The sequence below is a fragment of the Eublepharis macularius genome, chromosome 16 (assembly GCF_028583425.1).
Source record: "Eublepharis macularius isolate TG4126 chromosome 16, MPM_Emac_v1.0, whole genome shotgun sequence".
In the NCBI taxonomy this organism is placed as follows: Eukaryota; Metazoa; Chordata; class Lepidosauria; order Squamata; family Eublepharidae; genus Eublepharis; species Eublepharis macularius.
In genome coordinates, this window is record NC_072805.1 from 30925809 (window position 1) to 31030213 (window position 104405).

At 41.3% G+C, this 104405-nt stretch overlaps 4 protein-coding genes across 4 annotated transcripts; 1 reads left to right on the plus strand and 3 right to left on the minus strand.

Annotated features, from left to right (window-relative positions):
- Positions 1 to 1179: 1179 nt before the first annotated feature.
- On the minus strand, positions 1180 to 28487 carry DYNC1LI2 (dynein cytoplasmic 1 light intermediate chain 2). The gene is made up of 13 exons (XM_055000412.1): positions 28354 to 28487; positions 23667 to 23740; positions 22982 to 23098; positions 21626 to 21856; positions 14503 to 14666; positions 12724 to 12817; positions 12217 to 12352; positions 9291 to 9402; positions 8025 to 8084; positions 6980 to 7021; positions 6157 to 6274; positions 5798 to 5914; positions 1180 to 4504 (listed from the first exon to the last, which is right to left on the minus strand). The coding sequence occupies exons 1-13, from the start codon at positions 28482 to 28484 to the stop codon at positions 4398 to 4400; spliced, it is 1503 nt and encodes a 500-aa protein (XP_054856387.1). The 5' UTR covers positions 28485 to 28487; the 3' UTR covers positions 1180 to 4397.
- A 2155-nt stretch (positions 28488 to 30642) lies between these two features.
- TERB1 (telomere repeat binding bouquet formation protein 1) lies at positions 30643 to 50125 on the minus strand. Its single transcript, XM_055000258.1, has 19 exons — positions 50086 to 50125; positions 48881 to 48991; positions 48649 to 48777; positions 47832 to 47963; positions 47135 to 47195; positions 46930 to 47045; positions 46693 to 46815; positions 45711 to 45863; positions 45155 to 45286; positions 43057 to 43182; positions 40512 to 40675; positions 37518 to 37891; positions 37140 to 37167; positions 36527 to 36656; positions 35858 to 35953; positions 34903 to 35103; positions 33964 to 34079; positions 32835 to 33044; positions 30643 to 30760 (listed from the first exon to the last, which is right to left on the minus strand). The coding sequence occupies exons 1-19, from the start codon at positions 50111 to 50113 to the stop codon at positions 30713 to 30715; spliced, it is 2478 nt and encodes an 825-aa protein (XP_054856233.1). The 5' UTR covers positions 50114 to 50125; the 3' UTR covers positions 30643 to 30712.
- Positions 50126 to 54608: 4483 nt separating this feature from the next.
- On the minus strand, positions 54609 to 71421 carry NAE1 (NEDD8 activating enzyme E1 subunit 1). Its single transcript, XM_055000903.1, has 20 exons — positions 71193 to 71421; positions 69555 to 69658; positions 69414 to 69474; positions 68960 to 68990; positions 67875 to 67946; positions 66965 to 67044; positions 65816 to 65925; positions 64666 to 64775; positions 64085 to 64147; positions 63065 to 63128; positions 62695 to 62786; positions 62530 to 62589; positions 62306 to 62439; positions 60642 to 60717; positions 59745 to 59784; positions 58619 to 58705; positions 57038 to 57130; positions 56420 to 56534; positions 55897 to 55946; positions 54609 to 54836 (listed from the first exon to the last, which is right to left on the minus strand). The coding sequence occupies exons 1-20, from the start codon at positions 71261 to 71263 to the stop codon at positions 54727 to 54729; spliced, it is 1623 nt and encodes a 540-aa protein (XP_054856878.1). The 5' UTR covers positions 71264 to 71421; the 3' UTR covers positions 54609 to 54726.
- Positions 71422 to 81960: 10539 nt separating this feature from the next.
- CA7 (carbonic anhydrase 7) lies at positions 81961 to 95414 on the plus strand. The gene is made up of 7 exons (XM_055000641.1): positions 81961 to 82012; positions 84528 to 84725; positions 87912 to 88030; positions 90045 to 90140; positions 90753 to 90815; positions 93221 to 93376; positions 95279 to 95414. Exons 1-7 carry the CDS (start codon positions 81970 to 81972, stop codon positions 95399 to 95401), a joined length of 798 nt encoding a protein of 265 aa, XP_054856616.1. The 5' UTR covers positions 81961 to 81969; the 3' UTR covers positions 95402 to 95414.
- The last annotated feature ends 8991 nt before the right edge of the window (positions 95415 to 104405 follow it).

Below are 104405 nucleotides of genomic sequence, written 5' to 3' on the forward strand. Positions count from 1 at the left end.
AATGTAACCAGGAATAGCATGGAAACCATTCACCATAGCAATAATTGGCAATCTCCCTAGTTTTACCTATCTAGTTAAATTCACTTCCCTGGAATTAAGTATTACGGATGGTAACAGAACAGAACTACTGTGGATCTTTTTTGTAAACTCTTCAGGATCCTTGCTGAAGAAGGGTGGAAAGGGAAAGACATTAGGAATTAAGGAAGGGATCAGAACGGCAAAAGAACAAGCTATCACAAAAACATTCAAACATTTGTGCCATTAAAAGAATTGGGAGAAGGGTTCACCTTTTTTTTCAAAAAGGGCTCACTTAGCTTGTAGCAACGAACACGGTAATAAAAACCCGTCACAGCTGTGTTGACAGCAGCTAGGGGGAAAGCATTTTTTTTAAAAAAAAAATGAATCGATAATGAGTAGTGGATAATAAGCAAGAGTACAAGCCATGTGTTCAGAAAGCATATCACTTAGTAGTGATACAGCATTTGCAACATGGATATTGTGGTGTTCTGCTGTAGTTATATAAAATACAAGTTCTGTTCCGTTTAAAGAAATTTTAATAGGGTCATAAAACAAGTTGACTCTGACTCTTCCACTAGAGGAAGAATAGTTAATGGTAGGAAGTCACTGGGCTCAACCACTCTGCCTCTAAATGTCTGATATAGAAGAGGCATCGTGGCCTCCTGACCTCTGGGACATTTTGTCTGCCACTGTTGGATACAGATTGTGGCAATGGCTCCTTTGATAGTTTGATCCAACACAGTTTTTTGTGCATTGTTGATGAGTACAACAAAACCAAAGCACACAAATTCTTGTTACCAAGGGCAAGAGCTTCCTCAGGAGGTGGTGAGCTCTCCTTTCTCAGGGGTATCTAAGAGAGATGGCCACCTGATCAGGAGAGGGAGGGCATGAAGGGATGAGCCAGTGCTAGGCTCTTGTGGCCCTTTCTTATATTCCCAGGGTAATGCCAATTGCCACTCTGGGGTCAAGAGCGAATTTTCATCCAGGCCAGATTGGCCAGGGATCCTGGGGGGTGCCTTCCTCTGGGCACAGAGCAGGGGTCACTGGGGGTGAAGAGGGGGATAGCTGTACATTTCCTGCATTGTGCAGGGGGTTAGACTAGATGACCCTTTAAGTCACTTCCAGCTCTATGTTTCTAAAAAGTGACAGACACCAGTAAAGCAGTCTTGGTTTGTGTTTATTGAAGCCATTAATTAAAGACATGTCCTCATTTTTGCCAGCACTAGAAAGCAAGGTTCCACATTGACTGCACCTGGTTAAAGCCATACAACTGAACTATGGGCTGTGGTGGATACATCTGCAGTCCTTGTTGGAAGTTAAAAACATCAATAAACTTAGTAAGAGAGGAGAATGAACTTTTCATTTACAGCATAGATATGGTTAAGTTCAGTCACTTCCAATGTCATTAAATTAAATAAAATACAAACAAGTTCTGTTCAGTTTAAACAAGTTTTAAAATGCCAATAAAAAGTGCAAACTTAAAAAAAAACAAGCAGCATAACCAAAGCATTTTGACGGAGGGCCAATCCTTAATTCTTTATATTTGCCTTCAAGTTGAATAGATCATTAGTTTAAACATGAACAGTAGATGCAGTCACTACATTGTAAATATAAATAAAGCTGTGTAATAATTTTTAACAGTCTACCATACAAGTGTAATCTTGAAAATAAAGTTAATTGTATTTTTTTTGTAAGCATAAAGGCTTGTTTTGCAGTTTGGCCTTTGGTTCCAATGCTTGAGAACAGAAAAAAAAATTAACTGTGCAGCTTTCCAAAGTTGCTAGACTTTGGCAACCAACAAACACATTACTTACAGTTTCCTTCCTTTGAAAAACTAGGAGCATTCACTTGCAACAAGGAAATAGGGGTTTTTAAGTCCATTTGGGTCCAAGCGCTCTTTTGAACAAGTGGCAAGGAGGATAATTGTTGGCTTTTGGTTATTTGTAACAGATCTAACCTTCATTTTATACCACCAGGAAACGCTTGACCAACCTCCTCTTTTCGTTTCTGAGATTTTCATTTCCTGAACCAAAAGGTACCTCCCACAAAGCCACCGTCAGCCCTCAATCACCATACACGTTAAGCAGTCATGGCAAAGTACTATACATATATAGTGTATGTATGAAGCTGCTTTATACAGAGTCAGACCATTGGTCCATCTAGCTCACTGTGGTCTACTTCAATCAGCAATGGCTCTCCAGGATATCAGCTGAGAAGGGGCTTCCGCAGTGCCTGCTACATGACATCCTTTTAACAGGAGACACTAGAGGTTGAACCCTTTTGCATTTAAAGAAAGTGCTGCAAAACCTTGCAAGTCATGCCTGTATCCCCCCAGCAGCATCCAAGTGGCCATGTTCTCCCGGCTCAAATCTCACATGAATTCAGCCATCCCAACACAAGGCAACCTGTTGCGTTCCCACATGGCACAGTGCCAGACCCACTGCAGCTGCAACACCAGTGCACCAAATCTCAGCATCGTGAAGGTGGGAGGAAAATTCCACTGGCCGAGGAGGTGAGGCGATAGCTTTAACTAGCATCCATCGCTTCACATGCCAGATTCAAAGAGGCACCAGAACCACAAACAGGACCCTGCGGCCACAACTTCTCGGTTTAAAAATCTAGGCAACTGTGGATGTAACTGAGGTTCTGAAACTTATAAAAATGTTTTAAAAAAAGTGGAGCGAAAAAAGCCAACTGGCACATGTAAACATGCTTTTATGTTAACGCAAGTAAATACCCTTAGCTTTCTAAATAGTGTTAGACAGACTTAAAAACCACAAGGAGACATGACCTTTTGAAGAAACACAGGGTTTGCAATTACATCCAGTACTGTGTTAGTGGTCAATCAATTCGGCAATGTTTAACAATATATATATATATATTTATATAAATATTAGGGGTGTTCTATTCAGAAATAAGATCTTGCATTACACACAAATCCGTATCAATAAAAGTAAACTCTGCATAATTCATACAGTGGGGTATTTTTTCCCCTTCAGTATGTAGAATACAAACATGTTTGATACGATAATGTAAGGTAGTGTTTCTCTGTCAATTATGCCATACAGAAGAACCTCAGTGCCAATTCATTAACCGTGGGAATCTTCCATTAAACCACTGTTCTCAGTGGCTGTGGGCACCGATCCAAGAAGCATTTAATCGACTGAAAAGGCTACAGTGAAGGGGAAAGACATAGATGTCATGAAGCCATTAAGCTGTATGTTTTATTGATGGAAACCTACACACTTCTATTGTTTACTGGAATAAGGTAACTTGGAGTCTACCAGAAGCCATCACAGGTTTCAAAAACCTTAAGGCAGGAGTCAGGGATTCTTTTTTTAAAAAGTTTTGCAGTTTAACTATGAAAAAAAAATCATTATTCTGCAACACGGATCATTATGGGGCATTGATATGTCACCTATTCCTCTTAACAGGTCAGGTGGTTGGTATTTAGAGAGAAAAAATACACATGCAAAAGGCAGAAGCTATCAGAAAAAAAATAGGGTTTTAAAATTAAACACAACTGTAAAAAATTACTGAATTGTAAAATAAAGTCAAACAGAGGCTGTTTGTACTACAGTGCACAAGAGATTCAAGCACCTCCTAAAGACACGTCTCGCACTGTGCCAGGCACTTGGTCTAAGCAAGCTTCTCACTGTGTCAGCTAGGACAAAAAGGGCACCCACCTTTTTAAAAAAATTCATCTCCTTGTTAAAATTAAAAAAAAATGCAATTTGTATCAAGATAAAATTCCCATGATGCTCAGTGTTTAAGCCTCAAACAATCTCCAATTGTGAAGGCTTTTTTCTTTAACAGTGATTATCTGATCTATATATTCAAACACAGGATTTATTAACACTGGTTTCGCTCCCTCCAGTCTGTCCAACTTGCTTTTTGCCTCTACCATGCCAGATCTTGCATTTTTTTCCTTTTTAATGCAGCATTTTAGACACTCTTCATCTGACCAACATTCCACTATACCACATTCTCTCCAAGTACAAGTACGCCGTCGATGGCCAACTCCAGCAAATTCGGGGAAAGGGGACTTTGTTTCTTCTTTCGTTCCATTTCACCAGATTTCCGCATCTCACACCTCTGTGCTCTTCCCAAGAACCCGCTGCTGCCCCTTGTTTGCCACCCCCCAAAATCAAGAGAATTGCCCTACTGAAACTATAAAATGGTTATCTGAAAACAGAGGAAATTTATATGCAAATCTTCCTGAATGTGCACTTGATACTGGGACAAGCCAATGAAGGTTAAATTTCATTTCTCCCTGCCCCAAGAAAACTTATAGCATCTGCCAAAGCAGAGAGCTCCTGGTCTTATCGGATCAATGTACATAGTTATTTGGTCATTTACATAGGCAGGTTTAAGCATTATCAAGCTTCGTTCTCTGTCGGAGAGGAGTTGGCCGTTACCATCGAGTCTGGTTTGCGAGTCATTCTATCCAGTTCTTCTTGAACGTTTGTCAAAACAGTTTTTTGTCCTAAAAAGGAGAAAGAGAGAAGTTGTGCATCTATATCTATATTTTAAAAATCACTCCTCCTAAAAATGATTTTGTGTATCAAGAGAACAGCGTAAAAGGGCCACCTGCTGACAAACTAGAGGTTTCTGTACACTGAGACTCCCCAGTACAGACAACGGGTTTTTTTGAGGGGGGTGGGGGAGAGACAAAGTAGCCTGGAAAAAGAACCACAGAATGTTGATGACAGTCTTGGAGGGGGTGGGAGAAGAAATTGTTCCAGCTTGAGCACCTACTAGCTTATACTACCTTGGATGGGGAGATTAAGGTTGGGACATGTGCACTGCGAGGTGCACCTCCATATTCTCTCCTCTTCTCCCCTGACCAGAAAGTCATGCATTTTTAAAGGGTCTGATCGCTATGACGTTAAACAAGTCCTAGGTGAGAGATGAACTACCATCACAAAACAGTGCTTCTATTCTTATCCTAACTGGCCGCACAACTCTGCTCCTCCCAGATGTTTTAAGTTGAGAAGGCACAGCCCCTAGCATTTCTGAATGTGTGATGTTTGTGTCAGTGAATGTGTGCCATGATGCAGGGGGGGGGTAAATATACCCCTCACATGTTTTATTGCTCAACTGCAGGATGACAGGTAGTTTCTTGCCTCAAATCTCGGGAGTCAACTCAAGTGTACTACAGGACTAGGCTGCTATAGGCTTATTTATTTATATACCACTTTTTTCTCAACTGGGGCCCAAAGTGGTTTTACAACATAATTCTCCTCACTTCCATTTTATCCTCTCAACCACCATCTCGTGAGGTGAGTTAAGCTAAGCAAGAGTGACTGGCCCAAGACCGCCCAGCGAGCTTCTCTGACAGAATGAGGATTTGAACCTGGGTATCCCAGACCCTAGTCTGTCTGACACTCTAACCGCTACACTGGCTTTCTGTTGAGGGCTAAGCGGACAGAAAGCTACCCATCTAGCCCTGAAAGTCAGCTGTGTCATGCTATGACAATTTTTAGGAGAGAACAGTTTATTCCCTCTGTAATTCCTTGAGCCCTCCAAAGCCGCATATATATGAACAGCCAGTTCACAATGCGACCATGATCGTGCAATGGTTGTGATTTCCTTCTTTCACACTTCCAGAATCACATCAAGAAAGAGAAAAAAAGTGAGTCTGGCAAAGAGCTCAGGTTTCAGCTGCAGGTGAGCTCAGGAATACAACAACGACATTGACTGAACACCTACTCATCTCAAAAACAATACAAGCAGAAGAAATGCACATAAGGAAATTCTGCATTCAACTTGACGGTACCTGATTTTTTGGCTGTACTTTGCACACCTCCTGCACTGGGACTCCCAGGAGAGCCAGTCTTTTTACTCAATAGACTGTTGAAGAAGCTGGCCAGCACACCTTCACTTGCAGCATTATCTAATTACAATGAGGGGGGGGGAGGGAATGGAGACACACAATCAAGTTTAAACACAAACATGACAGAGTACAAGCACCAAAGCATTCCCAAGCCCCACCAGCTCCCTGCTGAGTATCCAAAACAAATACCTGGTATTATTAGCTACACTGTACCTCCCCTGTCATCTGATAAACTCAAAGAGTTCTAGGGACAGGGAAGGCTAAACAAATAAATGTTAAGAAAACTGAAGTGTAATGCATACTTTTAATAGTTGGATCTGGTTTCTTAACAGATGCTATTGGCGAGGCACTGGGGACACTAGCAGGACAAGGTCTGCCCTGGGGTCTCGGCGATCCAGAAGGGCCTCTTGCAGGAGATTCCTGTATAATGACATAATTCGATGTACAACCAAGAACACCCCCTCCCCAAGGCAATCATGCATCAACCGTTTGTTCAGGGATTCTCAAACAGCTGCCCTAGATTAAAGAAGAAGGAAGAAGGAACATGTGTTTTCTTCTTCTCTATCAAGAAGCAGCAGCCCTCACTTCGATAAAAACAAAGTACAAATCAGCATGCACGTGTCACTAATATGGGGTTTGATGAATTACGTGGAAAATGTTCTGGGTTCAAATTTCAGCATTTCTAACCATTTGGAGCTTGCTTCCTTGTATTTTCAGAAAGGGTTCCTCTCACTGCTGTGAGTCTTGCTTTCTTTCCTATCTTTCTCTTCTTAAATTTCCAAGCCTTCTTTACTCACACCACACTTTGTCTCCTTATACCTTAAGCTAGCTCTCTGCTTTCACTGATATGGCACTTAGTGTTTTTTCCAATGGGCAAAATCAGTCAGTCTTAAGTATTTCAGATTTGTAAATTACAGTTAGCTGGTAAAATTATCTCCTCGCATCCCCTCAGGCCAGAATTTTGCCAAATACTGTTAGAAAAGACTTCCACAAAATGCATACCATATCCCAAGCAGATTAAAGAAAAAGATACACAAGGAAAGGATTCACTGTTCAATCACACCTCTGAGGAAGGTGAACTTTTGTTTTACTCTGGAAGTGGCTTTCCCATATATGTATACTCACAGAAGCCCTTGTAGGTGTAGCTGGCTGCTTGGCAAGGTAAGACTGAAACACAACAGATTTTTTTTTCAGAATTTAAAAGAATAAGCAAAGATGCTCTTTTGTGAGCTGAAATTTCACCTTACAACTGAATTCCTAGCCTTGTTTAGAGAGTTACTACCAAATGATATCACTAAAAGGGACTGAGACTCAAGAGAAAAGGGGTTACTTCCCTTAATGGACTGGAAACATGCTCTCTAATCCACAGAACAGACCCCCCCCCCCACTCACACACGCACAGATGCACACGGGTTCCAAGTGCCAGATTCTGGCAACTGTCGCCAAGTCTATGCCCCATCTCAAAGCTGGTCTAACTGGCATTGGCTCCCCATGCAGAACCAAGAAAACCACAGCACTGCGGTGGGCATGCAGTATTTTTTTAACTAGCTTCTTTGAGCAACTAAAAATCCCAGGCTCTTTTCAAAACAGCCAAGACATTTAACATGGTAAGGAACTACTTTTAAGTGCACAATGTGCAAAGCTCCTTTGTCGGGGTTCTTTGACTCTTAAAAGCTTATATTCTGAAAATCTTGTTGGCCTTTAAGGTGCTACTGTCTTAAATCTTAATATAAATGTAATATACATTCACTAGTGGTCATGGATGAGCACTGTGGGTTGATATCTCCTACCTAACACATTCATTTTAAAGAGTGCAAATGTTCTAAGAGGAGGAAATGCTAAACAGGAGAGGGATCTAGGCACAATGGAAGGGTTTCTGTCCCCGCCACCCAATGGCTGGAAGTTATAGCCCAGAGGTCCTCAGCTGAGTTGGATTCTGGCACTGTATAACAGTGGCCAGGTACTTCTCTCCCTCCCTGGGATAGTCCCATCCTGCCCCCCTTCCAAAGGATTCATTCGTTAAGTGGAGGGGGTAGTATATTCCACTACCCATATATTTTACTACTGAATTTTTTAAAAAAAGGTTAACACCAAGCATCTGAAACAGTCCAAGGTTTGGAAAAATTCTGAAGAATGAAAAACATATATAAAGTGTTCTGATTTTTCTTACCTGCTGCTTCATTAGAAACACTTGTTCGTCTTCTGCTGCAAGCTCCTTATCATGCACTAACTGATATGTGAAAAAAAGAAAAAGAAAAAGGCCAGTTACAATCAGAAAATAGCTATCCAAGCTATAAGCCCAGGGGGGGGATGCATGTACACACAATTCATTACTCTGGGTAGATGAGATATAGCATTACAGCTACAAATACTAACCACAAGAGATCCTATAATGCCCGTATTCTTCTCTTCAAATATCAGCATTGTAACAGAGCATTAATCCACATGCTTACATTCTGCAGATAGGCTGCAGGGTAGAGTACGTTTAGAATCATAAGTACCCACCACAAGTTGGAAAGATCTGAGAAATGCTCTGATTAAAAAGAATCAATGTTACAAGAGCTCTTAACAACCAAACTCAAGAGGAATCTCACTCGCCAATTTAAGAATTCTGGAAGAATACTATTATATATGTAATGCTTCGGCATGGCTAAAACGGGAGTGTTTTTTGCCCCTGTTTAGTCTGTTGTTCTACTTTAGCTGGGATGATTTGCTCTTCCAGCAAAACTGTACACTGTATATATTCTCTGCACATAGCACAGAGAGCTACCTGCCAGAAGAGTTTCTACAGATGCCCCCCTGAGTGGCAAGGGACTGGACTGCATAGTTTTTCCAGCGTCTTCCCATTTTGCAGTTCTACAAAACATTTGTTTATCAGGGACCAAGAGGCATACACTTCCCCCCAAAAAACTGCAGTAGTGTAATCTGACTTCAGTGAGCCAGCCTCAAGGAGCCCCTCAAAGCAACTGTCATATCAGCCTTGAAAAATAGGCCTCTTCAGAGAGTCATGTGAATGACTTAACTATCTGATTGATGTTCATGGCATGAAATAACCTGGAATAAAAAACAACTCATAGCAGCAGAGCCAGTTTGGGGCCACTGTCCCTTTCTCTGTGTACCAACAGACCCCACCCCCATGCTTGCACCTTCCTTCACCCACACACCTGCTTGTGTGTCCTTCCTCTGCCCATTCTCAAAGCCTCCCTCCATCTGCCCTCCCCAACAATGCTGAACGATGCACGTGGCAAGGAGAATGGGTGACTAAGTGCTCATATGCAGATGGATGAAGGGCACACTGTCAGATGGCAAAGCCAGGCACGTAAAAGGCAAAGTTCAGCAGCAGTGGGCCCCAGCACCTCCCAGTATGCAGATGCCAGCCTGGCCCGCAGCCCAAAGAGCAGGAAAAGACATGAAGTACTTTTAAAGTCTCCTGTACCTTTCTTACAGGCGGTTTTACAATGAAGTCCTCATATGCATCTTCAGGTTTCACTGTTGTAAAGTTTTCATGCAGAATGGCAATTTTCTTTTCATTGTCCCAGCCAGCAGGTCTGAAGTCAGAGTAAAATTCAGGTGGAGGAGTCACATTACAGAAATACAGCACTGAGATGTTTGGTATGGATACAGCATTCCTCAACTACCTATTCTGTTCTCCTTCTTCATCAGAGAAAAATACAGAATAAAAGCTATTGTGCTGTTGATTTCATGAAGACCCCTTCACTCCGCAAAGTAAACTGTCCTTCCAACACCCGAGAGTGCGAGGCTTGCTTGCATTATGGAACACAAGAAGGCAGAAGAGACTGTGATACAGTGAATCTGGATTCATTCAAGGATACGCTCAGACAGCTGTAGCCAGTCCTGATTCTCCAATAAATGTATGGGGCATTCTAACTGCAGGATTCACAGCAACGACCCTCCTGACTGCAGAAATGCTAGGAAGCAGAGCTCAGTTGCTGTAATCTACCTCCACACCCCTATGGACCAAAACTTCAAAAGATGCCACATAAAGTGTCAGAAATTAATTATGCCCCCAATTCCCATTCTTGGGAGATACAGTTGGGATTCTGAAATAGGGAAGCACCAGTATGCCATCTCCTGGAGGCGACAACGATCTCTTCGTAAAGAGAGATCAGACCAAAAATGCAACTGGGAGTAATAAAACTGAAGCTGAATCCAGGTAGAAATTGAGGCACTGTGAAGTCAGCCATTCTTCAAATCTGGATAGTGGCTTATTGCCTGCCTGTCTGGAAAGGGGAAGCTTTTCTCCCTAATGGATCAGGTTCATAGGCTGGGGGGGTGTCTTTAGAATTGGCAAGGCCTTAGGATATTTACGGGGCATGATGCCAACTTTTGCCAAATTTGGTTGGAGCTGCAGCTCCATTTGCTTGAAAAGAATGATCTCGTTACACTTAACCATGCTTCCATTACATCAAGGTCAGACTACTGTAATATGTGGAGCTACCGGAAACAATGTTTCAAAAGCCACAACTTGGCCCAAAACTCTGCAGCCCAGTGTTGACAGGAATATGGCCACAGCAACAACACAATGCCTGTTCTGAGAGATCTTTACCAGTTTTCAATACCTTTCTAAGGCTAATTCAAAGCCTTGACTTTAACATCCTTAACACGTTAGGACTAGGACAGCTGAAGGGCTGTGCACTTCCCTCTACAGTCTGAACAAAGAGGTCACCTTCTGACGCGCCACTCCAGACTACCCCATTAAGTAGAGACTGGGGGGGGAGGCAAGGGGAAAGGGGTATTTTCTGTGGGGAAAACGGAACTTTGGAATATTTTCCCCCAAAAGAATCAACTGGCACGACCTTTTCTAACATTCAAATGCCATTTTTGTTGAACTTTGGCTCAACTGATGCCATTTGATATTTTTATCACTGTCTCTTCTATGCTGGTTTTCATGCTATTTTATCACTTCTTCTTTTATGCAGATAGATCAAGATAGGTAGCTGTGTTAGCCTGTCTGTAGCAACAGAAAACAGCAAGAGTCCAGTAGCACCTTTAAGACTAACAAAATGTGTGATAGGGGATGAGCTGCTACTGTTCCCCCGCATTTTAACCTTCCAAAACATTCAGTTGCTGCCCTAAAATAGCAGTTATCCTGCAGAGGAATTTCAAAGCGAGATTAGAAAGAGAGACTGCTGAAATGCAACCGATAACGAAGCTCAAGACAATGCAGCCATCTGGATTGAACTGAGACCTAGGCTTCCTGTCTCATTACCGCTGCTGACCTAGGCTTCCTGTCTCACCACCAATGCTGATCTCTCCAGACCCACCTAATATTCCACCTAATCCAATCACACCTGCTACTGCCATCCAGCATCTGAAATCACTCACTCTCCAAGATATAAGGACAGATGGACTCACATTCTAGCTGTATTTGAAGAAGTGAGCTGTGACTCACAAAATCTCATACCCTACCACAAATTTTGTTAGTCTTATAGGTGCTACTGGACTCTTGCTCTTTTCTTCTTTTATGTGGGTTTTCATATTTTATCATTGTCCCTTTTATGCTGGCTTTCATCTGCTGCAAAACATGAACTCTGGTTGATTGACAGCTGCTGTTAATAATTTACATGACTTGCAATCATATTTATGTATATCTTGTTGTAATCAGAATGATATTTCAATGTATTGTTGTAGAGTTTTATTGCTGTCAGACATCTTGTGCAATTGCAGGGAAAGGTGATAACAGATATTTAAAACACACACACACTCATTTGGGGAAAAAAAGGCTACATTAAAATCAGTGAGGATTAGTCCAGGTAACTGAGACGTAAATATTATTATCTTATTTTTGCTTTATATACAAGTGCCTTTCAATTCTCCCAACACCCACAAAGCTTAATTTCCCCCACTGAAGTGGGTTTGTAAGGCTTCGTGCAAATTAGCACGTCAAGACAATATTTCAGCACTATAAGCCAAAACACACGAGAAGAAATACCTAGATTCAGCACATGTTCTCTTACCTCAAGGTTTGCCGGGATCTGTAGGCATCCTGGAAGCTTAAAGTTTAGCATTTACAGAGCAGCAGGAAGGGAAATACGGGCGCCTGTATTTCCCTTCCCCTTCCTGCTGCTCTGTAAATGCTAAACTTTAAGCTGCCAAGACACCTACACTTCCCAACAAACCTTGAGGTAGGAGAACAAGTTTAGCATTTACAGAGCAGCAGGAAGGGGAAGGGAAATACAGGCGCCTGTATTTCCCTTCCTGCTGCTCTGTAAATGCTAAACTTTAAGCTTCCAGGACGCCTACAGATCCCGGCAAACCTTGAGGTAAGAGAACACGTGCTGAATCTAGGTATTTCTTCTCGTGTGTTTTGGCTCTATGTCTTACCTAGACTTTTCACTTACATGAAAACGGCATCCTTTTCTACCACTAAGGCTGGTGTGGTAAAATGAAAGCTGTATGTTTTATGTACAATATACTTATACAACAAGTCAAGGTTCTTTTCCTCCTTAACTGATGTATAAATCAAGGCGGCACCGTCTGTTTGTTTGTTTTAAGGAAAGCTTTAGGAGAACAATATTAAAATAAATTGCAATTAACTTCTTAATACTACTCGATTAAAAAAGAGCAAAATTTTCACCAATCTGACACTGAATTCAAACATGGCGATGGGATGGGCCCAGCGAACAACACTTTCAAAATTAAACAGAACAGACATTTCAGTAACTAATGAGAGATAATTTGGAGCAGGGTGGAGGTCTGGAAATTAGGCAAAAACTTGAAAGATACAGGTTATGGTTTAAAAGCAACCTAGGAAGGTTAAATACAGCCAGTATGGCATGGCGGACTTGGGAGTCACTCAACTTCTCCACTCTTCAGTTCTGTCCCTTTTTCAAGCAAGAAAAGGATACACTGTAAACAGAATCTGCGAATGTGGGACTGAATAAAGTCAAACTGTTCTTCTCTGTAGTCATGTTCCTTTTCTAGTATGCTCATCGCATCACACTGAAAAAGAAGCATAAAAGAAGCCTTAAGACTTCCGGAAGCCAGATGCACAAAAGGTGTGCAGAACATGTACTCGGAAGGCGGGGAGAGAACTGCATAAAAACCCATGTTCAAAGCTAGCCTTCTTTGAGGCCATTAAGAGAAAAAAATACTTCATAAGCCATCAAGTGATGCTACAAAGCAAAGTTGGAAAAGCAAGAGTATATGATCTTAAAATGTCATGCAGAAGCATTCATCTGAAGTTTACAAACATCACATATTCTGAGACACTTTTGCTTTGAAGAAAACTCAGGGGCCTTTAATTACTTCCAATTTGTTTCACTGTACAGTTTTTGGCTTTTATATATGCAGTGTGTGTGTACTGTGTATGTATATATATTGTGTATATGGCTGTATATGTGTGTGTGTATATATAGAGAGAGAGACAGACAGACATATATATATATAGAGAGAGAGAGACATATATAGAGACATAGAAAGTGAGAGACACTATATTCTTGAATTTTATTTGGAATTATTGTTTTGAAAGTTAGGGTCAAGAATTAGGCAATGGATTATGTGTTTCACATTCCTCCTAGATACACTTGTTAAAAGCCAAAGGATTCTATGTAACACTGAACCTTTGAAAAATATATACCTTTTTAAATGAGGGATGGCATAACCTCTGAGTGTGTATATTATGGTCACAAGAAACCCACAAGGACACTCTAGTTGCCACTGAAATTTTTAAACGAAAGCAAAAATTAGAAACTGTGCAGCTCACCTTTGGAAGTGGGAAGAGCAAGATCAACTCCTCTCAAAAAACGGAAGAATTTCCAGCTTTTATATACATTAGTTATAATAAAAAGAGAAGGTAACTTTTGCAATTTCCTTCCACCCCTACCTCAATAATAAGAATGTGCCATCAATGTGCAAGCTCTTTGCAGATAGATTAGGCCTGAGCTTAACACATGCAGAAATGGCCCAGGCTAGCCAGATCTCTTTAGAGCTCAGAAGCTAAGCAGAGGCAGGCAACGGCAAACCACCTCTGTCCGCTTCTTGGCTTGAAAACCTTATGGGGATCGCCATATGTTGGCTGTGACTTGATGGCACTTCACACATACGAAATGGACGACATTGCTTCATACTGCTGTCAGGGCCTCCCAGTTCTGAATACCTCTTTTCATCATACAACTCCATGCTAGCTCAGCAGGGAGAAACGTTCTAGCCCCTCTCTCTGCTTGCTGTAAAAGTTTTATGTTTACAAGGAGTTTCTCATATAGGGGGAAACTTCTAAAATGTGACCCTCCACCTTTATCTGAAATCGTACAGTTCGCCCTCCCATTTTAGTCCTCTGCCATGTCAAAACCTCATTCCCTGGGTACTTGTGGAGCAGGCTTCAGAACCCATTTGGCCCAGCAGCATCTCAGCTGCTCTTTGCAAAGAACTAGGAGATAAACCCTGCCCCAAACAGCTTACAATAGAAAATTCAATGCAGGGCGGACAAAGGAAGGGCTAGGAGTTGAGTGCAGAGAGAATGTGTGCTCATTTCAGAAATACAGACTTAGCTGCAATAGAGAACAGAGAGGGAGGGACTGCAGAGAGGGCATCCACTACAGCAGTGTCGAGGCCCCCACATAAGCCTGGAGTAGAAAAGATGCATTCCAATACACTGAATAAAAAACCACCATGGCAATCAAGCTCACCTTTGTACAAACAACTATCACAGGAATTCCAAGATTGTGGGTCAGCACACTGTCCCCAAGTGGTAAAGTAACATTTTCATCGTCTTGGCCCTGCGGGCCTCTTCTCTGCGGCGACCCCTGATAGCCTTCCTCGGGTTCCACATACTCCTGAAAAGCCTTCACGACTATGGAAGCAAAAGGATGCAACAGAAAATTGCTTCATGTTATGGGCAGTACCTTGGCTGAATTGGAAAGAACAGAAACACTGAGGACAAAGTGTTCACATGTAGAACTTACAACAGCAGGTTACTGTAAGAACCATCCATTCAAATGGTTTCAAGGACGATTATCTGAATGACTTCTGAGGGGGATATCCCACCCCTGCTAAACCTTACAAGAGCTTTTCTTCTCACGAAACAGCATTCCCTGTTTCTTCTGCTCAAAGACCAATGTTTTTGTTTGTGTTGCTCCTGCTTCCACACTAGAGCATTACTGTTTCAGAAATAACAGGAAGCAAAACATAGCTTCCATTAACACTCAATCCCCTTATTGAGGTCGGAGCCTCCACCGCGGACCCCAGAAGCAACAGCCACGGTTGGGAAATGCCCCGCATTACTGCCGCTGCTTTCTCCTCCCCATGACCCTCAAGAGAGCCAAGTCTAGCAGAGAACAGCCCAAACCAGCAGAGAGGCTGAGCCGAAATATCTCATGACCATGTCCCCTGGGAACAGTATTTACTCTCCTCTACAGCAGAAACTGATGGAATGCAGCTGAAAGCATCCAAGGACCTAAACCCTCCCTGGCCTGTAGCTAGAAGACACACTAGAGCTCAGTGGCAGACAGAAAGTAGACCAGAACATAAAACTTCCCTGGAGTTAAACTCTTCCAAGTGCCATTTCTACCCTCCAAGCTTTCTTCTAAAATGCCATATGGCCGAAGATTTTCACAAGCTGAAAGAAGCCTCACAAGAATATTTCTACCCCTCCTATGAAAGTCTTCTAACAGTCCCCCCACATACGCACACACTCAAATTTGCAAAGAATAAAGGCCTGAATGGAGAATGTATTTAGTTTCTCACAGCCTGCCTTTCTCATTGAGACTGATAACACAAAGCAATCGGACAATATAAGGCAGTAAAGGAACCCAACAAACACTGCAATAAAAAAAAATACAAAGTTAGAAAACAACGCAAACAAAAACCAGCATAGGCCGTGGCTCATTTACAGCAACTCAGAGCCCAGCTCTCTTTTACTGGAAACTATAAATACTGATGTGAGGAGATATTGCTCATAAACAGAGGCTGCCAAAGTCGTCTGCCTCTTACCACTGCAAACTGATTTAGGTGCATTTTTAGCCTGGGAGGCTGTACAGTACACAGTTGTTATACTTTCTGCTGGCACCAAGATGCTACCTATAGTGAGCAAATACAATCTTAGAAGTGATCTGTGTACGCGCCCATCTTACAGGGAACAGAATTTTACAGCAGAGCTCAAACAGGAAAGCTACATGGTCTAAATGAAGCACACAGTAGTATTTCCATGTACTGGAAACTAGTAGGACTTAGAGGAGTAATCCTTCAGCTTTCTCTTCACCCACCCCAAACATCTGTGGATTTATCAACTGTTTCCCGAGTCATCTCCCCATTCCAGCTGTGGCTAAGGCTCATCCTGAAAGCAGGAATTCGAGGGGCTGTTTTGTAGCCTTCCCCCAGCCCCTTAATGCATAATTTCCCTGCTGTCTTAACTATATCCAACAGGGAAAAAACCGTGATCAACTAACTGAAGAATTTTTAAATAGTCACTTAAGAAATATATTCCAAATATCATTTAGTGGTGTTACAATCTCTCAGGGGTCTCATAAACTATACATACATTAAGCTTGGATACATACAAAAGGCAAAGCATCTCACAAAAAGTATAAAGGCAAATGCCAAGTGCCAAGTGCAAGAACTCATACGCCAATGGCAAAGAACAAAGTGCCAAGCACTAAACTCAATAATTTTACGAAGTGCTAATGCCTGAAATTGACACACTCGTTGTCTAACATGTAACCAAGTAACGCAAATTACTGGAGGTACAGATTGGGTAGCTGCTTTTATCATGATACTCTCCTTTCCACATTTAGTCTTAACTATATCAGCAGCTAAGGAAACACATAATGGCTAAATTGTTTCATCCCTGAATTGCAGAAACCCTTTTGATGTTTAAGAAAAGAGTCTCCTAGAGACAGCAACCGCACTGAGCCCTTCAAGGGCTTCCCTCACAGTAAACTTTTCTCATGTTAATCTGAGTAGCTGCTGCAGATCATACAACACCTTCTATGGGGAATAGCACCACACTTAACTGTGCCTGCGATGCCGTGCTCTCCTGCATTTTCCAGCCATTTCCTTCACAGTTCCCATTTCAGTGTGCATGCACACACACACACACAAGACACAAGAACTGCATGAAATGTTTCAACTCTGCAATCATGGAAATAGGAAACTTATTTTGCCCAAACCCAGAAGCAGGCATTTAATTTCTCCTGCAGCAGGCATCGTTCATGTCTCCTTTCACAAGGCAAAGATGGAATGACGTAATCCCCCCCCCCCCTCAGCAGAAACAGACCTCTGCAGAAGAAAGGAAGCCTTCTTACCCACTGAATAGGACATTCTCTTTGTGGCTATGATAAAGCCACATGATACAGCTTTGGAAGTCAGCGAGTATTTTGCCCTAACTTTAAAACGAGCCCACCACAAAGCTGATGCCCAAGGTGGCGTTCGAAGCAACAGGCAGCCCTTGTCAGATGGGATTTCTTGACAAAGAGAGAAGTGTCAAGCATTAGGAGGAGAAAGGAGTGATTTTTTTCAGCTGAGCTCACCGCTGATAAGACTAAAAAGCGCTGAGCTTTCACAAAAGCAGCATCAAAGAGCCATTCAACTTCCAGAGATAAGCATAATCTTGTGTACTGGAAGAACATGAAGATATCAGGCCTCTTAACAGGGGAACATACAGTTAAGCCCCGTCTCCTCAGCTGAAATACCATTTATTTGTACCCCACACATTTGTACCCCATTTATTTGTTCCTCACACATATTTGTACCCCACACAAAATCCGATGGGTGGTTTTAGGCCAACATGGTTCAGTTTGCTGTATGAGCGTGCAAATATCTCTATGGTTTTTTTAAATACTTGTTCAACGAGACAACCAACAATGCCAATTTCTGAGAGATAGTAGGTTGAAGAACACCTGCTGGCAAACAGCTTATTGCTTTTAGGTTCTTCTAATGAACTCTCGATGTTTTCAGGACGGGATGCTCCGTTGATCTGTAATAGAAGAGCAAGATACGGGTCCAGTAGCACCTTAAAGACCAACCAGATTTCCAGGGTATGAGCTTACGGGACTCCTCCCTTTTTCCACTCCTCATATCTGACAAAAGGACCTATGGCTCTCGAAGGCTCAGACCCTGGAAATCTAGTTGGTCTTTAAGATGCTGCTGGACCTGTATCTTGCCCTCCTAAGGTTTTGTCCTTGAAATCTACACTAGCAGTTGCAGAAGAATTAATATTGCAAAGGTTCGTTTCATATTTAAATATATTACATCATTTGCCCTTGATTTCATTGCCTCTCACTTTAAGTACCTAGACTGTCTATTCCCACTAACTGGCTTTAAAACAAGTATACCCGACGTCCATTCTACAAGCAGGCATATTTGCTGCTCACAAAGGAGGGATCAGTTACTTGAAAATGCTATCGCTAGTATCAGATGTACCTGAAAACTCTGGTCCCACCTTCATTAAGTTTCTCTGCAATGCGTACCATTGACTGAATAACTATCCTGCCTTCCTCAGCATCATGTAAGATAGGGTATCCCACATATTTGCTCAATTCAAACAATGCTGTTATTTGTTTTAAGTGTTGCCTGAACTGTTACTCAAATGTATATTACCTTGTGTTTCTATCATGGTTTGTGCTTTGAAGGGTTTATTCTCTGAGCTGCTTTGGATGCAGAAGAAATTAGCACACAAATATTTAAAGTCAAACAGAACAAGAGGCTTTTTCCAGTGAAGCATGACTAGCACCAGGAAGCAAGTTATTACGTCCTAAAAGTATTTAGGACAGAGCACTGACAAACTATTCAACTATTGCGTCAATAGAACACAACAAATTAGAATCTAGTTACTACACAATATTAACATCTCCCCACCAGTTCAAAATAATTCAGCAGTGAAATAAATGCACAGTAAGGTATCCAGAAGTCACAGTAAATTATCCAGAAGTACTTTCTGCTTGCTTCCCCAATTTTCCCCCAATCTCCCTGTTGCATTTGCAGCCTCCAATGCTATATTAGACGTTGTTCGGTAGAGTCCCCCAGTCCTCTGACAAGAAGGTTCTTTAAGGGTCAGACTATGTATGGATGTGAAAGCTGAACAGTGAAGAATGCTGACAGGAAGAAAATTGATTAATCTGAAATGTGGTGCTGGAGGAGAGTTTTGCAGATACCATGGACAGCCAAAATGACTAATACATGAGTTCTAGATCAAATCAAGCCTGAATTCTCCCTTGAAGCTAAAATGAGAAAACTGAGACTGTGATACTTTGATCACATCACAAGAAGACAAGACTCTTGGGAAAAGTCAGTAACACTAGGAAAAAGTGAAAGCAGCAGGAAAAGAGGAAGACCCAAAATGTGATGGCTGGACTTAATAAAGGAAGCCACAACCTCCAGTTTGCAAGATCTGAGCAAGTCTGTTAATGATAGGACATTCTGGAGGTCTTTCATTCATAGAGTTGCCATAAGTCAAAATCGACTTGACAGCACACAACACACACATACTCACACAGGGAACTGCAACAAAATAACAGCAGAAAAAAGTCTTATTCCGCAAACAGAACTCTTCCTGCTACCTTAACCAGGGTTTACACTTTTCAGCCGCAGAAGGACAATGATGATACTGCGATAAAGCTCTGCAGAGGTTCGAGAAATTGCAGGAGTGGTCACGGCATAGTACAGAACACAGCCCCTTTCCTGTGCACAGATGGGCTATCTTTCTAAAGGAAGAGAGCCAGTGTTGCATAGTGGTTGGAGTGTCGGATCAGGGAGACCCATGTTCGAATTCCCCACTCTGCCATGGAAACTCACTGGATGTCTTGGGCCACTCACACATACTCAACCTAACCTAACTCAGAGGGCTGCTGAGAGGACAAAACAGAGACGCAGAGAACGATATCACCACTTTGGTTCCCCACTGATGAAAAAGGGGGGGGGGGGTAAAAATGAAGTCAATAAAATACACCGGGGCTGAGCTGGCATTCTATTATGCATGAATGGGAGATGGATCCAGAACAAATATTGCCTCTCCCTCGTGATAGTTTTGGCAATGCAACTTTTCAGGCCTTTGTCTTTCTGAAACTGCAGCTCATAAATCTAGCAAAGCTATTAACTTGTGGGGAGAATAAAATTTTAAAATTTGGAAAGTGATCCAAATGGTTTTTTTCTTAAAGAAGCAAGCTGGAAGACAAGGAATACATTTCATTTTCAAGGGTGACCACAACCTGCACGGCCTCCAATGACAGCTTGAAAACACTTTAGTTGGGCTGTGGAGAAATGCTTTTTATTTGTAGATTTGGACTGTGTCAAATCCATCGCCTCTGAAACTCCAGTAAAAGCCTCTCTGACCTGCACCTTTGACCTGCCCAGGTTGTGGGGAAAGGGAGAGAATAAAACCTCCTGGCACAGGAAAGAGGGTCTCTTCGGCTGACTTCAGCTGGCCCCTTGCAGACAGCCGTTGACCATGTGGGGGGATGAAACACCACGTGGGTGGCATGTGCCAGGTGGAGACTTGGACTGTCACTGGTTACTCCTTGCTAGCACCCCAGAGGGCAAGAAGGGGCAGTGCTCACAGGTCAGTGGGGCTGACCATGGAGGCTAACAAGAAAGCCCCCAGTGAAACTAGACTTGTGAAAGCAGCAGGCCAGACAGTGAGGGACTGAGCATGTGCACAGAGGTGGGCAGAACAAAGAGGGTAACAACTGCCGTGTGCAGATCACATCAAAACAGCTTAACCACAAACAATAAGCAAATGAGCCTTTGCCAACCAAGGAACATCAAACATGAACTCTGTGATGGTCGGTCTTTTGCCACAGCTCTCCAAGATTCACTTAGCAATGTCAACTTCTGAACACTTTTGCAAGCCAAGTAACAATGAGTCCAGTTCCTTGGACTGCCTTCAGGTGCTCCATTGAACAGCTATTGTTATTTCAAGAACGATCTGTGAAGCCCTTGGACTTGTGCACCGTCTCCTGACATGTGCAGCTTGGCTTAACCCTGGTTTGTGGGCAAGAAACAAACTGATGGCAGGTGACCATTAAATACTGTTGGGGTCAAACTGAAGTATCTTCAATTCCTGAGACACCAGGAGCCCGAGAACTTCAAAGGCTCCTTCTCATAAAGACCAACATCAATCTCTCATTATCTGAAATAAGCCAGAGAAATTTGCTCCCCCGGTAAATTTTGTGTTAACCGGAACTCCCATATATACCATTTTAAGGTTTCTATACATTTCTGTTTTTAAGGCTAATTCTGCAAGAATAAGTAGTAGATCTTGATTTTTTTTTAAAAAAGCTAAGACTCTCAGGATGCCAAGTTCTGCATTAAATGTGAGGTTACACAAATCCGTTGCCCACTGAAGCATTTATTTACTTTCTTTTATATCCTGCCTTTCTCACCAGTGAAGAAGATATCCTGCCTTTCTCAGATCCTAGTCCAACACTCTAACCATTACACAGGACTGTCTCAGAACGTATACCTCCGGCCATAATGTTTCATTGTACTAGGAATATTAATTCTGTTAACATTACAGACTTGTCTGAGTTTGAAATAAAGTCACTCCACCATAACAAGAGGCTGCGTGTCTAATCTGTTCCTATATAGAATATGCAGAAAGGTATCTTTCCTCGTTAGTTTAACAACCTACTGTTAAGGTAGCACATTAGATTTTATTGTAAGACTGATTACATTTCCTGAACAAACTGGTCTACTTTACTAAGACTTACTTTTCTGATCTTCTTGTTCAATCACAACACACACCGCAAAGTGGGTTTTCACTAGCAGCTGTCACAGAAAGTTGTATGTATACAACCATTTCAGCATCACCTTACTTACATTGCTGTTCCATGTCTCTCATCTCTTCAGGGGGGATCTTCAGCTTATCAATATGTTCACGCAAGACACTGGCCCATTTTTGTAAAGCTTCCATAATAGTCCATGGTCTTGACATATCTGCCACAAAGATTACAAGGGTCTCTTGTAATGATTCAGGTGAAACAGCAAACTTTAAGAGCCCTTTATGGTACAAGTCCCCATCAAGAATCCAGACATTACAGCGGGTCTGATCTGGGAAAAAAAGGAAAATCTTCATATTAGCAGAATCTTTTCCACAGGTTCACTACCTTCTTGTCAAGATTCAACTGATGTTCAGCAAACAAAATAAACAAGAAATAACTTCTTGTGTTTCACATGGATTATGATTACTATTCAAGGCTTTTAAACTCAAGACAACAGTACAAATGCATTTATAAAAGTTTTATATAGAACAACCAAACATTCCAGTGGACTTTACATTTGCGGGCAATATTTCAGCCTGATTTAATACACAGAGGTTAAGGCAGAATTGAGAACGAGAACTGAATTCTCTTTCGGCTGAGTGGACCAAGAACTCGCCTTTCATTCAAGCAGGAGTGACAAGCGACATTCTTTATCAGAATCCACATTTATGATCCGATATGCTTCATGCTTGAGGAGGGGAGCGAATGGGCGGGGGGAACTATCCTGGAAATCATGAATGAGTTCCCTAGCCAGCAAGCAAGCATCAGTAAAAACCACAAAAGAAATATCACACTACTATTTGATCTCAAAGCTCCATATTTAAACCCCCCTCTCGAACTGGGAAGCTCAATGAGTCCAGCCGCTACCTGTCAGCCTAACTCACCTCATCAGAATGTAGTGAGAAGATGATAAGAGATAAGAACCCTACAAACCCCACCCTGAGTACCAGGCCCGGGGGTGGGGGGACGGGACAGATAACAGAGGAGAAGTGAGCAAATGAGTTAGAGTCATGAAATTACCTACAGAAACAAGGAAAAGATCAGGCAGTCTATGCCTTCCCTTTTGCAAACTGTATCCACATGTCAATACACAAGAGAAAAGACTAATCCAACTGTGCGTCTACAAACCATACCTGGAAGTATGGACCAACTTCCTTTTAAAACACGCACAGGATCAGAAAGCAGGTGTGTGTAAGAGCCAGCATACAAGATTCAAATCCCTGTTTGCCCATAAATTTCATTGAGTGGCCTTGGGCCATCCACTCTATCTTAGTCTAGCCTCCCTTATATGAGAATTCAATGGGAAGGGGCACACTTCGGAACAGTTGCTTGAAGAAAGGGCAGCGTACAAACTGCATTAAAAACATTTTAAAATTCCAACAAATGTTAAGATTAGAAAAAGCACTGCCTTTACCATCTCGGTCCTCATCGTGAACGTTGAGGTAGAGGTATTCCAGCCCTCTTCCTTTCTTGCCATGCTCTGCTCCTTGTATTTTAGTCATGAGTGTTGTTTTGCCCGAACCGTCATCACCTGCCAATATGTTTGCAGGGCAAAATAATAATAACCTTATTATTATTACCACCTTTAGCAAGAAATGGCCCTGCCTTTGAACTAAGAACTTAAGTAATCTTCTGAGGATGCTGAAATAGCATCTAATTTGTTCTGTCGTTTTTAAAGGGCAGTAAAATGAAGCAGCATTATAAGTATCTCTGAGTCACAGTTTTCCATGTCACAATTAACATTACTTGGCTACAAAGTGAAACGAATTAATCTTTTGTTTGATTCCATAAAAAGAAAGTCATGCTAGCATGTTTTTTTTTTAAAAAATATTTTGAATGGCTCTCATTGCACCTACTTTTCAAAACATTTAGTGAGCACAAAAGCTTTATGGAAACAAATTAAGTTCAACGTAAATGTTATCAAAACACAAGCCTGGATAGTAGAATATTAAGCCCACATACAACAGGCTTCTAACAAGCAAAATGGCTCTTTTTCTTCTAACACTTAAGCTTTTCTTTTTAAAAAGGAAAAAAAATCCCATGATCTTAGTATCTTTACAAAAAGCAAAATTATCTCCCTACTACTCACTGATACTTACCAAAAACAAGAATGTTTTTGCCAGAGGGTAATTTAGACCTTGACCGAGTAGAAACTTCACTCAATATTGAAAGCCTGCATGAAAACACATTTTCTTATTAACTCACCCGAAACAAAGTGTAATTACAGTGAAACAAAGGAATTTTAAAATGCCTCTCTGTATAAAAAAACTACATACAGCTTTGAGAACAAAATCTGACTTAAACTCAGCGCCTACCTCTTTAACATTTCAGTGAAATGGCTTGTTGAAAATAATGTTTTACAATGACATCCAAAATAGAATACAAACGTTAATGCCTACACTCATACTATTAAACCGCAAACAAACCGCGTTAAAAACATGGCATTTTAATGTACAATTGGAGGGGATATCAGGTCATATTATAATGCATCTCTAATGGACTGACAAGTCATTACAGGTGCAAGAAGGGCCAAGGACACACCCATTTGTACACCTCAGCAGTATCAACCACCATCCCCACCCTCTTACAGTTAAATTTTATGCCCTGTAACTATCTGTGCACAGCTGTCACATTCTGAATATGAATGACTCTCCTAAGCAAACAAGAATAATATTTGCTTTTGATCTCGTGAAGCAACACCAGTTTGCCCAACAGCTACCAGCTCTTTCTGCAAAGTCCTAAAGTCTCCAAGGCAGGGATACTGCCTAGCGTCTCCGCATGTCTACTGAGAGTCACCTTCTCCACTTTCTGCTTATTTAAGCAGATGCAATTCCATAGCGCAAAAAGGAGAACTACATGATACAAAGTTCCCAATTAGCTAAGCAAAACTTAATTACCACCAAATCTGTTTTTACAGCAACCGCTTACTACGCTCCCTTGTTTAGGAACTGCATGAATTATAACATTGGAAACGTGATTTGAATCTGCTCTTGGCTTCTTATGGTTAGGAGCACCAACACGGCTGGAATAGTGCCAGCATGTTGCATTCTATTTTTTTAAAAACTCAGAAGATCCAATTAAGTGTATTTTAAAAGTCTGTGCTGCACACAGTAATGACATTCTATGTAAAGAAGGTGCTTTTGCAAACCTGACCCTCCATGTAATTCTGCCACCAAGAGGAAATATGATATTTTCATTGGTAGACTTTTCTGCATTACTTTGCTGAAATGGCACCAGTACATTTTTAAACCCATTAACCTGCTGCCTTGCCACAACAGGCATCTACTTTAATGCTCAGAATTAAGCTACTGGAAAGAAGACTTTCTAAATTCAGAATTTGATTCCCAACTTCACATCATACCACATTGCTAACTGGGTGAAAACTACGTCTTTGAAGAGCTAGAAAAAGAAGAAACTTCAAAGAAAAAACAGGAACAACCAAGCATTCTGAACAGATTTCAGCTTGTTCGCATTTTTTCAGGCGTACTGCTAAGGGTAAATCAAATCAGTTTGGTTTAGAATACACACACAAGCATTCCTGGATAACAGATACTCAAGTGCTTAACCCTTTAAACCTCATTAGCAAAGGGCATATTCACTTTTACTTTTCCCTCACTTACAGTGCAAGCCTAAGAAAAGTTACTCCAGTCTAAGCCCATTGAAGTAAATAGGCTTAGACTGAAGTAAAGAGTTACTCTATTCTAAGCCCAATGAGTAAATGTAGACTGGAGTAACTCTTCTTAGGATTGCACTATTAATTCCATTGATAACTGGATGCATTTGATTGAATTTCTGGGTCTTCTAGATCACAGAAACTACACTGAAAGACTCATTATCAGGACACGTGGCCATACTCTGACATAATGCATCTAAGGATGCAAGCTGGATACCTGTTGAAAAACGAGCACTGAGTGTTTTCACGCAGGAAAGTCATGATTTGCAACAATGACTCAGGCTTCACATATATAAAACTGATTACCTCACTAGTGATAATGAATACCCAAAGAATATTTCTTTTTATTGGTCAGACACATTCTTTCCCAGGAGACAGTCAGGGGAGTTGTAATGCCACCTGGTCCATAACAGTAAAATTGCTCATAAGAATAACCAGGCTAGCAGCAATGGCTTCAGATAATTTCCTCCCCATGTTTAAGAGGTAATACCAAAGAGGAAAAGCACCAGTGGAGACTTGCTGTGCACAGAAAGCCACCCTTTTACCACAGATGGAGTGGGAGCGTCCCCAGTCCTGGACACAGACTTCTGTGCCTTGCTATATAATTATTGGTGACAACCGTAAAGCAGCATCCAGGCTCACAAGAGAAGTTAAAATCTCTAGTAAAAATATTATGTATATGACGAGAACTGCAAACTAGAGAAACGCTGAAGTGACAACAAAAAGCAGAGTAGAAACTGCTATGCTGCAAGGGAAGGGTCAGTCCTGCAACTCCATCCCACCTCATGATGCGAGGTGGGCGGGGGGACAGAACAGACTGGATGCAGGGGATCCCACACCGAAGAACACACTGAAAAGTCTCATGTTTCGACTAACACGCTGTTCTCACTTTTACAATGCTCCAGCATTGCAGAACGATTCTTCACACCGGAGTTTCCGTTGCAGAACAGCATTCCTGACAATGGCAGACCTCTCAAAGTCAAGGGAGGATAACGACAGACGCTTCAGATTTCACACATGCAGGCTACTGCTGGGCAGGACAGTAACAGCAGCAACTTTCCCTGCAGCTAAATGCTTGAACGAAACAGGGAAGTATGACCAGAGGACATGCAGTTGAAGATTTTTACCGTCAAAAGAATCAGATACATCTCATCCTGGCTTCCTAAACAACCATCACGTGAAACCCTTAAGCACTCACAATTGATCCATTTTCTACTGACAACACTATTTTTGCTCTGTCTCCCACAGAAATCCATGACCGTCCAGGAAGCTGCTTTCTACAGAGTCAGACCACTGGCCTAGCAAGGGTGACACCATCTACCCTATTTGGCAGAGGCTCACCAGGGTTTAAATAAAGGTCCTTCACCTCACCTGCTACCAAGTCTTTTAACTGGAAACTGAACGTGGGACCTTCTGCATACAAAGTGGATGCTTTACCACTGAACCACGGTTCCTCCCAATACACATAAGGCTGCCTTCGACTGAGCTAGATCATGGATGTCTCAAGATCAGTATTGTCTACTCCAACTAGAGGCAACTCTCAAGTGGAGGTCTTTCACATCACTGACTACATGACCCTTATAACTGGATATATCAGGGATTGGACCCAGGACCTTCGGTACGTCAGGCTCTACCTGTGTCCATGACACTGTGGTATACCGAATCAGACCACGGGTCTTTCAATGTCAGTACTGCCCACTCAAACTGGCAGTGCCTGTACAGAGTCTCATACAAAGATCTTTCACAACAGCAGCTACCTGAAGCTGGGACCTTCTGCATGCAAAGCAAGCACTCTCCCATAGAACCACAGAGCCACTCTCCTCTGTTTTCAAAACCTATAGCTGCTGGACAGGTCAAGGTTATGCATTTCGTATTTATTTTGTTTACCACCCTTCCTCAAAAAAGTAGTGTCTATAGTACTCCCTTCACTTTATCCTCACAACCCTGTAAGGCAAATTATGTTGTGAAAGAATGAGTGGTTCAAGACCTCTCTGTGAGCTTAATGGACAGCATGCAAATTTGAACCCAACTCTCCCAGATTCTACTCCAACACTACACCAGCAATTCTAAGCAGATCTACTCAGAAGTGAGTCCTATTTTCTTTGATAAGGCTTACTCGCGGGAAAGCATCCTCCAGATTGCAGCCTATGGTGACACTGGCTCTCAAATTAAGAGGAACTGAGTCCAGTGACATGTTAGAGATCAACAAAACTTTCAGGTACATGCTTTCAAGAGGATTTTCAGGATATAAGCTGTATCTGAAAAAGGGAGCTTTGACTCTCAAAAGCTTCTATCTGATAATCTTGATCTCTAAGGTGCCACTAAACTCAAATCTTGCTGTTCTATTGCAGACAAACACAGCTACCTACCTACTTGAAATTCTCAAATTAAAAGCACCCCATTTTGAAAGTGAAAGGCCCTGAGGAAGGAGTGCTTCTTGTGAAACCCAAGGATGTAATCAGAGGGACTCCAATAATGTGTCACTATAAGGGAAGAAAAGAAAGGCATACTCGTTCTTGGGCAGGGTGGATCGCTCCTCTATGCAGCTCCCTGGCTTCTGCATTCTCGGGAATGTCTCTCTCACACTTTCAACATGTGCACCAGCGTAAGCCACTCCTCTCAGCCCCAGTTATATTGTGGGGATAATAATAACACTGACTTTGTTCACTGCTCCCAGTGGGCACTAATCTGTCCAAAAATGCAGTATACAAATGAACTATTACCATTGCTATTAGAAATATGAACAAATGAACTACTATTACACATCACTATTATGAACAAATGAACTGTTGTTATTATTATTATCCATTATCATTATAGACAAATTACCCGTTATCATCATCAAGGGAGAAGAAACAGAGAACCCATCCCTCCATCCCACGCCCTCCAGGTCCTGCACCAGGAGCTCCTCCCAAGGCCGAAGGCGGCCGAGCCTGCAAACTCCCCCCGCCCTTCCTCAGCAGGGACTTCTGCAGGCGTCCAAGGGAATCTCCCTTCCTCTCCCTCCACTCCCTGACAATGGCCGGCTCCACCATCCCCCTTCATAGGGAGAGCGCCTAGGTTCCTTCTCCAGCCCGGGGCGCAGAGGAGCGAAGCCCGGCGTGGCCCCTCACCAGAGGCTCTGGCCTTCTTCTTCTTCGCTGGGGAAGTCGGCGGGCGCGGACCCGTCCGGCCCCAGCAGCTTCTTCTCCGCCAGCACCGGCGCCATCTTGCCAACAGCCGCCGCCACAAAGAGTGACCTCATCCGCCCAGGCCCCGCCAAAAGGACCCCGCCTTGCTCCACCGGCACGGCCGAGGACCCCGGTCGCCTTGCACGCTGCCGGGCTGCAGCGCTTCGCCAGGAACCCTTTTTCTCTACCCGAACCCCCTCCGCATCCCCTTGCCTAAACTGGCGGCAGTTTAGGAGGTCGTTTCGAGACGGGGATGCGACCCAACGGGAGGGCAAGCGGTTCTTCTGAGCAGGCAGTCTGTTGAACACCTAAAGGCAGCCGGCTCCTATGCCGGGCGATGAGTGGGAGATTTTCAGGGCCGCCGCCCAGAGTTTGTGCGGAAGGACGGCCCCTAGTGGCCGGAGCGAGCGTTGCCGATCCCTTTGGCTGCGACGCCGCCTGAGATTGGAAAGTGGGTCGCGGTACGATGGAAGGAGAGCTGCCAGGCCAGTTCTGCGTCGCTCCCTTCCCTATCGCCGGAGTGCAGAAAGCATCAGCAGCCAAATAGCTTGCACAAGAGATGCCCTGGGAAACGCAGGGACCAGTCTGAAGCGCAGTGAAATTGAGAAACGCGATAAGTAGATCAACTTCTGTTTACACGGCAGAGAAATGGGGGCTCTGACCATACAATACTCTGCAGAGATCTTAGGTTGAGGAACCAGAGTTGCCAACTCTGGGCAATCCCTGGAGATTTGGGGGCAGAGCCTGGGAGTGGTGGGAGTTTGGGGAGGGAGCTAAGCAGGGATGTGCAGGATTCGAGTCCAATAGCCCCTTAAAGACCAACTAGATTCGAGAGTCAGGCAGGGATGTGATTGCCTCGGAGACCACAGTCTGAAGCTCCAGGGGAACTGATATTTATAGGCTGGAGATCAGTTGTAACTGCAGGTCCCCAGGCCCCTCCTGCAGGTTAGTGCAATAAAAAAACAGTAGTTGTATATGAATGTTTTCATACTTCATTTACAGGTTTTTGATATATAAATGATTCTTGTAACGAAATCCTATTTTACTGCTTTTTGTCATTGTATGCAGAGTTAGTTTTCACAATTGCATTTTTTCTATTGCATTGGTCTTTTCTCATGATTCTCTTTGTACATTACATTACAAAATATTCCCACTTGGAGGTTGGCAACCGTAGAAGAAACTCTGCATAGTATTGCATTGTAAGCAGTCCCAGGGAATTCACCACGAAAGCCACATCACTGTATGAGGATAGCACAATATGCAACCAGGGCACATTTCTAACTGCTGAACGAGAGCCAGGCTATGCTTCTGTTCCCTTCCTGTTGCAGGTATTTCAACCTGAAGAAGTGTGGCCAGAGGTACCAGGCTTTTGACAAGAGCCAAAGGGCTTTTGGTCCTTCTCCTGTAGCCCTGAGTGAATTGAGCCAGGATCCAAGACTAGCCAAAGAGTTGAGAATCACACTAGTGTGTACTAGGACTGAATCTGAACAGTTCTTTTAAAAAAATAAAGACACATGATAAGATGGTCACCATGTATATGGGATATGCAGCAAGTATAAAGGCCTATTCACACAGCCCGTGCAGGCCACTGCTGTGATTCATGGGTCATGGTTTTCAGTCAACCTGTGCAGTCCAGCCATGTCAGACTGCCAATGGCATATGCAGGATTTAGCTCAGCTTGGCACACCCTAAGCTGTAACAGTGGAATGCTAAACGCTGATAGAATTGTAAGCAGGCACCCAGTTGTCTCAAGGTGGCTAGAAGCTGCTAATAATAATAATAACAACAACTGTGTGCTTATATACTGCCCTGGACAGATCAGTGCCACACAGAGCAAGGAACAAAGTCGGTGTTATTATTATTATCACCCCCACAATACAGCAACAGACAGTCTATATACACCCAAATTTATGGATAAATGATCTAAAACTAGTACATGATGAAACAATATAACAGAAACTAGCTCTTGGAAAAAGATTGTGGCTGAAGAGCCCATTGGTATACATACAATGGAATGGAATGCCTTAAACCCACTCAACCCCCCCAGGCGTTCACATAAACTGAAGGACCAATGTGCTATGCTATAGTAGGAGATAACGGAAATGGGAATTGGTCATAGCTCAGAGATAATGTTGTTTGAGGACAGGGAGAAATGAAACAATTCAAAATTCAGTTTTTAAAAAGCAGTAGAATCTACCAAATCCCCCAAAAAAGAAAAAGGAATAAAGAATGCATTCTTCCAAAGAAGATTAGTAACCCCATACTTTTGTAACAAAGCTTTAATCAGTTTCTCTGACAGAATTCAAAGTAGTCTAACAGACATCAGGTGTTTTTTATTCTTTTCAGTCCTCTGAAAAAGAAAGGTAAAGGTAATGTCAAGACAAACTAAAACACAAAAATACTCATGATGATCTCAAATTATACATTTGCCATTAGAGGCAATCACAGCTGGCTCTTAGTTTATTTAAACCAGAGGTATACTACCTAGTTTATCAGAATGTCGAAAATATGCAGCAGGTATTAATCTTCTTGCAATCAAAAAAAGAAGGGGGACAAGGACTGTACTTGGCTAGCCATGCTGCACTTGTCTACACACATCTATTTTTTTTAATGAGAATAAAGGACTAAAATAGGTCTACTTTAAAAACATTGGTATGCGACATCCATGCACTGCTTGCTCTTACAAATGTGATTGCAATAATTGAAAATAATACCAATGCTGCATCTTTTAGGACCAGGTGTTTGATGAGCAGTGATCCTGCGGTTCTAAAGGGAGTTTACACTCAAACTCTCCTTTATAAACTCACAGTCACTACATTCCAAGTTCTAGTTTTAAACAACTGCTACTTGGGGACCCCTCTTCAGCCCACTCTTCTGCCTGCTGGCCATGACCTGAGTCGGTCCCAGTTAGACCCAGTTTTGATGGGCAACAAGGGAATAACCATGCCAAACAAAATGGCCTCATGTGGCAGAGGTTGGTACATGTGCTGCCCCAGGGTTTGCCTATTCCTAGTCTAGACTGCACAGCCTGTGGTGGCTGTTAGTGTGAAGAGAGCTATTTTAAACTCAAATGTACATTCTAGCTAGTAGTATATTCATTGGAATTACAATAGTGGGATTTTTTTTTAATTTCTACAGTTCCAGAGTGCTATATAAAAGAACACAATGAACAATTAGTCCTTAGGATTGTTATATAGCATATATGATATCCAGAGTAAATCACAACTTCATTTTTATAGCAGAATAGAATCCATGCTGTGTGAATGGGAAGATCAAAGTGGACGAAGAATAACAATTGAGCAGCGTAGTGGAAATCAAAATCAGTTTGTATAATCTGGTTGAATATAAGTAGTATTCTTCCACTATCTCTGGGGTAAGCTGCCTGGAAATTATAGTAATATAATGCTCTGTGTTGTGGGGAAGGGGATCCTAGTCTCTCTGCTCTGACTCAAAGCCTTCTGGGCTCACAACTTCCATTTTACAAATGCTGCATCTCTCTCTTTCAGCGAGAAAAATTTTGGTGTTGTCAAGAAAGCTTGGGAATTGTATGAACTCAGGTACTTATACTAAAAACAACCCCCAAATTAGCCATTCTTGGGCAAAGTGATTGAGCAGGTGGTAGCCAGACAATTCCTGACATTTCTGCATTAAACTTGCTATCTGAATCCATGTCATTCTGGCTTCAGGCCTGGGCTTGTGACAGAAACTGCTTTGTTTGGCCTGACTTTCAGTGCTATCAGCCATGGCATCCTTCTGGGCCATCTTGGGTAAGCTGAAAACTAGGGACACTATTGAATGGTGGGAGCTTGTTCCTTTCTGAAGAGAAAGTTCCAAAAGATGGTGTCAGGGACTGTTGGTCTGCCTTGGAAAGAGCAGGGTGCCCAAAGGCTCAACTGTATCCCCTATGCTTTTTAACTGTATATTAGACCTCTGGGGGAATTCACTCAGAGATCCAAGAGACTGGCTGTGCCTTTTTATCAACATTGGTTGATTTCTCAAGTGCAGTCATTTCTAGAAGGTAAACAGATCCAGTCACTGTCATTTATGCGTTGATTACTTTTCTGCCATACTTTCTGCATCGGAGTGATCTTTCCAAAGGCCCAGAAACTCCAGTCAGTGCAGAATGGCCCTGTGTTGGGACATTTCAGCCCCTCCCTGTTCTCTTTTTGAAGGCCAGTAAAAACAGCTGTTTGTCAGCATGCCTTTGGGAATTAATGAGACTTATTCTTCTGCATTGCTTCATTCTTTAACTTTAGTAAATGATTAGAGAACACTTTATTTTAGAAGTGGTATAAATGTTTTCAAAGTAAAGAGATCATTTTTAAAATTTAAACTTCCATTGTATTCATACAATATTAAAATTTCCTATCCCTGCACAGACTACTACAAAGAAGACTACCAGAAAGCATCTGTAGAAGCAGTACCTGTAACTTGCAGTATTTCTTAGCAAGGTCAACATTTGTCCGTCCCTTCTGAAATGGGTAAGCCCACAAAATTGAATTCCAGTGATGCCCCTTTTTTTTAACGCCATCCAAAAGATAGTTTATTTCTTCTGATGTAAAATCTTTCCTGATTCGCCGTTTGCTTCTTTTAAAAGCTGCTGCTGGCACATCTGCCGAACTAATCTCAGTATTCTGCAAGAGTAACCAACGCATGCTGTGTGTTTTGAGAGGTAAAGTGCAATCTTTGTATTCATAAGGCATAGTGGTTAGAATGTAAGACGAGGATGTGAGACCCCCATGTTAAAATTCCCATTCTGGCATGTAAGCATGCTGGGTGATCTTGGACCTCTCAACCGAATCTACCACACAGGGTTGAGAGGATAAAACAAGATGGGGAGAACAATGTTGAATCTCTGCTCTGGGATCCTACTGCGGAGAAAACTGGAGTATGTATGTATGTGTGTGTATATGTATATATGTGTGTGCACGCACGCACGCGCATGCACACACAGAGGTCCCAGGTACAAACCCAACTGTCTTTATGGAGGGCCAATTAATATTATAGCAGCTTTCAGAACAACAGATAAGACTGGATCATCCAGCTAGCTTCATGACTGAGTGGGGATCTGAACCAGTTTCTCTGCTTGAAGTCCCGTACTGTAGCCACAACGCCACACTTGCTCTCTGCATAGGATTAGTTGATTCCTAAATAAATTGCAGCCAACTTCCATCAAACTGAAGGCAAGATCTAGTCAGGCATAAACGCTTTTGAGTTGTATTGACCTTAGTGTAAGAGCAGTAAACTCTCCCCTATTGCAGTCAGTTAGATTGAGTTGTGCTTAACTTGAGAAGGATTATGCCCTGAGTATCTTCAGCTGAGAGCACTACATTCAAAACTGATATGAAACACCGTATAGTTAGAGGATTTTAAAGTAGTTCCTGAGGGCAAGCCCCTATTTTGAGTAGAAGCAAGACGGCTGAACAGAGAAGTGATCACCCTGCAAGCAGCTGTTTTTGTTGCAGTGTCCCAGTGATGGTTAGGATTTAACAATATAAAAATATTGACTATTAGGATTTGTTCTAAAATACTAGAGCGTAAAATGGAACATACCTCATCTTTGACATATGAATAGGGATGGTTTTCTCCGAGACTCTCATCTTCAAGGTTGCATTTCTCCTTCTTTGTTTGTTTCTCCATGAATGTATCATGTTTTGCTTGAAGATCTGCTGTTTTGATTAATACATTATTTGCTTACTTATGGAAAACGAAGGAGCAGAAGAACTATATATTATGAAGGAAATATGAGGAAACACTGTTCACTTGTCAAGCCAGATGGCATCGGCAGGGTTGGATGGGTGAGCTAGAGAAGGAATTTCACCTTTCTTCCACCTACAAATGTTACCTCCCCAGTCATTTCCTAAACTGTTTTCCCGCTACCAGGCTCCAAGTCTGAAATAATCCAGCTAGGGGAAAAGTGACTTGGATGGCATTTGCAGGACAATCTCAATAGTTACGGGAAGGATTAAGCACTTATTTATTTTACCCTGCAAACACCCACACTTCTCTGCATTTGTATTAACTGATGTTTAGAAAACATACGTTTGCCAGTCTAACTGCATTCTGCTCCGATTGGTGATTTTATATTTTTTAAATTCAAAGTAATTTTAATAAAAAAAACTCTCTAGATGCAAAAGCTGTCATAAAGTCATCAATATCTTATTCATGCAAAAAATCAAAATGAGCTCCTGGAGCCAAACCAAGGAAGCAAGCCTCCAACTCTTAGTGAAGTTGAGAGTTTTATTTAAAATTTTACTCAACACTGTTCATTTTCTGTGAATTCATATGCATGGCATTTTGTGCAGAATTGGACAGCTAGAACAACTTCCTGTAAGTCTACCAGTTGCCCATTACTTTTAGCTCTTTCACTAGAGATAGATGTTTGTAGTCAGTGTCTGTAAAATGTTCTAATATCCAGACAAATCTCTGCTTTCGAGACCCACTGATTTTAGTGGAATTATTGAAAACACACTTAAAACAGCTTAACTTCACCTATGTTTTTAGGCATTTCTTCACAATTGCCAGCAGAGTCTGTAGAACAATCCTTGCTAGAGATAATAGATCCTTTTAGATTCCTTTTATATCTCATTTCAGTTTGTAGAATAACTTTGTGTTGGTCACATAGATGTTGACAAGACTGCAAAATCTTGCAAAAATTTCGGCTGTTTAATGAAAGTCCGGTTGTTATGCAGCCTGGAAAAAAAACAATGTAGAAATATCAGCTAAATGTAACAATAGCATTCAGTTTTTAAAAAGGTCTTAAGTTGTTTCCACCTTTACCACATTCTTTTCTTGTTTTTTTACAACTTTCAACACCTGTAAATCCTAAAAATTACCAAGAAAGCCACAGAGCTTTATTATTAAATTAACTGGAAGTCAGAATTTTAATATAGCAAAAATTCTTAAAATATGTGTGTTCACAATTCTTGCAACACTTATTTGGTAATAATAATAAATAAATGGCACTTTTTCTCTTTCAAAACTAGGATGGAAAACAAGGGGGAAAGTGTATCCCCAGGCCCCAATCCTGTGTGTAGTTGTGCACATATAAACACACATTAACAACAATAAAAACAACTGTGTGCTTATATACCACTTGTCTATACAGATTAGTGCCACACTCAGAGCAGTCAGTGTTATTATCCCAACAATACAGCTGGGGAGCTGGGGCTGAGAGGAGTGGCTTACTCAAGGCCACCTCCTGAGTTCATAGCAGTATCAGAAGCCAAACCAGCAGAGTGCTGGCTTGGAGCCCAGCAACTTAACCACTATGCTCCAGTACCTTCCAAGGCAATAGGATAACTTGTGTGTGTGTGTGTGTGAGAGAGAGAGAGAGAGAGAGAAGTTCTAAGTTCTTCTTTGCCTAAACTTTCAAAACTCAATTAGTTATGTTAACAAATGTCTCAAAATAATAAATTATTTAGACTTAAAAAAAAAATCTCAGTACCTGAACACCTTAACTCTGATATTTTAGGATCCTTATAAGTAGTCAGAATATGGTTTATCCCTGAGTTTGTTCTACTTGAACTCAATATAAATGGCTCTAAAAAGAGAAGAGGTTATTTGAATAATATAAAATATATGGAATATTCAGCTTTGCTTCATATGTTTTATATACTGGAAACATACTAGATATGGAGACCATTACATATAAAGATAATAAAAGTGTGTTTTTACACACTCATTGTAAAAAGTTTAACCTCTAAAAAGTCATATTAGAAGATGAAGTTTAAGAAAAACAAATTCTTAATTGAATATAGAACGTCATGTTGTCATAGTCCAAACAAACACCTGTCACTCTTGAATGGCACATAGAATCAGTCTGCACAAACAGAAAGCATTTTTAGTTGCAGAGTTGCTGATCCTCTTGCCAAACTTGCAGAATTTTGTACTTCCTGCTTTGGAGGGTCCTGCAGCCTTTAGAAGCAGCTTTTGGAGGGCACAAAGTGCAGCAGAAAGAGAGAAGGCAGAGAAAAACTTTCTTGTGCATACAGGCCTTTTCATTTTGGCTGTGAAGTCCAGTATAAGATGCAATACATACAGCTCCTTGTTCAAAACATTTAAAATAATTTAAAATAATCAAGGCAAGAAAGAACTATATTTAAGTTATCTGTACCTGTATTTGGTACTTGCTGTCTCACATTTCTAACTACAGCATCTGGTTGCTTGAACAAACATTCACTGAAAGGATGAAATGAACATTCTTGAAGTTTTAAAAAGAGAGCGAAAGAGAGTAAAATCTTGTTCTTTCATAGTTCATAAACACCATCATTTCCCAAATTGCGTTGTGGGCAAAAGGACTAGTTGGTACATATGTGTATTTTGTGTTGAAACATAAGCTTGGGAAGTTTTTGTAGCTGATCTGTGCAGCTTGCGTATGTGGGATGGCCCGGGGAACATAAAGCAGTGTATGAACTAGAAGCTGAGTTTTCATTTCCTCTGTATTCATGATGGAAACTAAGTTAGCCCTCTCAGAGTTCATGGCAAAATTCCCAAGGGTCAGGACATCTATGCCGTTTCCCTACTTTTTACTTTGGACAGAAGAGCCCATCCACTTCCCAAACTGTATTTGAAACTCCTCTCTGTTTAAGAAGTGCCTTGATTTCAGTTTTTACAGTGTTTCAGTGTTACTGTGATGTTCCCTATTACATGACATGAACCATAAAGGAAAGGCAGGGTATAAATATTAAATATATATGTAGATTACGCACCCTCATCTTTAAACAAACCATCTGGGAATCATCATACCGGGGCTCTCTGATGCATATACACATATGTTTAAAGATGTGGACATGTTCACACTTTACTTACTTATTGTAGGAAATGCTAAATTACCAGCAGAAATTGTGTGTGCTGCATGCCTCAATGAAGCGCTAATGAAACATGAGATTTTATATTCCTCATCAGCTTTAAAGATTTGTGACATTCTTTCCCACAATTTGCCACACTAGTTGCCTAAACCACAGCTCAGGTGTGTGCCCAGCAATTTAAAAAAAATACTGATTTCTAGTTAATACTGTATTAAAATGTTATGTGATAATCCAATTTAAAATTTATGATTAAAACGTAGCTATTTAGCCTTGTATTTAAAATTGAAGGTACAGTACCTCAATTGAACATTAGAATTACCAGACTGAAAAACAGTGCTTTTATTTGGGATATGGACATTGTTTATGCTGGCTGCTTCCATTTTATCAGCTGAGTGAAGATTATTGTGTTCACTTGGAATGAGTAAAGCATTGATTGGATTTCTATTGGCAGACTGTAACTGTTCATTCTTAGGTGACCCATTTACAAATTTAGTAGCAATCAGCTGATGTGATGCTGAATTTAGCAGTGGTTTCATTCTTGTACATCTCATGCCTCTACTAAAGCTTTGATCACTAGCATTTACTCTAAGGTGTTTTGATGTAGTCTGCATAACATCTTCTGGAGAAATACTGCAGTAATCATCAGTAAATATCTGTCTTCTCACTTTTTCCTGTATGTAAAAATAAACCAATTAAAGGACTTACAGCAAGCATACATATAAAGCATTCTTTTATCAAAGTATCAGAATGGCTCAGCCAAATAAAGATGAATCTAAAAGACTAAAAAGGCTAGGCTAGGCTCCACTTGATCATGTGGGTTAAACAAAGCAAATGCACAAGATAGTTGGTATCAGTTTCACCTGGTTTTTCAGACTTAGTTATACCTGTCATGTATACTTTGCAGCTTAAGACGAAAGTAATATTCTTAAGCCTGGCAACAAAAAGGAAGTCAAGCGAAACCAATGCCCCCAAATAAGAACAGCAAATATGTAAATATGTTACATGGAATCTTAAGAAGAGTTACTCCAGTCTAAGCCCATTTATTTCAGTGGGCTTAGAGTGGAGTAACTCTTTTTAGGCTTGCACTGTTAAGGTAGTTGGAATGAAGTCACAGTAACATTATTCTAAAGACTGATACCTGCCTTCGTGTAGAGCTACAGGAATGTCAGCATGATGAAAATAGATGAGGAAATAATGACTGACATGGCAAATACAGTGGGAGGGAAAAATTGTAGCAGTTGTGTACTACAATTACATGCTGCAATTGTAGCAAAATACATGTGCAGGAGGACTAAAACCTAAAAGTATCAAGAATCCATTGGCAAATAGCATAATACAAACAAATGAAATATTACAGAACATTTATATGGCATTAATGAATGTGCTCTGTATGCTCCAATCTTGTCTTTTCCACTCACATTTACATGTGTAGAATTATTGTGGCTTTGTTCTGCGTTGTACAACTGTTTTCTGATGTTATCATCTTGGTGCAGTTTTTGGTTTTCATTTTGATGTCTCTCGCAGAAACTATTATGTAACACTTTGTATGTATTCCTTTTCTGATTTTCTTCTGCATGCTGAAGACAACATAACTTCTGTCAGTATAAAAAGCTGGAAAATGCTGTTCCAATTCAAATATAATCCAACAGAACAGGAGCATTAAAACAGCTGAACTTAAAAGACATTTTTCAGGTATGAAAAAATCCTTTGTTCCAAGAAGTGATACCATTTGCAACAGTAAATGAATTTACCAGAATGGTTATCAGGAATTAAATTACACAGGACAAAACAGTGAGACCAAGAAAAGTTCACAATGAAGCTAAATATATTGGCATGAATAACAGAATATATGGGGGGAGGCATTCTTGCTGATAGGTGGGGGTTCTTTCCCTGACAAACTGGCATCATTTATCTGTCATTCTGTACTCTCCTTGTATGTGACAATTAACTCCTTTTGTGGCAAATATACCCCGAGTCTCCGGTGTATGGTTCAAAGGTACATGTTGCAGCACCCTTGCTGAAGCTAAACAGGTCTAGATCTTATTGATAGGTCTTCTGGGTCTGTATATGTTGCCTTAGGTTCCATGATGGAACAAAAGTGGGATTAAAATGGAATAATTAAATAATAAATAATTTTGTCATTATGTCTGAACAACACACTATGGTTTGTTTTCTTCCCTTCACACTGAGATTAAACCATGGATTAGAATTCTGGTTTGAAGGTGGGAGAACAAACCGTAGTTTGCCATTATAGCAAACTATAGTTTGCCACAAACGCAGAAATGTTTTGTTTTTGAGCTATATGCAAGGGGAGGAAGGATGGGTTGGGTGAGCCTGAGAATCCTTCATGATTATACCCATAACGACAAGCCCTTGTTGTTACATGAAATGAGCTACTGTGTTTCTGTACATAATGAAACAAGTTAAGGTTTTTTATCATGCAAGCAGCTCCCTTTGTGCCAGATTATTCCAGAACTGAACAGTCAGGCCATGCTTGCAGAGTTCTGTAGGTTGATGCTGGATGAGAATCCTGCTGGGTCACTCGTCATGGTGAGTCATTCCCACTTTATATTCTTTTGTTAATTCACATCCCATAAGTACTATGATTGTAATTGCAAAAGATATGCTCTTTGACAATCCTACACTGACCCTATTTAGATAGAAATTTCCTGATTACCATCAACACCACGCTGGATCAGTAAATGCAAGTAGAATAACCTTAGGGAAGTGAAGATATAGCAAATTCTGCACAGCTGAGGAGATAAATACAGCTTCCCTGGATACATTTCCCCATTTTATAATTCACAATGACAGGATTCTCTTGCACACCATCCTGGTCCTTCACCTTGGATTTTGACAGAATTCCACAGTTATTATCAGGGCTTTTTTCTGGGAAAAGAGGTGGAAGAACTCAGTGGGTTGCCAGCACGGGGCAGCTCCTGGTGGGAGGTGGTGCCCCTGGTACCACATGCGTCTACGCTTCAGACCGCACAATGACATCACTTTGGGTCAGCTGGAACAAGGAGGGAGGAGTTTATTAAAGTTTAAATCACCCTTGGCAAAACTGGTCACATGGCTGGTGGCCCTGCCCCCTGATCTCCAGACAGAGGGGAGTTTAGATTGCCCTCCGCGCGGAGGGCAATCTAAATTCCCCTCTGTCTGGAGATCAGGGGGTGAGGGCCACCGGCCATGTGACAATTTTCAAGAGGTGCCGGAACTCCGTTCCACCACGTTCCAGCTGAAAAAAAACCCTGGTTATTATACAAACAAACAAACAAACAAACAAACAACCTCTTGATGTTCATTTTCAAGCTGTTCAATTCGATACAAAATTTGCTTTGCTTTCACCCTGTAGTCTTCAAGAATCCCTTCTCTATTTTGTAGGTCTCCCTCCATATGTCCTGTATCTTCCATATTTAATGAATCCTCACTTAGTTTCACTGATAATTTCTCAGCTTTTTTTAAAAAAAAGAATAAAAACCATCATTTGGATTATTAAAAACAGAGAAATATACATTTTGTATTATAAATATCAGCTCTCAAGAAAGGCACAGGACCATTTCATGGCAATTTTTGCCTAGTTTCTCTTGGCAGTATCAAATGAAGATTCTTCAGAAAAGTGGTTCCTACATTCTCTCTCTTCATATGATTTGTGTTTCAATTCCACGAAAGCTAGAAGCAAATCATTGATGATTAGACCTTTTTCACATTATTTGCCCCGGTTTAATACTGTTGGGAAACAGGGTTCCCCCCCCCCCCACAGCATCACATTGTATTCCCCAGCTTTTTCCCAATATATTCCAAGCTTGCTTTGCTGTGGGAAACATTGCAGTAAAGTCTAGATGACTGCCATGTGAGTGGGAAAGTTCAGATTTTCCCAGTCCCGCTCACAGGACAGCCATTTACCCTACCTCAGTCATGGTCATTTATTATCACTCCCACAACTAGGGGGCTTTTCGGGGGCATTAAATCAGCAGTTGAATATCGTTGTATCATGATAATGTTATAACAGTCTACAGTACTTAACAGGATTTGTGAATTCCCAGCTTTTATTAAAAACCAGAAATCTCTAGCACTGTTAATTGTGGAGATAAACCTTTCTCCCTATATCTCCACAACAAAAGGGACTAAGGACATACTTTTTAAAAATGAAAGCTGGGAATTCAGAGAACCTGATAGAGAACTGCCAATTTTTTTAAAAAAACAAAGAAGCCCTGGTGGCAGGGGGATGGGGTAGCCACTGCCAGGGGAGTAGAACAGGGAAAATGTGAGGAAACCTGCCATGTTGAAGCCTTATTGCTACTGCAATTTATTGATAGCCACAGCAGCAATGGGGAAATCACACAAGGCTGTCCTTGTGTGGAAAACACCTTAAAATAGAGACTCCAGCAAGATAGCCACATTGGTCTGTTGCAGCAAACACAGAAAGGAGTCTTGTGTCTCCTTAAGCTATAACCAGTAAATCTGTTATGCCTTTATGGTGCCACAAAACTCATCTTTTAGTAGAGTACAGAGTAGGAGTAGAGCAGAGCAGAATAGAGTGGAAGGAGTATACCGTATACCCTGCAGCTGTGGACAAGTTTACATCGGGACCACAAAGCGTAGCATCCAGACAAGAATAAAAGAACATGAAAGACACTGCAGACTTGGACAACCTGAAAAATCAGCAGTGGCTGAACATAGCCTAACTCAAACAGGGCACAGTATCTTATTCCAGGACACCAAAATACTGGACAACACTTCCAACTACTTTGTCAGACTGCACAGGGAAGCCATTGAAATTCACAAGCATAAGCAAAACTTCAACAGGAAAGAAGAAACCTTAAGAATGAACAGAGCATGGTTTCCAGTTCTGAAAAACACCAGGCTAACAAAACATTCTATCCCCGACAATAGCCCTGCAGAGAAGATTAGCACATCAAGTACCAATCCATATGCAAAAGAACCTCCTCAGGATACAGTGAAGCCTCCCGCCATTAGCATTCCACACCCTGTGAAACTCTTATAGGATGACTCAGCTCAACCCCACCCCTCCTGAGTAGATACAAATGACCTACATCTTTTCCACACTGTGACACTGAGAGATCTCTGTCTTTTGGTGCTACACCTCTGAAGATGCCAGCCACAGCTGCTGGCGAAACGTCAGGAACTACAATGCCAAGACCACGGCAATACAGCCCGGAAAACCCACAACAACCATCGTTCTCCGGCCGTGAAAGCCTTCGACAATACAGAGTGGAAAGAAGTAGATGGCCTCAACAAAAGACCATGGGGACAATGGCAACTTCCTGAATATTGATATTGATATTCATAACAACTATTCACTACAATAAAGTATAATTCATGTGCAAATACAGCAATATTTGTAAATAAGTTTTGTGTATTTTCAATAAACAGCAAAGTGGAAATGACCGGGGTCTGGGTATTTCACTGCCCCAAGTACAGTGGCATTGGTTCAGGTCTGAAGATGACAAAGCCAGCCTGTCCTTTCATGCTTCTAGCCAGAAGCAAGGCAAGCCCCTTACGTCACTCATCTTGCACCTGAGCAGCAGCAAAGCATGTTGCTGGCTGGCAGAAGATGAGTGCTGCCCTATGAATTTATTTCACAACATTTCTCCTGTTTTGTCTGTATTATTTATGCCAATAGAGGTTGCTGTGGCTGAGTCCCAGCCTCAAATAGAAAAAGAACCAACTTTCTCTCAGTCTTCAAAGGCTTTCCCTGTCTTGTCAACTGAAGGCATTGCTTACTCATTAGTCAACCAGGCAAGAGAAATGTACACATTTGTCCTAAAAATATTTTTTAAACAGGAATTTAAAAAAACCCTTACTGACTTACTGATTTGTTTGCAGTTTTGAAGCACAAAAGTTGCCGCCTTATTTAGTTCTTCATCCTGTGATTCAGTTAGAGCTTGAATCATAAGTGGAAGGCCATTGTTCTTAACTAAAACATACTGATTTTCCTCTAAAAAGCAACACCATTAGTGCTAGTAAAACATCGGATCAGACTATCATATTGAATAACAATAATTCACACTGTCTTGGCCCCCACCTTGTAGAATGGCCTGCCCCACACTTCCGGCATTACACAAACTATGTAAAACAGAATTGTTCAGGAGCGAGTTTTTGTAAAGACAATAGGGCTATATTATGATGGAATGGTTCAGGAAGGTGCTTTAATAGAGGGAAAGGGAAAGCAGACTATACCACTATATATGGCATGTATTATCTCTTGCTATATGTATTATTTTGTCCTCACTCCATTGCTCTTTCATTACGTAATGCCTTTTTCTGCACTGTTCAACATAGCATGCTTAAAATTTAATGCTTTGTTTTCAGTTTTCCGTAATTGTAGTTCTATCGCTTAGTTTATCAGGTCTTAGTCTATTGATCGCACTGATTTACATTGTGTGAGTCTCAACGAGAAAGATGGGCTATAGATAATGTAAATATATAAATCTTGGGAAGGAAAAGCAATTCTGAAATCCTTGTTTCAGTCAATCATATCTGAATACTTTACACATAATCAGCAGCATGTTCTAATATGACTTCTTTTACTAGAACTGCAGTCAATGAGTCAAAGATTGATATTTTGTTATCACATAAATGTTAAGGAGTATTATTTGTCAGCCGCTGAATCCCATTCTTCAAGTTCCATGCTACCTTTGTTGAGTCTCATATTGTGTGCTGTTCTTATGACTGTTGCGATGGCAATTAATTTGGATTGCCTACAGTGATAATTTGCAAGACACAGATCTTGTCTTTTAAAATTATTTTACAGTATATGGATTATAGCTAATGCAGAAATAAAATTGAACTGAACATAAACTCAGATTGCAATTCTCAGTCCACCATATTAACTTTGATGGGAATGGTACAGAATTATATACAAGACTGCAACATTAAAAAAAATTCCTCACACTCTGTATTTAAAAAAAAAATCTGGGATTATTAGGATTTTGAAGACTAGTCTACACTGGAAATGAGACTTGTGTATATTTCTGGATCTCTCCTAATGAAAAGCATAGGGAAAGTCAACAAAAAATAAGAACAAAATTAACCTTCCCACATCAGATAGAAATATGTTCTTGACATGTTCGTTTGAAAATTCAGGCATGGCTACATTATTTCGTTTCTTTCTTTTTTTGGATTCATAATAATGACAATATCCCCTGACCTGGATAGCCCAGGAGAGCCTGATCTCATCAGATCTCAGAAGATAAACAAGGGCTGCCTTGGTTAGTAATGGATGGGAGACCTCCAACGAAAGCCAGGGTTACAGAAGCAGGCAATGGCAAACCACGTTAGTCTTTTGCCATGAAAACTTCACCAGGAGTTGCTGTAAGTCAACTATGACTCGAGGGCAGGATTTCATTTTCAATAGCTACAATATGGTACTGAAGGCATACTTTACAATGCATTAAACATTCAGATCCTGAACAGGAGGAAGTCCCATCCTGCCAGGTCCCCCGTAAAATAGGAACTCAGCCGCAGTAATCCTGTCTGTCCTCATCAGCTGATAGATCAGCACAGTATGGAGAGGGAAAGCAGCTTGGTGCCACAACAACCCCAAAAAGCAACATGGTGCCAAATCATGCAATCCAAGCCCTGTTCTGGTCATATACAAATGAAGCTTGGCATACAAGAACAACTATCAATTTTGTTTTTAGTGCTTTTTTCTGGCTTCTGAATAGACTGGCATTTATTTAGGGCCTCAAATGTTCTGTGTTTTGCTCTCTTAATTTGCCTATTTAGATGAGAGATTGTTAAAACCAATCATGGTTCACAACAGCAGCAGCAGCTTGAACAGTTTTAATCATTCATGATTAAGATAGAAGAACTGTATGCTAAGATTCCAACGCAATTTGCGGCTGAATAAAGCAAATACTATGCTCAATTTAAAGGATAAACATCCATAAAATAAATGTGAATCTTACCACAACCATCTGTACAATGTCCAAGGGAAAGTATAATACTGAATTTTTCTCCGGAATTCAGCATGTTGGAAGAAAGCAGCGTCAGTAAATTCGGCACAATGTTATATCTTGCCAAGGTAACTCCAACTGCATCTGTTGGTCCAAAATAATTTAGAGAGAGAAAAGAAAACCCATTAAGCATGAAACACTGTAAGATGACATGAGAAGCTTTACGCTAATACTTGCTTCCTGTTATGTTCAATACTAACCAGCCACAAGATCGTTGAAGGAATGTGTGTGAAGAGTATAAATATAAAGGGGTTATCAGGAGGGGGTTATAACTCTCCTTGCAAAATCTCTAACAAGGGTAAAATTGTTCACATGAAATTTGCTGTAGTAAGAGAGAGAGAAAGTCAGGAACAAAAGCAGATCTTGACTACATGAGCAATGTATGGCCGGGCATTACCTTAATTTTATAGAGATTTAGATTCTAGTACCTGAATGTATCTATACTTGCAGAAACACAAGCTGTACTGACTAGTAAGGTACTTAATGACATTTGGGTCTGTACACTCACAGTTATCAGCAATACAGGCATCCAAGGTCTTTGTCACCACTACTGCAAGTGTTGTGCTTGAATAATTCCCAGATGAATTGTCTATCAGTTTGGCAAGGAGTTTATCCAACACGGCTAATCCACCAATGGAAACAAAAAAATGCTGTAATTTTGCTTGAAAGGAAAAAAATACGATAGTTACAAGACAAATTCCTTATACTTCCCTATAAACCACTATACAGTTCCCTATAAGACAGGCATCATTTCAGTCAAATACACTTTTTGAGAAATGCTTAGCAAAATTACTCCTGCCATTTTCTTAATACTGCATTTTTCTTTTAAAAAAATGAAAACTAGCCAACAACCCAAAACAAAGGTACCTTCCTCACAACTAATCACAATAATAGCAGGTTTAAAAAGTGGAACTTCAAAATGTTTCCAAGGTGTCTTAGAAAATGGTGTCAGTGATATACTTTTGCTTGATATTCTAGTATAATTTTCTGGGAATCATCATAAAGCCTGGAGAGAGAAGATGATGTGCCAGTTCACTTGGGGAAGTGCCACTATTTAGTGACAGAGCGCTTGTTTTGCATGTAGAAGTTTCCAGGTGCAGTCCTTGGATGTCTCAAGTCAAAGGATCTGGTGCAGCAAGTTGGGGAAAGACCATTCTGTGACCAGCTGCCAGTCACATTAACCAACAATGAGGTAAAACAACCAGTATTCTAAAGGTACAAGGTACCACTACATGTTCATACATTCCCTGACACTGAAAACAGTTCCCCTCTCCTTATGAAAGTTCCTGATTTCACTGTGACTTCTGAAACTGAACAGCACCCCAATAGTATGTGACCACTTTTTTGTGCTCCAGTTACAGGAGATTAAGAACACCAGAGACAGCAGGAATTTCCCCATCCCAGATTGAAGAATTTAAGGTTTTCACTAACACTGAATGAAACTTGGGTTCCATAAAATGTAATACGATCGTGCAGTGTTAGATACTTACAATTATTGGCAACAGTGAGGCCAATGAATGAACAAATGGGGCGAACTATTTCAGGTTTTGTACAACTTTGTAGGTGGTCTTTTGCATACGGAAAAACCAAACTGCAGCTTTTCTGATTGTCCTCTGTAGAGTGAGAAAACAAAATGGCTTAAATCTCAGTTGAAAACAGTTGTCTTTTTTTATAATTTCCTGTCCTCACACAAACAATGAAAGCAAATATTTAACAAGTGTCATTACCATTCTGGGGATTATTGACACACGCACAGAGAGCACTGCAAACTGAAGACCACAGTTGGTAGCATTGGTTAATGCTATTATCTGATAGGTTCACCTCAGATACTGAAAGAGTTGTTCTATTAGGAAAGAAAACAAATATTGTGAAAATGGCATTCTAAAACGTTATTGTACAAATTAACTGCAATAGCTTAGGTTGCTTACTTACCTGAATAATTGTAGCAGAACATGAAGGCAACCAGATTCTCTCACATATGTTTGCCCACTCTCTGTAAAATGACCAAATATTGGTGTGTAATTAATTTTTTAAAAAACAAAGCATTTCAAATATTAGATAGCAAAACAAATTGTGAAATGTTTGGACCATTTCACACATTATGTAGAAACACTCCTCTGCATAGTAACAAATGTATATTCTACAGGAAGCAGCAGCCAAATGTACAATATCTTAAATGTATGTCTAAAACATGTAAGATATGAAATAGACCATTTTCTTCAGACATAGTAGTAACACAAAGCTTGAAGAAGTGATATTTTATTCAAAATGGTATAAACTGTCACCTGTATAATACTCCTTGTTTTCCAGTTCTGGTTCCTTTTCTTGGTAAAAAATTTGATGCTACATTTCACCCCATATGAGACACGTTCAACACCTTGTCCCCAAAATTAAATGGTGCTGCAATTATGCATATTATGGTACTGAAGTCCAATTGACCTAACAACAGTCTAGGCTGTAATCTTGAAGACACAGATTATAGAATAAATCCCATTGAACTCAGCGGGATTTACTTTAGGGTAAATACGTTTAGGATTGTACTGAAGTCTCTTCTAAGTGGCAACCATTGTGATTTAAATTGTGTGTGTGAATAGTTGTAATTCATACTCAAGTGGAGGGAAAGACTTACTATTATTTGAAACAAGTACTAATAAGACATAAACAGACATTCTTTTCAAATTCATACTGGAATTCTTTTGAGTTAGAAACATACGAAGGTCCTTAAATAATGCAGAAGTACACAGAATCTCCTGACAAAACACTGAAACAAAACAAATATTTATTTGAATATACAATGGTATATTACTTTAGTGCAACAAAGCTTTCTTGCTGATTTTTTTTAAAAAACGTCTAACATACACACTTTAAATTTTAAAAGGAGATACAAAGTTAATCATATGTTCCCAGGCCCATCTTTGTATACACAATAGGTTGTTATAAGGCAGAATCAAATTATAGGATTTGATCTGAGGTATAAAAGGTTTCCAGAAAAAAATACAACCAATTTAGAAAATGGTTCAAGAAGAATTAATGCCAGAAACTATACGGCAACCTACAGGACAGGAAGAGGTGTAGAACATCACTTTCATGGCTTTTTGATAAAACTTGAAATATTGTGCTTGCTGTCATTATACATTCCTGGTCTATCATTGTACAAGAATTGATGTCCAAAGATTCCCCCAATTACAGGGAATCCTCAGGTAATGATAGCTGTAATTGAATCAAGGTTCTTGATTCAAGTATTTTGCTAAACACATTTAAAATGACATCTTTTTCGTAGAGAGGCACAAAGAAACAAAATAAGGAAATCTAGGCATATATACTCAGAAGTAAATCCTACTGAGTTCAAAGAGACTTACTCTCTACTGAGTGTGTTTAGCATTGCAGCCATTGTTACTTAAAGATACTACAATATAATAATATATGAGAATACAAGTATATATTACCATTGTTCTCGGCTAAACCTCCTAATGTAAATAAGGCAGATTCCTTTACTATGCTGTGCACACTTGACTTTACAAGGTTATTTACAAACATCAGACCGCCTATTTCTCGAAAATAATCACTTGCATCCCCTGTTGCAAAACAATAAACAAGGATTTGCATTAAAAATAAATGACTTCCTAGGAACAAAGCAAGAAGCAACAACGAAGTCTGTAAAACGAAACTACATCCTACTGTTTTGTTGGCAAACTGAATAAATAGTAACCAAGGCTTCCTTTTGAGAAGCAGGCTGGTCCATCTGATACTTAAGACATTCAAGGAGTAAATTCAGATCAGTTTTCATCTCTGTAAGGACAAAGCAAATAGGTTTCACAATTATTATTTATAATTTCATTTTTCATTCAACTAGCATAATGTAGTAGTTGCAGTGATGGACTACAATCTGGTAGACCAGGTTCAAATCCCTGCTCTGTCATGAAGTTTGCTAGGTAACCTTAGGCCAGTCACTGTCTTTCAACCTAAATTATCTCATGTGGTTATTGTGAAGATAGAATGATGCACAGCCCCAACAGAATAAAAATGTACTACATAATATTTTTAAAATTCAGAAGCGTCATTGGCATCCCAATGCAGTTGAGAGCTCTACCCATACTCAGATCCTATTTTCAGAGTTCAGAGTCTTGGATCCCATAAAATAATTCCACTGACAGAAGAAATTTCTATCAGCAGATCTGACCTTTCGTGCCTCCCCTTCCCAATGAAGCCCAAAATGTCCCCAAAAATGGGACAGGAGACCCCCCCCCCCCCAACCAGGAACTTGCATGGGAAAAACAAGTCTGTATTTTAGTTCCCAGTATGGGAGATAAGTGAGATTAACAGACTTAAATATATATTTAGTTTCAAATCAAAAGAGTTTATTGTCTATAGCCATAGGCAGTCACAATTCAGTTAGTTAGTTATACTTATATTCCACTCCCCATGAACTGGCTCAGAGCGGATCACATCAATTAACAAAATAAAAACAAAAACAAGGTAGCATGACATTAAAAACTACAACAATATAAACATTACATTATAAATACTAAGACACAGTATGCTTTTAAATCACACCTCTTTTATCAAACATTATGTTTAGTTATTTTATATCCCATTTTCCAACATCTTTGGCTACTGAAGCAGCTTACGACGACAGTATACAACTCAACAGAAGTCTTCTCCAATTACAACCCATTGAGGCTTTGGTTCCTCACCAGAAAATCAACAAAATTAAGACTTGGCAAAACCATAATATTAATCCCTGGTTGTCATTGACATTTTGTACTGATAATTAGATCTTCCTCTTCAGAAAGAGAGACCTGTATCAACTTTTATTAGAAAATCAGAGTGAGGCAACAAACAGTATACATACAGGCATTAAAAATTGATTTTATCAACCTTACCACATTGTCTGTTCCTGATACTTTCCATTTTGCAATTTGACAGCACTGTTTATCGTAATCTTTAACTGTAAAAAAGGCATCCTCTCCATTATCAAAACAGAAGTTTTTTTAAAAAAATAAATTTAAGAAAAACATGCTACATGTAATAAATGCTACCTTTTGTTTTGGTTTTCATAATAATTTCCTTTACAGTATTATACAGTGCTGAGGTCCCCCAAACCCCACCTTCCCTAGGCTCCACCCTGAAATCTCCAGGAATTTCCCAACCTGGAGTCGGAAACTCTAGTTAAAGAGCTGAACAAGGCCTTGGGAGAGCCAGATTCAAATCACCACTCACCATAAAACTCTCTGGGGGTAATTCTCTCAGTCCTAACAACCTCACAGAGTTGTGAAGATAAACATGGAGAATAAAATTCAAGCCCAATAGCATCTTAAAGACCATTTATTTTCCAGAGCATAATCTTTTGTGAGTCAAAGATCAATTCACAAGGTGAGGTTCATTTGACTCACAAAAGCTTACACCTTGGGAAATTTTGTTGGTCTTTCCACAGTGGTACTGGATTCTAATGTTCTTCTTAACCTACCTGCAACTATGGAGGAGGAGAAAAGCACCTATGCTATCCTGAGCTCTTTGGAGGTAGGGTGGAATAAAAAAAAACTAGATAATATCTAAGCTTCCCTACAGTGCAATTGTATGCAGAGTCACTCCAGTCTAAGCCCATTGACTTCAATGGGCTTAGATTGGACTCCACACAGGATTGCACTGCTAGTGTATTAACTAACCCACTCCTCATATTAGCAGGTCGATTCAAGACAAGGGAAAAGGTTGGGATTTTCTCTGCTTGTTCAGGGCACAGGCTGGGGAATTCCTGGAGATTTAGGGGGTGAAGACTGGAGAGGGCAGAATTTGGGAAGGGGGGAGACCTCAACAGGGTACAATGCCAGCATCCACCCTCCAAAGGAGCCATTTTCTCCGGGGGGAATGATCTCTGTCACCTGGAGATCAGCTGTAATTCTGGGGGATCTCCAGCCACCACCTGGAGGCTGGCAACCTTGTCACTGGGAAGGATCCAAAACAGAGGTCTTAGCCTCAGATGCTCAGGGAAAGAGTCCTTGTTTTGAAGGCATGAGCAGAAGACATCTTAGGGCTGCCAACCTCCAGTTGGGAGCTGAAATTCTCCCCCAAATTATTATTTTCCTCTAGGGTTGCAAGCTCTGGGTTGGGAAATTGCTGGAGATTTTGGGAGTGGAGCCTGGAAAGGGCAGGGTTTGGGGAGTGAAGGAGACTCAGCAGGGTATAACGCCATGGAGTCCACCCTCCAAAGCAGCCATTTTCTCCAGGGGAACTGAGCTCTGTGGCCTGGAGATCTGTTGTAATTCCGGGACTGCTCCAGCCACCCCCTAGAGGCTGGCAGCCCTATTTTCCTCCTTTGAAGAAATGACAGCTTCAGAACAACGAACTCTATGGTACACCGTACATTCGAGACAAATTCCCTCCCCACATCTCCCCCGCCCCCCAACTCTCCAAGATTTCCCCAGGCCAGAGTTGGGAATCTTACATAAGACAAAAGGTACCTAGGCCGGATCCAGGCCAATTGGGCCCCCTCCCCATTCCTGAGGCGAGAGCGCTTAAGGCTGAGAACGCACCGGCCATTTTCCCGCCCAAATAAGGCAACGTTAGAAAGGAGGGAGGCGGCTTGTTCAGCTCAGCAGAGAAGGAAAGGCCGACGGGGGCTCTTTTCCTGCTGGCCTCACAAGCGCCCCTCCATCTTTTCCTCAGCTGAAGGGGCGACGTCCCTCAGTTTTATGGCCCCCCCCCTCACCAACACACACACCTCAGCACCACTTCATCCTAGGGAGAGTTTTTTCTTTAATAGTTTTGGTCTTCCCCGCCCCCTGCAATGGTACTATGGTAGTGCTGTGAGGTGGGGAAAAAACCCTCACCAAACTGCAATGCCCAGCAAACTGAGGAATGAGGGCAAAATCGATCTAAATTGGGCAGGGCAGATCTACCCTCAGGGGGGTTTCCTGTACATGCTGGGAAGCCTATTTGCAGCCAGACGTTGGCCCTTTCTCGCCCCACTCCCAGGAGTAAGGACAAACTGCTGCTTCTGAGGGAGCCTAGACGCCGCTTCTCTCACAAGGGTTGCCAACCTCCAGGGGGTGGCTTGAGATCTGAATTTATACCCGATTCTCCAGACTAGAGAGACCAGTTCCCCTGAAAATAGCAGCTTTGGAGGGTGGACTCTATGCCATTTACGGTTGCCAGCTCCAAGCTGGGAAATTCCTGGAGATCTGGAGGGTGAAACCTGGAGAAAGTGGGGTTTGGGGAGGGAAAGGACCTTGGCATGGCATGTCCACCCGCAAAAGTAGCCATTTTCTCTAGGTGAACTGATCTCTGTGGCCTGGAGACCAGTTGTAATTCCGGGAGATCTCCAGCCACTACCTGGAGGCTGGCAACGCTACTGCCATTATACCCTTCTGAGGGCCTTCCTTTCCAAAACCCTACAATCCCCAGGATTCACGCTCAAAATCAATAGGAATTTCACAACCTGTAGTTTGCAACGCTACAGGGCAGTTTATGGCCACTGGAGGAAGGGCAGAGTCCCCTGAATGTATGGGTGTTTGATATATATGACAAAAGCTTATTTTGGGGGTGCAGAGCTTTTGAAGTACGCTCACATTTTTAGGTTGGATCGGATAATAATAAGAGCGTGCTTATATACCACCCTTCTGGCTTATATACCACCCTTGCCCAAAGCCACCTGCAGAGCTCATGGCAGCAGTGAGATTTGAACCATCAGTGTGTTGATTTGCAACCCAGCTACTTAACCACAGTGCTTCAGCCTCACCTTAGAGGAAGGGTGGGCCAAAAATGTACTAGATATATTCCATCCCTTCTTCTAAGGAGCTCAGGACCACATACTAACCTGGCCACCTGGATCCATGCCACGGTAACATCAAGATTAGACTACTGTAATGCACTCTACATAGGACCCCCCTCAAAATCAACCTGCAGACTCCAGTGGATTTAGGATACCACACTTATTATCAGGAGCTAAGCAGCACATGGCATATTACACCCATTCTGTCATCAGTCCATTGGCCACCCATCAGTTACTGAGCTCAGTTCGTCTACTATCACATGGCAAAGCATTGCATGGCCTTAGACCCTCGTCTCTGCAGGACTGCCATTCCTCCCATGCTCCAATGACAGCTTTGCATCTATGATCAAGGCCCTTGCTGGTGCCACCTTGCAACTGGGCAAGATCAACAACTGCCTATACATATGAATTCTCTGTGGCAACCTCCACCTTATGGAAGAGTTTGCCCAAAGTTAGGAAGGCCCCCACACTCATGGCATTTTGAAAATTATGTAAAACAGGACCTCATTTTATAACAGAAACAGGGCTACAACATAACAGATTGGCCCAGGAAAATGCAGTCTATTTCTACAGCTGTTAGATTATGTCCTACACTAACATGTCATGTTTAACACTTAAACATTGTTCAGACTACAGCTCTGTTTCAAAGTTCTCCATTTCCTAGGACAGCCAGTTTGGTCTAGTGGTTAAGAACGTGGGACTCTAATCTGGAGAGCCGAGTTTGATTCCCCACTCCTCCGCTTGAAGCCAGCTGGGTGACCTTGGGTCAGTCACAGCTTCTAGCAGCTCTCTCAGCCCCAACCGCCTCACAGGGTGATTATGGTTGTGGGAATAACAACATACTTTGTAAACTGCTCTGAGTGGGCATTAAGTTGTCCTGAAGGGTATATAAATCTAATGTTGTTGTTATATGTATCATCCTATTGATTGCAGTGATTTATAATGCCTCGAGTCTCGGTGAGAAAGGCGTTAGAAATAAGATAAATATATGTTATCGTAATAACGCTGTGAGGTAGGGAAGGCTGACAGTTACTAGTCCAAGCTTGAGCAGGCAGCTCACACAGGCACTACTACTCTTATCCTGTGAAAATCCCTCAAGTGGGTGAGACAGCCCTTAGACTTACAATGAAGTGTTTTGCTTCCTCCTCTATGACTGTTTTTTTAAAACAACTTTTTGTTGAGAGCTGCTGGGCACAAGTATTAAGTATTACCCTTAAGGGAAGGAACTGCAGATTAGTAGAGCAGAAGAACATCTATTTCACATGCAGAAAGTTCCAGGTTCGATTTCCAGTTAAAAAGATGAGGTAGTCAGTGATGTGAAAATCCTCTACCCAGGAGCTTTCAATGTTCCTTTGCAGAAAAAAAAGCCCTCTATGCAAGCAAAAACCAACCATCAAGGAAAGAATTTGTACATGTTGCTTCAAAAGTAACAAAGGAATTCAGAAACACTTCCTTAAGTGATAACAGGCCAGCTAAATGTTAAAGACTATGTTAAGGACTAGATCCACTAGTTCCCAAAAGAACAGAAGTGCTTACAGCTGAAGAAGCTGACAATAATCAACCTGTTCTTATCATTTACATTATTTTCCATCTTCCAGCCCTTTTTACTAAAATTGAAGATAAAATCCTTATTGCGATTTAAAATATCTTTTAATGAGAATAAAAATACAAAGATTGAGTACGTTGACCGCAAATGTCGAACTAGCAATACTGGACAGAACAAAATGTGTTTGCACCTTAATGTACTGCATTACGCCTAGAGCTTGAACGTTGCTGATGTCTGTGACATGCCATTGTAAATGTAGGTGTTATTAAAAATTACAAATTGTTTTGTAATGATTTTCACGATCTCCTGAGCAGCAGCTCCTGTAAAAACAGAAAGAGAAACACAACAACTGTTTTTAAAGAGATGGAACATTATCATTTAACTGATACAGCATCTACCTTTTAAAGAGCTGGAACATTAATCATCATCATCATCAATTTATACACCGCCCTTCAGGACAACTTAATGCCCACTCAGAGCAGTTTACAAAGTATGTCATTATTATCTCCACAACAAAGCACCCTGTGAGGTGGGTGGGGCTGAGAGAGCTCCAGAGAGCCGTGACTAGCCCAAAGTCACCCAGCTGGCTTCAAGCGGAGGAGTGGGGAATCAAACCCGGCTCTCCAGATTAGAGTCCTGCACTCTTAACCACTACACCAAACTGTATCATTTAACTGATACAGCATCTACCTTTTAAAGAGCTGGAACATTATCATTTAACTGATACAGCATCTTCCTGGCTACATTCCAGCGGAACACATGATTTCTCAGAGACAGCATGGAATAGTGGTGGTGACCATGATGGACTAGAATCTGGGAGATCCAAGTCCAAATCCTCACTCTGCCATGGAGGCTTGGTAGGTGACTTTGGGCCAATCACACACACTCAAGCCTAGCCTTCTTCACAGGGTTGTTGTGGGAATAAATGGAGGAAGAGAGAATGATGTAAGCCACTTTGGGTCCCCACTGGGGAGAAGGGTGGAGTATAAATGAAGTGAATAAAACAAAACACCCAGATGTAGTGGTTTCTAGCAGATATAAGGTTATATACTATGGATGGCTGTACTTACAAAAGAGGGGAAGGAGGGGAAATGCTGTCTGATTCACACCTCCTCCCTTTCAATAGTTTAAAAAAGGAACTTGACTTTGTCCTTGCAAAAACATGTATAAATGTTAGTGTCAGGTATAAATGTGTTCCATATAGCTCTAATACTAAATGGCAAATATTCCAGCAGTATACAGTTATACAACAGAATCATGTGTTCATGTGTGTTCAAATCATACTAATACAAAAGACCGAACACAAAGCCATATTAATCTTCTTACTGTATGATAACAAAAATAATAGTTCATTCAGTAGGGCAGTAACAGTATTCTTACCTCCCAAAAATGCAGCAATGGTATGTGGCTCAGCAGCTCCATAGCGACAACTATATAGAAAGAAGCAGTTGTCATATTTATGACAGTATTAACAAGACAAACCTGTGTCCCATTTCATGTCTTCCCAGAGTCATTGATTCTTGTATGAATTATGCTGTTTCTATTATTGTCCTCGAATTCTGAAATCGTTTTATTGCAGTTTTTTGTATGCATTATATTGTCCTCCTTTGGCACAGCATGTCAGAAAAAATGCAGATGGCCCACACCGTAGCCCACTACTGCAAATAGCATGTGGCTCTCTTATTTAGACAGATCTTTGAAAGATAGTATGCTATGTTTGTGCTGGAGTCGAGGGCTTGTTGTTGATGTTCACTTGTGAAGTTGAATTTTCAGTTCTATGTTTTGTCTGCTAAGCCACTCTGAGTCTCCATGCATGGTGAGAAAAGTGGCATGAAAATGTTGTAGTAAGTAAATAAGACTTAAGAAAGATATGGGTTTTTTTCTTCTTTTATACAGTACTTACAACTCATGGACATAATCATCCTTCACTGTTACAGGTAACCCATATTCTTGAAGAAAGCTGTTGAGGCAAGTTTTCAGTTTTCCAATATCATCCTCTACTTGGTAGTTATAAACCCCTGGAAAAAAATTAAATATGCTTAAAGCTAGCATTTCAATAAAGAAGAGGCAGGGTATAATTTTGTAAGATAAAAGGCGAAGTAGGAAGTTTTTCTACCAAAATCAATTATAACTTTGCAATTTAATACATCAAATATACAGAATTTTAATAATGGTATGTCCTTCTAGCTTAAAATGTCACAGAAGACATGAAGTCTTCATATTTAAGAACCTTTAACACTGGATATTATTGATGGTATACAATACTGCCTCCTACATTACTTGTTCAGTAAACTTATTACACTAAAATAAATTGCTGGTATTCAGTTTCTTATACTATGGTGCAGAAAAACAAAAAAGGAATCTTGTGGTACTTTAAACACTAATAGATTATGTGAGCTTTAAATCACATTTGGCAGGGAATCTGAGAATCTGTGAAGTGCCAGCAGTCTCCTTGTTCTTTGTGCTGCACAGAGTAACCACAGTGGAACATGCAAACTGGGTATTACTAAAATAAGCTTACCTGGATATCTACCATGGTGTTTAAAAAATCTATCCACAGCACGTAACATTAAGTACAGCACCATCTCACTATCTGGATTGTCCATATGAGAAACTTAAGGGAGGAAAAAGGTCAATCTGTAATTCATTTAACAAATTGAGGAAGAGCAATGCATTAATAAAAATTAAGATTACTTTCAACTTAATACACTTTTGCCATTTCACAATGTATAGGCAAACATACTCTTATGCCACTGAAACTTTGAATTTTGCATCTAATGATAAAACTGCAGGTTTGTCAATTTCACATCAAGTGGAATCCAAGGTAATATTTTTTACGGTCTTGTTCTGATGCTTTTAAATCTGCAGTTGAAACAAGGCAGCAATAGTTCATCCTCACCAATCCCTTCACTGTCATATTACCTGTCCCCCCTCCCTGCCCTGCCCTGCAGCACTCGTAGAAATGTGCTTTCCATAGCAGGTGAAGAAGGACAGACATGACAGTGAAATGAATGGATAGGAGGCCATATAACCGCCTCAAATTCCTGCCGCAAGAGGAAGTCTAAGGAGCTCAACCATATTTTGAGATTATTCATGTACCGCAGAGTTTGCTTAATATGACAACTCCAGAATTGCTACTAGTGTAGCATCTCTTTACAGTCAAAGATGCTCTACTCTGAAACCATTCACAATGACAACTACTGCAGGATCCTTACAGAAACCAGGAAACTAACACAGGTCTTTCTATAGGGATCAACTGCATCCCACTATGGTTTTTACACAATAGTTTGATGCTAATTATTTGTGCTGTTCATAAATTACGCCAACACATAAAACCACAAAATGATTGACCTAGAAGTTATTTTTTTACAGAAACATCTCAATGTAGTTTAGGAAACAGGCTTAGTGCATATAAAACATGTTTTAAACACTTGAGCTTTGCAAAAACAGACAAACAAAAAGGCTAATGTTTCACATGTGACCCACCCACCCAATAACTTAGCTTTATAAATGCTATACATATTTTTAAAATATGCCTACTTACCTAATAGTAGTCTTAGAATTTGTTTTCACTAAATGCTAGTTTGCCCTGACCTGGGTAGCTCAAGCAAGCCTGATCTCATCAGATCTCGGAAGCTAAGCAGGGTCAGCCTTGCCTAGTAACTGTCCGAAGACAAACAGGGTTGCAGAGGCAGGCAATGGCAAACCACCTCTGTTAGTCTCTTGCCTTGAAAACCTCACCAGGGTTGCCATAAGTCAGCTATGACTTGACGGCACTTTCCTCCTCCACCAAATATTAGTTTGGATGTTACACAAAAGCGAAGGAGAGAAAAGCCAGAGCAAGTGACACTCTGGTCAATTCAATACTGCCGTAATGTAGGAAGCAATGACTCAAATACACCTCACCTTCAGAGACTTGAGAAACATGGGTGCATTGGGGGGCTCACTGATTAGCCTGCAGCTAAAATAATCATTCTACTTCATGTAACAACAGAAATGAGGAAAGCAGCAACAAGACTTCTACTTCTGGACCTGAGTTTCATATCAACAGTTGCTAATAAACTACCATCAAAGAAACCTACATATAGTGAACTCATCTTACTTATCTCATCTTTGTTTGAAGTATTCAAACTATACTCTTCAGAAAGGGCTCGGCACCGCACTATTCGAAGAAATGCTGAATTGCTGCCTGAATGGGGCAGTGGGGACAAACAGAGATAGCATTTTTAGCACAGATTATCAATTTTCAAAACAAACTACTATTAGTTCCTTAGAGGTGAATTATTGTATTGCAGGTACACCTGCCATTAAAACGCTTACAGTATTTTTTCCAGTGACTCCCATAAGCATTAAAACTTGAAACTTTATGAAGTATTTTTATAACCTACCCTCTATACAGAAAGGGCAAGGCATGCAATGAAGACAATATACTGCTGGGGGGATTAAAACAATGGGACAATACATCAGTAAACATGTCAAAGTGTATCTTATGAAAGCTACCTACCTACATAGCTACCTCTACTTACCTGAAAACAAAGTGAGACGAAACAACAAACGTCATAAAATATATTCTGCTGCTAATATCTCACAAATAAAGCTGCTCAGGCTTGTGGTACCTGCAATTTCTTTACTTTTATCATCACACATCAATCAAACAGTTTTTCCTGGACCTCTGTCTCATCAACCCAACACCCTTCAACTCCCTCTGAAGTCCGGAGGATTCACCACTGATCAGCACCAATCAGAAAGAAGACACAAACTCCATGGAAGTCTGATGCATGACATTTTAAGTGAACAGAAGTTTCTTCTGTTTACTTGAATGATGCCTTCAGTGCTTATTACAATCTGGAAAGGCAGCCACATGGCCATCAACAAAAGAGCATCAAGAGTTAGTGGAGCCCTTTTTAGGCACTGAAGCTCCTAGCCCAAGGCATACATCCCCTGCACAAAGAAACTACTGACACCGACTAAAGGCATGGAATCAAGAACTTCATGAAAAGATCTTGACAATGGCCATTTCCACACACGCTGAATAATGCACTTTCAATGCACTTTCGCAATCCTTTGGAAGTGGATTTTTTGTTCCACACATGGAAAAGCAGTTCCAAATGTTCACTAAAGAGGATTGAAAGTGGATTATCCAACGTGTGTGGAAGCAGCCAATGACTTTGTTACAGCAACAAACGCACTTTTAAAAACAAAACTTTCAAAAAATCAAGAATACTTACAAAGTAGTTTTAACTCTCTCTGAGAAATGGATTCTGGTGCCTATGAAATAAAGCATCATTAAATATTATTAGGTGGGGAAATATAACACCAAAAGTAGAATTTTCTTCTTGTCCAGATACTTCTTGCTCATGTTGCATTAAATATAAGCCAGCATAAACATCAAATAATGAAGTACTGAGGAAGAGCCAGTGTGGTAAAATGAGGTTCAAAGCCACACTTGCCACAAAAAATTCTGAACGACAATGGACCAATCACATTGTCTCAGCCCAACCTACTACCACAGGTTTACTGTAAGGAAAAGATGGGGAGGGGCATGTATGCCACCCTAAACTTCTCAGCAAAATGGTAGGATAAAAATATAATAAACAAGCTCCACTGGATTCTGGAATACTTTTGCATGTCAGCTATCTTAAAAAAACCACATTTTTGTTTAGTGTGAAAGTACTCACTACGTCATTGTTTTTTCTATATACTGTTTACTGCTTTGTGCTAAGGGATTTTATGATAATGATAAAGCCTCAGTCACTGATTGGATGAGATGCTCAGATGTGTCAGAAGGACACAGTAAACAGGACCAAAGGAAAGAAAAGGCAGAAAAGAACTGTTAAAGTGAACAAAATGAACAGAGGAATAGGATTGCTTGATTGTATTTACATCTTGCCTTTCAAGGCCGCTGACATACAATTCTCAAAAGGTCATCCATCTTGACCCCCCCCCCGCCATCCCTTTTAAGTCTATGCTAGCCTCCCAAATGTTAAAAGGCCTGTCAATTAAACAACAACTCTCAGAGCTGTTAAGTAGGAGTGGGTCTCTGGACTGGGTCCTTCTGAAGGAATCCATATTTTGTGTAAATGAAGGGCAGGGAAATTCAACTCAAAAGGCTTCACAGAGCTCACCTTGCCTACTGACTGTAACATCTTGGCAGCATAGTTACCCACAGCTTCAGCATCTTTCTTTGCTTTGTCACGATACCTTAAAGGGAAAGGGAAATTACAAAAAAACTTCATTACTTTATAAGAATCTGTGGCTCATTCTCACTTTGCACAGAGAAATTCATACTAGTGTTACACTTTAGCAGCAGCTAATGATTCAGACAGTAACACATTGCTGGACAAACTTGAACCAAAATATACATTTACATAGCTGTTATTTTAGATGCTTTTTTTATAAGCAGCGTGTGCATGTTAAAAGAAATATGATAAACTGCTCTGGATACTGCCAAATACTTTCTGCTGGAATACATGTTTTCAGCAACATGAACACTGTCAGGGAAGCAAAAACATTTTGAGCTAAATTTCAGAGGGACAGCCATGTTCACCTAACTTCAAACGCAAACAGTCTTCCATAACCTGAAAGACTCTTGGATTTAACAAAGTTGCTTTCCTCTTACCTCCAGCTGTTATGCCAGTAACACTAAACCTGGTAGTCTAACAAGACTAGCAAGAACAGTTTAAGAGACTAGCGCAGCCCCTGAGTGGATTCTGGTGTGATGTGTGACCCAACAGTAATCCCTTTATATGGAAATGTCCTATAACCAAACAATGTTATTGGTCTTGGGATTTAAGTCTCATTCCAAGTTCAATTCCAGCTCATGATAGAAAGGAAAAAGGACAGCACCTTTAGAAATTTTAGGGAGGGCTCAGTGTTTCTGCATGCAAAGCAGAGGCTTTAAGTCCCAGTGTCAATTCCCGTCATGTCCAGGTAAAAGCATCAGGTAACAGGTAATATGAAAGACGTCCACCTGAGACCCTGGAGAGCTGCTACCAGAGTAGACAAGACTGACCTTGATAGACCAAGGGTGTGACTCATTGGAAGGCAATTTCCTGTGTTTTTTTTCAGGAATAAAGCACTTTGATACCAAATAAATAATTTAAAGAAGTCTAAGAGTGTGCCAAAGCTTCAATTTTAAAGTTTACACAATATAATATATGAGTCTCCAACAGGCAGCTTATAAGCTACTGGTACCTTGCTGGCTGCTGCTGAATAACTTGTGCATCCCCTAAAAGACCAGGAAAAGATCTGTTCTAAGCTTTTTAAAAACAAACTTTTATTCACAGAATTTTTCTCTGTAAGGCTTAGTTGACAGATGCATTTCTGGTACCCTCCCTAGTCCATGTTCTGTTTCTAGAAAAGAACAAAAATTGGCTAACATGTCAACAGGTTGGGTAGCTTGGGATATTTTTCATCACTCCAAAGTAGTTCCCATTTAAGAAAAGGTTGGTGACCTCTGGTATAATGCAAGGTTACATTTGCTTCAGAAGATCAATATTTTCATAAAGGGGAAGTGTAATTAGAGGGAATGAAGATTTTCAGTTTTGACTACAAGTTACAATCTACATTTAAAAATAATTTCCAGCACTTTGGTACACAAGGATCCCCAATTATAGAAACAATTTGTGAACACAGTCATATCACATGAACTGGAGAAAAATCTAAAAATGGGCCATAGGCATGAAGTTTCAGACAAAGCTGATACTTGGGGAAAAAACCTGCCCTCACACTCAGAAAGTTGTTTACCAACGTTAACATAAAAGTTAAAACAGCTGTGAAGAGTACTTACACATTTTGCAATTTGATAAATTTACCAGAATCAGCTATCATATCGGGAATCGTACCCCTGACAGGTAAGTTTCCTTGACCTTCTTTTGCCACAAATTCTTTTAGAGCTCTGGCCAAAATCCAAAAAGGTGGTGTCTAAAAAAAAGGTACAGAAAAGTACACATACAGATAACAGTCCATTGACTTCTTCTACTCATAAAAGCAGCATGCTGTATGTCTTATTACCTGCTGCGAAAGATTGGTGCAGCAATCATCATTCAAGATGTCTTCAATGCAAACTGGAATCTACAATAAAAAAGCAGGAAGTACTGACCCCAGAAACCTTCTCAACAATAGTTTTATTCAGTATTTCCACTGCTAGAAAGCCAGGGGGAAGGGATTGTTCTTTACCTTTGTAGGAACAACAGCCGTATTCACATTTTTAATAGCTTCTTCAAAATTTTCTTCATCTTCTTGGACTCCGTTTTCGTTCTTCAAGATACCTAATTAGAACCAGATTACTAATTTAAGGGAACAGATTTTAATACAGAGGTTCTTTACTCTGCCCCACCTTCTTTCAAATTTATGGCAAACTGTCAGATTTGCTAAATTGAGATCCAGACATGCTGTGTTTTTAAAAGTGGTTTATATTAAAACAAAAGGATCAAAGTGTATACTGTACACACACAAAATAGTATAAAAGCTTAAGAAAGTAACCCAACTTAATGCCAGCAAAATCCCACACACCAGCACCTTTCGATACACTGTCAAAAGTGATCACCTTGCCTAATCATCTCCCGGAAGGCTTCCTTTTCTTTGTAGTTCTTTGGTATCTGACCACCGTTCTAAATTGAAAAACAAGTTACACATTTCAGCCACGTAAAAAGCTACGCATTCAGACATTAGAGCTAACTGAATTGAAGACGACCAAGCAGCGAGAGAGTACTGAGTGCACATCCATGATCAAGATTGTAAAGGACCCGAGGCCAGAAATGTAGGGCAGAATCAATCCTATTCCTAACCAAAAACAAGTACATGGGTTCATCCACAGGAAGCATGACGAGGCAATTCCAGGGAACGGAGAGTCTCTGCTCATCACCTGTGCACCTTTCCATAGCTTCCCATCTCCTGCACAATGCAGCAAGTTCCTTGCACTCCAAGTAGGAGTAACCTGAGGAGTGCAAGGGGAAGGTCTCTCGAGGGGGCTAAGGGAGGCAAGCCCAGTCTCCTTGCTGCTGCACACCTGACAGTGTTGGGCAGAAGAGGAAAACAGACATCAGCTGAACCCTGTGAAATTCTGTGCTGAGCAATGTACCACATTCAACCCTACTGGGCCCACTGTTTATCCCTTTCAAGCCTTTTTGCGCTGCAACCCAGCTCAGTTAGGATATAAGAATTCCATTCAAGCCCAATTTAGACAATCTTAGGCTTAGTTTGTCCAGGCAGCAGAAACAGGTGACAAAACTCTGAAACTCTCAGAAAGTAGAATGGGCTATACCACTTAACCGGTGTGTGGGTGTGACATTTTTTAAAGGCTCTGCAAATTTTTTGAAAAGGACATCAGGGAGAAATGTTCCAACCTGTTTCCCCGCATATTGAGATTTAATGAAGAGGAGATCTGAAAAAAAAAATGTAGTCCCTCGCCTACTTCCTTGTCACTCTGCCACCCCATTACCACCTGCAATCTTTGTCCCGCAAGCATATAAAATGCCCACCTTCTTCAGAAGATGCACGAATTCAGAGTTCTGCAGCACAAGCCATTAATAAAATACAACAAAATAACGCCACAATTTTTACATACCTCGTTATACCATTTTTCTAGATATTTAGCCACAATCACAATCCATGGAGTGTGGCTGTGGTCCTGCGAATACAAAAGACAATGGGAGATCCAGTCATGGGATAGCTCACGAAACTCATAGTTTGGTTCTGTATGCAATACTCCCAGTGAATGCTGAAGGCCGGTAATTCTGCATTTGGAAATGGCAACAGTATTCAACTGAGCTCTTAAAGCTCAGATTCTTCCAGCACCGTCCCCATCCCCATTATTTAGTCTTTCTAAGGCCAGCTGCCACAGCTGTTTAAGATTAGAAGGGAAGCATGCTGATAAGTTAAGTCTTTGACCAAGAATCTGCCCCAACTTTTTTCCCTAAAATGTACTAACTACAGAGCGAACAAGCACATGAGTTTCTCTAGCAGCCATAATAAATCCTTACATATAATAAATCAGGATCGGTAATAGCTAGGCCAGCTGAAAGTCTCCATATTAAACTCTGTTTGTAAAATGAACCTTCTGGAAACAGTAGCTACAATTCACTTCTTCCAGAACAAATCCAAATTCTCTATTCATATTGCTAAACAGAAGTCACAGCTCACACAAACCCTTTTTTCCATGTGATCCAAGTCATAAGACTGAATATGCTCCCGCAGTTCTGGAAACGGGTTGTCCAGTCTTAAATCATCCAATGCGTTATCCGGGTGAGACTCTATAACTATTAAAACATTAAAGAGAACTTTACCTTTTCTTTCCATTTTAATAAAGAGGGTTAAAAACAGGCATCCCCTCCATGATGTCCAGACTCAAACCCAGCCAAGAACCCATCTCCCAAAAACATTTTGTATTGTGTTTCAACTGCTGTGAACTGCTCTTTGCACCATTTTTTTAAAATTCCAAAGTGAGATTAAAAACAACTCACTATAAATAAATGATTATATTCGAACTTGTATAACAATACAACTTTGAACGGCACTGGCCACACAACACCATTCGCTGAAGCAGGGCTCATTTTGACGGGGGAACGCACAGGAACGCAGTTCTGGCAGTTCCCCAAAGAGGTCACATATCAGGTGGCCCTGCCCACCTGACTCTCGGCCATTTTGGGCCCATTTCGGCCTGGATTGGGGCCGAAATGGCCTGGATCGGGCCTCTGACCGGTGGTGGATCACTCTCCCACTCAGCAGCGGCCCAATCCTGACCATTTTGTGCCCCTTTTCAGCCATTTTCAGCCCCTTTTTATCATTTTGGGCCCAATTTTGGCCCTGAATGGCCAGGATTGGGTCCAAAACAGCCAGGATAGGTGATGTCAGGGGGTGTGGCATATGCAAATCAGTTATGCCAATGACACACTTCCAGTGGTGTCAAGGGGCGTGGCATATGCTAATGAGTTACGCTATGAGGTATGCTAATGAGTTCCTCCAGTGATTTTTCTATGAAATGACCCCTGAGCTGAAGTAATAATATACCTTACAAAATTACTTCAGAAGAAGAAGAAATGGTAATTTGAAACTGTAGGGTCTCTTGTATCTTTCAACCTATCCTAACTTGGGTGTCGTGTTTAGTTTTCACCCGGTCTTACCTATTTCTAAAATATTTGTCTGATATATACAATCACTGAAAAACAGACATATTAGCACACTTTCACCTCATAAAAAACTAAGCACATGTGATGTGAAGCTATACAGGAAGGTTCAATGTTTTAAGAGATTCTTTATAGTAGCAGGTAAACCTTCAATCACTAGATAAAGTTCTTACCTTGATGTTCTTTGATAACTATTCGCATGTATCCTACTAATCCATAAGTCCTACAAACTAGCAATGGGATACTGTAATTCCATAGAACCTCAGCTAGTCGGAGTAGTGTACTGAGGGGGAAAAAAAACTGGATTGGAACCAGAACAGATGGCAAATTGCTGTTAACATCAGTGCTGCACTGTAACCAATAGGTTCTACTGCTCTTCCCATGCTTCTTCCATCTCTAGTGCAAATGGGAGAACTTTTTACATTTCACTTTCCCAGATCAACACTCTAGCCCTGACCTGAATAACCCAGGCTAGCCCAATCTCATTAATTCTTGGAAACAATGCAGAGTCGGCCCTGGTTAGTACTTGTACAGGAGACCACCAATGAAGTCTAAAGTCACCATACAGAAGAAGGCAATGGCAAACCGCTTGTCTCTTGCCTTGAAAACCTTATGGGATTGCAGTAAGAGTTAAGCTACAAGAGACGAATTACAGGAGGAGCAGCACATGAAGGGAGTCACAATGTTAGCCAGGAAGCTTAGTTTTAAAGGCCATTGGAAGGCTTTGTCAATTTCCCCTCTCTACAGAGCCAGGGAGATCCCTGCTCAGACAGTTTGTTAATTTCTTCTTGGCCTCTTAGAAGGGGAGGTGAAACTGACAGAGCCTTCTGGAGGCAGAGAGGAAATTAACAAAACCTCTGAGCAGATCTCCCTGGCTCTGTAGAGAGGGGAAATTGACAAAGCCTTCCCATAGCTTTTAAAACTCAGCTTCCCAGCTAACATTGCAACTCCCTTCATGTGCTCCTCCTTGTGGAATTGGTCTCTTGCAGCTAGGCTCTAAGTCAGCTGTAACTTGATGGCAGTTTACACACACATACTACAACACGCTAGCACCATGTGTAAAACACTTCCATGCGCAGATGGCATTTTTGGATTCAATCCTTCATTTTCTAAAATGAATTAAAAAAACTCCTTTCCACTTCCTTTTCCCTGCCCAACTCCACTTCCGCCGTCATCTAGTCAATTTCAAAGCAGATTTTGAATTGACGATCACACATGGATCTGCTCCCTATATACATGTAAATTAAAAGCATTACAAATTAACATGCAAAACCAAACAAGAGTTTTAGACAATGAAAAGTATCCACTCGACTCTCGCTCACCTTTCTGGGAGCTGAGTTGCAATCACAACATTAAACCGGCAGAAAAAAGAAGGATCGTTGTCTAGAAGCGTATCTGGATTCTTAAAAAATACAAAACACAGATATAGTTGATTGTACCACAAAAAAAATGTCAATAGGTTGGATTATGTTCTATCAATGATTATTCTTCCATTAAGGGAACCCTCTGTCAACACTAGAACCTCTTCCATCACCAGAAGAGTCCCTTGTGTTGACAGAAGCCTCCCAGCACTGGAGGAAACTTTTGCCGTTAGCAATCAGAACCACAAGATTCAGCCCAATATTAAATATTTAGCTAAGGTACCCTTCTCTAAATTGCAATCATATTTTATTATGTAAAGGAGTACAAAAGTAGTTTGAGTATGGTAATTTCTCCAATGATTTGCAATCTTTCCAAATGACAACTATAAAAATAGAAAAATGAAGAGGTGAAAGCTTTTGTCCCTGAAGCAGCTTTCACAACGGGCATGGAAATTCCTCAAAGCTGCACTACACCAGCCTGCCCGTAGTTCCGTTCACTCTTGCATTGAACCAGGGGGAGCTGCAACAGACACTTTTTCTGTCTTCCTTTTTAAAAAACCACACTCACAACTGGAGATCCCAGCCTGTCAAATCTGTGTGGCTCTGAAATATATCACACGAAACAAGGCAGGGTTGGGTATTTAAAATTCAGCAGAATTATGCCAGCACAGAATCATTCTGCAGAAAAAGGTAATGTCATCACAAGGAAATTTGTGTAGAGGTGCCAACAACTAAGCTGGCTTAGCTAAAAATATTTCCCCACACTTGCAATCCTCCTATTTCATGTCAATATCATCAGTGGATAGAAGAGTCTCCCACTCTTTTAGATTTCTTTCATATGCTCACACTCCAAAACATGATTGGCACAAACCTCTTCCACAAAGTTTCCTGAGACATCATTGTTCAATTCTTGCAATAGTTCTGTAGTGCACTGGGCTCGATTCTGTTACATACAAAAAAAAATCAGATCTGTTAATTGTCTGCAGCAGAAATCCTATGCATACTTACTAGGGAGTTAAGCCCACTGAATACAGAGTGGCTTACTTCCAAGTAAATATGCATAGAACTACACAACATATTTTTAATTCCAACCTCAAAGCTTTTGTGTGGATGCTATTTTAAAGCCTTGTTAACGTGGTCTGAGAAATATGAATGGTATTATCATAATAAAATGCAAAGTTACAGAAACTACAGAAATGGATGACAATGACTAATAATTCCTGGACAGTCTGAAAACTCATATAACATAACATTTGATTTATATACCGCCCTTTAGGACTACTTAACACCCATTCAGAGCGGTTTACAAAGTATGTCATTCTTATCCCCACAACAACAAACACCCTATGAGGTGGGTGGGGCTGAGAGAGCTCCTAGAAGCTTTGACTGACCCAAGGTCACCCAGCTGGCTTCAAGCATAGGAGTGGGGAATCAAATCCAGTTCTCCAGATTAGAGTCCCACACTCTTAACCTCTACATCAAACTGGCTCATGCTATTGGTCGATCTACTGTGATGTCATGGAATGCTGAGGGATAAAACCAAGAGCAAAAGTGACTGTGTGCTGCAGATGGGAAGTGCTACAAAGCGATAAAGATGCAGAAGACTATATTTATAGTGTGTCCTCTGATTCTTCATGGGAATTTCCTTCTGGCTGGTAGCATCATAAGAACAAAACCAAACTGACCAAAGGATAACCTGGTGATAGCAGCAAGTAGCTTAATATAGAAGGTCAGAATGTAGAATGAACTAATTAAAATAAAGCTTTCCATGAATATGTACAGGGCCCTTGTTCATAAAAAATCTGTAAGGTTACTTCTATTAAAGACAGAAGTATACAGTACAGAACGTACTAGCCTCAAAGACAGTCCTTTATTACAAAAAAGGAAAGGAAAACATACTGCATCAGATGATACTACATAATCTCTTTTTCAACGTCGCATATAAAATGCCTTTACCTGGCCAATATTGCTTCTTTGAAGGAAAAAACTGAAAAAGCATAAACAGAAATCATTAATGTAAAATTTCCATTAAGATGAAAAAAAACTCTAATCAAAATGTCACTTTATGAAACATACCATTTTTTAAAAACCCACTCTTATCTTCCATTCAATAAAAATATTACAGTAGAGGGGAGATTTAAACAACAGGTCAATTTTCCTGTTGTTTCAGATTCTTTATATTTTAAGAGCAAGATTCAGGTCCAGTAACTCCTTAAAAATCAACACAGCTACCCACCTGAAACTATATTTTAAGATTTTAATTACTCAGTAAATGTTACATTCTTATGAGTCTAACGAGCTGAATCCAAAGAAATCCTGCTGAATACAATCCCATGATTTTGGATCTAACCAAAAATTAATTGTTTTCATGCTGATGAAAATTCTACCAAACTTGTATAGAAACACACACCTATTTCCGACATCTTCACCAGTGACTTGATTCCCATCGATAACCGTAAACGATCCAACTCCTTGAAGATGAAAGCAAACGTGGTATCAGGTTGCAATCCCTATACTACCCAAACATTTTGACTTTGCTTTATATTTATACCTGGCAATACTAGGTTTTTGAGAATCTCTTGTCCTGTGGCGGTCGCACAGATCACGCAAATATGAGCAAGTTCTAAAGCTTCTTGTCCGTGATCACCCCATAACCTGCAACACAAACACACGGGTCCAGTTCACACATTAACACAAAATCATGTGTAATTATGGTTTGTTTGGGAAGAAGAATACAACTGTCTTTCAGATCCCAGGTTACCTCTACAAACTCTGATGTCATTGCCTTGATTGGCACCAGAAACCAAATCTATGGCTGCAATTCTCAGTAATACATAGTTCTCATATATCTAGGAGCTGCATTTATGAACTATCCTGTACTTGCTGTTTTAATGTTTTATCTTTTTAAAAATTATTTTACATTGGATGAATTCATTTTAACCATTTCTGTATCTACATTTGGATCCACACCCCCAGGGAAAATTTAAGGATACAGTGAAGAGAACTTTAAAAAATGGGGGCTAAACATGCTGTAGATGCAATGGAAGATTCTAACCAATAGTGAAACGCATAAAATAAACACACAATTTATTGTTGTTATTTGCTTTTAATGCTGAGCTTTTGCATCTTCATAAAGGCTCAAAAGTGCAGCCCTAAACAGACCTACGTCCTCTCAAGTCCACAGAAGTCAACAGGCTCAGAACACTGCAAGTTTGGTGTAGAACTATAGTTAAGTGATGGTTATTGTGGATTTTCCAGGCTGTACAGCTGTGGTCTTGGCATTGTAGTTCCTGATGTTTCGCCAGCAGCTGTGGCTGGCATCTTCAGAGGCATAGCACCAAAAGACAGAGATCTCTCAGTGTCACGACTGACACTGAGTGACACTGAGAGATCTCTGTCTTTTGGTGCTACACCTCTGAAGATGCCAGTCACAGCTGCTGGCAAAACTTCAGGAACTACAATGCCAAGACCACGGCTATACAGCCCGGAAAATCCACAACAACCATCGTTCTCCAGCCATGAAAGCCTTCGACAATACATATAGTTAAGTGGTTGGGTGGCAAATCAGCATTCTGTTGGTTCAAATCCAACTACTGTTGTGAGCTCAGTAGGTGGCCTTGGGTAAGCCACACCTCTAACCTCCAGCTCCCAGCAGTATTGCAGAGATAATAACAACACTGACTTTGTTCCCACTCTGAATGGGGCACTAATCTGTCTAAAAGAGTGGCATATAAGGACAGTTGTCATTTATTATTTTATTTACAGAATTGCATCTGCAGAGAATAGCACAGCAGGCCAGCCACGGTTGCCAACCTCCAGTTCTCCCAGAATTGCAACTGCTCTCCAGGAGACAGAAATAAGCTCCCTTGAAGAAAAGAGTATGAAATTACATCCCAATGAAGTCCCTACCAAAAAAACCCCTCTCCAGGCTCCACCCCAAAATCTCCAGCTATTTCCCAACCTGAAGTTGGCAACGCTAACTGGTCTCGAGGCTGGGGGAGTTGAAGGGTCCAGAGAAAGGTCCCAGGAGCAAACCAGGACCGGTGCAAGGTGCGTCACTAGGCAACAACCATACACCCCTTGCCTGTTGCAGCCTCTTCCAGCAACCCCCTGCCGGGATGCTCCGCTGGTGTTAAGGCCCCTCCTCAGGAAAGCGCCCAGACCCGTCCCCCTCGCCTTCTAGGCCGACCTGAGCTGCCGGTCATAGCGCTGCTCCTTCAGGCTGACCCTGCCCGGCTGCTGCTGCACGGCCGCCGCCATGACGCCCACTTCTTCCCCTGGCGCCTGCGCGGTACGGGCCTTCACCTGCGCTCCCTCAACCTGTCCTGAAGGGGGAGCTCGAGCACAGCCCCAGCAGCCAATGCTCGTGCGTAACTCTCCCTGGCCCGGTGCGGATCTTCGGCGCTTCCGCAAGCTGTCCTTAAGGAGGAAAGCGGGCACGGAGCCGGAACTCAATGCGCCTGCGCAGCCAGCCATGCGCTTTTTTTTTTTTTAAACTTGCAGAGATGCAATTGCTAGTTGTGGGTTTTTTGCTCTCCTGCTATGCGTGAAGTTGCGGCTGTAGAGACTTACTTTTCTGGTGTGCAAAGGTCTCTCTAGCAGTTGTTTACACTTTGTAGGCACGGTTTGCACTAGGGTTTCTTTCATTTACTTCGCTTATACCTCGCCTTTCTGTCCAGTGGGGTCCCAAGGTGGCTTATGTCATTCTTCTTTCCTGCAATTTATCTCTGCAACAACCCTGTGAAGTAGGTTAGGTTGGATGGGTTTGACTGGCCCAAGGTCACCCAGCGAGTTTCCATGGTCGAGTGGGGATTTGAACTTGGTTCTCCCAGGACAAGGTACGACACTCAAACCTCTATACCACTCTGGTTTCCAGCCTGTGAAATTTCTGGAGATTTGGGAGTGGAGCCTGCAGGATTTGGGATGAGGATAAACCTGAGAGGGGTATAACGCCATGGAGGCCACCCCTCAAAACTGCCATTTTCTCCAGGGGAACTAATCTCTGTCATCTGGAGACCAGTTGTAATTTTGGGTGAGATCTCCAGGCATCACCTGGAGGTTGGCAATTGGTCTGCATGCTCCACTGCTGCTTCCTCCTCCCCCTCCCCTCCTCCTGGTCATTCCATGCTAAAATGTGCAAACCGTTAGCTGCTTCAAAATAAAACGGGAAGAATCAGACTCGGGGAGTCGGTTTCACTTGCTCCAAGTGGCTGCTGCTAACTGCTAAAAGAGTCACTGGATTGACATTGTGTATTAAGGATTAGTAGAACCAAATCTAAAATTTGGTATTAACTGAGAAACAGACATTCCATTTGAAATTATCAAAAGGCTTTGTAAAAAAATGTTTTTAAAGTGGTTTTCATTTGTTTTGTATGTGCATCTGGTGTCCTCTAGGTTCTCACTGTGCACAAATCTTTTTGGTTAGACTCGTTTTTTGTTTTTAGTATGGAAGTAACTTGAATACATTAGGGAATATATTGTTAATTACATGTATTTATTGAGATACATTTTATACCCCACTTTCTTCCCCAACAGGGACCCAAAGGTGGCTTACAATATCATCCTCCCCTCCTCCACTTTATTCTCACAACGATCCTGTGAGGTAGGTCGGGGTGAGAGAGTCATGACTGGCCCCAAGGCCATCCAGCAAACTTCTGTAGTAGAGTGGGGATTTGAACCTGGGTCTCCCAAATCCTGATCCCACCCTCTAACCACTACATCACATCGGTATTACAAATAATGATAGGTTATTACGTGCCATTCTCTCAACACTTCTCCCTTTTGTTAATTGTAATTTTTCCTTATTTCTGTTTTTCTATCTTCTTAGATATTGTATAATTGTGCTATCATTATGAAAAATCAATACAAATTGATATTGGGGGGTGTATCTATATATTGGAACTCTGAATTGCTCACTTAATTCCATCCAGTTCAGTGGTTGGGTGAGCAAGATGTCCACTTTCCTCCCCTCAAGCATTCTTGCCCGATATTTTCTTTTCAATTGCCAAGCGATCTCTGGATTAAAAAAAAGAAAACTACATTCCTTTTATCTTGTATTGATTTTTCTGAAGAAAGTCCAAGTATAGATTAAACCTGTGGTTTTAAATGATGGTTTGATTGAGACCCATCCCCTATACATCCGTTTTGTTTGTTAGGCAAGGTCACTCAGTAATGGATAGGAGTCTCCTATCCCAACAGAGTGGCTGTTTCTCCTCCTTGGCTTCTTTCTCACTGTGGGACATCTTGTTTCCCGTCCCTTTCTTTCTTGGCCCATGGTCCAAGCCAGTGTGAGGTCATAGCCCTGACTCCCTCTCTTCCTGTCATGTGACTATGATGTCACACACTTGCAGCTTCATGAGTTCCATGCTGCCATCAAGGGCAGGGGTCCCCAGTCTTTTTGAGCCTGTGGGCACTTTTGGGATTCTGACACAGGAGACCAAGCCAGTCACAAAATGGCAAAGTGTGGCACAAAATGACACAGTGTGGCAGCACAGAGAGCAGCCATGAAATGGCACACAGGAGGCATGCCAGTCACAAAATGGCGCTGCAGCTTATCTTCAGTCACACAGTGAAGATTGTGCTGGCAGTTACTTTCAAAGAAATGTATTTTAAGAATCTGCACAGCCAATCAAATCTTCAATGGTCAATCAGAAGCCTTGCTGAACAGAAGCTCCCCCTAGCCTTGCCTTAGGGTTGCCAGGTCCCTCAAGTCTCCGGGAGGGCGGGGGGGGGGGAGACTGGGACGCTGGCTCTTACCCTGTGGCTCTTACCCTTACGGGCACCAGGAAAAGTGTCTGTGGGTACCATGGTGTCCATTGGCACCACGTTGGGGATCTCTGATCTAGAGAATAAAGATGAATCCTGAGGTTGGAAAGATGGAAGACCAATGTATTAAGCTGTGTCGAAAGAAAACCCAGTGCAATCTCAGCTCAACATCTAGTGCATCCTTTTTAGTGTTGTTTATATATGCTTTTAGGAATAAACTCACCAGAAAGAAGTGGATTCATTTCTTTAATGCCCTTAATCAATAAGGGCTCTTAACCATGGCTTTGAGAGTATCAATAATTCTAGTGTAACCTAAGGGGAGAGACTCTGTACAAGGAAACGATCATGTTTCAGAAACTTGAGTGGAGACTGGAGAGTGTTCCAGAGCAGAAAGAGTTTCATCTTCTAGGGCACAACTCCTTGCCTATTCTCCTGAGAATAGGAGCATTATGCATACCTTGCCACTAAAAAAGCGCATTATGTATGCCACTAAAAAATAATATAAGAAATAGGGTTGCCAACCTCCAGGTACGGCCCAGCGATTTCCCAGAATTCCCAGACAACAGAGATAACAACAACATGCTTATATACCGTCCTGGACAGATTGCTGCCACAGATTACTGTTACTAGTAGTTAATAGTCAGTGTTATTATTACCTGTACAGCTTCGGCTGAGAGGGGTGGCTTACCCAAGGCCACCTGCAATGTTCATGGCAGTAGTGGGAGTCGAAACAGCAGAGTGCTGGCTTGGAGCCCAGCCACGTAACTACTATGCTACCGCAGTTCCCTTGGATGAAGTGGCAACTTTGTAGGGTGGGCTCTGGTATCACATTCTCACAGAGCTTCTTCACTGCCCCCCAAATCTCCAGAGTTGGCAACCATAATAAAAAGATGCCTGCCAGCTAAGACTAGTATTGTCTAGCCCTGCTTTCTGTTTCCTGTAATGGGAACCAACAGTTGCCCTTGAAGGCCCAAACTCCAGGTACAGAAGCCAAAACCTCCTGCAAAACCCACACTGAAATTAATGGGAGATGCATAACAGCTATATTATGATGATTGCGCATAAGGTTGCCAGCTCCAAGTTGGGAAATTCCTGGAGATCTGGAGAAATTGGAGTTTGGGGAGGGAAAGGACCTGGGCATGGCATAATTCCATAGAGTCCACCCCCCAAAGATGCCATTTTCTCCAGGTGAACTGATCTCTGTGGCCTGGAGACCAGTTGTAATTCCGGGAGATCTCCAGCCACTACCTGGAGGCTGGCAGCCCTAATTGCGCATAACTGTTGATTTGGTGGCCTCCTGTAGTATGTCTAACACACCTCCAAGGGCATCTGCTGAAATAATGCTGGGGGGCAGGCAAAGTCTATCAATTGTAACTGCAGATCCCCTGGCTGCTTACAGTCCTTATACCAGTATATTTAGAATTGGAAGGGGAGCAAGCATCGCCGTGCCCCCCGTCTACAGACACCTATGCACACTTCTAATATTTAGCTGACCGTAAGTCACTTCAGGAAGCTGAGAAATGTGTCTAATTCCTATCATGAGAACACACTGCAGTGTAGATTTGGTTGGCGTTATACTATTGACATCGAGTTTATACCAAGAGTGAAGAGACAAAATTCCTTAATAAATAATGCACTTTTTAAAAAATATAGAACACATCGCATACCCCCCCCCCCACACACATACAAACAACAGCATACAAAGATCTTAGGAATTTAGCCATTCAAAAGAAAACAGGTATTAATTAGATTAGTCTGTCTTATTCCAGAATCTGACAGGACTAAGGCCAATGATCTTCATGAGCCTGCCTCCTTTTGGCTCATTAACTAATTTATACATTCTGTTCTGTTCTATTCTACACCCTATACAAGCCAGAGCTTTGATCTATCAGTGTCAGTATTGTACTCTAATTGGCAGTGGCTCTCTACTGTCTCAAGTAAAGGTATACACTTCACCTACTTCCTAATCCTTAATTTCAGGTGGGTAGCCATGTTTATTTTTTATTTATATTTCAGTTTATAAACTGCTCATCCTCAAGGGCTCTGGGCGGTGAACAAGTTAACCTGTAGTAGAAGAGCAAGATTCTAGTCCAGTAGCACCTTAAAGACCAACCAGATTTCCACAGTATGAGCTTTCAAGAGTCAAAGCTCCCTTCATCAGATACAAGGAGTGGAAAAAAGAAAGGGTCCTTATAATCCAGGCAGAGGGTGGGAGGTATTTTGTAAATTAGAGTGCCAGGAAGCTAGATGTAATACATGTTGTAATTCATTTGATAGAACATGAATGCAAAGTGCAGAAAATTAGCATCTGTGATGTGAAAAAAAATGCTATGTCCCAATTCAACCCTGGGGGATGCATTGCAAATAAACTCAATTACAACCCTGGGGGATGCATTGCAAATAAACTCAATTACAGCAATCTCACGTAATTTTCCTTTGAAGTTTCTCTGCTTGAGAACTGCTACTCTTCACTCAGCGATGGAATATATGATGTCTTCTTCCTCTGATAATCCTAGGGACCTTGATCATTTTCTTTGGTTACAAGAATCGACTTGCTTCAATTGAAAATACTTTAGAAGTGACAGAGATGCAAGAGAATATACAGCAGTAACCAAACAAGGCAGAGAATAACCAGGTAAAAGTTCAATCAAGCCTATATTTTGATCAATATCCATGACCCATTACTTCCTGGTGTATTGTGTGCTACAACTGCTTCCACAGGAGGCAACAGTTCCAAGTTGAATGTTGTTTCTCATTAACTTATTCCAGTAACAACATTTTATGATATGTCCCTCTTCAGAAAGGGATAATGAACTACTGTAACAAAAATAAATTGCCCCTGCTCAAGTACAGGCTACGAAGAGGAGGTGTGTGTGTGTCATACCAACACAACTTTTTAAACATGCTGGGTGCTTTTCCATGATTAACAGTTTGCTCTTTTTTTAGCCTGGCACATAATGTTTGTAGTCTGAAAAAATTCACATTTCTATATGGAAGATGCAGCATTTATTCACCGCGAGGGTATCAGTCTTAAGAAGTCAGTAGACAGTTACATGTAGACAATTTTTCTGCCCTCTTATGGGTCTAACATCTTTACAGGTTGTGGCTTTAACTATTTTGTGGTGCCAAATCACTGGCACCAAATATGGTCTACATTTTTGTGCTCTTCTGGGTTTTTAATGCTGAATTTTAATGCATATCTTTTAATGTTTTGTGTTTATTGTTTTTATTCTGTAAGCGGTAGGTTCCTGGAAAGTAGGCAGTACATTTTGCTAAATAAATATTGTCTGTAGAAAGTCATAACTAGCTGCATTGGATCAAAAACTGTGATGTAATTGTTCTGTCCCTAGTAGACTGTATGCTCATGTACTCATAAGTAGATTTTGTGTATGTGTAGTGATTTGATTCCCATACCAGATATGAGATGGCTGCTTTGCTAGTTGATACTAACTGTAAAGTACAAGAGGCAATGGAACTACGGATGTGTGTGTATGTGTGTCATTTTGGGCCAGCTTTAGAAACTCAGTAATTGGATACCGAACAAGATCAACAGTGAAATCCTAAGCAGAATTACTCCAGTCTAAGCCCATTGGTTTCATTGGGCTTAGAATGGAATAACTCTGTTTAGCATTTTACTGCAAATGTCCCTTTGTGTGACATCTTAATAAAGATAGGTAAAAGTAGTCCCCTGTGCAAGCACCAAGTTATTACTGACCCATGGGGGGACATCACATCACGATGTTTTCTTGGCAGGCTTTTGTTACGGAGTGGTTTGTCATTGCCTTCCCCAGTCATCTATACTTCCTGTACCCCCAGGAAACTGGGTACTCATTTTACCAACCTCAGCAGGATGGAAGGCTGAGTCAACTTTTTTTTTAATATACTTTATTTAAAGAAGAGAACATTTTTTACAAACACGAGAAAAACTTTACAATTACAATTTAAAAAAAAAATTGAATAAAACTAGATTACTACTACAATTTGTATATATACATACCAAGTGTATTATCTAAATAAAGATAATAAAGCTGTATAAACTTTTATCCTTATGTTATAGTTCATATGCATAACAAAGTTTGTATATATTTTACGTTTGGTTGAAGATTATTGCTTTCTGTGTAAACAAAAAAGGGAAACCATTTCTCCACAAAGTTAGCATGGTTTGGATAATGATCTGCAAAATATAACTTACCATTTATTTTCTCTAATATTAAGTGGTCCCATATTTTTGAGAACCATTTATCTATTGTTGGGGGTTGTTTTGATTTCCAATTCGATGCGATAATACTTTTAGCTGCTGCTAACATGTTTATAAGATCTCTTCTGATCTTTGGTATAGGGATATTTTCCCATTGATCGAGAAAAATTGTTTTGGATACAAAGGGAACATCGTAATCAGTTATCTTTTATTTGTTTCAATACCTCTTTCCAAAATGTTTCAATATAATGACGTTCCCATCAACAATGCACAAACGTTCCTTCTTTCCCACACCCTTTCCAACAAAGCGGTGAGACTGAAGATGATATTAATGATAATTTTTTAGGAGTTAAGTACCTTTTATGTTTTTATAAGATTGCAATTTAATCACCACTATATTTGAAGTGAGTATGCTAGATGACCAGCTCTTTTCCCATTGATTTGGAGCGGACTCTATTGCATGAGCTTGAAACCATTTAATTTGGAAGCTGAGGGTTTTATTTTTAATAGTAGCTAGGGTTGCCAGCTCCAAGTTGGGAAATTCCTGGAGATCTGGGGAGTGAAACCTGGAGAAAGTGGGGTTTGGGGAGGGAAAGGACCTTGGCATGGCATAATTCCATAGAGTCCACCCCCCAAAGTAGCCATTTTCTCCAGGTGAACTGATCTCTGTGGCCTGGAGACCAGTTGTAATTCCGGGAGATCTCCAGCCACTACCTGGAGGCTGGCAACCCTAATAGTAGCCAATAATATATTATATATTTTAAAAATTAAACCTTTGCATTCAAACGTGGGTGAATCTAATATGTGTTCGAAATCCATCTTGGGTGTGTTCATGATTTTCTTAATATCTATATGACTGTCCATGCTATTAATTTGGAGGTATGTAAACCATTGGATCTTTCAATGAGTTTTTTGTTCCAGTTCTGATTTTGGTAAGAGACCTTTTTTAGATGCTATATCAACTAGTTTGTTAATTTTAGATTGTCTCCGAAACAAACTAAAATCTTTGTTTAAACCAGGTGGGAACCAATGTTGCGATGTAAATGGAGAGAATCTGGATATTTCAGGCACAATTTTGTTTCTAATTTGATCCCATTATATTTAAGATTGAAACTAGGAAAATGTTGTATTTGAGCTCTGATGGTTGGTTATTAGGTTTATTCCATATTATTTCTTGAATTGTATTTTGACTTAATAAGGATTGTAATATGAAAGTCCAATTAGGGGGGTCTGTTGATGTTAATAATTGTAAGAAATTTGTTAATCTTATTGAAATTTGATAAGTTGCAAAGTCAGGATAGTTAAATCCTCCCTGAAAGCTTTTTAATTTTAGTGTATTAAAAGCTATCCTAGGGTGTTTATTTTGCCATAGAAATTTGTTTAAAAGTCCTTGCCATTGTCTTATTAAATTGTTTGGTATTTTTATTGGTATGGCTCTAAAAAAAAATAAAATTTGGGGAAAGATAAACAATTTTATTAAATGAAATCTTTCATACCATGAGAGTCTTAATTTGTTCCATTTATGGCAATCTGACTTGATTTTTGCTATGACTTTAAATTGATTCAAATTCAGAAGATGATTGATACCCAAAGGAATTATGATACCCAAATAAGAAATTTGTTTTGATGACCAATGGAATTTATATTTTTGAGTGATTAGCTCCTCTGTATTTTCTTTTATATTAACCGGAAGAATTTGTGATTTGGATTGGGCTGAGTCAACTTTGAGCCGGATACTTGAACCCAACTTCTGCCAGGATCAAACCTACAGGTCGTGTGAGCAGAGTTGGGACTGCAATACTGCAGCTTACCACTCTGGGCCACGGGACGTCTTAATAAAGTCTACCAATTGCTTTACAGAAATTGATTGTGCCAGATCTTGAACCAACACTTGCATATTCCGTGTTAAATAAACCAGGTTATTAAAGGTTGTTAAGGCAACTCACCCCATAATACGTGATCTTAAACGTATGCCTTTAGGGTCTGATTACATATTCAATAATACACGTGGTTCCTGTCAACTTGTGCTCTTTTATGGCCCTGTAAGATAGTTGGAGAGAACAGAGGAATCTTACCAGGCTTACATGGGGGAGGGGTGTTTGACAAACTCAGGGAGGCTATCGTCCCCATTGTTCCTTCTGATTGATAAGGAAATTGCTTGCCAAACTGGAATCCGAAGAGTAATACATCAAAAGAGCAATATATTTATTTTGCATTTTTTTGCATCAAATGCAGAGATACGGAATCGCATACAGATATTTTTTAAAATGTTAAATGCCATTATTTTTTTTGAAGTTTTGAGTCCCAAAAGTAAGCCCTATGTCAGGAGTACCAACAAATCTCCTCAATGTGTCTAACTACTGTATGAACCACTGGTAACTAGAGAGTAGTTGAAATAAAGGCACGATCAACTGGCAAATGTTCATTTTTTAAAAAAAGTCCAGTGGCATCTTAAAGATTAACAATATTTACTTCAGCATAAGTCTTTAAGGTGCCACTGGAGTTTTGTACATAATAGATTAAAATTAAACCGAAAGAGTTTTTAGCTAAACATTAGGAAGAACTTCCTGACAGTGAGGGCCAAGCTACAAGTGACGAATGACACTTGAATGGCAAGTGGCAAGGAATAGAAGAAGGAGAGGACTCAGAGACTAACTCCTCTTATCCGGATGTGAAGAAACAAGATAAATAGAAGAATGATTCTTACGAGGGATTTCTGCCGAAGATATAGAAACTGTATATGAACTTATGGAGAGGGGTGGGAGGGCAATGGGTATGTATGTATGGGAATAAGGATGTTTTGAAGGAATGGAAATATATATCTATATCTATATCTATATCTATATCTATATCTATATATATATATATATATAGATAGATATTAAAAAAAACTTGAATGGCATGGATCGAGTGGAGCGCAAGTGAACAGGGAGAAATACACTTGCCGTTCAAGTGTCATTCGTCACTTGTAGCTTGGCCCTTAGAGTAGTTCCTCAGTGGAACAGGCTTCCTTGGGAGGTGGTGGGCTCTCCTTCTTTGGTGGTATTTAAGAAGAGGCTAGATGGCCAACTCAGAGCTATGAAGATTCCCTGACTCAATATGAATTGAGGCAATAAAAACAGAGTGCATGAAGGGATGAGCCAGTGCTTGGCTCTCGGGACCCTTTCTTATATGCCCAGGATAATGCCAATCACCACTCTGAGACCAGGGCCGTTTCCACACGTCTTACCTTCTGCCAGAACATCGCAAAAGGCAGCATCTTGGCGCGCGAAATCGCACCAGGAAGATGCTGGCATCAGGATTTTTTGCATGAAATCGCGTCTTCCTGGCGTGATTTCATGCAAGAAGACGCTGTCTTCCTGGCGCGATTTCGCATGGAAATGGCCCATGAAGGAATTTTCCTCCAGACTAGATTGGCCAAAGATCCTGGAGGTTTTGTGCCTTCTTCTGGGCAATGAGGGGGTCACTGAGGGAGGGGAGGGGAGCTGTGAATTTCCTGTGTTGTGTAGAGGGCTGGGCTGTATGGGGCTCTATGTTTCTAAGTTTCCAGCTCTATGTTTCTAAGTTTGTCCCTCTGAGCTCTTTCTCCTTCTACATTCTGCAGGGCATTCCTGCAGAAGGTATCCTTCAAAGATCTGGTGCAGCAATCAAGTACACTGAATTATCACAAGCTGCACCTCTTCGATGTCTCAAGGACCCTACTGGTTAATAAGGTAGTGTATAAATAGTTTAACAAACAAAGGTAAAAAAATGATTCTTGCTATGTTCCTTATAGAGGATCAAAGGAATTTTAATCTATGCAGTAAAGATTAGATTTGCATAAAACTCCTTCTACCGTGGGATTCAGTCAGCCTTCCTGAGAGTGCAAAGCAGGCTAAGAGCAAGAATTGCTCCTGCCACTTTAAGAGATTGACACTGTCCCACAAGTGAGCTATTATAAAGGCAGGTAAGCTGCAGTGCTTGGATTAAAGAGCTGGCAGCAAAGGAGAAAGAAGCAAGCTACATGATGACGGGTCATAAGTGCTGGGGATACGGGCAGAAGGACGGTAGGTTATCTGAACCCCCCCCCCCACCTCCATCTTATTCTAAGCCAATCCCCCTTTCCTTCTCTCTTCTGCTTAATATCTTTAGGAACTCCCTGCAGGTACCAACAGCATGCCCTGCAAGTACAACAGGCAGGTAAATGGTTAACCAATGAGCAGATCTTGAATTATTACTTGGAACCGGCACAGATTTCTTTGCTTTCTGCATTCTCTACCAAAGCACACCTCAGCCACGTTCTCGCCTTTGCAGGATACTTTTGCCAATTCATTTGAAATGCAAGAAGCACTTTTTAGGTGACCTGGGTGACCTTTGCCCCTTCTAAGGGCCTTTCCAGATCATAATACTTTGGACTTTTCTCTTTATGCACTAGCACAGATTCCGAAGGGGGTAAACTTTTTATGAGACTTAAGCCAAGAGGAAAGATCCACACTCCAGAACTGAACCAGATGGGTTGGGGATGCATACAAATAAAATACATACAAGCAAAAGGGACGCAAAATGACTGAAAAGTGTATGTGAAGAGGGACCGATAATCCTACAGATGTTCACCAATTATTTTTATATAAGCATTTCTGCCATTGAGCAATGCAATGTGAGGATGCTCAAGAACAGGAAAAAGTTATTAAAATGGTTCTCAGATTCTCAAAATGCTGTAGATTGGACAAGCACCACACACTAGATGCACATTACAGTTTGCAGTAGCAAGCTACATAGCTTTTAGAGCCAATGACTAACCGGAGAAGAGGGAAGGGGGGGGTATAGAATTTGCTAATCCTTGACAATATAATGAGTGCCAGGAAAATGCATAAAGGAAGGAACATAGCTCAGTGGTGCAGTACATCTCTCTCGGAGCCAAGCTACACGTGACGCCTGACACAGGTTGGAGACTTGTCAGCTTCCCTCAAGTTTTGATGGGAAATGTAGGCCTCCTGGTCTTGCAGCTTGGCTCTCCATTTAATTGAAGTTTACAGAGTGGCAGTCTATGGGAGGGAGAACATGCGGTCAGGAGGGGAGTGCAGGCATTAGACTCTCACCGGGCGTCCCCCTTCCCCTCCGCTGAGTGTGTGTGTGGGGGGTTTCTGTAAACTTCAATTAAATGGAGAGCCAAGCTGTAAGACCAGGACGCCTGCATTTCCCATGAAAACTTGAGGGAAGCTGATAAGTGTCCAACCTGTGTCAGGCGTCACTTGTAGCTTGGTTCTCAGAGAGACTGTGTATTCTGCCTGAGATTCTGATAGAGCCTTTGCCAGTCACTACTCTATCGAGTCAAATTAAGGGAGGAAAGTTGCCACCAAAAAATAAAAATGTCTGGATCTTCTCTGATAAGTAACAACATGCGCCATTATCTTGTCTAAAGAGTCCTCCACTTTGTAGTTGATCCAGATCCAGATTTGGACGGCATTGGCGAGGGAATAATAATAACAACATTCAATTTACATACCACCCTTCAGGACAACTTAATGGCCACTCAGAGCAGTTTACAAAGTGTGTTGTTATTATTTATTTTTATTTATTTTATTTATGTATGTCATTTATAGTTCGCCTTTTTCACTGAGACTCAAGGCGGATTACACAGTATGAGATTAGTGCAATCAGTATCAAGTACATTTCCATACAATATTAAGGACATTTCCATTGGGTAAATAGATACAAGTTTAAAAGACATAGCATTAGCAAGAATCCAATACAGAGTAGAAGAAATACTAAAACAGAACATAATCAATTCTAGGACTCACATTAGACAACATAAAGCACAGGTAGTACATAGGAGTACATATTTAAAGCAACAGATAATATGTAAGGCAACATAGCGGTGAAGTCTATGGTCCGTATCTCATTGGCGAAACATCTGTTACCCCCTCCCTACAATACAGCCCTCCCATTTGAGTAAAACGCCTTTTTGAATAATTCAGTTTTGCATCGTTAGCAGAAAGCCAGGAGAGTGGGGGGCTCCCCTCCTCACCAAAGTGAGGTGGGTGGGGCTCAGAGAGCTTTGAGAAGCTGTGACTGACCCAAGGTCACCCAGCTGGCTTCAAGCAGAGGAGTGGGGAATCAAACCCGGCTCTCCAGGTTAGAGTCCTGCTGCTCTTAAGTGACTGACCCAAGGTCACCCAGCTGGCTTCAAGCAGAGGAGTGGGGAATCAAACTCAGCTCTCCAGGTTAGAGTCCTGCCGCTCTTAACCACTACACCAAACAGCCATGTTGCGTGCTCTCTCCCACATGACTTAGCACTTCTGATGTTATCAAAGAACAACAGTTTCCACATTGCTGTGACGATGTCAGGTGAGCAACCCTCCCAAGCTTGTCATGTTGTACAGAAGTTAGCTGTTCACAAAACAAGTTCTTTAGTAACCTGGTCCATTCCTTTATTTTTTAGACGTCCCCTTGTGATTTTGACTGTCCCTCTAAAAGTAAGGCAATAGTCAAAAGACTTACGGGAAGAAGAAGAAGGAAAGAAAACATCTGTGGTTCTGAAGATACGACTGAAGTAATAATGATTATTTCTTTGTTTCCCAGGACCCTCTGAGTGGTACTCATCCTATCCTGTCGCCCAAGGAAACCGTCAATCCCCAATTGACATAGACTCAAAACAAGTCATTTTCGACCCATGTTTGAAGCCCCTCCGGGTTTCATATGAATTGTGCACATCTCTTGAGCTCTCCAATAATGGGCATTCGGTCATGGTAGACTTTAAGGATGTTGATGATAAGACCGGTAAGTGTTGCCTGTTATTGTTACCCTCCCAGAACGAGAGTCTTCTTTTGTGCTTTGGTGGCTTTGGAGCTGATCAACTAGAACAAATAGAGGCATAAAGAGTACTCAGGACATTTTTAAAGCAGCCATTCTGTGTGGGTCTCATACAGAATCCAACTCAGTGAGAGAACTGGGAGTGTGGATGGGGAGAGATTGCAGGAAAATACAGTCATTTCGCTTCATTTAACTTAGAAGAACACGGAGTCCTTATTATCATTGGATTCTGTGTGTGTAAAGTGCCATCAAGTTACAACAGACTTATGATGACGACCCTACAAAGGTATACTTAACACCAGAGAGTTCTTTGAGTTTCATGAAGGTTTAACTGTCATGGCTTTCCCCTCAAGAATCCTGGTAATTGTATTTGATGAGGGTGATCAAGATTCTGTAAAAATCCTTAGCTCACCCCACCCCAAACTACAGCCACTAGGATTCCCTAAGAAGAAATAACACTTAAGCCAGCTTAAATGTGGATATACCCATACTGTTCATTTTTTCTACTAGATGATTCAAAGGTTGACACCCAAGTATCAATGTGTCCTGTTCTACTATTGCTCTATACAAATTTATAGAGCAATTCTATACAATTTTATAGAGCAATTCATTCATTCATTCATTTCTGACACTTTTACCCCACTTTTCTCCCCAGTAGGACCCAAAGTGGTTTTATGAAATACTATAACACTATAAACAAACAACTGAAACAAGCAAAGTACAATTTTAATAAACCAAAGAAATAATACAGTAATATCTCTTCTTCACCAGATAGTTGACATCTCAGCTGTTTTCTAAAGTTAAATAAGGGGAAATACCTATATTTTCCTGCAATGTCTCTCCCACCCCCACCCCAACTCTCTCACTGAGTTGGATTCTGTACAAGACCGGCACAGAAGGGCTGCCTGCCTGTTTTTAAAATGCCCAGAGTACCCTTCACAGCCTCCCTCCCCCAGTGGCTCTCAACTGGCAGGGCCACAGCATAACAACAGCAACATTTGATTTATATACCGCCCTTCAGGATGACCTAACACCCACTCAGAGCGGTTTACAAAGTATGTCATTATTATCCCCACAACAAAACACCCTGTGAGGTGGGTGGGGCTGAGAGAGCTCCAGAGAGCCATGACTAGCCCAAGGTCACCCAGCTGGCTTCAAGCGGAGGAGTGAGGAATCAAACCTGGTTCTCCAGATTAGAGTCCTGCCGCTCTTAACCACTACACCAAACTGGTTGTACAACCTTCAACTCTTGCCCTTCTGCTCACACCAAAGGCTGGTGCCTCTGAGCTAGTTACAAGCTTAAGAAGTCTCTTTAAAATGACGGTTGTCTACCCAGTGACATTTTATTTGTTTATTACCCCACCTTTATCCCCTGCGGGGACCCAAAGCAGCTCACATCATTCTCCTGTCCTCCGTTTTATCCTCACAGCAACCCTGTAAAATAACTCGCCTGAGCGAGAGTGACTGGCCCAAGGTCGCCCAGAAGAAATTTTATTTTTTAAAGAATAGGGATTCAAACCCAGATCTCCCAGGTCCTAGTCCAACACGTCTGTGGCACAAAATATAAATGAATCATGTCCCCCACTTGTTTAATGTGTACAAGGTGCTGCTCCATCTGTTCTGCCAACATGCCAAGCTCCACCTATAGAGCTGGAGAAACACCAGAATTAGAAAGAAGGAGACCTCTGAGTATGAGGCACAAGAGTCAGGAAGCTTTGCCTGTACAGTTGTCCCATTCAACCGGGAAGGAGGGGGTGGGGGGAACGCCTACCTTTCCTTGGTCCATGCCCAAGCACTGGTATCATACTGCTACAAGTTTCCCTGGACAAACCGTAATGCGGAAAGAAGCCTTAAATGCTATGCTTACAGTCTCCAGTGACAGGGTGAGAAACGTTGGTGAGGCCATTCCTGATACTGCTAGGGCATTATCAGATGCCGTATTAAGTTGCAGCTATCCGATCACTTAAGACCGACCTAACTTGCAAATCCCTGTAGTAGGAACAGTTCAATGAATGTGTAGCATCTGATGGTATTTCAGGGATATTGGGGCAAATATAATGAATCCCTTCTTCCTAAAGTTCAGTGAGAGTGCTGCTGGGTAGAGCTAGCTTGAAGGGGTTTTTTGCCATTCTCAATATAGCAAGGATGAGGCCATTCCTATGTAAACTGGAAGGGACTATTAGAACTCCTTGTGATATACAGTTCGGCCACATCAAGATTCTGACGCATGCTGTCTGCACAGCAAGCTTGCCATGCCAGAAACTGGAGAATAATCTGGGTTTGTGCCCTGCTTCCTACTCAATTTGCCCTTGACAGTTGCCGAGACAGTCTGAATGACAGAGGCAGCCCTGCTTTCAGAGAAGCTTTTGTGAGCATCAGATATGCTGTATCAGTGTTCCTGACACCCAGTCTTCACAAGCACTGCCTGTTTGGTGTAGTGGTTAAGAACGGCAGGACTCTAATCTGGAGAGCCAGGTTTGATTCGCCACTCCTTCGCTTGAAGCCAGATGGGTGCCCTTGGGTCAGTCTGAGCTCTTCCAGAGCTCTCTCAGCCCCATCCTCCACACAGGGTGATTGTTGTGAGGATAATAATAATAATAATAACAACAACAACAACAACAACAACAACAACAACAACATACTTTGTAAACTGCTCTGAGTGGATGTTAAGTTGTCCTGAAGGGCGGTATATAAATCAAATGTTATTATTATCATATTCTTGCTAAATATTGTTTTATTTTTGAAAATAGGCTTCTGCTACCTGTTAGGATGGTGCAAAACCAAGAAGGATGTGAGAAAAATATAACGTGCCATTGGTGGAGGTGGAAAGTGCATCAAGTCGCAGATGAGTTACAGTGACCCCACATGGGGTTTTTAACGCAAGAGATGTTCAGAGGTGGTTTGCCACTGCCTACCTCTGTGCAGCAACCCTGAACTTTCTTGGTGGTCTCCCATCCAATTGCTAATCAGGGCTGACTCTGCTTAGCTTCCAAAATCAGGCTAGCCTGGGCCATTCAGGTCAGGACAATATGTAATTAGTGGGGATTTGATCCCAGATATCTAGCAGTCCTAAGCCAACACTGTAACCAACATAGCTTTCTAAAAAAAATTCACTATACCACACTAACCTTTTGCTTTACTTTCTGGTCACAGTGATAAGTGGAGGTCCGCTGGAAGATCCCTACAGGCTAAAACAGTTCCATTTTCACTGGGGGACAAGCCGAGGTTGTGGATCAGAGCACACCATTGACGGTGTATCTTTTCCTTGTGAGGTGAGTCACGACCCTTTGACACCTTACAAATGTTCATAAAGAAATTGTGTGTATTGTGGTTGCAAAGGAAATCACAGACGGCTGGGTTCTGCAGTGTCTTTTTGAAAATGCCGATTATAGTCTAAGAGAGAGCTTACTTTTCTCTGGAGTTGCTGATATGTGATGCACAACTTGGGTTTGTTTGTATATATGTATGTACCACCAGGTGAATGAACTGGAGTGAAAATCACAAACAGTCATAATGCTTACAATGGAGGGAAGTCATTAAAAGAGCAAATTCAGGAGTTGTCTATAAAGGGACATTGGTACCTCCTAAAACAGTGTAGGGAGGGAAGGCAGGATAGTATAATAATAATAATAACAACAACAGCAACAACAACATTTGATTTATATACCACCCTTCAGGATGACTTAACACTCACTCAGAGTGGTTTACAATGTATGTTGTTATTATCTCTACAACAAACACCTGTGAGGTTGGTGGGACTGAGAGAGCTCTGGAAGAGCTGTGACTGACCCAGGGTCACCCAGCTGGCTTCAAATGGAGGAGTGGGGAATCAAACCCGGCTCTCCAGATTAGAGTCCCGCACTCTTAACCACCACACCAAACTGGCTCAATTTTGTCAGATCTTGGAAGCTAAACAGGGTCAGCCTTGGTCAGAACTTGGATGGGAGACCACCAGAGAAGACTGCAGAGGAAGGCGATGGCAAAATGCCTTTGCTTCTCACTTGCCTTGAAAACCCCTTGCTGAGGTTGTTATAAGTCAGTTGCAACTTGATGTATGTATGTATGTATGTATGTATGTATGTATGTATGTATGTATGTATGTATGTATGTATAACAGTGTGGATGTGATCCTGGAAATAGAGCGCTGTGTGAATCAGCTTTGTAGGAGGTGTGTATAACACCGTTCTAATGGGGATGGCTTCACAGCATTGTCGCTTCTTACATATGAATGATATAGGAGGGCTTTGAGGGGGGTATCGGTAGCAGCACTAACATCAATGAAGAGTTCATTGTTAATAACAATTTTTTTTCAATGTACACTACTACTTACTAGTAAATTAAAGGAGATCCTGCTGCAAAATTGCGCAATGATGCTGGTGTTTCTATACAGTAGTGGTGGAAGACGGTGGGAGGAGCTACTTCCAGGAGGATGAACCAGATTGTAACTCAGCTGGCATAGGAGACACCGGCTCCATAGTAGAAAGAACAGGCAGCTGAAAAACATCACAGACAGATGTACTATTTTTGCTGTGAACTTCTTTTTTCTCCTTTCACAATAAAAATTACACATTGGATGCGGTGGTGGAGTATGCTGTCAAGTCATAGCTGATTTATGGCGACCCCTGGCGGGGTTTTCATGGCAAGAGACTAATTTGCCATTGCCTGCCTCTACAACCCTGGTCTTTGTTGGAGGTCTCCCATCCAATAACTAACCAATGCCAACCCTGCTTAGCTTCTAAGATCTGATAAGATCGGCTCACCTGGGATATCCAGGTCAGGGCACACATTGGATAAAGAGTGCTATAACAACAACAACAACAACATTTGATATATACTGCCCTTCAGGACAACTTAACGCCCATTCAGAGCGGTTTACAAGGTATGTCATTATTATCCTCACAACAATCACCCAGTGAGGTGGGTGGGGCTGAGAGAGCTCTAGAGAGCTGTGAGTGACCCAAGCTCACCCAGCTGGCTTCAAGTGGAGGAAACAGCTTTATAGGAAACTATATTAGACTGTATGCTGCTCCAGAATGGATTCAAGGTTTTGGTTCTAAAGCTCTGGTGAGTTCTGGCATGGTAGATTGATGAACCTGGGTCTGAAACAAGAGTGGCAGATTCAATAAAAGCAATGGCTGTTTTCAGGCTCCCTGAGTTTCAGCTGCTTCCCAGAAATTCTGTCAGCGTTTTACAATTCTGAGCAAAGCCTTTATTGCTTACTGAACATAATCAGTCTTGACCTTGTCAGTTAACATTTACGGTAATCATGTATAACTCCCTTTACAGCTCCACTTAGTTCACTGGAATGCCAGGAAATACAGAACTTTTGGAGAGGCAGCGGAGGCTCCAGATGGCTTAGCTGTGGTTGGCGTTTTCTTAGAGGTAAGAGCCACAGAAGTTGTCACTTCTGCTTAGAGAAGCATTGCATTTGCAGATTCAAGGTACATGTTTAGGAAGTGGGGAAATAACAGTGCAAGCCTAAGCAGAATTACTCCAGTCTAACCCCATTGACTTCAATGGGCTTAGACTGGAGTAACTCTGTTTAGGATTGCACTTTAAGATGCTTAACAAAATTTAGCATACAAATACCACTTTCCGTGCTCAAATTACTTCATGTACATCATCACAGTAACCTCCAATACAGCCCTGTAAGGTAGGCTAGTGGTATTATCCTCATGCTGTGAGTTGGAGATAGGCAGAGGGAGAGAGAATCGCTTGTCTAAGGTCATCTGGCAAACTCGCACCAGAATTGGCTGAGATGAGATTTCAGTCAGGAACCTTTTGAATTGTGTAGCTCCATCTCGTAGCACTTGTGCTATACAAGCCAGTAATGTAAACTGTAGCTACATAACTTTACTATAGCAAGTAAACTGTAGTTTCATAAAAATACATCTGGTGGGGGCGGGGAGCCCAAACTGATCAGCTATCTACTGCATCTGTCATTGCTACCAAAATCTACATTCTTATGCATTTCGTTGTCATTTTAATTTTTAGACGGGAAAAGAGCATGCTGGCATGAACAGATTAACAGATGCCTTGTACATGGTCAAATTTAAAGTAAGTCTTAAATCAAAACCTAAAGTAACCATTGTATTGATTTGGCATTCTCCATTCAGACATTATATAAAACCATGGTTTATTTTAACGATGGCTAGTTTGTGACGCCAAGCTTCCCCTCACAAATAAATCCTGGTTTGTCTTCTTGAGAAACTTAGGTTTCATTGCCTTCTCTCTGCGGCGTGGGGGAGCATCTCTGGGCAACAAGTCAGGATTCAGCCCAAATGTCTGTGTTCAGACGTCCTGTGACACCAATAGCTGAGACTAACTGGTTAACAAACCAACTTCAGATCCAGAATTTGGTTTGTTGGGCTCTAACAAATCATAATTAAGGGAGTCTTGTAAGATCTCAAAAGCTAAGCAGGGTCAGCCCTGGTTAGTACTTGGATGGGAGACCACCAAGGAAACCTGGGGTTGCTATGCAGAGGAAGGCAATGGCAAACCTCATCTGTTTCTCTCTTGCCTTGAAAATCCTATAGAGTTGCCATAAGTTGGCTATGACTTGACGGCACTTTACACACATACTGTACATTATAGTGATGTTGCCCTCATGCATCTGATGAAGAGAACTGTGGTTCTTGAAAGCTTATGCTACAGTAAAGTTGGTTAATCTTAAAGGTGCTACTGGACTCTTTTCTATGTTGCCTTAAGCTATGCCAAGTGACAACAGACAGTCTTTAAGCACTTGTACAAGATAAAAATTGCATCATAACCCTGAAAACTTTTATTGTGTAGTCATGATCGCTACAAGCCTCTCTAACGTGAGACATCTTACACGTTGATGCTCAAATGTAGGGAGACACAATGTTAGCTGGGAAGCGTAGTTTAAAAAGACAGAGCCAAAGGCTCTGTCAATTTCACCTCTCTACAAGAGGATAGTTTAAAAACAAGGAGACCAGGATTGTTAATTTCATCTTCACCTCCCCAAAGGGGAGGTGAAATTGACAGAGCCTTCCCAGAGGCAAACATGAAATTAACAAACCCTCTGAGGAGCAATCTCTGTCAGCTCTGTCTTTTTAAACAACATTTCCAGGCTAACATTGCCTCTCCCTACACTTAAGCATCTCCGTGTAAGACATCTCATGTAGAGGGACTCTACTAAAGTAGCTGAAAGGAGAAAAATCTTTAGACAAGCTAGGGGGTTCTTCAAGTGTAGGACTACCCAGACATGCAAAAAAAGAAAAGGGGGGGGGGGAAGGAAGGGAGACACAAATGCAGTTTTAGATGCTTCAAGAGGCAAAAATTGTTGAGAACAGTCAAATCAATTAAAGGGCAGGTGGGGGAGGGGAAATTAGCTTACTGAAGAAGGGTATCTGAAGAAGAGAGTTCTGACTCTTGAAAGCTTGCACCCTGAAAATCTTGTTAGTCTCTAAGGTGCCACTGGATGAAAATCCTGCTGTTCTACTGCAGGCCAACAGGGCTACCCACCTAAAACTAGCTTACTGATGTTCCTGAGTGCATACAGAATCCCAAAGGAAGAGAATTTGGGGGTTGGATTTCCAAATCGTTCCTACACACATAGACAATTCTTCACAAGCTTCCAGCTTGTCAAGAGCTGGGTGAACAGCACTTTTTAAGATCTAGCTGTATGATTATTATGTAGACAACAGCATCATTGTAAATAGTCCTTTATAGAAGTAACATAACTTCATCTTCCCTAACCTTAACTCTGTCCCCTTTGGATTGGATTATTTCTGTTCCGCTTTGGAACCAATGCCCTGAGAATTGTGGTTCAGCTCATGTGCTTGAGCCGTGTGCAGTGCAGAGTTGGGTCTGGAATTGCTGACCCATGCTGTCAACTTAAGACGATAAGTTCTCACTGAATGGCCAAACATGTACTTGGGTCCAAACCACGTCTGACTGCCAGAGGGGTCTTACAAAAATGTTTCTTCATACAAAAGAGGAGGGGGGAGGGGAAATCCTCCACACAGAATACTAGTTGAGGAGAAGGGATGAAGCTCAGCTTCTGAAATAGGATTCGAGTCCAGTAGCACTTTAGAGACTGACTAGATTTCCAGGGTGTGAGCTTTTGAGGATCAAAGCTCATACCCTGGTAATCTAGTCGGTCTCTAAAGAGCTACTGGGCTCGAATCTTGCTCTTCTATTGCAGAACAACACGGCTACCCGCCTGAATCTATCTTCTGATATATGGTCTGTTTTCTCCTAAATCACCTGCCACCACAAATCCATTTCATCTATCTGCTTCGGCTGCAAGCTTGCCAATGTCAGTCTGAAATCCTGATCGACCGCTCTAGTTTGGATGGCTTTGACACAGCTTTATAGGGCCGGGCAAGAACAATCCTTGCACAGCTTCCAAGTTTTGAACACGCAGTTTGTGCCTTTTGTTTATGCCCTTTCCATTTCCACCCTCCCCAGACAGAAATCCTTGTTAATGCTTTCTTTAGGGAACAAAGGCTCCGTTTAAATGCTTCAACCCAAGAAGCCTTCTGCCCTCTTGTCTAGATTATTGGACATATCCTGGATCCTTGACAACACCTCCCCTTTGTGAGAGTGTGACTTGGATAGTCCTGAAGGATGCCATACGGATATCTGAAAAACAGGTAAATCTAGAGACTTGTATCCCTTTGTTTGTTGTTTGCAGTGAGATCCATGATATCTGCTCTTAATAACTTGCACTAAGAGCCAAGCTACAAGTGATGCCTGACACAGGTTGGACATTTGTCAGCTTCCCTCAAGTTTTGATGGGAAATGTAGGCGTTCTGGTCTTGCAGCTGTAATGGAGAACCAAGCTATAAAACCAGCACGCCTACATTTCCCATCAAAACTTGAGGGAAGCTGACAAGTGTCCAACCTGTGTAAAGCGTCACTTGTAGCTTGGCTCTAAGACAAAATATCAAGACAAAATAATTACTAGCGTTTGACCTAAAAGACAGTCCCAGGACAGGTAGAAATGGAAGAGGGTGGGGCTTCTGTGCCTCTCCTTTTAATTTTTTTTTTAATTTTAATTTTTTTTTTTTATTATGGAAAAGTTAAAAGATAGAACAAAAGAAAGAAAGTGAAACATAAAAAAGACAAAAAAGAATGGCCTACAAATCAATCTACAAACAGTAAAAAACATAATAGGCATATTATTAAGCTATTACAGTTTTTCGCCTACAGCGCTTCCCTCTTTATTATCAATCTTTTTAAAAGACAAAGACTCCACTTCAGCAAAGATTTTGGCTGAAGCTCAAGCTCACCCCCAGCTGAAACAAAGCTTAAATACATGTGTGACTGCATTCGCTGCATTCATCCCTTTCCTGTATGTATCTTCCTTGTTGTCCCCATCTAAACTGAGATGGATGCTCCATGGGATCAGGATCAGTCTTTGCCTGAGTTACTTAACAAACTGTTGCATGTACTGATGGCAGCACATAAATAATTGTGGGCCCACACCCACTGAAAAGCACCTTTGTTGCCTTCGGGAGTTCTTGATGAATAAATGACTTTTTGGATGGATTCTCTATTGTGTCATAAGACTGCTGTTTTGCAGTTCTGTTTTATTTGTATAGTAACAGCACACTGTCCCAGAAAAGAAAAAAACAAGGACCTTGTGTTTAGAGAGCCAGCGTGGAGTAGTGGTTAGAGTGTCAGACTAGAATCTGGGATAACCAGGTTCAAATTCCCACTCTACGATGGAAGCTCAATGGGTGACCTTGGCCCAAGTGCAGATTTGCAGCCTAAGTTACCTCACAGGATTGTTGTGAGGATAAAATGAACAATTCACCTCTATTGTTTCCATAAAGCATCCCTAAGAAGCTCTGTAGCCCCATAAAACTCTGCCGGCCTTTCCCTTCACATATTGGTCATTTTAGCATCCATCCCGCCAATAGACATTATAACAACAACAACAACAACATTCAATTTATATACTGCCCTTCAGGTTGACTTAACACCCACTCAGAGTGGTTTACAAAGTATGTTATCATTATCCCCACAACAACAATCACCCTGTGAGGTGGGTGGGGCTGAGAGAGCTCCAGAGAACTGTAACAGACCCAAGGTCACCCAGCTGGCTTCAAGTGGAGGAGTGGGGAATCAAACCCGGTTGTCCAGATTAAAGTCCTGCTCTCTTAACCACTACACCAAACTGGCTCTCTCTTTTCTTTTTAAAGAGCCATATTTGTTTCTGTACTGAGTGTCATTTGGCTTGAGAGCCATCGGTTGCAGACCCTTGTGTTAGAGTTTACAAACTGAAACAAACTTGTTTATCAATAAAATTATGGTATCCTAAGCATAGTTGCACCCTTAGTCCACTGAAGTCTACAGGCTTTGGAAGGCATAATTCTGCTCAGGATGGGATTGTTGGTCTGCTAAAACTCCTTTGAGGTCACTTGCTCATTGCAAAGATCTAGCAGGTATTGTGATGAAAGATATTGGTGCCTTTTCTGACGGCTGTCGATTGTGGCCCTTGGCTATGATGATCACCCTCAGAAATAACGCTGTTGTGCCTGAATTTACAGATGGAGAAATTCCGAAGACTCCTCTTTTCCACTGAGGAAGATGAAAGGGTTCACATGGTGAATAACTTTCGCCCCCCACAGCCTCTTAAGGGAAGAGTCGTACGTGCATCTTTCAAGGTTTAAGCATTGCAAGTGAACTTCAAAGGATCCCAAGTGCTTCATTATCTGCAAGAACTGGATAATTGGGCTTCAGACTAGAACTCCAGATCAAAGGGGCCATGGGACATTAAAGCAAAGCTTAAATGAGGATACCAGTTCCAGAGCTTCTGGTAAATACTGTGCTCATCCTAACCAGTGCTTCTTCACAGACAGAGCAGGAAATTGGGAGTCATTTTACTTCCAAAGTACCTCAGCTTTCATTTCTTAAAAAAGGAACATTTCTAGCCCTTATAGAGATAGGAGGAAGCTTTAAAAAATATATGCATTGTTGAAGTCTTTCAGCAGGGCTGCTAGAAGTCACAACAAGGGGGTTGGTCCTTAAACAGTTTCCTGCAGCAATCACCTCAGCCAGTTCAATCCTTCCTTTCTTCCATCATCTCGACAGAAGTTCTTGCTGAATCCTGGGAGAAACCAAATACAGCTATCAGAACAAATGGTGCAAATCAAACATGCCAAATTGAGTGGCTGGCAAGATTTTTATGACCTAACTCCATACGTGTCCCAAATAAGCTCAGTAGGGCATATTCCTAAATAAGCGTGCATAGGACTGCAGACAGATGATTTGCAGTGCAATCCTAAACTGAGTTACATCCTCCTAAGTCCATTGACTTCAGTTGACTTAGAAGGGTGTTAACTTTCCTTAGGATTGCAGTACTGGATAACAGTAGCAATACTACTGGTCTCATACTATAGGTATTGGCAAATTCAGAAAGGAAAAATAACCTACATGCCATTGCAAAGGCATAACAGCCCCCATGGAGCCATTTACACTGGTGTAACTTACCTATGCAACCCTATGGCAAGAACACTATGAAATGCAATAAAACAGTCACCTGGCTTACAGACGAATGGAAAGCAGCAGAGCAATTTGGGAATCTAGAATAAAAAGCTCTGCAGTTTTTCTAATTAAAATGAACGAGACAGTGAAAGTAATTTTTTTACAGCCCCTCTGTGTTTAATAGCTGTGCATCTTTCATAGCTCTAGCTATAAATGGAAAAAATGTTTTGCTTGACCAAAGTCATAGGATGGTTCGCTGCCCCTGACTGAGCTCCATTGTCCTTGGAAGTACAAACTCTTGTTTAAATTGACAGTCTTAAAAATGGCTTCTTGGAAATTTAAACTTATTATAAAACTGACTTTGATGCTTTGGGGAGCAGAATCCTAAACCCTGTTTTGCACTAGTGAGTTCCCTCTAAATCTACAGTATGGATGAGGTAATACCATTCTATTCTTGCCTCCTTTTCCACACTAGGAATAAGAAATGGAGTTGGAACAATATTGTTCTTCTTTCTTGTCCTTTGTCTGGACTCGAAGAAGTGTGTGCAGGTTAACGCAACTTGGCAATTCTAGTTCAGTGAGTCTAGCTGTTGCCTCACTCTGAGAACATCTCCTTGAACGTAGTTGGCAGTTCTTTGCAATTCTGAATAGCAGAAGAGAAACCATAATGGTGACCAGTCAGCCATCTTGTCCACCGTTACCAGTAAACTCATTTGGGAATCTCTATCTAATTAAGCTATTTAGGAGTCGTAGATTTCCTGACAACACAGTTTCAGAACCACTGGTCCATCTCCTAAGGCCCTGTGGTTGTAGTGCAGAAGACCGACAGACAGATCTTACATCTCAAGATGTTGCAGCCAGCTTTCTGCCTCTCTCTCTGTTTGTCCACCCATTCAGATCTGCTGTTTGTTCACAAATACACGCCTGATCTTCTCTGCCCTTAACTTTGAGGGTTGACTTCTCCACACTCTGATGGGCACCTTAACAGAAATAACATTTGGCGCCCATTGAAGAACATTAACTAGTGCCCTGTTCTGTTGTTATGATTTTGGCGATCCTGCTGTGTAGAAGAGGAGATCATAACGTGCATGATTATCAATACAAATGACTGGCATTTTATGTCAATAGAGCAACAGCCATCTTTTCTAGCTTAAGTACGCGTGGTCAGGAATTCAATTTTTTGAACTGATGGGCTCGAAACTGAAGCTGGAAAATAAGCATGTTTCCCTACGAGATTGGAAGGGTATCAACTTTCAAGGGTCAGAGCTCCCTTCTTCAGATACCTTATTTGTATCTGAAGATCCCGTCTTTGTATCTGAAGAAGGGAGCTCTGACTCTCGAAAGCCTGCACTCTGAAAATCTTGTCGGACTCCTAGGTGCCACTGGACTCTAATCCTGCTGTTTTACTGTAGACCAACATGACTGCACACCTAAACCATGTTTTCCCATTCACACAAAATGGCAATCATATCGAGCAGATTATGAGGCGCATGTTCTCCCATTACACAATGTTGAAACACCAAAATTATAACAAACAGGGCTAAACTTTTGTCCTAGGCCCTGATTGCCATCAATCATACTACTTCAGGCCAAACCTAGAGCAATAGAGAACCTCTGTTTGTGGCCATAGTGACAGAGGGCCACAAGCTTGGGTGGCTTTAAAGGGGGGTTAGATGGATTCATGGAGAATACGTCCATCTGTGGCTACTAGCCATGGTGACTAAAGAGAATCTCCATATGCAGAGGCAGTAAACCACTGAAATCCAGTGCTAAGAGCAACATAATAATAATAATAATAACTGAGCTTATATACCTGTTGTATACCGCTCTTCTAGACAGATTAGTGCCTCACCCAGAACGGTGAACAAGTTAGTGTTATTATTATTCCCACAATACAGCTGGGGCTGGGAGGAGTGGCTTACCCAAGGCTACCTACTAATGGCAGTAGTGGGATTTGAACCAGTAGAGTGCTGATTCGCAGCCGAACCACTTAACCTTGGCTTCTGGCCTTGTTTGTTTGCCCTGGTTAGCCACTACACGAAGCAGGAAGCTGGACTAGATCAGCAGGGCTTTTCTGATATCCATATGTTATGATCCATTCAATGTTACTTAAAAAGAACTAGTCTGCAAATGCCATCTAGTGGCCTCAATCCACTCGCTCACTTGTTGGCCCTGCTTTTATTCCTTACTTAAGAAGCAGTCATACTGCCTGGAAAGATCTTGCCTTGGAAACGGTCAGAATGGAATTTTTTTTCAAATGGCTGTTCTCGTTTATTGTAATCTAACTACTCCTGGGATGATTTAAAAAAACAGAGTGGGGATGTTTCAGTCTTGGAACGCCAGAGAGGCAACCCATAGTTTCAAAAAGGTGCTGGATGCGATCTCTCTGTGGCACCGACATCATGTGAGGTCCATGCGAGGTGTGAATGATCTCCAAACTGGTGCAAGTGACAAAGTACAGCAAGGAGACTTTCCCAGCTACTGGGGCTTCAGAGTTGCACAAAGGTTGAGGAGATAGGCAGGGGAATGTTACAAGAAAAGCAACAGCAGTTGCATGATAAGGCCAGGAGATAAGTCCCCTATCACAAAGCTCTTGAGAGAGTTTTCAGCAACACCCATATTTCACTTCAGAAGGCATTCAAGGTCATCTTGGATAGGAACCAAAGCTGTTGCAGCTGACTTTCACTTCCTAACCCATCTCAAGCTGTAAAAATTTCCTATAAATCTTAAGCTGCAATTCCAAATGTGCTACCTTAGAAATAACTGCTGTCAAAATCAATGGGAATGTTCCTTTTTGGTAGATGCCTTTTTATTTAAGAATATTGGGCACTGTACTGCCTGATCATTCGATACCATTATTTCCCTTCTACAACAAACAGGGCTAGAGACTCACTTAAAAAAAAAAGAAAGTTGGGAGTCCAGATAAAATAGTAGTCAAGGCTTTGATCCAGCAGTAGATTGCGAATGGATTTTTGTTAAATCCCTCCACCTGCTGCAGATTCAGCCCTCATGCTATTCCTGGGAGAGGTGCCTGTTCCCCAGGAGCTGCATTTTGGTGGGCCCTTTGGACTGTAGTAAAATGGAGGAAGCAAGAATCTCCAGTTTTGCTAATGGAAATCCCTTCCACAGGAACCAAACCCCTGGCAATAGATTGTTATAACCAGGGCTTTTTTTCAGCTGGAACCGGTGGAATGGAGTTCCAGCACCTCTTGAAAATGGTCACGTGGCTGGTGACCCCGTCCCCTGATCTCCAGACAGAAGGGAGTTTAGATCGCCCTCCGCACCACAGCGTGGATGGCTATCTAAACTCCCCTCTGTCTGGAGATTGGTGCGGGGCCACCAGCCATGTGACCATTTTCACTGAGGGCGATTTAAACTCTAAAAAACTCCCCCCTTGTTCCAGCTGACGCAAAGTGACATCATTGCGCAGTCCAGGGAACGTGCACGCACTGCGTGTGCACACGTGGTACCAGGGGCACCACTTCCCACCAGGAATTGCTCCCTGTGCTGGCAACCCACTGAGTTCCACCACCTCTTTTCCCAGAAAAAAAGCCCTGGTTATAATCTTATTCCACAAGAGTGCTGTAGCAATTACTATTTTTTAAAAGACCTGCGAAAACTTTCTGGTAGAGGGGCTGGCTGGGGAATGCCAGGAAAATGGTGGGAGGTAGAAGGAAGTGCACCTAAAACTTGCTTGTGAATGCTCCATTGCCTTTGAGAATGAGACCATTTGCAGTGGTGATAACAGAGAAGACGGAAATCCTCATTATGCAAATACAGCTATGGACCAGGAAATAAATACTGTCATAGAGACCAGCAATTTGCAGTGAGAGATACTGGGTTTAAAAATTATAAATAAGGATGGTGTTTGGAGAGATGAGCAGGGATTTGCTTGAGTGGTGTGGCTTTGATTTTGTACCTTTATGTACTGTTACTTACACACAAGGCTCCCCAGTGCATGGAAAAGTGAACACAATGAAACAGTATAAAAATAGAAAGCTAAAATGGCAGAAGGGCAACCACAACAACAGCAGCGTTAGCCAGAAATTCAAGAGCCAAATAAGTGTATCTGATACATTTGTGTATGTGCATATAAGTTGCCCTGAGGCTCTGAAAAATATTGGGAAAGAAGTTTAAAATGAGAACTTTTGTTTCTTTGTTTTTCATCCTTAAGGAAAGAAGTTTTGTTCGATGTTTAGGGGAAACAACGTACATGTAGTAAGAGAAAATAGTTATCTTGTTCTGTAAAACCCTGGTGTATCTTGAAGCAGAGGAGCAAGTCCATGCAGTTAGACACGGGTGGGCTTGATTCTCCACTGCAAAAAGGATTGGAGAGAGATTCTTGGTCTGCCAGATTGCTATGAAGCTTGACCTTAGGAAATGTGCAGACGGGAGGGGAGCTGGTGCACTTGTTACAACCTACCATACCCCTCATCTGTCAAAGGTCCAGGCTTTTAACTAATTGGGATTAGTCATGGATTGAGCATGGGATGATCTGCACATTGATACAGTAAGAACAACAGTATGCAGTTGGTAGCTGAATGGGTGATGTTGTGAAATTGGTGTTTAATTACTTAAACGGGACATGATTTCATAACTTTCAATGCAGATGAGATTTGTAGTGTCTTGATATTTGCATGGTGTCTGCATGATACACAAATTACATCAAGCAACAGATAGTTTTTAGGAAGAGGAAAGTACTGGAGATTCATCCTTGTTGAAATCCTATTGTCTAATTTCAGCTAGTCTGCAGCAAGAAGAAAATTCATCCGACTATGATCAAAGGTGATTTTTCTCTTAACCAAACATCTTATAGAGGCAATGAAAAAACCCATCCAGTTAATTCATGATATGAGACATTCAGTTTCTACAGCTTAATACCAAGTCTGGATTAATTGTTATGATATATAAACTATAGAATAAGCTGCCAAACCAAATTGTGATTTGCCATTCACCTGGAACACTAACAGTTGTCTCTAGGCAAGCACCAGAACACTAAAATATCTTAAGTAGCACATATAGTTGGTGTTGGATTTAGCTGGTAGAAAGAGAAAGACACAAATGCTTTGCCTAGTATAGGGCAGTTGGCATATAGGAATACTGCAAATGGAACTTGGATGATTGAAATAAAGGCTAAAGCTCAATAATCTGGAAGAGGAGAAAGAAAGACCCATTCTGACGGCTTTTCAATTAACTTTTTGTATGTTTTCTCTGTTTACTCTCTTCAAATTTGTTTGCATACACTGTGGCTATGGAACGTGCTGTGTATGGTTTACACTGGGAGTTCAAAGACTTAGAGTTTCGTCTGATAAAACTAGAGAATGTTTTGTTGTGACTGGAATATTGAACCGGCCTGTTCAGCCCAGTCTGAACAGCATAAAAATACATCCATGCATTTATTAAAATACCAATTGTACTGGCTGTAACTGCTGTATATGCCTACACTACAGTAAGCTATTAATTTGGGGATCAGTGGTTGACTGATACAATTGTTTGTGCTGCCTTGTTGATATGTATGTATTAATTTAAAATACTGCATGTGCCTGCTTTGCCCCTGACCAACTCAAGGCTCAAGAATCCCCGGGATTCTTGACGGAGAACATACTGGTGTACATGGGGCACAATAGTAGATGGGGAAATGAGTACACCTAGAAATCCAGAAGGGCCCATCTAAGGCTGCAATTTCATTTCTATGATATAACATTACCATGATATTTATGTCATTCAGAAATCAAACGGAAATTGTTTTTTTTTCCTCACCCACAACTCATGAGATGTTATGTATGAAACAGGATAGGGGCGGGGTAGGTTGCAAGTTTGTACAGACCGAAGACAGCAAGGCTGACTTAAGAGTGGAAATCCTCAAACAGAGAAACTTCAAGGGAAGATTACAACATGAGATTGCTGAACTTGAGTTCCTTCACATATTCAGATCAATGGTTCCCTCACCCCCATGGCTGAACAGGGACAAAGGATTCTTCTCTCACCACAGATGCTAATTTTCTGCATTTCCTCCCCCCTGCTCTAATCAAACTAATTGCAGCAGGATTTGAGTCCAGTGGCACCTTAGAAACCAACAAGACTTCCCGGGTATAAGCTTTTGAGAATCAATGCTCTCTTCTTCAGAGAGGCTTGACTCTCGAAAGCTTATATCCTGGAAATGTTGTTCTCTGAAATGCCACTAGCCTCAAATCCTCCTTTTCTGCTGCAGACCAACACAGCTACCTACCTGAAACAAGCTAATTATATTTTACGTTGAACCTCCACATCCTATCTTGCTACTTTGCAATGCCCCTCACATCTGACTGGGATAAAAAGTCTCAAAGATCCTACTCATATTTGACAAAGGGAGCTTAGACTCTCGAAAGCTTATACTCTAGAAACTCTTTGTCAGTCTTTAAGGTGCTACTGCACTTGAACTTTACTCATCTTGAGGTTGGAACCCTAGGAAGGGGGCATTTGTAGAAAATAATAATAATAACATTCAATTTATATACCACCATTCAGGACAACTTAACGTCCACTCAGAGTGGTTTCCAAAGTATGTCATTATTATCCTTACAACAATAACCCTGTGAGGTGGATGGAGCTGAGAGAGCTCTGAGAGAGCTGTGACTGACCCAAGGTCACCCAGCTGGCTTCAAGTGGAGGAGTGGAGAATGAAACCCGGTTCTCCAGATTAGAGTCCTGCCACTCTTAACCACTACACCAAACTGGCTCTGATGAGCAGAGAGAACTGGTGAGCCGGAGAGAAGGCTAGTTTTCTTTCTCTAGGTTTACTTCCCATTTTGTAAGCCAGCTGAACAGATGTTATTAAAGACTGCCTGGGGGAGAGGTGTTTCTGCAGGTAAAGAATCAAAGGTAGAGGAAGCGTTAAACACCTTCCTGTGTATCCCCCCCCGCCCCGCCCCAATAATGTTTAATTCCTTCTAAAGTTTCAGAAGAAAACATCAACTGTCCACATGAAGCCAGATGAACATAAGATTCTCAGGGTCTCTATAACATTCCTGAAAAACTGCCAATACTCATATTGTGAAACATACTAAATCGGACTGTTGTTTGGAGCACTTGCTAGCAAAGACGCTAACGTTAATTCTAGGACCGTAGTAGTGGTGTTAGTCTTTCTCGGCAAAAAAAAAATACAAAAAGAGTTGGCACTTGAAACAGAATGCCAATCTATTAGTTACAATGCTTTTGCGCCAATTTAATGCCCATGGGTTCCCTCAGAGAATCCTGGGAACTGTACTTTGGTACTGAAACTTCTGTTGGAGATCTTCATAGTTCTAGAACTACAATTCCTGAGGGAAGTAAATCTTATTTTGTGAGCCCACAATCTTGCCAGTATAAATGACAAAGGAGAGTAGCTGAAAGCGTGCTTGCTTGGCCTTAAATATAACTCGGTTTAAGCCAAACCATTGCTTCTCTTCCAGTATACTGTCTATTGTTTGTCCTCCAAAAAGTCACTCTTTATGACTGTACAAATTGAGAATGTTCAGGTCAGGGTCAGCTTGAACAGAACAAATAGTATTTCTTTCCAAATATCAGCATTTTCTTTGTTCCATGGAGCATATCAGTATGAACCTTCAGAGTGAAGCAAGGTTACCAGAAATTTTGTGTGATTCTGATGGCCATTGGGGAAAATTGGCCATTGGGGGAAATATTGAATCTAAAAAGTGCTAGAGACAGTTGAGGGGTCAACCTGATGCTCAGAAGGGGTCTTTGCTCAACTGTTTTCTGTACTTGCTGTCCACTGTTAAACCGTAGGGTGAGTACTCCTATGAACTGGAAGGGCAAAATTGATTAAATTAAGAATTTATTTTGGAGGGGTGGTGAGTTTGAGGAACACTTTTTCCTCCTGTTTCACATCAGACAGCTCTTGAGCATAAACGACAAAGCTGGTACATGTATTGCTTTTTCACTCGTGCAAGGCATTTCTGTTTGTAGTGCTGAGGCTCCTCTTTGCCCCACACACGCAAATAATCCTGTTATGTCTTCTCTGAATAGCTTTTCTGTAGTTCCCGCTACAAGCTTTCTGCACTGGAATCATGCATGCTTTTTATAGCCGGCTCTGCAGTCACTTGTGGCTAATCACAAGAAAGAATTATCTTCTGGCAATTCATTCCTAGTACACAATGGCTTAATCTGGATGAACCATATAATGATAGACATTTTTGTGGAAATCATCTAGGT

Excerpts from the sequence above, each read along its gene's own strand:
- NAE1 (XM_055000903.1), bottom strand. The coding sequence starts at position 71,263 with ATGGCGGCGGCCGTGCAGCAGCAGCCGGGCAGGGTCAGCCTGAAGGAG. Across the intron at positions 69,475-69,554 it reads CAAAAACCTAGTATTGCCAG|GAGTTGGATCGTTTACGGTT; the intron begins GTATAAATATAA and ends TTCATCTTCAAG. Across the intron at positions 64,148-64,665 it reads TGGATCACATGGAAAAAAGG|GACCACAGCCACACTCCATG; the intron begins GTTTGTGTGAGC and ends TTGTATTCGCAG.
- DYNC1LI2 (XM_055000412.1), bottom strand. The coding sequence starts at position 28,484 with ATGAGGTCACTCTTTGTGGCGGCGGCTGTTGGCAAGATGGCGCCGGTG. Across the intron at positions 21,857-22,981 it reads TCACGATGAGGACCGAGATG|ATCAGACCCGCTGTAATGTC; the intron begins GTAAAGGCAGTG and ends TTTTTTTCCCAG. Across the intron at positions 8,085-9,290 it reads TAAAACCGCCTGTAAGAAAG|TTAGTGCATGATAAGGAGCT; the intron begins GTACAGGAGACT and ends TTCACATATCAG.
- TERB1 (XM_055000258.1), bottom strand. The coding sequence starts at position 50,113 with ATGGAAAGTATCAGGAACAGACAATGTG. Across the intron at positions 45,287-45,710 it reads TGCCTGTATTGCTGATAACT|ATGCAGTTGGAGTTACCTTG; the intron begins GTGAGTGTACAG and ends TTGGACCAACAG. Across the intron at positions 35,954-36,526 it reads ACAGCAAGTACCAAATACAG|AGCCATTTATATTGAGTTCA; the intron begins GTACAGATAACT and ends TTCTCTTTTTAG.
- CA7 (XM_055000641.1), top strand. The coding sequence starts at position 81,970 with ATGATGACGGGTCATAAGTGCTGGGGATACGGGCAGAAGGACG. Across the intron at positions 82,013-84,527 it reads GGGATACGGGCAGAAGGACG|GACCCTCTGAGTGGTACTCA; the intron begins GTAGGTTATCTG and ends TTTGTTTCCCAG. Across the intron at positions 93,377-95,278 it reads TACGGATATCTGAAAAACAG|ATGGAGAAATTCCGAAGACT; the intron begins GTAAATCTAGAG and ends CTGAATTTACAG.